The sequence below is a fragment of the Micropterus salmoides genome, unplaced genomic scaffold, assembly GCF_014851395.1.
Source record: "Micropterus salmoides isolate LMB-PRFRI ecotype aquatic unplaced genomic scaffold, ASM1485139v1 Ms_hic_scaffold_18, whole genome shotgun sequence".
Taxonomy (NCBI): Eukaryota; Metazoa; Chordata; class Actinopteri; order Centrarchiformes; family Centrarchidae; genus Micropterus; species Micropterus salmoides.
Window position 1 is genome coordinate 18729966 of NW_024040928.1, and position 140996 is coordinate 18870961.

A 140996-nucleotide genomic window follows, 5' to 3' on the forward strand; every position below is an offset into this window, starting at 1 on the left:
TGCTTGTAGCATTTTCTTTTCCTCAACTACATGTATTAGATAAATTAAGTTAGGCTACTTTGCAGATTCGGGTTAATATAAAATATAATCAACAAATAAAGTATGATAAGGTAATAACAACTTTTGCCAATGGAAAGCCAAAAAAGAAAGGCTCCAAGGCAGGTGCGTCGTGCCATACCACGCAGTGGAAATGAGTTAAATGATACCCTGGGGTCTCCATCCTGCAAGTTTCTCTTTAAATAAAAGATGCGAGCACTTCTTCCACCTCTGTTGGACGGCAATAAAGCAATGAAAGGTTGTGGAGGATGTTGAAGGGTTATCAATATTTTGTCAGGGGCACCCGAATTCCCTGCTCCGCCTCTGCTACTCTGATGTTCCCGCATTATTTTTCGATAATCATGGTCATAACTAATCCGTTGGAGTGCTGATGATGCAGTGTCTCTCACTCTGTTGCAGTGTTATGAGCGGAGTGCTGCTCCACACTGTCTCGGGGATGCAGGAGTTTGCGGATCAATCAGGAGAGACTAGCGCTGTGACGTCACCAGCGCTGCTATGAGAGGGAGTACGGGGGCATCGCTCCCCATCCATTAGCAGGCTAGCTGGCTAACTGTGGCTAACGTCAGCTATGGGTCCACCATCATTACCTTATTTGTGAAATAAACACCTTCTGGGAATGACCTGGCGGACTAACAACAGACTGGGAGCATGGGGACTGTCTGGATTTTACACGCTAGCTGGGATCGCAGTGGTGCAACGGAGCGAGGTAAGTTAAGAGGTCAGAGAGGTTCTAACGGTTATTAGTAAACATGCTAGTTAGCTTGTTTACAGGACCACCGGAGCCTCCGCATTAAACACCTAGCCAGATTAACTTCCTGACGGATAATCCTCTCAAACGACCAGTTTATGGACATTTATGCCCGGGCAGCGCCGCTGCGCTAGTCGATAGCTGTGTGTTGGCCCAGAGTCAAACAAACCAGACAATGCTAGCTGCTATCTTTTCGTCCCCATCTAGCAGTGGTTAGCGTCTTACGTGAACCTTGGAGACGTGAAGTGTAACTATCAGACCTTTGAAGCCGTATAAATGCTGTGCTCCACATGTTTCTGCCAGGTACAATAAGAAGCAATCAAGTAATAGATTATCTTTCTATCGCTGCCCAGTGGCATGCTGTCTACAGTGATTGTCCAAGAGAAAATCGATTTTGAAGTCTGCTCCCCTGTTTTCAGTGAGGGGCGTGCGTCACTGATGCCAGGTGCAGCCTGTAGCTGAGAGCACTCAGGATGAGTGGGGCTGGAGAGCACACAGACATCCTGTCAGTGGCAGACGTGGTCAGAGACAGATGGAAAGTGGTGAGTGTTGCTGAAGGAAGAGAAATCACAAAATCATGTTCCAACAACAACAACATATGAATGCCCAATGATGATTTCTCAACACCTTCTTTTCAGGCGAGGAAGATAGGTGGAGGTGGGTTTGGGGAGATCTACGAGGTTTTGGATCAGTTAAGCCAGGCCACAGTTGCCTTAAAGGTGGAGTCTGCTCAACAACCCAAACAGGTGCTGAAGATGGAGGTGGCTGTGCTGAAGAAGCTTCAGGGTGAGTGACGCTGTCCCCTCTTGTCAGTGACAGGGTGAATGACCCGCAGGAATTTATTTAGCCAAGGTGGTAACCCTGCAGATCATGACGCATTTTGTCAGTTCAGTTAGTAGATGATGGCCTAGCAATTGCCAAACTTATATGGCATTTACTCAGTGATACTTCTTTTTTTCCATGTGGTGACTGTTGTATTTAATTAAAATGAATACATTTTGATGATATAAACAGCAGCACACAGTACAAAGCACAGCAGGAAACCGTGGTGTGTCAGAACTGCAGTCTGTTAAACCATTCGCTGAATGATGGAGGTATTTTATATAGTATCTGTTACTGTGTCCCAACTAAAGCTGAAATATTTCAGATGATGATTTCAATACATCACACCAACAGCGTATGAGTATGAATGCATTACAATTACAATCTGCATATGACATTTGCACAAACATATTTATCTCTAATATTTGTGTCTGGAACAGTATTAATAAATATAAATGCTGAGAAATGTAAACGTATGGGTGGTGCAGAGTTAATCCATTATAGATCAGCAGTGATCAACCAGTCTACGTATTGATAGACATATATATGTTTCTTTAAAAGGCAAAGACCATGTGTGTCGCTTTGTGGGCTGTGGCCGAAATGATCGCTTCAACTATGTGGTGATGGAACTCCAGGTAAGATTTTCACCAGTCAAATATTTGACTAGCGCTGTCAAGTATTTGTTTATATTATTATTATTATTTGTTTTTATTTTGTGACTCTGATTTCCTGTCTTGATTAAGGGGAGGAACCTGGCAGACTTGCGCAGAACCATGACCCGCGGCACCTTTTCCGCCTCCACAACTTTGAGACTTGGCAAGCAGATTTTAGAGGCCATTGAAAGCATCCACTCGGTGGGCTTCCTGCACCGTGACATTAAACCTGTAAGTTGTCCGTGACAACGTTTTTACAGTTTGTAAATTTGTTGTGATTTGTTTTTATGCTAACTGAGCGACTGTATGACAGTTTAACTTGAACTTGCTTGTGTTTATCTGTGTTGATAACATTATAGTCCAACTTTGCAATGGGAAGACTAGCCAGTACCTGCAGATGCTGCTATATGCTCGATTTCGGATTGGCCCGCCAGTTTACCAACTCCAGCCAGGAAGTCCGTCCAGTAAGTACTCTGTGTCAACTTCCTTAAGGCATTGTTTTTCCTTTTCCCTTTAAATTGTTTTTTTAAAATCAAAGATCCTACACTCTGATACGCAGTTTTAAAGCACAGACTGTCAACTGTTATATGTTTGGTCCAGCATGTTAACACAAAAAAGTAATTGCAAAATGATTCCAAAAGAAATTTAAATCGGATACTGTATAATAAAAATGCTTATTTAGATTTTATTGCAAAGGTAATACTGAGAATGTCTTTATGATGATGTGGACATGTAATAATTTTGGCTTATTGGTACAATGTTGCATTGGTGTAGTAATTCATGTCACTCTGACAACTTTCACGTGACCGATTTGTGACCTTAACAGCTCATGTTAACCCTCATGTGACATCTGCGTGTGATCATCCCAAACAGGTTTAAATGCCCGGGACTGGGAAATTAGCCTTCAAGACTATAACAGTAAATCCAGTTATCTTTAACATAATATTTATAGATACCTCCATAACGTGATTTAGGACCTATACACTTGGTGTGAAGGACAATTACTATGTTACTTGTGCTTCACTTCACGCCAGCTTCGCACCATTTTACCACTTATTTTCAATTATATTCTCTTTCAGCCTCGTCCTGTGGCAGGCTTCAGAGGAACTGTGCGATATGCTTCAATCAATGCTCATAAGAATAAGGTGAGTGTGACCAAAAACATCTCTTTCTTATTCCTATGGATTTTACCTTTGAAATTTCTCACACTTGTGTGTCTTAATCTGTAGGAAATGGGCCGTCACGACGACCTGTGGTCCCTCTTCTACATGCTGGTAGAATTCATGATTGGCCAGCTTCCCTGGAGGAAAATTAAAGACAAGGTATGTGCCTCTATACATTTGCAATTATAAGTCACAGTATGTGTAGCCGTTCCAACTCTCTCCCCCCCCCCGCTCTTAGGAACAAGTAGGAAATCTGAAAGAGACGTATGACCATCGACTCATGCTTAAGCACCTTCCGTCAGAGTTTAGTACTTTCCTGGATCATATCTTGACCTTGGACTACTACACTAAGCCTGACTATCAGGTTGGCCATCTCTTGTTTGGAATATTTTGCAGTTTATTCCTCCCCAGCTGCCAAACGCTGACGCCTGTGGTTTCTCTGTGACAGCTCCTGATGTCAGTGTTTGAGAATGCTATGAAGAGCCACAACGTGCTGGAGAATGATGCCTACGACTGGGAGAAATGTGATTCAGAGGATATGCTGACCATCACTGCCACAGCAACCACTGCTCAGCAGCTCACTCGCCTCACACCAGCGTACTTGGGGTATTCAGAGCTATAGGAAGCCATGTTGTTCTATTAATTGCTGTGGGACCGTTGTTGCGGTTTCACTTGTGCTTTTCAAACTTCCTTCACACTCTGTTGGACATGTGTTTAGATGCATAGTTGCTGCCTTTTTTTAGACTAGAAATCTGCACCGCCAGAGATCCGTGAGAAACTGCTGCTCTAATTGGTGCTGTGGAAATGAGCTGCAGGGTGACCTTCCCTCTCTTTCACAGCATGGCCAACGCTTCTGTGCTGCCGGGCGAGCTGCAGAGGGAAAACACTGAGGATGTCCTGCAAGGGGAGCGCCTTAGTGATGCTGACAACTGCCCACCAATCCCCACACCGACCACCCCTGGTGCAGATGTATGGGAAGAGATGGACCGCAACCGAAACCATAAACCTGGCCAGCCGATGATCAGGAAGGTCAGGGCAATGTACTTTACTGTAAACGCTTATGAGAATATTCTTACCTACTGCTGTAATATTATTCTTATGCAACTGCTTGTCTTCCTGCGCTGTCAGATGTGTAATTTAGCTGTGGTTGCACAAAACTCTCTACTTTCATTTTGTCTAATGAATATAATTATGGCTAAGACTCAGGCAATCTCTAATAGTACAACTACTCCTCCTGGGCTTGTATAGAAACACATTAGGAGCCCACGTACTGGCACCCACTGTCTCCCTGATACTTTGGTAAAGGAAAAAAATTGGACTGCCTACCTCCTTATTTAAAGAAATGGATGTCTTGCAGCTTTCTGTAGATGCAAATGCAATATTTCAGTGTTTGAGTCTTCTCTCGTTCATTCTCCTCAGGTAGTGAGTGAGGATGAACACAGTCAGAACCAGGGGAACCAGAGCCCCAACACCGGCTCCATGCAGAGCTCTCCTAGACGGGTGCGATCAGAGACCATGTTCTTGGACAGGGCTGCCCCGCTGCTCCGGAGGATAAGACACAGTCAGAGCCTAGCATTTGAAAAAAGGCTCGCACCTGAACCCAAGCCCACCATCGAACGCTTCCTTGAGGCCTAGTTAGTACTCAATACACATCAAATTACAGTTGGTGTGTGTGTGTGTGTGTGTGTGTGTGTGTGTGTGTGTATATATATATATATATATATATATATATATATATATATATACTATTTGAGAGAGAGACATTAATACTTACAAAATCTTGTTTCAGCTTGGGCAAACAGCGTCCTGTCCTTTCTCAAGTTGGAGAGAAATCCATTCCTGAGAGGGTACACGAGCAACAGTCGCCTTCCTGCAACGAGGAACACTCTGCAACGGCAACCCATGACCCAGAGGAGGGCGCAGCGAGCAGTGGCTTTGTAGCCGTAAACCTCAGTCCTGTGCCCCAGGAGGGAGACTCTCAGGAGTGGGTGATGCTGGAGCTGGAGCAAGGCAGCGGCTCTGGAGCCACCAAGCCTGCAGGTGAGGCCCTGCATGAGGACAAGCCCGCTGAGGCTGAGCACCAGTCCTCTGAGCCGCAGGATGGCCAGTCCACAACAGTGCCAAGCAGCCCTGTACTGTCGCAGATGGCCATGCCCGGCACGTGGTTACTGGGCCACAGGAGACTGCCGGGGATGCTGGGACAAATGCCCTCAGTCATTATGGGAAGAACCCAGATGGACCAGGTAGGGTTGACCAAGAATTGTTGTGCATGAACTGAAGGCAGCATTGCGAAATAAAAGTAATTACCAGTTGAAATTACAATCCAAACTCAAGGTCTGCTTGCTTGTTGTGGAGCTTTTTTTGTTGTTTTTTACAAGCAGATTTATTTCAAGTTTACTGTCATCTAGGGCTGCAGCTAACGATGATTTTAGTAATAGGGTATTCTACAGATTATTTAATCAAGTAATCGTATAAGAAGTACTTTTGCTTGGTGGTGCCCCCTCCACCCCGGATCAGCTGTGCATCACTGACATTGCAAAACAAACTCTCGGACAAACCAGGCAAAGAACGATAACAACAAACCCAGGTGTATTAAATTACAGCTGAGGATTATAGTTTACTTTTGCTAGCCTTCAACTCAACAGTCAATCATGATTTAAATTAAATGCTAAAGTTGTTGTTACTGTTACCTTGTTTGGGGTCTGCATTCTGAACAGATGCTGAAGTACTGCCATCGTGCTGTTGGGTAGGCTACATTAGTTTTGTTTTACGGTGGACAGACTTTAACATTACAGAGTTGATGTTTTCTTTTAGCTTAAAATATTCCCATACTTTGGACACTTTCTTCTTCGTCCCTCACTTTTTCACTTGATCACAGCATAAGGGCGATGTTGGACAGTAATAAATGTCCGAGCGAAAAATTGCGCTATATAGTTGTATGGATTAAATGAAGCATCGACGCAAAGCATTTGTGTCGATGCTTTTTAGTAATCGAATTATTCAAATTTGTCGATAAATTGTTAAAAGGAACCACATGAGTCTATACAGTGGACTTCTTGTACTAAGACATTGTTACTTTAAAAACTTAATATACAAGTGTACATTACATTCATTTCCAAATTAATAGCAGAGTGGGGGAAAACCTATTCGTGTCAACCTCCGACACATGTCACCATAGGGTTAGGGTTTGACATTGAAATATAATTAGAATTAACACTAAATCAATTTATTCAGCTACTTTTATAGGAGTTATACACTGCATCTGGTTTCATTTGGTAATGAGGTGCTACTAATATATAACACAACAAAAGAAGCTCATTTATGCTTTTTAACTGGTGTGACCACATGTTTAGCATTAAGGCTAACCACCTCAGAATAATGCATGAACACTACCAAGCTGGAATAAGGGGTGTTTTTCCTGTTCTTCCTATTCTGCCGACAATGCATGAACGCAGCACATTATTACTTAAGTCTGGACTCATGGAGTCATGGAAACGTAGATGTTCAAACTGCTCATGATTATGAGCACCTCTACAACTTAGGACCTGTGTATTTATATGTGAAATTGTTCACATATCAAAGATTTTGTGTTACAACTTTGAAAGGAAAATGTTTCAAGGTCTTCATACCCTCTAAAATTCATTACTCTCAAACTCTTCTCAGTCCTCTAGCTGTGTGCCACAGTCCCCTGTACAGGAGAGGAGTGCTGCAATACCACTAGAGGCACCATCTGGTAAATCTGACATACCCCCAGAGGAAATCTTCAAGGATGGAGGGAGGTTTGAGTTAGCTCCAATGCCAAGCCCAGCCAAAGGCCCCGCTGCTCATCTGACAAACGACCCGGAGAGCGATTCTGGTCTGCCTGATCGCTCCTCAGAGCCGAATCAGCAACCTCAAGCTGACACAGCAGGAGGCGCTATGGAGAGCACCGTCACCGTCTCCTCCTCTCCACCCCCGGCTGTGCTCAGGCGAAGAGACTCTCCCTCGTCTCCAAGAATGAGTCGAATCCCAATACGAGACCCCGGCGCCCCTCCGGACTCTCCGAACAGAGACCTCAACATGGAGAGGCGTCATCGCTGGAGCAGTCCGGTCCCTGGCTCCCCCACCCACTCACCCTCTCCATCTCTGTCCTGTGACAACCTGCCTTGCGCTTTGCTGAGAGACCGGCTCTCTTCGGAGCGAGGCTCCAGGTCCGACTGTGCAGGAGAAGACCCTCTCTCTCTGTCCTCCTCGTCAGGCAGTAAAAGTAAGATCCCACGTCCTGTGAGCGCCACCTTTATACCTGAGCAACTCACTAGCAGGTTTCTGCCTCGACCACCACCAGGGAAACCACCCATCCGCCCATGTGTGGACAACAGGTATGACATTAGAGTTGAACAAGATCAATTGTCACTTTTTTTTTTTTAAGATGGTAAATACTTTAATTAATTATAATCCTTAAAGAGGTCATATTATGCTTGTTGGCTTTTTCCCTCTTCTTTATTAAGCAGAAAATTCTGCTCTGAACTGCATGAAAACAGCTCGTTTGTAGCCCAGCCTTTTCTTCCACTTTGCTGTGACGTCACCGCGAAATATGCGTCATAATGCTCGCCAAGTGACGAGGCAGGCACGCCCTCTAAAACACCAGTGGAAACACCCGCTGAGCTGCAGTACACAGTGACAAGATGTCCGCCTGCTTCCTCTCCTCTACCTTCCAAACACTAGCTTCCCTCCAGGTAGTCAATGGACATAAAGTTGCAACTGTGATGTAGAGACAGAGCTCAGTTAAAACTTTATGTATGAAAGATACATTTGTTACAGATTAATAACTCACCACTCTGAAACTCTTGCTTCAGTCGATGTTGATAAGATGGTAAGGGGATATACAGCTAAAGCCGTGTTTAGGCTTCTCACGACCCGCCCTACCCTGCTTCTGATTGGGTAGTAGTCCTTAATTAGGAACTGCGCATGTGCAACTCCCAACAAAGATATTGTAGAGGTAAGATGTATCACTCCTTAGCTAAAAAGGAGCTTTCAGCACAGAGTGAAAAGAGGAGCTGCAGCAATGTACAATAAGACCAAAATATGATGTTTTTTCAAAATGAAACCATGTAAACCTGTTCTGGTACAACCCCTAAATAAGATTTTGAACCTGAAAATGAGCATAATACCACCTCTTTAGATTTCAGTCCTGGTTGATTTGGCGACACCTGTGTTAGGGTTAGGGTATCAGCAAGTGCAGTTTAAAACTACAGCAAACGCTCAAGCAGCTACTTTGTCAGAACTGTTACAGAAGAGCAATTGTTGTGTCTTAAGATGTCTGTAAGTAATTGGCCTTTTCCATCAGGCAAGAAACTTCAGTCTGATTTTATGCTACACGCAGTGCAAATAGTTTTCCGCACAATAATATCCTCCTCAGCAACAATTACCTTGCTGAGGAGTTCGAGGTATGCAGCCTGTCACCTGAAACTCTTCATCTAACAGCTCACTGTGGCGGTTACATTTATTATTATTATTATTATTATTATTATTATTTTATTTGAAATTGATCGGCAGTCAAAACTAATCTCTAACCCCTGTGACAAACACATTGGGTTTCCTTTGACTACGTCACAATAAAAGCCACCCTGTGTTTCGCAGGTTGAAGGCTTTTAATATGAAGCAGGAGAGTGAACAGTGAGTGATTAGTGAGATAATATTACATTAATGGCTGCACCATTTCCTGTGAATACCTTGTATGTAGGTAACAATTTGAGTCCAAGAGAGCCTATTCAAATAATCATACAAAAGGCATCTTATCAAAGTGTGTATATATATATATATATATACATATAATAAATTTTCTCTTCTCTAAAGACGACGGCGTTTACGAGTGCGTGCAAGCAGCACTAGCGACGCAGACTTCCTGGCCAGTCTGACTCAGCTGATGCAGGACCGCAGCGGAATGCTTTTCAGCCCTCCTCCTCGCCCTCGCAGCTCCTCCTCCCTGCAGCGCTCGCTAAGCTCTTCCCCCTCCCGCCAGGAGTTCCGCGAAGGCGGGGCGCTGCAGGGACGCAGCCGCTCTCCGTCCAGCTTCTCCGGTTCCCCTCCTGCTCGGCACCCTCATCCGCAAGACCGGTCCGGAGGGCAGGGTCAGTGGGGGCACAGCTCCAGGGGGAGGGGTCTGATCCATGAGTGTAAAGGCTCCGGCAAAGTGAATCGATGACTGTGTTTGACACAAGTGACCGATCCGGATGGTGCAACTGTAGCGAGAGGCTGTCTAACATTCAGTCCCTGATCGCATGTGTAAATACGGTATTTACTCAAGGGAATGTATTGTACGTAATGTAAAATGTATGATATGTATTTATTTATTTATTCATTTGTTGGATGTGTCTCTCAAAATACTTGACAATGTGGCTTGATACCTGCAGATGAAACAGAAAGGTTGAGAAAACCGTAAGATTGCCAACTCTTTACCTCTCATTTCACTCCTCTCTTAACACTCCATATAAGCCTACTATGAGACCAAAAAGATAAATTTTATTACTTGAGGGATGTAAAAACGCTAATTGTAGATAGGTACCATTAGGAAAATGGTATACACTAATAGAAACCATGTACTCATGTTCAGAACACTAATAGAAATAACACCACACACAGTGTATACACACACACAAACACATCAGCATTCATGTACAGAAGAACCAGGGCATGCAGCCCGATATTGACCTCACTCCTGTAAAACAGCTAGATAAATTATGTATGTAACAATGAATTGCTCATTTTGGCATATCACAGTGTAGTAGTGTGCTTTTACTTTGCTAGAAAATATCGGTCATGCAAAAGGCATCAGCATATGAGAATGTACATGTAAAGTGCACTCATACTTAAGTATTGTAAAAGTGCATGAGTATCATTGCAAATGTTTTTTTTATTATTATTAATTTGTAAAATCTGCTGAGACATCTGTATTTTTATTGAAACGCTCCTGATCAAAATACATCATAATGTAGACCAGCAACGATGTGCATTTTTATTTCTTACATCCAGTAGAAGGTAGGGGAGAAAACTGATAAAAACTGAACTTTTTCATCAAGCTTGACTCTTTGTTTGTTGCATTTTATTCTCTTCAGAATTTAAATATATTTATTATATAAGTTAATTTAATAAACACCAGATGTAAAAAACATTACTTCCTGGCTACACATGCTGTAATTGTGATTACAGGGTCCATTCACCTAAATTTCCTCAAAACTCAGTCACGCCTAAAGGCCAATTTATACTTCTCCGTTGAATCTATGGCATAGCCTGGCGCGCACCTGCCCAGAAATGTAACTGCACGTCACGGCAACACAGACCACAAGAACTGTAATTGGTCGGCTTGGTAGCATCGCATTTCGTCCTATACGCATTTCTGGCTTGTCCTTCTGCCTCAACTGGTTCACAGGTTGTACATACAATCTCCTCCCGACGCCTTCTCTCATTTCTGCGTTTTAGTAACTTCTCTAAAAGTGACTGCTGTTCAGCATCGATCAGCTCCAACTCTAGCATGATCTGCTCAGTTTCAGTCGCCATTGTTTGTAGTTGCCTACACCAACAAAGAAGAAGAAACTCAATACTGTGGAATATAGAAACCCTACAGCCAGATAGTTTTTGGGGGTGTAATTGTAGAGCGACGTGGACACCAGTGCACATGTATAAAAGCACACATTGGTGTAGACTCAACGCAGAAGTATAAATTGGCCTTTACAGTGTCTAGCCAGTTTAGTTGTTTTAAGATGTCTTTACAACAAGGTTTCTGCCAACACCCCAATAAAATTAAATGTAATTTGTTTTGTGGCATTCACAGCAATGACACTATTTTACTATTAGTTCCTACAGAACTAGCTCAAAGCTTAGCTCCAGCACCATCAGTGATCAGATTAATGGGAAAAGATGGTTAAACGATCTCAACTAAACGTGTTCAAATAATAGAGTAGTGAATTTTATACTTGAGTTAAACTACTACACCTACTCAGACTATGACGTGTCCACTGAGAACAATCGCTTGTCAAATTCTGTTGAAGCAGCTGTTTCCTTAGACAAATGTCCCTGTAAGCACAAGAGAGACTGCTGACAAGCTGGTGACTGAATGGGGGTAGGTGAGGTCCCAGAAGATAAACACAATGAAATAAAGGCTCCTCCATCTGATGTGGCCACAGATTTAAAACGTGGAAGAAGGCAAAATGTACCCACATGTTAAACACCAGTAAGTGAGAGTGTACGTTAAAGAACGTGTGGACGTGAAAGAAGGATTGAATCTCAATAGAGATAAGCTCTGATATAACTCCACTCTGACAACTAACGTTTTGTATATATATGAGGAAGTGGATGGATTTCGATATGAGGGGTCCAGTATGGCAGATGCAAGTAGGTTATGAATCATGACTGCTACATAGGAAACTGAAACTTCAATAAATGGCCAGATGTTGACACTATAACAAGCAACTTAATGAACAGAAACGACCGCACAAGTTTTCAAAAGTTAAATTTTTTTCTGAGCACTTACACATAAAGACAAAAAGTGGTTTAAGTTTACTCTTGACCTTGTGGTGATTTTTTTTTTTTTTAGGACTTGGATACTGTCTTCCCCATATTTGAAATGAACAGGAGTAGCATGTCGGTGCCCCAGATTAACATAATCAAAACACTCCCAACAGTTTGGTGGCTATGAGAAACTATTTTGGGACAAGCTATTTGGCAAAAAATAAATAACTTTGAACCATATAAGCAGATAAATTTACTTTTGTTTTTAAAAACTCTTGACATTTCAACTTTAGCCAATGTCTTCTCGTAACAAATTATAGCTATTTTTGGCTGTACATGGTAGGCTCCCTTACTTTTTCATTCTGATTTTACAACATCAGTCTGTGTTGAGCAGAAAAGTGAAGATGGTAATAAAAATCTTAGTAGTAAAAAAGTTTTATTTAAAGTTACATTGTCAATCAACATACATAATGTCTGTTGTTGTCATGTAGGGCAATAAAAAGTCGTGTCCTGTTCAACGTATATCAGCATACAGTAGTTCATACACAGCCAACTTAAAATATGGCATTTACTTAATTGAAGATGTGCATAAAAAATTTTAATAGATGATTAAAATGGTTGGAACCCTGAAGCCAGCAGCCAGCAGCTGTGTGGGCGAGACTCGTTCTTAAAAAGTGAATCGTGACCTGCAGGTGGTCTAGAAGAGAGGTGCGGACTGCCTGGGGTCATCTGGTAACACACTGATGGAGTCCTCGGCCTTTCCACACAGCATGCAGAGCATAGTGTACTCCTGGACAACACAAAACATAGTGACAGCAACTAGCCATGAATACTGTATGTTAGATAACAAGTTAAAAGTTGAAATGCCTATTTTCCTCACATACAAATCTACTTAGTGGTGGTCAATAAACAGGTATAGAGAGGCCTTACCTGATATTCATCAACAACAGAGAAAGTGTATTCGTGCCTGGCAATGACATGGTCACAGTTTTTACAAGCATCTGGAAAGACAAAAGAAGGATATTAGTGGATTATATATATATATGACAAAATATTCAGACTCCTTCCTACAAGAATTTGGAATCTGGCTGCAGGAATGCAATACAATACAAACAACTTTATTACAGTAAAACTACAATTAAATGCCTAGTCCCAATTAGATGCCCTCTTAAACCCACCAGGTCATCTGCTTGAGTTAGTTCTAAGTTGCTTTGATCATGTATCCCAACATAAATGTATAAACTTTTGTCAATATGGACATGCTACACATTGTTAAGATTGGTTAGATTCTCCACAATTCAATTGTTTAGTTCACTTTATGAAAACAATGAGTATGATTCATTAAGATTTACCGGCATAGTAAAGGAATTAAAGGCCTGTCCCATAGGCAGGGTGAGTTCAGTGATTTAAGCAAATAAAAGCCCGGGTTATTAATTTAAGTTTTACAGTAATCCAACAAGGGGCAATTTGATAGAAAATATTTGGTCCCATCAGCCACAATTAGAGAGCTGCGTCGCTAATGTTGGGCGATAAGGCCCAGCTCGCAGTTGATATTCCATTTCATCCTAAAGGTGTTGAATGGGGTTGAGGTCAGGGCTCTGTGCAGTTCTTCCACACCAAAGTGGGAAAACATTTCTTAATGGCCCTTGGCGCTGACATGTTGAAACAGGAAAAGAATCTTCCACAAACTGTTGCTGCAAACTTGGAAGCACACTATTGTCTTAAAACATCACTGTATGCTGTGGCATTAGGATTTACCTAAAATGAACTAGGGGTTCCTGCCCAAACCTGGAAAAACTGCCCCAGAAGTACCTAAACATTTGACCATGTAGTTTATTATCTGGAGGTTCTCCACAACAATGAGAACACCTGAAAACAACTGGTTGTCTGTCCTAGTGGGACAAGAACAGTCACTCACGATCATATGTGACAATCTCCTCTCCATCCTCATCCTCGGTGGTTTTATTGCTGATCAGCACAAAGTCCCTCTGATGGCAGTTGGCGCAGCCCAGGTAATTCATCAGGTAAGAGCCATTCTCCAGACAAGTGTTCCCCTGAGCAGGAAATCAACACTTATTCTCTTTTTGCTTTCTCAATTACACCCAGGATATTATACAACAGCATCATTGTTTGAGGTGGTTAGTTAACCTAGCCATTCCTTAACTCATAGACTAACGTTATAACCTTAGTAGCTATAAGTTACATTTACTAACGTAAGTGTTTGTCAAAACAAGTAGTGGGGTCTCCTGGTTGTCTCAACTTACCCGGTCCGGGTACTCTTTAAGCACACAGCCGTTGCACATTTTAACTGAAACCTTTTTTTATGTCCGTTGGCGATAACACACTGCAAACAGCTAAAAAATATTTTGCAAAAAATCCTTTTCCGTACGGAAAGGTGTTCCCTGCAGCTCTTTAGATCTGAAAAACAACCTCATTACCGGACATCGTTGTGAAATCATCGACTCGCTCTCATCTCGTCGTTTGTAGATCTACGAAGACGGCCAGCTGCCAAACTTCCGGTGTCCTCTTTAACGAACGATTGGTCGACGTAGACGTAACGTCATTTACGTAGACAAACATGGCGGACGTGATGTTGTTCAGCTACATGAAAGAAAGCACCAATTAATTTTGACTAATAGATATAGGCTAGATATCCATATAAAAAATATGTACAACCTTTAGAGAGAGTACCAGAATTTAAATATTTGAGGTTATGGTTTGATGTTATTATCATACAAAGCACATGTAAACTGGTGAGTGGCCATTAAATGTTAGACCAGGGAAACTATCAGTAGCTAAAGTTACTGGAAAGGAACACCACTGAAGTTTTAAGTGAATGTATGTATACCAAGATCAATGATGGGTTTTGAATGGAATATAGTGAGATTCCCGAAAAACATGGGTCTGAAAGAGTTAAACGATAGTCGATCTGTTGTTTAAAGAAATGTTCCCCCATGGGTTCTCCCAGATGTATGTATTAATTTTAAAAGTGGAAGAAAAGAAGAACTGGCCATTAACAGATAACATTCATCTTATTGTTAAAGATCACGTTCAAAGAAACTTCTATACATTTTTGACAATGTAAAAAAATGGTTAAGATTTTTAATGATGGGCAAGTGGGTATATATCAGAATTTAATGTTAATATATATCAAAGACTGGCCTATACATATTTGGCATCATTGCAGTCATGATTGTCCATTAGTGGATAGAGCAAGTAATTTACTCAGATTAAGCAGCAGCTCACAGAGCCTTGTCCCCAAAGCAAACAGAGAATACGATCTAATGATAGAAATCCACAAGTTGCTTTTAAGACTACAAAGTATGGGTATAGAAGTGCAGTTTTGTTCGCTGCTCATTTGGTTTTTAGAGGCAATGAGCAAATTGGCAAAGAAGGCTCTTAGAGGGAGAGAGAGAGAGGCAAAATCTGTGATTAGAACAACTGCAATTGACACCTGGTAGAAGGAATAAGATACAGATAATAAAGGAGACATTATTATAGCCTAATGTACAGAAGTACAAAAGCTTAATCATAACCACAGAGAGGTTCAAGGTTCGGGCACGCAGGTTTTCACTCTACCTTATAAATATTTTTAAAAGGTCAATCAACCTGTGTCAGTGGAAGATGTAAAACACATTATCATGCTCTCTAGCCTTTTTATATATACTGTCTATGATCCTAGCAGGCTGAATATAATTCAGAGAGGCAGACATCAGGAAAAAATACATGACACAGGGCAGGGATGGAGATTAAAATCACTGCTGACCCACAGGACAGGACTGTAGGGAAATCAGAAGAGGGGTTGGTAGGTTATATAATCCAGGCAGGATTAGGAAATAGGGTGTTTGTTGTGTTTGCTTTTTCTAAGGACCAATCCGTGTTCATGATGATCTAACGCCGCCATGACTCCACACTACGACACAGTAGGTGGCGCTGCGAGGTAAATTTGTTTGCGAGTCTCTAACTAAAAACAAAGAAGAAGAAGAGACATGGCGGTTGGGAAGCAGTTGAGTGTTGTTTCCATGTGAAATGTGTCTGGTAATTATGATGTGTTTACAATTTAAATATAAAATTTAGTCTTTTATAATCCGTGAAGAAGTTACTCAAACGCCGTTAATTAAATAATAAATCTTGTGTGAGTCGTAACGCAGGGGCCATTCATGTGCACACTGGATGATTTAACCACGTTGTGCTGCAGTTACAGGTTTAGGCTCGATGATCGCAGTGTTAAAGTGATTATAAACTGTGTCCAGCGACACTATATTCTATTGGCTATACTTTTTAATCTGTGATGATATGCTGTTGATGCAACTACAAAGCTTCCATGTGTTTGCTGTTAAGATCTGTCTTGTTTCACCTGCTCAGAAATGGCAAACGTTCAAACCCAACTTGAGAAGGTGGGTAAAACCCCTGTGAAGAAGAAGACAAACAGCCACGCACTGTCCCCACAGAAGGTCAAAAATATCTACTGTATTTTGTGTCGCAGGTCGTATTTGAAACATGTAAGTGCCTCTAACTTTATTTACATGAGTAGCTGTGCTGGTTAATGTGTGATTATTCCAACATGCAACCCTTATAAATGATCTATAATTCTGAAAATATGTTAACTACAGGAAGGCCATGAGCATATGCATGGTATGCTGCATCACAGAGAGCTGGAGACGGTGCTGGGCAAGTGAGTAATATCTAATAAACAAATGTACTGTAATATGCAAGAGATGCAAAACTAAAAAAAGTAAAACACATGATGATGAAGACATTTTGGGCTGAGTTGAGTAAGAGTTTATGCACAACAAATGTCATGGTTGTGTTGTCATGTTATTCTTCAGGAGTATGTCAATAGTCTCTCAATCTCAGTCTCTCTATTGTTCACAAATCTGTCAAAATCTGTGTGAGTGAGCACTTCTCCTTTGCCGAGATAATCCATCCACCTCATGTGTGGCATATCAAGATGCTGATCAGACAGAATGGGTATTACACAGGTGTGTTAGGCTGGCCACAATAAAAGACCACTCAAAAATGTGCAGTTTCACTGTATTGGTGGGGTCCGGAAACCAGTCAGTATCTGGTGTGACCACCATTTGTGCTTCACATAGTGCAACATGTTTCCTTCTCATAGAGTTGATCAGGTTGTTGATTGTGGCCTGTGGAATGTTGGTCCACTCCTCTTCAATGGCTGTGCGAAGTTGCACTGAGGTCGAGGCCCCGATGAGGATGACGAGCTTGCAGATAAGCGTCCCTGAGACGGTTCCTGACAATTTGGGCCGAAATTCTTTGGTTATGCAAACCGATTGTTGCAGCAGCTGTCCGGGTGGCTGGTCTCAGACGACCTTGGAGGTGAAGTTACTGGATGTGGAGGTCCTGGGCTGGTGTGGTTACACATGGTCTGCGGTTGTGAGGCTTGTTGGAGGTACTGCCAAATTCTCTGAAACACGTTTGGAGACGGCTTATGGTAGAGAAATTAACATTCAATTCACGGGCAACAGCTCTGGTGGACATTCCTGCAGTCAGCATGCCAATTGCATGCTCCCTCAAAACTTGCGACATCTAACATATTTTGACAGATTTGTGAACAATATTTGAGAGAAATAGGCCTTTTGTGTATATAGAGAAAGTCTTGCATCTTTGAGTTCAGTTCATGATTAATGGGGGCAAAAAGTGTTGTGTTTATAATTTTGTTCAGTGAATTTTAACATTTAGTTTGACTACATAAAAAGAAAAGAAGAAAAACATGTTTATATTCCTTAAAGTAAGGTATCAAAAAGAGTGTTTCCCTGCCATACAAAGATAATATAACCATGCACAACATGCACTGACCCAAAACTCTCATGTTGTGTTTTGATCTTAAAATCTGTTGCAGAAGCTTGAAGCCGGGACTCTGACATCTACTCAAATCTGACCAAAAATATGGTTTATTGTTGTTTTTCCACAGCGGCTCATTTCATGAATGTCAGGCGTGTAAGCAGTCCTCCATGGGTTTAAATGAGTATGCTCGGCACATCTCCACCGCTGAACACAAAGCCAAGTTGAAGAGCTTAATGTCTAAAAATGTAAAGCCCATCTCTCTGTCTAAGATTCTGAGCCCTGAGACCATGGGCCGAATCCTGGAGAGAAACAAGAAGCTGAAGAAAGAGGAGTAAGAATTTCACGTTTAGTTGTTATTGAGTCAAAATGATTGCTTTTGCATTTTTATCACTTTATGATAAAATATGTTGTTGTTGTTTTGAAACATGGTCTATTTCCATTACAGGAAGAAAGCAATGCGAAAGAAAAAAAAGAAACTGAAGCAGATGGCTGGTCAGAAACTTGCAAAAATGCAAGAGGGAGCCGTGAGAAAAAACACGGTGGCGTCCAAAGTAGTGAAGCTGGAAAACTCCAAACAAGTGAACAGGAGGACGCTGCAACAGATGCGGAAAACCCAGCAGGAAGAAAGCAACAATGTGGTTGTACAAAATAAAGAGAATAAAGTGTCCAGTCATCAAAGAGAATCAACTTTGCAGAATCAAAGTGAAAGATTTGCTTGTTTGCCCGGAGAGCCTTCAGGTCGAACTTGGCATCACCCTAATGTCCGGAACCAGTTCACCCGGTCAAGTCACCAGCTGAGGCATGATGGCAACTTTTCTGTGAACAGTCAGTGCAGCAAAGTCCAAAGTGAGAGCTCCCAGACAGACAGACTTGTTAGAAGATCACACATCACCCAAACAGGTGTCACCAGCAAGCCAGAGCAGATAACCATCAGCCAGCATGACTATTACAACAAGCAGTACGAGTGTCCATCAGACTTCACCAGTGATCACCTCCCTCAGAACGGAGCCATCTTCTTTGATCATGGCCAGAAGGAGAGTACGGCATCTTCTGAGCGAGGACAGGAAGGTCCACGTTCAGCTCAGCCTGACTCTGAAAATCGATCGGCCAACGCAGCTCCCATACGGGACATCGATGTCAGTGCGATGCTGTGGCAAATCAGAAGAGCGCTTGGTGTGAGGGAGCCGTGTAGAGCAGATCGTGAAGCCCGGAGGCAGAACGGCGAGGGAGGCGTCCGGGCGGCTGATCACGGGACCACGCTGCAAGTTGGAAGTGAGAGGAAGCAGCCGGCAGGTGGCTCCTGCAGAAACCACGCCGAGGAGGCCGCACTTCACACCCCCTCTGCTGCAGCTACATCTGTGCAATCCTCACCGGTCAACAAGCCAAAGCAGAAAACAGCCAGGACGACACAAGGGATGACTGAGAATAGCTCAGCGGTTGCAAGTGACTCAAACGGACCTTCAAACAGCAGGGAGACCGAATCTCCCACCTCACACAGCCAATGTTTGGGCACGTCCTCTGAGCACAACCTGACAGTCGCCCGCAGGGTTCGAATAGCCCACGAAACAGGGAAATTTCAGGGAGAGAAAGAGGCTGAGCTTAAACCAACCCTGAACACGTTGTTCAGCTTATCAGGGGCCAAGAGTAAGTTGAGCTGGAGGGAGAAGTATGAGGAGATGAAAAGAAGGAGACAGGAGGGGGGCAGAGGCAGGCCCAGGTAAGCCTTTTTTCATCTTTTCAACTGTTTCCATTTTACCCTGTGTTTTCCAAAAAAAATGTGTTTTTTTCTAAATCTATTCTTTTAATTCTGTGTGGTAACAGGTTTGGAATTAAGTTGACGAACCCTCCATCTGACCAAAGAAGCGCAGCGGACAGTGACTTGCCTCTGTCAGAAGGCTTCCATTGGGAGTCGCTCCCAGACAGTCCTTCGGGGGCACACTGGACTGGGCCGCATCCTTCACCGCCGGGCGCGACGCGTAATAACTCTTGCACAGAAGCACAGTCAGATTCTCAGACGCAGGAGCCGTTGGAGCAGCCTGGTTCCGCACAGCAAAGCTGCAGCAGGCAGACGGTGGAAGTGGTGTCTGTGAAGGTTGAACCAAACTTTGAGGATGAGAATGGAGACGTCAGTAGTGCCAGCAAGAGGAAACAAGAAGTAACAGTGAGTAGCTTACAGTATTTTTAAGTGTAGTTTACAGCTGAATTACATCTGCTTGCTGATACATTTTTATTGTTGAAATTGAATTATAAATTATTCTTACAGCATGACGGCCTTTCTGATAAGGAGCCATTTGGAAAAAAGAAGAAAACAAAGTCAAACGCGGGTAATTCTAATATTTTGAGTGCTGTTGGGTCGTCTTTTTTTTTTTCTTCTGATGAAGATTAAGCTCAGATCAAAGAATTACTCTTAATTAAAGGTTAACAGGAGTACAGCGGCATATGTGAAAAAAGTTTATATAAAACCTTTTGTAGTGAACTGTCATCAATTGAGTTGCATTGTGGGTAATGTAGAACCAAGCCAAGAAGAAGAATGTGGGAATAAAAAAAATTATATCTCTGGTTTTGCTGCATCAATTTCATCTATTCTATTCTATTTCATCTATTTCCAGTGCGATGCTCAGTCAGCGGACTATTCTATTTAAAACATTTTCATTTTGAAACTCACCTCTCCCAATAATGTTTGAGATTTCTTGGGTGATTATATGGAAATATTCACAGTTTATATTTTGCCCTTGTTTTCCTGACCTGTAGACCAGGACCAGATGGACCAGCTGTTGGCTGTGTCTCTGAGGGAGGAGGAGCTGAGCCACTCATTACAGGACTTAGACAAATCTCTGATCCAGGCCCGCAATGCCCTGCAAGCTGCCTACACAGAAGTCCAAAGACTCTTACTATTGAGACAGCAGGTACAAACACCAATGCAGAATCCTCTTTTAAATCTCTTCTGAAAACTCACTCTGATTTAAAGGCTTTTTCATAACTGATGGTGTTTTTTTTCATTATTTTATCTTGTTTTATATCTTTTGTTTACTTTTCTTGCATGTTTTAATTGCAAAGCACATTATTATAAAATGTTCTATATAAATGAAGTTATTGTTATTATTGTACTGAAGAAAATTTCACAAATCTTTTTTACCTTTTCATGGGTGTACATTAAATTGTTCTCCCTGCTGTTTTCAGTGTACTGCTGAGGTCAACAGTCTGAGAGCCCAACGCATTGAGATCCTGCAGGGGATGCAAGGTACAGTAGAGTTACCCTTTGCTTTAAATGGCTTCACTGCTCAGCAAATAGTTGACCTTTTCCTTTCTTAATCTTTTTCAGGAGGATACTCGGGAACATCTAATGTGGCAGAGAAATCCTCCACCTCCTCAGCTGGGGCTGCTACTGCCCCCATGCAACCAAGACACTCTCCCCTTCCTTCCTCTTGTGCCTTCCCCACCTCCTCCAGCCAGCAATTACCTTCCACAAACCCAGCATCTTATATCAGCCAACCTCATCTAACCCCGCTTGCCATGCCAAAAATACCAGTAAAGCAAAAAATCTGCCAACAACCCACAGCCTCGTGTAACCCAGATACACCTCAGGTTCTAGTGAATCAACCTGTGCCCCTGTTTCCCTCTGATTTGCTTCCTACACTGCTGGTTACATCACCCCACTTAGCTGCTCCTACAACTGTTGTTAGTTCTCTCAAACAACCCAAAACAGAGTGCTCTACATCAACGAATACAAATCCTTATCCTGAATCATCTGCCAGGCTGCAGGAGCAGGTCACGAGGGAGGTTTCAAAGGACTTTGTAAAGACCGTGAGTTTGGCGAGAGAAGAAACTGACAGCGATTCTGATGAAGAGACGGGAGGAAATCTCTGCAAAGTGCCGGCACCAGAGAAGCCTGATGGAGGAAACGAGAGCGATGACTCGGTCGAATTGATGGAGCCCTCCGACCTGGTGGTCATCGATATTGATGAATCAGACAATGAGGAGAGCGTCTCAAATGCTCACCAAGAGCCTCCTCAGATGTCTGTCAGCGTGGAGTTCAGTTCTTCGAGTACACAGACGTTTCAGCAGAATGATGATGATGAGAGGTGACTTATGTACATATTATGCCGCAGAATCTTGAACATACCGGGGATGCTTTACTTGTAAATGTGAAACATGACCAACTTTTTTTCTCTCCTGACCACTCAGAAAAGATAAACCTACACCTTTGCCAGTTTCTCCAGGTGAGCATTGTTTCTCCTGCTTACATTAAATTTAAATCACACAGAAGATTTTAAGACGCACAGCTGTAAAAATCTTGTTTTCGCTGTAATCGTGGGTGCAGAGGTGGTTGACGACGAGGAGCCATCCTTGGGAGAGTTTCTAAATCACACTGGCCCTGTCCACGGCCTTCAAGTTCACGAGGGCCGGTTGTACACGTGTTCAGGGGACAACACAGCGCGGGCCTACGGTCTGGTGGTATGTTGATTTTTATTTTATTTTATTTATACCCTCTTCTGTCAAACTGTGTCCCTGCTCAAAACTGTATTCTTCCTCCGACAATAAGCAAATATCATCAAACCACAACACTTTAATGTGAGTGTGTCCTCAGTTTGTGATGCGTAAAATATAAAATCTGTAGCCTATATATTTTATATCCGTGTATCCAGAACAGGGAGTGCCAGGCCGTGTTTGAGGGTCACACGAACAAAGTCAACTGTCTGCTGGTGTCGTCCCTCCCAAACAAGCCGGCACGTCTCTACACTGGATCCAGCGACCAGACCATCCGCTGTTTCAGCACAAAGGTACACAACAAGAAAAAATATCCTGATACACATTTTCTCTTTGTGATTTGTATGTGACATTTCTTTATTACTGGGGGGCTGGGATTCATGTCATTGGTTGGTTGATAGATTCATCCAAGAAAGAGTTTTTCATAACACCCTTTTTATAACTTCTCTTCAGTTCAGTTTTGGACCTGTTTCTGTTATAAATTTGTCCTTCTGGCTGCTGACCAGCTTTAACTTAGCTGGGGATTCAGTGTGACACCCAGTACTTAGAATTTACTTGCTGAGTTACTTATGGGTTTTTAACCATCATACTTTAAATTATACACCCACTTCTGTAAGCCTAGCACTGCCCCTTATCTTGGGATTCGCACTTTTTGATGTTCTAATTTGGTGATTTATTTTTTCTCTGACCTCCAGTCTAAAAAGTGTCTGGAGCAGACTTCCCTTTCAGACAGAGTGTTGTGTTTGCATGTCGCCTGGAACTTTCTGTTTGCTGGACTCGCCAATGGATCAGTGACTAGCCACGACTTAAAGGTGAGTGAAATGATTTCAATACAGGAGAAATAACCTTTACACATCTATTTGGTCTTGTGCTTAATTTCACTACTATGAGTGGTTGGTATTTACTGTATTACGTAGGGATGCACATAATGTTCGGCCACCGAAATTAATCGGCCAAAAATTAGGGATGCACCAAAATGAAAATTCTTGGCTGAAGCCGAAACTAAATATAATGAAAATATTTGCTGAACACCGAACAAATACATTCACATTTTTTCCAATTATTTTGCCTTTTTTTTGCATTGCATAGATTAAATTAGTAAAAATGTGATTTTTCGTCGTTCCCACAGGATTTGGAGAGACTATGGTGAGTGGGTCCGAGGCCCGAGAGGGTCCGGTAAAGTAAATTACAGGTGTCCTTTTTAGTTTTAATTTACACATTTAATATGTTTTATACTTTCTGTGAATATAATGCAATTAATCTTGTTTTAATACTATATAGACATCTTATTTTGAAAACCGCTAAATTCATCAAGTCCGACCCAATTAGATAAATAATGTTGTATGTGGTTCTCGTATTGCGTAACATGAAGACTTTATAGCCTCTCTTCAGCTGGGACTCTCATACTGCAACACTTGTCTTTATAAAGAGAGAAGCTGACAGGATATAGACGCTAACCTGCCTGTCAGCTCGCACTGGTCCGTTTCAGTTACCATAAAGGCTTGAATATGTGTGCACTCCAAATGTAGGTGCAGCTAGCTTGATCAAGCCTTGGACCCACCCACCGTAGTCTCTCCAAATCCTGTGGGAAACACTGAGTAAAAAGCACATTTTCACTATTTAATTTATGCAATGATAAAAAAGGCAAAATAAATAAAATAAAAAATGTGAAAAACCTTGTTCTGGAAGTTTTTCATTATATTCTGCTTCGGCCAAGAATTTTCATTTCGGTGCATCCCTAGTATTACGCAGTGTGCAGACTCTATTTTAAAGCATACCTTTCTGATTTTATCTTCTATAAGCCAGAGTAATTTTCTGACAGCTGCTTCTTCAGTATCGATTAACTCTCCCTCTCTCATATTTTTTTTGCCTCATTCTGACCTCTCTCCTTAGACTCTGAAGCAGATAGATGTGTTTGAGTGCCATGGCCCACGAGGCGTGAGCTGCCTGGGCACAGCGCAGGAGGGCGCCCGCCGAGTCCTGCTGGTCGGCTCCTACGACAGCACCATCAGTGTGCGGGACGCCAAGAGTGGCCTGCTGCTGCGCTCGCTGGAGGGACACACCAAAACTGTGCTCTGTATGAAGGTGAGGAGATAAACCCACTTCTGAACACTTCAACTGTTAAACTTTAAAAAATAATTTTGCCCAGATAGGGAGACTAAATAATTTGAGATTTTACTTTTGTTCAACTGGAAATGTGTTGCAATGGAGACTTAAAGAAAACTTGAAGCTGCCTTTGTACCACATAGCCATGTGATTCAGTCATGAAAATGTTATTTACTGTTAATTCTGTTCAGAAAGCATTCAGTCTGTATTCAGATTCAGATTTTGCCACCTGCAGATGCTTGTCAGATGTCTCCAAAGTTACTAAATATGACATTCATATATTCATAAGGCTGTAAATAGTTTAAATGCTGTAGTAAATGGCTGTATTTTGACTGAACTTTGGTTTTAAAAGGTTAGTTTTTATATTTCTTGTAGATGAAATGTAGATTTTGTTTGTACATCAGGTGTACTGAATTATACTTCCTTTTTTTTTTCCAGGTGGTGAATGACCTAGTTTTCAGCGGCTCCAGTGACACATCTGTTCACGCCCACAACATCCACGTAAGTGTTAAGATTCCCAAGAGTTTGAATTATCTCTTGTAGCACTTCAGATCAGAATCTGAATCAGAATCAGAAATACTTTATTGATTGCCAAGGTGAAATTCTTGTGTTGCAGTTGTTCATTTTGCCAATCAAGACATTAAAGGAATAATAATAATGATAGAAAGTTGTTAATTAGAAATTAAAAGAAAATATAAAAATCTAATAAATATTTTTTAAAAGCAGTGTGGAAATTTGTACGGTATTTTACATTAAGTGATAGAAGTGTAATGAATAAATAGTAATAATAATGAATACTGATAGTGTTCAGGTGGAATGTGATTAAAATCTTTAGAAATTGCAGTATAATTCTTGCAATACTGCAGTTTGTTTTAGTATAGTATAAATCAATTAATCTGAACATTTCTTGTGTTAACACAACAATAAAAGAGAAATTGAGATTGTTTGGATTCGTAATCTTAAAATCATTCAATGTTAATTTGAGTGTCTGTCTCGGTTTGCGTTTTGGTTTCTGTTTCAACTTTATGCATTCGCTGTCGCCATGATTTTTTTCCCCTTACATCTTTTTTTGTAGACGGGTGAGTTGGTTCGTATCTACAAGGGTCACGGTCATGCCGTCACATCAATAGTTATCTTGGGGAAAGTGATGGTGACTGCTTGTCTGGATAAACTGGTCCGAGTTTATGAGCTACAGGTACACTGTTTATGACTCAATTCAGGCCACCTTTTTGAAGATATCTAGTGTCATGTTTTTAAACTAAACCCCATATCTGTCTGTCTTGTGAATTATCTTTGTATTATTCATTTGAACGTTTTTTCTTTTTAGTCCCATGACCGGCTGCAGGTGTACGGTGGCCACAGTGATATGGTGATGTGCATGGCCGTGCATAAGAGTGTGGTGCGTGGACTAAAACTAGCCCAGCCATATTTTACCATTTAAGCTTGTACAACATTCAGGTTCATTCAGGAAAAGATGGCTGAAAATGCTTGAATTACTCAACTACCATTTTTTTGTCTCACACAGATCTATACAGGCTGTTATGATGGCAGCGTTCAAGCTGTAAAGCTCAACTTGATGAAGAACTACCGCTGCTGGGTAAAGACTAAATTTTTGATATGTTACATCAGATTTTAAGATTTGTATCAATTCATGTCTGAGTACACACTTTTGTTTACACACTCTTACAAGAAAAACACGTTCTTCTTCTTCAAGATATTTAATAATTATAAGATTAGTTACACTTTCTGATTGACTTGTGTCTTAACATATGTCTTTGTGACCTTTGCTCTCTTTTCAGTGGCAGAATTGCTCTCTGATCTTCGGCATGGCGGAGCATCTTGTGCAGCACCTCCTTAGTGATCACAGCAACCCCAATCTGCAGACGGTCAAATGTCGCTGGAGGGGCTGCAGCACTTTTTTTTCCACACAGCAGTCGGTTAGGCAGGTAAACAACTGATGCCACGTTATTTTAAACAAAGCAAATATGATATAAGCTGACTAATAGCTAAGTTACCAAAAGTGAGCCTTCACACCAAGCACATGAGTACTTTTGGGCGAGTTGAACATGGGAACAATTGCACAGTCTTGTTTGTATTTTTCCTGCAGGAACTGCCTGAACACATGCAGAGCCACGTGGAGAATGACAGCAGAGTGCAGCCTTGATGCAGCAGATGAGGCTGGAGTTTCATCCATTACAACAAGTTCTTTTCAGGATTTTGGGTTTTCTTTCCCATTCATTCCCTGGGCTTTTAGCTTTTGAGGTGCTGATCACATCTCTTTGGTCTTGGGCATACTGTATGACCTCTGTAAGGCTGTTATTGATCCTTGACACTATTGTATGACAGGACAGAGATGTTCATTCTCTAACACTCAGTCAGTCCTGCTCTTAAAATAATTGTCTTCAACTATTTCTTTCTTTAATTGTTTGCAGTTCAAATTATCAGTTTAATTTGAGGAGGAAAATTTTTCTTTACTTTTGGATCTGTTGACAAGGAACGTTTTTTATCACCTTGAAGACATATGAGGCTTTATACACCATAACATATACTATACAGTAAGCCTTGTCATAAATGTCAATAGAAGATGTGAAGCTAATTGTTCAGAACACTTTTACAACTACGCTTTACCATCAACACCTCGGCGAAGCTTTTACAGTGAACTGCCCTCAGTCTTGGATTGGCGATGGGCTCTGAAGAGGATGTAGCATGTTTAAATGTTGCCTCAATCTGGAAATGAAAAACAAAGCTGAAATTCCAGAGTGTTGGAACCTGAACCAATTTAATTGAGTTACACATCAAATCGCAACACCCAGTTTGTTAAAATGCTATTCTGCGCTCCAGTACTCCACCGATTTAACGTTGCACTCCTGTAACATTAACAGACTTGCAATGGAAAATTTAGATCACAAGGATCTAATTTGATTGTTGATTCTTCTTCTTTGTCAGACCTGGTACCTACATTACCCACGATGCAACTTGACTACCGACAGTTCAGTCATAGAGTCAGGTTTTTTATGGCGGCTAATGTACCACTGAGCCACTAGCCTCAAGAAGAGATAAGCAGGCTAGAGAGGGTCTTCTTTCTAACTCACTGCCTCCAGATTTTTGTCTCGTAGTCTTCGGACTAAACAGCAAGAGTGAAGTAATATACAAAGAGCTTTATGCAACATTTCTCACATATGCAGTTGTATTCCCCAAGACCTGTGAAAGACTGATGTGCAAAATTGGTGGAGTTCCCCTTTAAAGATGATGTGCAACCCCCCAAATGTCTGAAATATTTTTCAAACACACATCCGTAGATATTAAGATCATTCTTGGTAATTGTAGAAGGGTCAGGTCTTTACCTTCATGAAGTCAGCAGGACTTTGAGGATTGTGCGAAATATTTTCAAATCCTTTTTAGAAAGTATTCGGTGTTGAAAGGACCTGCATACAAGGGCGGCTGCTCAATTGTGAAAATAAACAGGCTTAACTTGCTGGTATACTGTATTATTAAAGAAGGTGCAGTTTGGGAAACAATTCCAGTGTTTAAAACCCATTGGCTAATATTTAGCAACCTGTACTTTCTGTATAAATAATAAACTACCCGCCTGCTTTCAAGTCAGATTTTTCTCTTTTTTATGAATATTTTTCATATTTTAGTTTTTTTTATTATATAATGACATGGCTTGTTATTTTTCCTGATATCACAATGTATCCTTAATTATTCCTTGGCCCAAACAGTTTTCTTGCACACTTGAGAACTTACTTTAGAAATGGATTCTTTAAGTGGTGACTCTTGGTTATAGAAATGTTTTGCATCATTAAATATGTAATCAATCTATTAATTTATAATTGTTACATTTTCACATTTCCCAAAGAATTGTTGTAGGCAATGTTCTTCTCCTCTATATAACTTTGGACAATGCATATTTGAAAACGTATCTCTCTTTTTGGTGCAATGGAAGAAAGTAGTGGAAGCTGTCCAACCAAACTGTTCAGAGAGCAACTATAAGAATGATGCCTTAATGTTTTTATATTACACTGTACAGTGTGTATTTGATTTGTGTTCAATACCAACTTTGTGTACAGCAATAAAAAAAAAACTAAATTTACAGTATTCACCTCCACTATATTTTAAAAACAATATCCAGCACATTCAGTATTTCTTTAAAGATTTGTCAAACAAAATGTTCATTCACTCAGTTCTCACATCAACATTTATTTTTAAGACATTTCTAGCTTTTCACTTCTAACCACGTGTTGTTTAAAACATATGAACTTATGCAATAAAGGTAAATTCTACATTTTTACATCACTGAGAACTTAATTCATCACATGTCAGCACTTTAGAGTCTAGAGAACTGATGCTGGTTCAGGGATCCGCTTCATTATTGAGTCGCTAAAATAAAGATGACATTAAATCTAAACCATCATAGCTTGAGTGATGACAGAAGTCTAAATATTACATACAACTGGAGAAATCATTAAACCTCTGATTTTGACTTCAAGATAAAATTTTGTTGGGGTCACAAAATCTGTGCAAAAATACTTTTTAAAAAACCATGAGGCTGTCCAGGAGTTGAGTCATGAACATGAACAGCTGCTGTCGTGGTCACGTAGGTGACTTAAGAATACATGGTCAGCTGAAGCCACTGGAAAGAGAGAAAGAAAAAGTTTAATTTTCAAAGTGTAAACTTTACACCAAGTGACCAGAAAACTTAACATTTTAATGCAATCAACAGTGCTGATTAAATATCTACCGTTGTGAAACATATTTTTAATGGTTTGTGTCAGAGAGGTGTTGATTCAACTTTATGGTCATTTTTGAGGCTGTAGTTTGTGGTGTTGTACTGGACTGTACAATAAAGAGAGTCTTTGATCTGATCGTTTTGCTCTACAATATATAAAAATAAAGTGCACAAATTAGAAACACATGTCAATATAATGCAATCCAACATAGCATAAAGTGCAGCATCAAAATGCAAAATAACTAAGTACGGTAGTGTTCAGACTGTAATCATGTTTTAGCCAGTTTGAAGACTGTATGATGTGGTTCAAAGCTCTTTAAAAAACAATGATTTCCTTCATCACAAGCATGTCTCAATAGTCTTACCTCAAAGATAATGTAAGTGCAAGAACATATAAACACGGACAGAAACACAACACACAGAATAGCATACTGTGAAAATACTACAACTGCCTTACCTCCAGGACATTGAGCTTGATTAGTCCATCTCCGTCTTTGTCAAAGGCATTGAAAGCCCCTGCAAGAGACAACTGATCAGCCTTCATTCATCTCTTTATAAATAAGACAAGACAGAATTTTATTTATCCTGATGGAAAACTGTTGTGCAAATTTAAAAAGTTAAGCAGATATCCAAAATCCACAAAATCCAAATATACACATGCCAAAAATATATGCCTCTTGGTGGGTTGCATATAGAAATGTATGTACAATATCTCAAGTATAGGTAAGTGTTTATGGTTAATTCAAAATGTTGATTGATTATGCCCATGATATTGCACATTTTGTCCTGTAAGTGAGAAAGTTGTAATGATCATAATCTTTCAATTCTTGCAGTTGGACAAGGCTACAATCAGTGGGACCTACGAGTTAGAATTTGGCCCTGCAAAGGATTCATGAAAAGTGTAAAATATTTTGTATTTCTTTCAGCACTGGTTCTGTTAAAAACATCAGATAAGAGCAGTAAATCACTAATGTATCAGTTGTGTGAGATTCTTTTTTGGTCAACAACTCTCCTGGTACCATCCAATAATAGTGTTCTCAGGGGTATATGCAGTAGTGAGACTGATGCCATCAACAATATTTTTTAGCTGCACCAGCTCAGGCGTGGTCTGTACTTACTGAACATGCCCTCTAGCCTCACGAAACAGCAGATGTAACTGTCAAAGTCGATGTTGAGGTGTTCGTCTGCGTAGCGCATGGCGATGATGCCATACAACTGGTTGTTGAGGTGAAACCCTTCGTGGGGAGAAGGCAAAACACATGTCAGCACTAAGGTTCATGGTTGACAGTTTATGTCAGGTCACAGGTTTCTAACAAGAGGCTGGAGAGTATAGGATGTGATCTTGTCAAAAGTTCTATTGTAAACTGCTAATCACTGAATGAAACTGCATCGACTATGTGTTACTAGTGTCTCCTGTTTCATTTATGCTGTAATACAATTACAATTTGAAATGCAAATGATTGAAATTCAGACTAAAAATTGCTGCTCACCTGCATCATTAACAGCGTTCCTCATCTCAAAACTACTGATGGAGGAAGATTTGTCTTTATCGTAACGTTTGAAGATCAGCTGCAAACACACGAGGAGATGGACAGGTCAGATTTGTTAAACACGAGCAGAAGTTACAGGGTGGTCACAACTGTCCCACCTGCCACGCCTCGATCTTTTTCCACAAGTGTTTGAACTCCTGCAGGTTCAGCTTTCCTGTCCCATCAGTCTGAGAAACGGTCAGTTATGGAAAAACTAACACAGAAGCCAGTGAAGCCAATTTAAAGGTACATTTGAATGTTATTGTTGTTTTTTCAACTATTCAATCTGGGGGATTTTAAATGTATCACCAGGGGTTCACCAATAATAAATTAATTCTTTTTAAAATATGGTTAAATATAAAATATGGCCATAAGTATGGTGGCGCTGAGAGCTTAACTCATTGCAACTTAAGTAAACACATGCAAATAGACAAAACACAAGCAAATTCAGAAAACATCTTCATGTTATTTGTTTGTGTTTTCTTAAAGCTGAGGTAGGCGATGTTGGAGAACAAGCAAGAGACGGCTAGATTTTGAAAGTATCCAACCAAAATATAATATATATATATATAATAACAATATTATTAACAATATCTCTTTAACTTTTGGTTCCCAGAGCAGAGCAACCATGGGAAAGGGTTTGCCTGTTCTACTGCTGTTCTACAGTACATGTTGACAACAGAACAGTGAATCAGTACCAACAACCTGCTACTGCGACCTTAAAGGATACATCCATCAGGGCGATCATACTCCGACATGTCTCAAGGCTGAAACCCTCTGTCTTTATTTCGGTATCTGGGGAAAAGGACAGTGTGGTATGAATGGTCACCACATGACACAGACTATAATAAGGATCTTAATCTTTCTTCTATACTCACATTTTGAGAGAACGTTCTTCATGACCATCTTGAGTTCGTTGGCACAGATCTGCATGTCCTGATTGAAGGAGGAACAATTTGTTGCATTTTAGCTCAAATAATCCACTCAGACGTCCACGCCCGTCCTGTGTTGTCCTCATTCCCTCTTTCAAACACTCCTCTTTGTGTACTCACCTCACCAGCAATCTGTCTGTAAATGGCTCTGAACTGTTTTTCCTCTTCAGTCTCTTGCTCAGGTTGGAGTACTTTTTTCTGAGAGACAGATAAGACAGAAGGAATTTAATAAAGAGACTTATTCATACCAAAAATAAAAAGTGTGTGACAGCTATATAAGTTCAATTAAATACAATTCAATTTTCTTTATATAGCTCCAAATCACAACAACAGTTATCACAGAGCGCTTTTCATAAAAGAGCAGGTCTAGACCGTACTCTGTGATGTTATTTACAGAAACCCAACAATTCCCACTGGTAAGTTGTAAAACCTTAAATGTATGTCTTTTTGGAGGATTACATTATGTTTGGACAATGTCAAGTCAAGGGCATCTAAGCTTGGCTAGTTAGCTTTAGCTTCAGAAAGACTATTTTATTTGGTGTTTAATTATTTTCTCCATTATAATTTCATTTAGCTACTGCCTTATTTAATGAGATATAACAAACTGAAAGACACTGGAGTCTCATAATAGATTTTTTAGTGTTCTGGTTTTACAAGATACGATAAATCCTTATTTGCTCCCCAGGTGTGGAATTCAGTTGGCCAGAAATAAGTACATATAAATAGAGAAGGTAAAAAATAAACAATAAGAGGTATATGAAACTAAAATAAGGATAGACGTAAAAATAGAAACTATTCAAGAGCAATTCAAGTCAAAATTACAAGGTCAAAGTGAAGTCACTACCTCTAGTATATGTACAGCAAATGCCAGACTAATATATAATATGATTAAGTAATGACTTTGTGTTTATTAATATAGATATGTAATAAAGATATGATATAATGTAATAAAACAGTATATTAACATAATAAAATGTAGTTGGCCTACGGGATATAAGATAGGATAAGGTGAAATATAGTTATATTGTTTAAAATAATATAGTACAGCAACATATTATATAATATACATGTGTATAATATGAGTATAGTATGTTACAATATCCATCCATCCATCCATCCATCCATTAATAAATAATAAATATAGTATAATATATAAAATATATAAATCAGTCCTGCAGAGAGACATTAGGGAGGGGGTAGTGTGCAGGGCAGAATTTACTGATTTTTAACAATAGAGTAGCAATGTTGTTTTTCAGTGGTGATTTTACCAGATTTAATAAATGAGTATTACACAAATGAGAGTGAGTGGCTGCTTTTCCCATTGTTACACTTTGGTCATCAGTCAACTCCAACAAGTCTTTATTTGGTAATCAATAATCTACAAATATTAGAACTGTTTTTCCTGTTACATTTAGTGATTGATTAGCTCTGGGTGCATTTCCTTATACTACCAGTGGAGAGCAGCACATCAAAGAAAGACATTAATTAAGGAAACAGGTGCAGCTCGATCACTTGAGATCAGTTGGCTTCAAACTCAATTGTTTGAAGCCATGTTATTTGACCCGCTCCAGATTGCATTTCAGAGCCGCCAGTCTCCAGAAATGACGACAGGGCAAAGGTCACCATGAGATATTTGCTATGTGGCTGCAGTGTTTGTGTTTAGGCCCAACAATCTCTGTGCTCTTGCTACAAGGACAATACCTTTGGTTTCTTCCTCTTTTCCCCCTGAATGCCATCATGCTCGATTTCTTTGTTGGCTCGTGCTCTGTCTGACACAAATACAATAGGCTGGCATGTGGGCAACGGCAGTGGTGGGTAAGAAGAGAGAAGGGTTATAAAAGACAAACAGAACAGAAAAGAGGGAGTTAATTTATAGTCATTCCACTGGTTATAATCTATATGTGTGACGATGGCAGAAACCATAACTGCCAAAGTTGCTGACATATGGCCGACATATGATCAAGAGTGGGGAAAGTGGGGAAAGCAGAGTTTAAAAGCATAAAATGCGATAGCCACATTCATGCATTACCTTTTCTTTCTTTTTCTTGTCTTGCTGATGGCCAAGAAGACAAGGAAGGACAGAAGGATGAAGTGAGATGAAAGGAGGAAAACACTCTCAAGGCTGTTAGCTACTCTCATGGTACAGTATGAATTAGGACTAGACAGAGAGATTTCAAGAACAAGGCTGATAAAGTACTGTATGTATGTTACACATTTGGGATTTAAATCAAATTCAAACTGATAGTGCAGTGTTAACATCTTATTGCAGACCCAGTTCTCTTGTTGGAGTAAGTAGGCATGTGCATTGGATTATTTTGGTGTTTTCCATATATACAGCCTCTGAGGATATTCAGCATAATGTCAGGGATACTTGGTTTAGTATTAATTTCTTTTTGTCTCAAAGGTTTGTGTAAAAGTGATTTATTATTTAGTGAGTTATGGCTACATGTAAAAGAAAAACTGGACCTGTTCATAGATACTTTGTGCTCCATGGAAAAGATGACTTACACCCCTCTACTACAGGGTGAAAAAGACTGAATGAAATGAATGTTACTCACAAGGAACGGGCACTGATTATTGTTGAATGTACCTTCGTAATTTCTCTTTTTCCTTTTCCTGAATCCCTGTGTAATGAACTCTGTATTTGTCTAGGAAAATTAATTACCCGTTCCCAATACTAAAGTTTTTATCATACATCCCAGTCTCTCTGGTAAATTTCAAATGTTGTTTTTAAATGCTTTCTGTTGTGTTGAAACATTTTTGAATCTGGACAGTGAATGAGGAAAGAAGAACAATCCCACCATCGACTGGCCACTAGAGTGATTCATGTTAAAAATAATTCTGTAGACATCTGTAAAAGTGTGTCAATTCCTATATTTTGAGTCATTTCACCACTGCAATATCAGTCAGAATCATCAAAATATGTTTTATCCACACAACTTCTTAAATCATGATGCAAACCTGCGTTTGCCCGATTATGTTCTCTGCTTCCCTGTGAAGAAAAGTAGACACATTAGGATTCCTTCTTTTAAAAGCTTTGCTATATTTTGCAATTTTACAGTCAAAAATCCCCAACAATTTCCACAGGTGCACCACCAAATGTGGTGCCTTTCAGTGATCCTTACTCAGATGTGCTCTGTTTCTCAGAGAAGACCCTGAGAATGAACTCTCCATCTTGATGGGGTTCAAAGGTCGTGGGGATGATGACATACTCTCCTGGAGGCAGCCGAAAACGCTCTGTCACCTCTCGCAGGTTAATGTAGGCCTTGCATTTAGCTTTGGAGGCTGTGTACAGGAAGAAGTCCTTCTGCAGATGTTGATTCTGTTCACACATCTATGGATGGAAAGGAATCAGAGAAAGTGTGGAAGTTGGTGGAGTGGGAATGAGCTCCTTAACTAAGGAAAGCATTCAGTACTGAAAAGGTATTGCAAGCATTGTTCAAAATGTTTGGGAACTCTTTTTTGCCTAGCCTTGTCCAAAGATAATAAAATTAACTAGCACTTCTAAAGCTTGCTAATTAACGCGTTATACCTCATTTGTTTTATCTATACAAAAACTGAAGGGTAAAAAATGTTAAGTTGTGGTTTTATGGAGGGTTATATGTCTATTCTCTAGAAAATGTGTTTTGGCTTCTATTAGAAGTTCACAAATTTATACTACTACTCATACTAATACTACTACATGGAGACTACTGCTAAATCAAACACACACAAACACAACTCTCTGGAGATACAATTCAATGCTGTGAAAGCGCTGACATCATCACAATATTGCTCTTCTCCAAGATGGGCATACCTCCTTCGGCACCTGCAGAGAAAAGTAAGAAGTTAAAGAAGAAGTTTAACGCCAGGCTTGTCCAGTGATTTAAAGTCATGTTATTGGTACCTCGTAGATGGAAAATCCGATGGTGAGGAATTTGGCCCCTTGATGGCGCTGCATCCTTCGACCTTTCTGCATTAGAGAGACGACGACAGTGCAGGTCACCTGCCCATCGTCTGGGTCATCATCCTCCTCATACAGCTGCAGCCGATACTGAGGGTTCGTCCAGAATGTGTCTGTAAAATACCAAAAAGTAAATCTGCAACAAGGGGTCACATAATAGCAGCCCTAGAAAAGGCACATTAGCCTTTAGATTTTATCAATATTGGTTATAAGAGGAATAAAAGCAGATATGAAAAAGTAATGGCCTACCTGGGAAGTTCCTGCAGCCGCCAGCAGAGCTGCCTCTCACCCAGCGGCCCTCATTGACTGACACTGTCCAGGTGTGTCTTTCGTCACCCTGCAGCGTGTCAGGGGTCAGGTTACACATCTCCAGCTTTGTGAAGTTGTTCTTGAAATCATCAAATGACATCCTGGAGGGAAACATGAAAGAGGGAGAATTTATCGAAGAAAAACTTTTTGGAAGAGGGATGCTTCCTCTGTTTGTGTTTGTTTTTTTTTTTTGGGGGGGGGGTCCTTTCGTTCATTATAAGCACATACATGTCACCTCTTGTGCAGCACTACAATTGTGTACCAGTGTACTATCAAGTACACTATCAGGATAGGCAATTAAGCAAAATGCTTTGTTACATCTTGTGGGAAATAACTACAAAACAGGTCAACATTTTAAAATTCATATTTTATTACGAGGAATAAAATCCTAACATAAGGATTACTGTTGAGCATATTAGCATTCTATTGTATAATTAAAAGCATAGCCGAGGCTGTTAGTCATTGATGTGAGGGTTCCAGAGGAACAGTACTGAACAACATTCATTGACATTTTGCCTTGTTGCTGTTGGCTTAATGAATTTCATAGTCCAATAGTTGTGTGATATTTCACTCTGCACTTAAAATAATTTAAGATGGTATGAACAGTATTTACTCACCAGAACTCACTCTCCTCTACAGTCTGTTTTTTTAGATTTTCCTTGTCTGCGATGGAAATGGTTGACCATTCCTTTGAACTTTGGAAAGACAAAATCTTATTAATATACACCCACCAGAACATTAAGAAAAAAATTGTCATAGTACAGCATCAGTCATATCTGGGTCATATAGAGTTAATGAAAACATTGCTCTGGTTTTCAACATCAGGAAAACAGCAACACTATCATAAGTTGTCAATACATTCAGAATAATACAGTAATATAGTAGTATAGTGGGATGAACCCAGATGCAGAATCTTTCTACATATTAGTTGTGTAATGTAAACAGTTCCACATAAACTGCAAAAGAACTGCTTGCAAATATATATTCTTTATCAAAATATAAAAAGAATAATTGAAGTTGCAAGTTTCAGATCAAATCTTACTTTGGACACCATGGTCCCTTCCACAGCACAAAACCCCAGGGATTTCGTAAGCGAATCAGGCGAATTCTGGTGTCCTTTGCAACCTCGTCACACTAGAAACAACAACCAACCCGTTAGCATTGCTTGAAAAGACCTTCTCTTACAAAGAATACCAAATTTGCATTTACAGTGAGTGGACTTTTTTTTACTGAACCTCTTCAAGGCCTATGATAGAGTAGGCGTGACCCCGGACCAGCCCCTGATCAGTCCGAGTCTCCAGTTCAGAAGCTGAAGTAATCTGACACATACAAGAGCAAAACACAGACTGGATGTTGAAGCAATACATCTCACTAAAACGCAATTGTAGTTCATTAATTTATTCTGGATTTGATGGTTAAAATCTAGTTTTCCTAAAATCAAGTTAAATGATGTAAGATTAGGATGATGAAATCACACTTTGTATTTTGATTCAGCTTCTCCAATTATAAGAACAACGTTGAAACAGGCTGATTTGCATAGGCAAATAAATATACCTGGTGTGTATAGATATGGTTGTTTTTTTTGTTTTTTACAGTAACCCTAATATCTATCTCGTCCTTATAGTTGAAGTTTAATTTGATTTTCATAGTCAGTATTGTTGAAGCAAGGCTCATCTGAGTTGCTATAATGTTTTCATTTCTGCACAGTGTGACTTTCCTCTGTTTTCCATGCAATTTATTTTACTATTTCACATTTACTCCATTCACTACTTTGCACCCACATCTATGGAGCAGCCCATCAGCGAGCCTCTCTCCAGCGCGTTCCGCATGATGTTGTAGAGCTCTTTGGGCGCCTCGGACAACTCGAAAAACTCTGTAACTCCCCCTGTGAAATCCTCCATGGCTTCCAAAGTGTTACCTCCTTTCAAAGCCTCATAAGACCCGTGCAACCTGAGAGAGAGGTCAATCATTCTGGTCAATGTGCTGACATGTGAGTTCTCAGTGTTCCTTCTCTCAACATGAGGAGGGAGGACTTATGTGCCTGGTTACTGTTGCTACACTGAAAAAAAAATGTACATCTTAATAAAGACATTTGGCTAAAAATTTGGGTCTTAAAATGTGTTTAACGTCAAATAAGTTCAAGAAAATGTGTACCAGCAAGTGGTTTCAGGTGCCAAGTCATCTTGTTTGACAGATTTTCTTGGCATTTTACACCCCTGAAATGAAGTCCCCAGGCTTTAACGATTTTAGCAATACTAAATCACTAAAACTTCTTCCAGTGGAAGGATAGGAAATCTGATCTCAACTGTACAAATTAACATTATCGAGGTGGCGATGTGGAGAGCTGCACGACTCCACTTTGCAGGGGACATAAATAGACTGTGCTTACTTGGCATAAGCTTTTTCCAAAAGAGCGCTCCAGAACTCGTTCTTTCTGAAAGATTTGGTGAAAACCAGCTGGTTTTTGCAGGTGGGGATGCGGTCGTCCACAACCACGTCGATCCATTCTCCATAACGCCAGAACTGAGTATAAGAAGACACAACAGATTTAAAACAGGAAGTCATTGATGAGACAGAGAAGCTCCCCTCATCTTTGTAATTATTAGTTGAGACATGTCTGTTAAGCAAGGTCTTGGTTTTCATGTTCATCAAATACTTTTCTTTTTTTAAATAATGGGTGACTGACTAATGTTCAATTTGTTGTTATCAATGAGATGATATTTAAAGAATATTTCAAGTGTTATATATATAAGCATATGTAAATATGCTTGCTCGCTAGTTAGATGAGAAGAGCTATATCACTTACACGTCTATATGGTAAATATGTAGCTACCGCCAGCAGCTGGTTAGCTTAGCTTTGCTCAGCATAAATACTGGAAACTGTCCAAAGGTAAATGAATCCACCTACAAGCACCTCTAAAGCTCACTAATTAACATGTACAAAAACAAAAGTCTTGGCAAGTTTAAAGTTTATAGTTTAAAAATAAAATTGTCAATGGTCGACACACTGTTTCTAAACTGCCTGTAACTTGACTTTATTTTTTGTCCTGCAATTTCTTGTTTCTTATCTAATACCAATAAATAACTCCCCCAAAAACACAGATGAATCAAATATCACATGTTTATCACATGTAGAAAATCATTTCACTTAAAGTGATGTGATTTCTATATTTCACATGTAAAATGTAAGACTTCACAAGTGGTAATAACTTTAGCATGAAATATAAATTTTCACATGTGCTTTATCACATGAAAATATATTTCAGATGATGAAATGCATAAAAGCATATTTCATATGTGAAGTAGCATATTTACATGTTGTGAAAGTGAGAGTCTGCATGTAAAAACCTGAATTTGACTGTTTTGTTGTGCTCTTCTTGTCACGATCCTGTCCTGAGCTTGTCTGTGTTATATTATTTTGGCCATGCCTTCTCGGTGTTTTGATTTTGGTTTCTCTTTCTGGGTTTCAGTCCTGTCTGTCTGTGGTCTTGTATCCAGGCTTCTGTCTGTGTTTCTTGTTGGTGTTAGTTCATTTGTGATCTGTCCACTTGTTCATATTACTCTGATGTTTAGTGCTGAGTAACTTGTGTTTTGTCTTTTCCCCCCTCAGTAATCTGCCTGCCTGCTAGTCTCTGTTTTCCCTTCTGTCTCTCTGCCTCGTTAACCCTGATCCCAGTCACCTGTGTTGCTCCCGCCCTGCTCATTAGTCACTGTGTATAAATGTCTGGTGTTTCTGTTCATTCCCTGTCCGGTCATTGTCGCATGTCAGTCCCGTCCCGTCGGATGTACCAGTTCCTGTGCTCGCGAGTTCTGTTCATGCCTGTTTGTCGTGCTTGGGATAAATAAACCCTGGACTCAATATCAGCTCACAGTGTCTTGTGTTTGGGCTCACTCCTGCTGCACTCACTCAGCAAACCCTGACACTTCTGTCTATCTAATAAACTGTAATTCTTTCTAAACTGCATTTTGTAATTAACAGTAACCACAAGAAATATTGTGTTCTTGTTACATTTTATGTTGATGTAAACTAGAAAGGAGGAGTGTATTTTTCACAGCATAAAAGTTCAGTTGTTTACTACACAATGTGCCAAATATCAATTTATAAACCTGGAAATGGAAGATGCCCGCGTAGTTCTCAGTGAAGCTCTGATCTGGGGGAATCACTCTGTACAACAGCTTCTCATTCACTGTCAGACAGGCGATGGCGGCCAGCAGCCAGCAGTCACCTGTCAACAGTAGATTCATGGGCTATGAAAACACTTGATCCATGCAAACCACTTCACAAAGTGCTACAGTTGTTGTCGCAGATTAAAGCCACATTAATGCAGGAGTCAGTCGTCAACATCAATAAAGAAATATTAGTGAGGTTAAGAAGCCAAAAAGGAGCAGTAACCGTCAGTGACCTACTTTGCTATTATATTATATTGTTTTCTATTCTAGTATTATGAACATACAGGTCTTAGTAAGAAAAAAAATGTTGATATGGAGGCCCAGAGAATCAGGTACAGCAGAGCAGGAAAGGCCGGTTATTTTTATTCCAGTCAGTTCTTCATTCCCAGAATGGTGTACAGAAGTTTAACATTTGAACCACTGGTTTGAAAGCAGAAACAATTTAAATGTTACCCAATTCGCCTTGACAGATGTCCGTCCTGCTGGCTCCATCTATAATGAACTGGGGGTTTTCACAAATTTCCTGTCATACAGAAAAGAAAGGTGTCATTTGAGAGCATGTTGTGAAATATCTGTGCCAGTTTAAATGTTCTTTTCTCATCCCATGTTCGATTAAATGACAAATGCATTAGCTGTAAATGTTAAATATATTGATCCAATCTCTGTAACAAGAAAAAATGCTCTTGTTGAACTTTATTTGTGGTCTGAATGTTCAAGTCCACATCCTGCAAGATAACATGTATTCCTTAGTGTATTATTTATTAGGTACTGCTGCACCTTGGTCAAAAAAGTTGCATGAAGCACTGCAATTCCCCTTCACTGGTTGATATTACTTACTATTAGGCCAAATATGCTTTGCTACAGCTGGGTATGAAACCTCAATACTTTTTTGAAAGTGACAGAAATCTTTTAAAAGTTGACTTTGAATGGTGGATCAGATTCATTAATCTTGTTTTCCTGCTCTTGGAACAGATTGAGCTCCTGCAATTTATTTTAGATAGATTTTTATATTAAAGTTTTATTGTTAGGCAAAGTTCTTTACGGCTGTTAGATAACATTTGACATCTGAGAACATCTTTTGTTAACTTAAATATATTTGTAAAAAGATCATATTGATATATATTTATCAGACAAATGTATAATTTTGGTGTTGGTCAACATTTGAACAATTTCATGTCTGTTTTTATTGGCCTATACTTGGCATGACTGACAATATGAGGACTTGACTCTGAAACTGAAAGCGAGTTGGAGAACGTTCTCTGGCTCAGTTGGATCTGCTGGGACCATGAACCCCCACACACCCCATCCCCTGCATTTACTGCATACTTATGGGGAAGCAGCTGTTGGAGGTCTTCTGTTCATGACCCTTTAGTCCTTTGAACAAGTGATAATATGTCTGTTAAGGCAGAGTGATGGTCCAAATTAACAGGTTATCATCCAACTGTATCATATATTCACACATTTATTAAAGGGATTTTTTTCTTCTAAACAATTTACTTCAATCAGGTTTTACTGGATATGTTCATGCTGTGGATCATTGTTGTGGAGCACATATTGCTTGTTGTTGTGAAAGAGATTTCATGTTGAAGGATGCAGTCTTCTATACAAGGGGTTCCCAACTTTTGAATTTGGATCCCTGAAGGGGTCACAAAATGATTGAGGGAATAAGATTGAAAACATGTTTTTCTGTTACAGAAATTATGTAGGTTTTCTTGTGACATATTAGATACTTTCAACTCTTCAGGCATCTACAAAACCGTCAAATAAGCAATCAGAGAAAAAATAAAATAAAAATCAAGGCCACAGCATGTGAAGAGGGGTCACAAGCCAAATTTTGAAACACCTTGTTACACCATGTTCCCCTCATCACATGACTGACCTGAACTAAGGCTGTTAAAATGCAGCCTCGTGTTCCAAATTTAGATCGAGCGCCACTGCTGATCCCTGGGTATCACTAATCTCAGCAGAATGACTAAAGCTGCATTCATCATCAGCCATTACACAGCAATCAGGCTTCAGATTCATATTACATTGGATTTTGTCATCTACAGAGCAAAAATTTCAAAACAAAATCAGCTCTACGTTCAGCTATGTCATTTGTGTTTACTGGTAAGGGAATGTTATGCTTATGTAAGTGGAAAAATAGAATAAATTTATGTTGTGTGAATGCATTGTGTTCTTAATTATTAAATATTATTTAGATGAAAGTAATTTTCATCTCCAATCACATAAAACTAAGAGGGATTAAATGTCATGTCCATTCTGTTCATGTAGGTAAGGACAGTGGCACTAGTACAATTACGACGTACATGAGTATTTCTATTAAATGCTTTTTCAAGAAACTTTCTTCATAGTTGAACATTTTGGGAAGTGCACTTATTCGCTTTCTTTCTGAGAATTAAATGAGACTGACACCACTCTCAGAATCAGAATCACTACTTGGCTTTATTGGCAAGTAGTGTTTTACACATACGAGGAATTTGCTGTGGTGATAAGGTGCTACACGTAGACAAACATACAGTCAACATAAATAAATGTAGAAATATATAAATATGGAATGGAAGAACAACGTTGCAGATATATACATGTACATTATTCGGGGTCGGTGCCATGCAGAAGTAATGCAACGAAAGAGAATATTGTGTACATATAAATATATAAACTGACAACATAAAAATATACAACAACAAAGATCAACAATCAACAACAAATATGTGCAATGTGCCAGGTCTGTGCACGAAACGAGATGAAACAGTATTTACATGTGCAGAGACATTTGTAGCATTTGCAAGGGGGGAGTGTCAGTGGGGGACCCAGGCCTTGTTGATGAGGCTGCAGATGGGAAGAAACTGTTTTTGTGGCGAAAGGTTTTGGTTCTGATGGACCGCAGCCTCCTGCCAGAGGGGAGAGTCTGAAACAGTTTGTGTCCAGGGTGGGAGGAGTCAGCTGTAATCTTTCCTGCACGCCTCAGAGTCCTCAAGGAGTATGTTAAAAGCAGGGCTGAAATCCACAAATAGGATCCTGGCGTAGGTTCCTGGGGAGTCCAGGTGCTGGAGGATGTAGTGAAGGGCCATGTTTACTGCATCGTCTACACACCTGTTGGCTCTGTAGGCGAACTGCAGGGGGTCCAGGAGTGGGTCTGTAATGGATTTTAGGTGGGACAACACAAGGCGATCAGAGGACTTCATAACCACAGAGGTCAGGGTGACGGGTCTGTAGTCATTTAGTCCAGTGGTCCTTGGTTTCTTGGGGACAGGGATGATAGTGGAGGCTTTGAAGCAGGCTGGCACATGGCATGTCTCCAGTGAGGTGTTAAAAATATCTGTGAACACCGGAGACAGCCGATCAGCACAGTGCTTCAGGGTGGACGGGGAGACAGAGTCTGGCCCAGCTGCTTTGCGGGGTTTCTGCCTCCTGAAAAGACAGTTGACTTCCCTCTCTGTGATGGAGAGAGAGGGGGAGGGGTGGAGCTGGCCAGCTCTGAGGAGGGAGGGGAAGAAGTGGTGGACTGAGGCTGCAGCTGAGCAGAGGAGTCACGGCGGATGGTGTCCGATTGACTCTCAAAGCGGCAGTAGAACTGGTTCAGCTCATTTGCCAGGCAAGACTTGTTTATGGAGTGGAGGACTTTGGGTTTATAGTTTGTGATCTGTCTGAACCCCCTCCAGACAGAAGTGGCATCGTTTGCAGAGAACTGGTTCTTTAGTCTCTCTGAGTACAGCCGTTTAGCTTCTCGCATCTCCCTGCTAAACCTAACGCCCTGCACCCGGCCCTGTCACCACTCCTAAATGTCTCCTCCTTTTCCAACCTAAGCTGTCTGAGTTTAGCTGTGAACCAGGGTTTGTCATTGTTATAACTCAACCTGGACACTTTATAAACTGTCTGTATTTGGGGAGTTCTTGGCTGAGATTTCCTCTGTTAAAGTCACCGAGAACAATAACAAGGGAGTCCGGGTTTGTCTGCTCCACACACAGTATCTGGTCGACCAGAATGCTCTGTGCTTCCTGAACGTTGGCGTGCGGCGAGATGTAAACACCGACCAGAGTGAATGAAGCAAACTCACGGGGGGAGTAAAACGGTTTACAGTTAATGATAAGAAATTCCAGATTAGGAGAACAGTGCTGCTGAATCACTGTCACGTCGGTACACCAGCCATTGTTAATATAAAAACAGACACCTCCACCTTTTGTGTCTGTGTCTGTGTCTCATGTCAGAAGGTAAAATAACGTTATGAAGCTACAGCCAGCAGCTGGTTAACTTAGCTTAGCATAAAGACTGTAAACAGGGGGGAAACAGCTAGCCTGGCTCTGTCCAGAGGTAACATAATCCGCCTATCAGCACCTCAAAAGCTCACTAATTGACATGTTGTAGCTTGTTTGTTTAATATGTAGGCTAGCTGTTTCCCCGATTCCAGTCTTTGTGCTAACCTAAGCTAAACAGCTCCTGAAATTAGCTTAATATTTAGCAGACAGATCCACGAGTTGTATTGATCTTCCCATTAAATTGTCAGGAAGCGAATAAACATCAAACTATTCCTTTACTACTTCTGCTTCTCTACTTTTATAACACATCTGTAGTTACTTGTTACAAAAATGTACGGGAAAAATTTTTTAAAATATGGTTTGCTAAAGATTTAACTACAGAAAGTATATAAAGTAGCCCATGCATAGTAGTAGTAATAAAATAACAGCTATCGCAATGCTACATATGCGTTCATAAGACCTATGTTTGTTATTATTATTATTATTATCCAATAATAGGCCTATACATAATATAGGCTAATTTATCATATCATAGGCAAATATAAGACTCTGAAAGGGGTCATTGTGCATTAAGAGGTACTTTAAGTGCATTTTGCAACACTGCAGTACTAATTGTAACAGTATTTTCACATTACAGCATTAGGTCTTAGGTAAGGGTTTGTGCCATTTGTCATGTCTGCATTTCTGTCTAGTGTTTATATCGGTGTCAATGTGTTTGCAGGTACTTTGAGTCAAGGACAACAAAGCTCAATTTTTCTGCCAGAAGTCCTGCTATTAGGACTACACATCAGAACCATTTGGTGTCAGAGGCATAGTGTTGGAAGACTATCAGAGAAATATGAAACACTGAAACCAATACTGAGTTGCCACCATGTTTCCCAGCAGAGGCAGAGAGCATGCAACCTGTGTGAAAGTCAGCTGTCTGTGATTGTAGAAGGTGACAACTCAGAGCTATGCATCCACAGCCAGGCAGCCATATCAACTTGACACCCCCACCATGCTTTGTGGGTTAAGTGATGAGATACACAGGGATTTTAGAATAGTATCACTTTTGCATTAAGTGCAACTTGGCCTAAAATATATGGTGACAGAAGACTTGACACTCACAGAGGGACGTTTCCACTCAAACTTCATCGGAGGCTTGTGACTGTAGAAGAGCGAGGAGTCATTTGCAGGGAACAAGGGGTCTTCAAATACCACGTTCTTCTTCACGTATTTGTCTCGCAGTTCCAAAAAAGTCTTGAGACGCTTGGCATCCTTGACAGCCTCATTTCTGCTTAGAATCGCAGAGTAGATCGAGTTAGTCCCATCAAATGTGTAACCTTTGTCATCAGGCCCGAGTGACATTTGAGTTTCATAAAAAACTCTCACATTTGTATCTTCAGCAAGAGGCACTTTACCTTTATATTTCTTGTCACCCATCTTATGCCTCAGCGTCTGGTATTCCTGTTTGTTTCAAAGTCAGTTTTTAAAGGGAAAAAAAGGTCACGAGTCCCTCCTAATTATGCAGAAACAGAGCATAAACTTGCAAAACAGCCTACAGAAACTTCCTGTCTCCTCCCTGACTCAGAAATTCACTTTTAGTTCCTTTATTTGCTGGAAAAACGCTCATGGACAGTCACCAACCAACAGCCTCTCCCACCAGCACTCTCACTGTTGTGTCCCTGGTGCTGGCTGGACCTATATATAGGCCTCTTTGAATAAGGGGAGGGGGCTTCTTGTAGGGAGACCCTGACCCTGCACAAGATTTTCAGGTCAGTGGGCTGACTGTCCAAATTCTCTACACCTTACTGAAGATGTCTGTGAAGTCTGTGAAGATTCTCAGTCATCCAGGTCATAGTTATCCAAAGAAGGTTAAAGTCAAGGGCAACTGGACTTGGTTGAAGATACTAGAAGTCGTTTCGTCCCTCATCCAGAGGACTTCTTCAGTTCTGACTGACTGGTAGGGAGCTAACTGAAGATATGGTGGATCATAAATGTTCAGGTAGGTCAGAGTCAGGTCATGTATGCAGTGGCATGTGCACTATGCACTGTGATACAACTCTTTTAAATATATGTAATTCCTAAACTAAAAGGCTTATGGGATTTAAAGCATATAGTTAGTACTTATAATTAACAAATCTTATAATAACTCGATGTAGGCCTATCCGCTTTATTTAGTTTATTTTAATTCACAAGATAAGGCTGCACCATGTGACTAACTGGATTATAATTACACCAACTCTCTGTTCAACAGCTATAATATCCATCTTTATTGACACCTAGTGGCAAAAAGAAGTGCCTTGATATTTACTTCCTATTCAATGGTATGTTGTGGCTGACTAAAGCCGGCCATTCATCACAGTTCAGTTCAGTTGGCCTAATTCTCTGTCATTCCAAGCCCCTATCAAATAAGAAAAGGGAGGCAGTTGAGGAGTTGAGCGTAGGGTTGCCAGGTTTGAACGGAAACCTGCATTCGTGTTTTAGTATCGGATATCAATCAGGGCTTATGGACTTCTTGACAAAGGTGTGCAGTTAGATTAACAGTGTTTTGTGGTAATACTCATGGTAAATCGAAATTATGAGAAATTAAGTCAAATGTATGACTTCTTAATCTCTATCTCACAATTTTGACTTGGCTACCATTAAATAAAACTTTTTTTTTTTAAACAAAATTAACAAGCACATCCTGGAATAATGTTAACGGTCTTGTCTGTGTGTCAAAGTTGTGTCCCTTGTGTGCACAATATAATCTACAATAATTAAAACTTAAATGTCATTTTTGACCTCAGAAAACAGCCAACATGGACGATAAGTCCTTAAAGTGCTTAAAATGGAAATTTAAACATCTAACATTACAGTTCCATGATGGTATTTGAAATAGCTACTACATGGACCTTTGAGGTCAAGTACTGAAACATTGTCAGCATATAAAAATACAGTATCTCACCCCTTCACATTTTTGTAAATATTTAATTATATCTTTTCATGTGACAACACTGAAGAAATGACACTTTGCTGTAATGTAAAGTAGTGAGTGTACAGTTTGCTGTCCCCTCAAAATAACACATCACACAGCCATTGATGTCTAAACTGTTGGCAACAAAGTTCAAACAAGAGTTCACCCCCAAGTGAAAATGTCCAAATTGGGCCCAAAGTGTCAATATTTTGTGTGGCCACTATTATTTTCCAGTCCAACACCTTTACCCTCAGCTTCTTTAGCAAGGCAGTGGTCGTCTTGGATGCGTTTTTGGGGTCGTTATCATGTTGGAATACTGCCCTGCGGCACAGTCTCCGAAGGGAGGGGATCATGTTCTGCTTCAGTATGTCACAGTAGATGTTGGCATTCATGGTTCCCTCAATGAACTGTATCTCCCCAGTGCCGGCAGCACTCATGCAGCCCCAGACCATGACACTCCCACCACCATGCTTGAGTGTAGGCAAGACACACTTGTCTTTGTACTCCTCACCTGGTTGCCGCCACACACACACTTGACCATCTGAACCAAAGTTCATCTTGGTTTCATCAGACCACAGGACATGGTTCCAGTAAAAGAAGAGGCTTCCATATGGTATGACAGCCATCCAGACCAATTTGATGCAGTATACCGCGTATGGTCTAAGGACTGACAGGCTGACCCCAACCCTTGAACCTCAGCAGCAACGCTGGCAGCACTCATACGTCTATTTCCCAAAGACAACCTCTGGATAGGACGCTGAGCACGTGCACTCAACTTTGACCATGGCGAGGCCTGTTCTGAGTGGAACCTGTCCTGTTGAACTGCTGTATGGTCTTGGCCACCGTGCTGCAGCTCAGTTTCAGGGTCTTGGCAATTTTCTTCTAGCCTAGGCCATCTCTATGTAGAGCAACTTTTTTTTTTAGATCCTTGGAGCGTTCTTTGCCATGAGGTGCCATGTTGAACTTCCAGTGACCAGTATGAGGGAGTGTGAGAGCGATAACACCAAATTTAACCCACCTGCTCCCCATTCACACCTGAGACCTTAAAACACTAATGAGTCACATGACCCCGGGGAGGGAAAATGGCTAATTGGGCCCAATTTGGACAATTTCACTTAGGGGTGTACTCACTTTTGTTGCCAGCGGTTTAGACATTAATGTCTGTGTGATGTGTAATTTTGAGGGGAGGGTAAATTTACACTGTTATACAAACTGTACACTCACTACTTTACACTGTAGCAATATGTCATTTCTTCAGTGTTGTCACATGAAAAAATATAATCAAATATTTAAAATAATAATAAAATGTGAGGGGTGTACTCACTTTTGTGAGATACTGTATTTTGAAAGTTAGACAGTGTGTGGGAGTTTCTTTGCAATGTAATTAAAATAATAAAAGTGTACATACTAGATTTTGAAGTTAGGGTGGGCCTAATCAACTCACCAAAAACCAATTTACACACACAGTGAACTTGGGGCTTTTGGGGCCATGTAAAGTCTGAGGTCCCGGGCAGTTGCAAACTTTGCCCAGATACATGGTCTAATAGCATAGTTAAAGCAGTGATTTGTGCGCTGCAGAAGGGGAATTGCACAAACACTATCTGGCAACCACAGGCGGCTCTGACGCTCCACTGGAAGTGCATCTGGAAGTTGTCGCCATCATATCTAGCTAAATGTTAACATAGCTAGGTCTCAAGTCAGTCAGCTGTTGTGTTCGACGATACAACGTTAATGACATCATTAACCTCTCTTTGTTTCTTCTGTCGGATTTCTGTGAAGAGCTGTGATGTTATTAATCGTTAAACGCGTCTAGGACTGTTGTAAAGACAGTCTAAACTCACATTAGCGGTGGCTAGTTATCAGAGCACACATTAGCAGAGCTGGAGTCTTGAGAAGCAGCGAGGGGCGGTGGGCTGCTAAAAACTGTCGCTAGCTAGCAGCGAACCGGCTAGTTAGCTGCTAGCAAATAAAACGTCTAGAGACATTTTACGTTAAAGTGAATAAAGGCTGTGAATGTTAGTACACGCTCGCCGGTTGTTACAGACGTATCGCAGCCAAGGAGCTAGCAGCGCCACAAAGTTAGCTGCAACTGCTGAGGAACCAAGACTTCCAGCTAACAAGCTAACTCAATAACAAACTGGGATTGGTCTGCGGCTGTGGAAGTCAGTTAAACTGGAGCTGGCATCGTCACATTTCTTTTCTTTAACACGTATGTCCCTGTTTAGATGCTTCTGCTACTCACACTTGGGATTCCGTTTATTATGGTGTTTTCTGTATAGTGCTAATCAGCTAACTTTTACAAAGTCAACGGTTATTCCTCTGCTACAACTATGTTAGCCAACTACATCTACCAGCTATATGTTGTCAGGCTGGTTTTGCGATGTTATCTAAGTTAATTGCCAAGTTGTGCATTTTACTTCCTCAACAGTTAACATTCAGTGTTTTGGACTGTGATGCTCATACTGTGTTTGGACATTTCCTTGTGTCTGACAGCAGGCTTTTGGGCCTGACAACTGAGAAGATGTCTGAGGGAGAGAACAAGCAGGCCCCTGACACAGTCCAGGACGTGAAGCCGGACTCCATGGCAGCCACAGGCCAGGGAGTGTCATCCGTGTCCCCTCCTGTGTCCATGGTGAGCCAGCCTCCAGCTACTGCTGCCACAGAGGATGAGGAAGAGGAGAGCGAGGATGAGTCAGAGATTTTGGAGGAAAGCCCGTGTGGACGCTGGCAGAAACGCAGAGAAGAGGTAGGGGACGAGTCAGCGGAGGAGTCAAGTTTACCTCTACTAATAGATAACGCCTGATGCATTGTTTTGTTTTTCCCCTGAAGGTGAATCAGCGCAATGTCCCTGGAATCGATAATGCTTACTTGGCCATGGACACTGAGGAAGGAGTTGAGGTGGTGTGGAATGAGGTCATGTTCTCAGAAAGGAAGAATTTTAAACTACAGGAGGTGGGTGCAGTGCCAGGCCAGTGAGTTAATTAGTCATTAGTCTGAAGCAGTTATGTGCACTGAAGGATGAATGAAACATCTATATTAATGATCATTATGATGATTATGTGAGCGAGAGTACAGTGTTTGTACCTGCAAAGAATAAAATGTTGTGACGAGGTTTTAAAGATTGTGTTTCTTTGCTGTGATCTCACTAACAATATAGAAGCCTGCTGGTTTTCATGTTTCTCTTTGGCTTTAAGCTTCTTAGGCAAGTGGCTGGACTGGTTGCTGCCAGCATCACAGCAAAGCTGTGCCTGCAGTTGCAGAAACAAATATTCAGAAATCTGTATTGAAGGTAGTAAGCAGACCAGGGGTTGTGGTATTAAGGGATCTCGTTTTTTTATACCATTTGGCATTTTAGGCATTTAGCTTGAGGGATTTGCATCATTATGAAGTGGTTTCTGCTTTCTCGCTCTTTATGCTGGTTGCAGCAATTGGCATCAGTTGAAGATCCAGTCTGTTGCTTACTTTTTCAAATAAAACATGACAATGAAGTAGTATTTCTGTGTTTGTTCAAGACTGTTTGTAACAGGCAACTTTTCAGGTTTAACTTACACATGACTGATAATAGATAACGATAACAGAGCTTTTCAGTGTTTCCCCACATAATGACAGTGCAACTGCGTCAAGCTTGTAAAATATCCACCATATCTGCGTCTTGTAATGCAATACCAGATAACATCTCTCTCTGTGTTTCTATGCAAAATGCTAAAATACATAGCAAAGTATACTTTGGCAGCCTTTAGTATACCTGGACTGCCTGCCCAAGTAAAGTCTATATGTGAGAAACACTGCTTGTAATATTTGTTTTTATTGGAAATGAATGGCAGATGATCTGTATGGAGTTAAGACCCATTTTAGTTAACTCTCATTTACAGCTGTGGAATCTGCATTTGAACTTGCACTTACAAGACAGTCTGTCTGAGCACTAGTCCAACCTGATGGCCAAGAGAAAGCCAGGTCATTAAAAATGTTAAGACTCACTCGGACTGAACTGACTGGCTTTAAAACATGGAGAATATAACATTCACATCAGTAATTTTATTAATAGTTTTACACCACTGTTAAAAATATGTGACCTTATGTATTAATGATTAATCTGTTCTGTTTTTTCCACAGGAAAAAGTCAAAGCAGTTTTTGACAATTTGATCCAGCTGGAGCATTTGAACATTGTGAAGTTCCACAAGTACTGGGCGGACGTCAAAGAGAACAGAGCGAGAGTAGGAGATCATCTCAAAAATCCTCCTTTTATCAAATTATACAAAAAGCAATGGCTTTCATGCTGACATGGTTGCATTTCCTTTTTGTCTGCAGGTCATTTTCATCACTGAATACATGTCCTCAGGAAGCCTCAAACAGTTTTTGAAAAAGACAAAGAAAAACCACAAAACCATGAATGAAAAGGTGTGAAAGATCTGCTGTTACTCATCCACAGATTTTGAAATTAAGTCACTTGGAAATTATGCTGACAAGTCAAGAACAGTTGATAAAAGATGGGTAACTGTTTCTTATCTTACAGGCCTGGAAGCGGTGGTGCACACAAATACTGTCTGCTCTCAGGTAAGTCCTTTAAGCTACTTGGAGTTGATAACAATTTGTGCTATGTGGCCTTGACACTGTCCCAAATGCCAAGGAATGTTTACTACAACTGCAGGCAAGCAGCTATATTACAGAGGTTCATTCAATTAAAATAATCCTATTTGCCTTAAAAGTGGTTGTATGGTTGTGGTTGAGAATTCACCAACTGCTGCAGTCACTTGACCAAAAACGTTATTTGTTCCCTGATGTGGTGACAATTTTTCCTTGACTTTAACCTTGTTTTCTTGTCTCCAGCTACTTGCACTCCTGTGAACCTCCCATCATCCATGGCAACCTGACCTGCGACACCATCTTCATCCAGCACAATGGCCTCATCAAGATTGGCTCGGGTAGAGATTTTTTAGAAAATGAGATCAGGGCAGTATAAAAAGCCCATGTTGTCTCTTTTTGTTTTGTATACTACAGACTGAGATGTTTTATTTATTTACTTTTTAAAATATTTATTTTTACGGAATTTTTATATTTTATAAAAAAAAAAGTATTATTTTATTTTGTATTAACACACAAACACAACTTTTGCTGTTTTATTTTCCTATCTAATGAAATGTATGAAATTAATTAATTGTCCTTTTTGGCAATATTGTTACTATACATTCATGCCAATAAAGCTAATTTGAATTTGATGTTCTCACTATTAATACCAGAACTAGGTCTTGTCTTAGTGCTGTTGTTATCACTAAGGATGTCCCACCACTATTTCAGTTGCTCCAGACACAATCAATAACCATGTGAAAACCTGTCGAGAAGAGCAGAAGAGCCTTCACTTTTTTGCTCCAGAATATGGAGGTAAGATCCTCTCGGCTTTCTCAGATACCTGTGCAGTAGGGTTTCTGTGATATTGATCATTTTATTTGTGCTTTCAGCTGTCGCCGATGTTACCACAGCCGTGGATATCTATTCCTTCGGAATGTGCGCCTTAGAGGTGAGAGGATATCATATTCTGCTCTCAGCTGTCGCAAATTCACTCTTTTGTTCATGGAAAATATGCTTAATTGGCCATGCACTGATGGTGTATCAGTGCATAACAAAAAAAATGACCCCAGCATTAGACATGATTAGTGTTGAGGTGTTACTAGGTGTGACTTACGTTTTGTTTTTATGAATCACTTCCAATGAACACCTTTTGTCCAATCACTTTCTCAGATGGCTGTGTTGGAAATCCAGAGTAATGGAGATTCGTCTTATGTGTCCCAAGAAGCCATAAACAGTGCCATTCAGTCCCTAGAGGACCCATTGCAACGGGTGAGGGAGGAAGCGTAAAGCACTCAAAACCTTTTATTGCCGTTTGGAAAAGAAATCCATGACCTAAAGTTTTTCTCACCCTCATGCTTTTTCAGGAATTTATCCAGAAGTGTCTAGAGGTGGACCCCAGTAAGCGTCCCACAGCGAAGGAGCTGTTGTTTCACCAGGCCTTGTTCGAGGTGCCCTTACTCAAGCTGCTGGCTGCACACTGCATCGTCAGCCACCAGCGTGAGTAAAAAAAACACACACACAAATGTATGTCTGTGTGCACTGTGAATACTGGAAATTAGTAAAGATACAGTTACTGGCCCATTCAAACCCAAGTTACACACGCTGTTTCTCAAGCATAACCCATCGCAGCACGGACCGTCTTGGCCGTCTTTAATATGCCGAGGAATGATGGCTTTTATTTGCTCTTAAAAAATGTGAGTGCTCTTATCTGATGGCTTTCTTCTCTTTACCTGTAGATATGATTCCAGAAAATGCTTTAGAAGAGATGACAAAGAACATGGACCCTAACTTGGTGATTGTTGAGGCCAAGGATGGAGTTCAGATGAAGTAAGACTGAGTTTCACAAAACCACTTAAGACTGACATATAGAGATAATTAGAACAAAAGCTGAGGTGGTGAGGGAAGGAAGGCTGTGGAAATGTGTGTTCCTGTGGTTTTCTGTATATTATTTATATACCAAAACACTGAAAATATTTTGTATGGACTTTTTGGGTTTATGATAATATTCCAATCTAGTTTAAATGTTTTGTTTTCCTGGTCCTAAAAGTTGGGTTACAGTTAAATTATGCAGTACCTGACTCTTACCTGTCCATGTCACCCAGCTCTGCTTTTTAATTGAATTGATTGAAGATTTAGTCACACTCTGATCTTGACGGGCTGAATATTCAGCACGAGTAACAGTTTTTCCTTTGCTTCAGGCTGTCTCAGTTTCCTGCTCTTGAACTGGACAAGTTCCTGGAAGATGTAAGGTAAGAAAACAATTATGCTAGAGCTGGTAGCAAACAAATGTTGCTGTTGATTTGCCTGTGACCTGCTGGTCAAACTAGAAATATCCTCCAGTGTTCAGGGCACAGTTGCACATCATGAAATCATTTGCAGTTGTTTTTTTTTTTCCTTTGACATACCAGGAATGGGATCTATCCTCTGACTGCGTTTGGGATACCGTGTCCACAACAGCCTCAGCAGGAGGCGGTGAAGTCGCCCATAGTGCCCCCCTCAGTGAAAACCCCAACTCCTGAACCTGCTGAGCTTGAGACCAGGAAGGTAAGAACTGACATGTAGGAACGCACAGAAATAAGCTCTATGTGAAATGAGTTAGCAAATAAATTACTATTATACACAAAACCTTGTAGGTCTTTATATATTATATTATTAATTGTCCAGGAAATGGTAGCAAATATAGAATGTACAAAGTAATGGTGGACATTTAGAATGTAGAAACTGTATTCTAGATTAGATTTGTTCTTGAATCACATATATATATATATATATATATATATATATATATATATATATATATATATATATATATACACTAAATACAATAAATTGGTACTTCACAGGTTCTTCAAATGCAGTGCAATATTGAGCCTGTTGATGAGGGCAGCAAGCATCATGTAAGTAATTAAAGTATTTTAACCTCTTATGAAAGTGTTTTATGTTTCACTAGACTTTTGAAATGACTTGTTTTATTCTCCTCTCAGCTGACCCTGCTGTTGAAGCTTGAGGATAAACTGAACAGGCACTTAAGCTGTGATTTGTTACCAAGTGAGCATCTTCATTTCTTAAAGATCCCTGAATGGTTGTTATTGGACTTGGCATGTGCACACATTCCAATGTAAACGTGTTTTTACCAAACATTGTCACCCATAGTTTTTAAAATGACTTTTATTTGATAGCTGAAATTGGAGTGATGATGATGATGAAATGAGAAGAGAGAGACACTAGCTTCTCACTTAGTGTTTGTATCTTTAATCCCAAAAAACATGATGGATCATTTCTGATTTTGCAAAGTCTTTAAAAATGTTCATGATTAAACATAAGTTTGCAATTGCTACTTGTAGCTACTTGTACTGTGTCTGACTGCCTTGTATTTTTTGTACAGATGAGAACGTGCAGGAGCTGGCTGTGGAGCTTGTTCAGCTGGGATTCATCAGTGAGGTAAACGGGAGTTCATCATCATGACCCTGCTGACCTGAACATTTATAGGCTGTTTTGCCCTCGAGCTAAGATATGATATATCTTGTCATCTTTCCATTTCAGGGCGATCAGCCACGACTTGCATCCGTTCTTGAAGAGGCCTTCTCAAAGTTCTACAGCCGGAATGGTTCTCTTAATCCGGTGACTGTTTCCTCGTAGCGGAGCACTCACTAGGCCTTCTTTCAGCCCTCCTCGTCCTCTACAACAGGACTAGCTTTTTGCTCCACCTCTGAGTTGCAGGAAAGCTTTGCGAGGATGGAGGAGGAAGCCTTGGTCTGACTGCAGATTCTGCAGCCTGTCCTTGCATCTTCTGGTGGGAAAAGCTGCCACTAAGTGGTTGTTGCTTTTTATGTTTTGTTTGTTTGTTTTTCCTCCCACCCAATACAGCCATCTGCTTCTCTTTTTAAAAGAGGAAAATCCTAGTCGCAACTTACAGGAAAATACAAATGTTTTCTCTTTTTGGCTAATTTCTTTTGAGTTCTAAAGTAGAAAAGAAATGGTAGAAGTAAGCCAAATAAAACTGGATAACAACAGTATTTTCCTTAAGTCAGTATTAAAACTGTATTTTAAACATTTTTACTTAAAACTGTTAAATAGTTGTCTGTATGAAAAAACCCTTGTCTCAGCATACTGATGTGTATGTATTATGGTGTTGTGAAGTTAAGTCTGGTTGTGTGGTCATTTTAAAACTTTCTCTTGAGCAGCGAGTGAGACATCTTCCTACCTTGTATTGTTTTTTCGAAGACTCAAATGCATCAGGCTAGTAACGCAACAGATGCAACGTCACTTTTACTTCAAAGGTTATGTTATTAATCAACAGTCATGAAATATACAGCTACAACACAATCTGAAGAGCTACAGCGAAGAAAATATGAAAAATTTAATTATTTATTTGTGTATCTGTTTGAGTATGTACTGTGATTCACTTCCAGCACTAAGGCCGGTGGTTGTTTGAATGTATGCTTTTAGTTGCTCTCTTTCTTTAAGTCATGCTGTTATTTTCTATGAAAAGGGGGTGTCATCACTTGACTGGTCCAACTTCTACTGTAGCTTTGGTTTTACAAGCAGCCCATTGCAGCACTTATCGTTCCTGGCCAGGTCAATGAAAAGTTGTCTTTAGGTGGCATTTTACACAGGAGGTTGAAAGGTGTAAGTGAAGCATGTCATCTGAAGGGTGTTCATTAACAGCTTTGGTGAATGCATGAATGCTTTTCTGTCTTAAATGGAAAGTGATGCATGCAGGAAGTTTGTTTCTGGAGTTTGATCATTTGAAAGAAGATTGTGATAGAATCAAGTAATCTAACTCAGACCTGTCAACATTTCAGTAAAGTGGCTCTGAATCCCATAGCTATAACTTGCAATCACCTCGTACATATTAATTTTGGCTCAGACCACCTTTATATGTTAACTGTTTGGGGATCTCTCTGCTAGTTTGCACTGCTGTACACTTTTACATGCTGTTTGAAATGTCCTATGGCTCTTTAACACCAAAAGGTGTAACTTCAATGAATTGGAAATTGCGTAATTAAAAATGTAGTTCGTACTCCAACCTCGTCTACTCTATGCTGTCTGTAGATACTGCGAGAAGTGTGGGACTGCCTGGCATGCTTGTAACCATCTTCTACACTGTATGCTGAACGCTGCTCTGTTTCTGCAATACATTTACCCCTCCCCCTTTTTTTCACTTCCTGAAATAAAAAATTACACTATCAGCACTTGGAGTCATTGTTTGGTGTCTTGTGTTTAACAGAACTTAATGACTTCTAAACAAGGGGATTTCCATTAGTACATGGCATGTCAACTTTCACAATCAAGTAAAGAATATTTTAAAGAATTGGAAGATGAGCCTCTTATTAAAAATTAAAGCTCATCTGTTAAGATTTGATCAGAAATTCCTAATGAGAACCACACATACAGTCGGTGTGTATATAGCTACTTAGCTAGTGTCTGTACAGGTGGCTGTTTGTGGCAATAAAAATGTCACATTAGTGTGAATTTGAAAATTTGCTTTGCTTTCTATCTGTAGACACCTTCAGATAGTTAAAAGGAGTTCCACAGGGTTCTATCATTGGTCCACTTGACTTTAGATATAGATGGAGCAGATTTTCCCATGTACGCGGACGATACTGGTGTATACATGTGTGTCTGAGATGATTTCTTCTGTTATGGCTGTTCTTAAAATGTGCCAACAGCATGGTTTGAAAACACAGATTTCCCAATGTGTATATATAAATGTCTACATAACTGGGCTCAGGGTTTCTGGCTTACAAACTCGGGATACGTGTATAGGGAACAATTTAGGAAAGAAGAAACTGTTTTCTGGAGTTTCATCACTTTGAGACAAAAAATGGGGTTTAACATGATTTAAAAAAAAACATCTCTCTTTGGTTGAACTCTTATTAGGGGTCATGAGAAAAAAACAACAGAAATGCATTTGAAAGCAATTACTAAAACTCAGCAGTTTATAATATGTTTCCCATTGTAGAAAAGAAGATTAAAGATTAGAAAGACAGTAAGATTATGTACACCCAGAGAAACACAAATGAGACAAAATTGAATTGTTTAAATTATTTATACAAAAAAAACCATCCTGGTATATCAGGAACGTGATCTCTACCCTCAGAGTGTCACTGTTTGAATTCATTATTTGTTCAAAATTTTAAGAAACTGTAGCCCTTGTACAAGTATATTCATGTACATACTTAAAGTCACAATGTGTGCTCAAATAACAGTTGAATAAAACACATTTCATGCTGACAAACACATTGCCGTACAAAATTACAGCAGTATAATAAAAGTACAGCAAGACTAAAAAATATTTTTGATATAAAACACCCTAGAAACACGCTCTAAATAAAAAGCTACCAAAATGGCGACATCCAGTTCATGAGTGTTTTTCAGCTGCGTGGGCATTTTCAATTCTGTACATTATGAGTAAAAAAAAAAGAAAGAAAGAAAATAAAGAAACAACAAAACTACAAAAACAGTACATAGCACTTCAATTCAAACACATTACTTTGTCACATTAAATTTGTGTTTTACTTCCCAGTTTGAAAGTAATGTATATAGGCACAGTAATTAAATCCATGAACCATGTTTGTTCAACACTTTTCCTTGTTATTCACAACTGTGTGGCAACCGTTCAGAAGCTTTTTCACAATTTCTCTCTGCCACCGTGGAGCTGCCAAACACCAAAATTTAGTTGTTAGGTGTCAGTTGAAACAAAGAGAGATATTCGCCACTGCAAATTGTTCTCCACAAACTCTCTAGTCAGGAAGCTTCACACAAAACCAACTGTTGAATCGAAATGTCCGCAACTCTGAACAATGTGTATTTTAGCTGTTAAAAAGTATTCACTTGATGAATCCATGACTTTCATATGAATTTCAGTACAATTCAATTAATCTTGATCCACTATTTACAGGCACAGACAAGAACATCTTGTTGCATACTCTCCTTAGAAATTTAGAATATGTCGGCTTAACATTATATTTATGCTTTGAGAAAATTGTATATAGAATATTGATTGGACCTAATATTTGTATCTTATCAAATAAAGGTTTATTTAAATTTGTATAATTCAAAGTCCATAAACACAACTCATTTATCATCTCTGTATATTGAGACATGGTTCACAGAGCTCACGTCTAAATTAACATGTTTAACCAAAATCTGTTGTAGCATGAAATTTTAAATCGTAATATTTTAAAGGGCCTTTTTTACAGAAAATATGTTGACAAGTCACAGTGGGAAAAACGTAATCAAATGAACGATGGCTGAATTCCATTTAGATGCTTAACATTCAGGGTCATGCTATTGTGCACGCTGGCTCACTGTCACAGGCTGCTGGGAGACATGAACAAAACAGAGCCCTTGTTTGTGTTATTAGTAACACCGGTGCTTTTCCTGCTATGACACATCAAAATGTCTGCTGTGTAAAAGGCCTATTAGATCCTTTTTTTCCTAATATATACTAAAATATCATTTGACTCGAAGAGATAAACAAGACTTTAAAATTTTAACATGTTATTTTTAATGCTTTAGTCAATATCACTGCAGATGAAGATCATTCTGTAATAATTTAAAGATTGTATTATAAATATTGAAACTTTGTAAGTATAATACTTTTGATAAAGACATAAATAATTTTGAGTGTTTAGTTTTACTTTCATGCCAGGAAATACAGTGTTGTGCAGAGTTAAAGCTACAGTAGGTAACTTGTTATTGCGTGGGGTAGCAAGATTTATCTACTTATAAATTTAGAATTTAAATATCAAGAATTTGCGGTTTACTCACGGCACATGATTATGTGCCATGAGTAAACCGCAAATTCATGTTTACTGATCTGAGGTCACATCTGACCTTAGACAAGAGAGACACAACCACTGGGTTCAGGAAACACTTGTTTCATTGTTTTGACACTTGACTCTTGTGTAGAAATGTCCAAACCCAGTAGCAGAATTTCATTTAGACAAATCTACAGGGTCTGAATTTGAAGAAATGTTGTGCTTTATGGTTAATGCTGTTAGGAGTGTATCTTCTCATAAAAGGTGTGCCTACAGCAGCTCTGCATATCAGATTTCTTATTTTGGAGAAAAACTATTCAACCCTTGTTATGGGAGGAAATAGGAAAATCTATGCAATAATGTCAAGTTAGCACCATCTGTGCAGCAAAAGGCATTCGACTTGTGAAGGCTCATTCTGGTTCCACTCATGGCTGGAAGTAGATGACTTCATGGTGTCATTTAGCTCTGTAATAAAATCCATTAGCCCTCTCCACTCATGTTTTATGATGGAGGGGTCTGCCATAGAGGTCTGAGGATCTGCAAAAGGCGATGACATCTTTTATTTCTTCAGACACTGGTACATCAGTGCTCGTGGATTCAGCATGTAGCGCTCAGAGTTGAGTAACTTGGTGAGATACTGTGGCACCTGGGGCCGAGGAGCCACGTAGGATACGCCGGGACTGACAGCCATCACCTCTGCGATCTTCTGCTTCATCTCCCGTATCTCCCGGTCCTGCTTCATCACTTTATCTGTCGGACAGACAAAGGATACTCACTGTATGAGGGGGTGGATACTGCAGGATGTAGTGATTATACATAACACTTCTTCTCTTCCCTCAGATTTCCCCAACTATTAAAACTATCCTTAAGTAAAGTCCATATGACAGCTGTCTCTGATTTCAAATCCCCTTAATGACCAAAGTCGAATAACAGATGAAAGCTACGATAGCAGACTAGATAGAAGTTAGAAAGAATAAAAGTCAATTATTCAAAACTAGAAAGCTATCAAACGCAACATACTTTACCAAGGCAACACACTATTCTAAATGTGTTATTTAATAGTGTTATTGTTTAACCTGCATCTGAATTCAAATGTGCATCTAAACACAGAGTAACAGGTAGTTCCCTGTGTTGATTGGCTAATGGCAGCCAAGTTGGTTGTACCTAAATCCTGTCTTGGAATAATATGGCGTTGGGTCCAAAGATGAAAAGTTAGCCTGATAACTAGTTATGTTTATCATGTTTATGTAGCGCCACCTAAACAATCTAAAGTTTTTGATTAGTTCATGTGTCCATGTATCATGTAAATTTGGCTGCACAACGCATCCAACAAGAGTTATGGAAGTTTATGTAAAAACAAATGAATAAATGTGTCATCCAAATACATTATGTGTCATGTCTGGTGAAGTCTGGATTCAATTTGTAGTGGGAAGGGTAAAACAACTGGAAAGAAAATTGCAATGGTAAAAATGTGTGCAGCCCAAGATATAATATTTGTCTTAAATCAAGCAATTTAGAGAAAAAACATTAATTGTCCGGCAAAGGTTAAGAAGAAGTTTTTATAATTGTTTTTTAAGTTTTATAGGTTGACTATGTAACAACTGTCCAGGGACTACAGATGAAAAATAGTCTTTTGGCTAACTCTGGCGCATTTGCATCTATGCTTATTAATATGCACTGTCCCTGCTAAATTAAACTGAGTGGAGCCAAAATAAAAAGTGCATTTATGGCCACATGGTGGTGTTACTGGATCCAGATTCACACCAGAAACTCCTCACTTGTCCCCAAGTTCATGGTCTAGTTTTCCTCAAAATAACAATCCATTTTTATGCAAATGTTTTAGATATCCTGTGAACAGACACATGAACAAACACTAAAAACAAAGTGATCCTTTTAGCGGACGCAGTATGTGGAAAACGTCACAGGCACTAAGAAAAGACAAGAATTTTAAATAAAAGTTACACAGGGAAAAAAAACAAATGTCAACGAATGATAAGTGGGAACCTTGAGCGATCTCCAGCTGCCTGCGGGCGTCTCCCAGAGCCGAGAACAGGTCCAGTTTGATGCGAGTCTCGGCACTCAGGTTGTACTCCAGGTGTTGAGCTTTCTCCTGCATGGCTGAAAGAGTGGACAGCAGCATGTCTGTCTCTTTCTCCACACAGCGGTACTTTCCCAAAGCCTGAGTCCAAAAAGCACATTAAACAGTAAGAACATGTGTAAAATGTCAAAAACATCAATCAAATTTGTGCAATGACCACCTGACGGAGTCAGCGCTTTGGTTTCCTAAGTATTTTTACCTTTTTAATATTTTAGAGTGATGTTTCTTTTTTTCCTTCATTGACATGTGTTTAGGTTAATTCACTTAGGGAACCAATGCACACTGATGAAGAATTGGCCAGCCATTCAAAAAACATGAAAGCTGCACATTATTACAGAGACGTTTTGAGGGATGATTCTTTCTGTTTTAACAGTGACACATTTTGAGCAAGGTGACCCGTACTCTTTCATTAAAGCAGTGCGATGTTTTTATGAAATACCTGGCTTGTGTTTCAACATGCTTCATGGAGAGTATGTCACTAAAATGAAATCAAATACCACACAGTACAATATACACACCTGATGTCAAAACAACAAACAGCCATACACTATTACTGCATACTGATAGGATGACAAAATGCAATATTTTGACTGCAGGCCAAAATAAAATAAAATACTAAATATCCACAATGAAAGCCATTCTGTTTTCTAATATTTTTACAAACACAAAGAACAAATACATTACAATCAGAAACAACAACTTACACAGCAAAAATACTACATGACCAAACTGACTCACAGACACTTAAACTCACGAGTTCATTCCCGAATAGTGTGAAAAGATACCTCAACATCACTCTCTAGATCTACCACACGACTCTCTTTCACTTGATACTCCAGCTGTAGTTGTTTGTACTCTGTCTCTAGATCTTTAACTCTTTTCCTTAACATTTGGGTTTCACAGTGTTCCTGCCTGGTGTAGGAGACGAAGAAAATAACAGTTTTGAGTGGTCAGAGGGCCTGGTGAACACCAGTTTACACAGAAAGAAACATGACATTTCATTTGCTTTTGGTTTGTTTGTTTTTTACATTGGTCTTATTTATTTATCTTCCAGACATGGACAGACATAAAAATATCTGTAAAATGTCACGTGTGTATTAAAGGCATACTTTTTTTATTTTGTGAAATATACTCTTTTGCTTTCTTGCCAAGATTTAGATGAGAAGATTCATGTGTACGTTCAATATAAGGTTACAGTTACAGTTAGCTTAGTTTAGTACAAAGACTAAAAACAGAGGGAAACAGTCGGGCCGGCTCTGTCCAAAGGGAACCATTTCTGCCTGCTAGCACCTCTACAGTTCACTAATTAAATTAAATTTAATGTCTTGTTATTTTAAGGCAACCAAAACCCAAAGTGTAAAAACAAAAATGTGTGGTTTTACAGGGGGAATTTTCCCACACATAACTGTGAAACCGCAAATGGTGTTTTTTTACTCTTAGGGTTTGTGTATTTAATAAACAAATAAGTATATATATAAATACATATATCATATTAATTAACAAACTTCATAGGTGCTTGCAGGCATATTTTCTTACCTTTGGGCAGAGCCATGCTAGCAGTTTCCCCCTGTTTTCAGTCTTCATGCTAAACTAAGCTAATGAGAAGCTGACTCCAGCTTCATGCTGAACACACAAGACACGAGACTGGTATCAATCTCCTCATCTAAGAAGGCAAATTCAAACAGCTTCTTCAAATGTTAGGCCATACAGTTGCATTTAATTATAATCAGTCCAGCTTTACTTTCCAGGCACAAAGCCTCTTCATTAACAAGGAATTTAAAGGGTTTGATGATAGGTGTGATTTACCTGTTTGTTAGGCTCCTTGCTGTGTTGGCTGCTTCCTCCAGTTTCTGAGCCTGAAGCTCAGCCAACTGTTTCTCAACAGAGAGTCTGGCCTCTGTCTCTGCTCTGGTCTTCTTCTCCAGCATCGCACTGCTCTGTTTGTCCCTCTGCTTGGTTTTAGTCAGACACAGAATCCTGAAGAAAACCCAATAAACTCACTTTAATGCCTCGAAAACAGACAGAAAACGTGAGCGTGTTTTTCATCCTCCCTGTAGTTGTTCAGTCATTGGAGAGCACCTTGCTTTAAAAACTGGAGCATGTCTTATCAAAACTATGCATGACGTGCTCATCTCAAACCAGATTTAAAGCCTCTGGATTTGGTGTGGTAAATGTGACTGGTGGACTATGTAATGAAGTAAAACATTTCCAGCACAGTTTTTTTCAGTTTTGAATGTGCTCAGAGTACTAAAAACTGTGGTGTCACATATTGTGGAGGAACATTTTTACTATTTTGTAACCCAGAGAAACATAACACATACAAAATGTTCTAATTACACAGGAAATCACTTAACATGGAAAAATAAAGCCTACTATTCCTGTCATAACCCTGTATTAATCGACTGAATCTGTGCTAAATCTCTATGTAATGTCTCTATGTAAATGTAAATGTCTTTACCTAATGTGCACTGCATATTAGCTAGAGCTGAAATGACTGATCGATTAAATAATAACTATTAGATTGACATAGAAATAATCATCAGTAATTTTAATAACAGATTAGTCATCAATGTAATGCCAAATATTCACACATTACAGCTTCTAAAATGTGAATTTTTGCTGTTATTCTCAGTCCTCTATGACAGCAAATTAATTATTTTTGGTTTTGGGCAGTTGGTTGGACAAAAGGGAATGCTTTGGAAATCTCACCTTGGAATTTGGAGAAACAGCATGGACATTTTTCACAATTTTTAAAACTTTTTTTTGACAACTGATGAATTAATTAAAAAGAAAATAATCAGAGGAAGAATCAATCAAATTAATTAAAAATAATTAGCCAAACGCAAAGAAACTAATCAAAGTTTCTGTCATAAGCAATAAATGAACAATGTTGTAAATCCACAATCAAAGAAAGTGGTTGGGTGTGAGAAAGTGAGCATTAATATTTTGCTAATTATGAAACTATTTCTTTTTGTGAAAGATGTCAGTAAGAGTCAAGTAGTTTCATTCATTTATGAAGGAGAATTATGTTTGAGAATTGTAAACCACAGTCCCTCAACACGAGTTATGGTCCATTACATAAATACTTAAATGATTTGCTTTCACAGACAACTATAGTTCTAGCAACGCTTCTGCATGCATTTATCTCTCATTTTATGTGTAACGTGTAAAACAGCCCACAGAAGGAGCCAAAGACGAGCCTTTAGCTGTGAATCTGTTGGTCAACTCACTTGCTCTGGAGCAGCATGTTGGACTGTCTGAGCAGAGAAACCTCTGGTCTCAGGCTCCTCTCGCTGTTGGTCAAGTTGCAGATGTGACTTCGCAGCTCCTGCTCGCTCTGCCTGCTCGCCTGGACCTCGCCCTTCAGTCTCCTCAGCTCCTGCTCAAGCCTGAAAAATAAAAAAGGAAGAGACAGAGATCTTTTAGCTCTCATTTCACCTTCACATGTCTAATTTCAACCTGTACTGAAGTCCATAGTGGCATACTTGGCCATTTGCTCAGCGTGGTAATTCTGAGCTGCTGTGGCACTCTTGTCTGCTAAGTCCCGGCTGGGGCTGACTGTTTTTGAGCTGGATCTCTGTTTCTTCTCAGTTCTCCCTGCAGGTGGTGAAGGAGTGTTTGTGCTGCCTCTGCGGGCTTTTGGTGAGGAGCTTTTAGCCGCCCGTGTGGCTTTGCTTCCTGGCTCATTGTGAGGTAGATTTTCCAGGGTTGTAGAGGATTCTGCTCCTCCTGCCCCACAGTGGAGCAGGTCTCTGGACTCACCAGGTTTGGAGGGTGATGGCCGTCGGTTTAATTCAGCGGACCTCACCTCCTGCGTTCCCTTGTCTGTCGTTCTCTCCTCGCTGCGGATCTGGAGGCAGTCCACAGTGTGTCCCTCATCATGGGCCACTGCAGCGCCGTTCTGACACTGATACTGACTCGACTCTGGCTTTATCTTCCATTTTGAGCCTGCAAGCACAGACAGAAGCACAAAAAAGTTCACTATCTTCACTGTACCATGATCTCAGTTCTGCAGCTGGGATATGAATGGTGCAAAGACGTTCACAGCCAGCTGTCTTTGGTGTAAACAGCAGTTGAGAAAGTTATAAGGTTTGTTGTAAAGATTTTCTGCAGTCAAAAGGATTCATCCTCCTTATAACTTTACATAACCTTGACTGACTCATCTGTACTCCTTCCACAACTGAGCTTCTCTCGTGTTTAAACCAGAAAACAAAGCAAAAAAGTATGCAAATTAGCAGCTCTGTAGTCATCATTTTCACTTGGAAGAGAAGGGGGAAAAAGGGAGTAATTTGGAGCACAATGATTTCCACGGGTTGGAAAATGTGGATAATAAAAAGGGATTTGACTGTAAAATGCAGAATGTTGTGAAATATGCCAAAATTTCGAAGGGTTTTCCCATTTTTCCAATAGCACATAAGCCAAACAAGCAAAAAAACTACACTACTACGTTTTTATGTCATTTACAGGCATGCAGCTTCTGTTCTCTGCTCTTGGTGTTTCACCAAGGACGGGCTCAGTGCCTCCTCTACACACACACCCGTCATATCAAAGAGTCAGCACCCTAGCAGGAGCTTATCACTTCAACAAACTCTTAAAAGTGTAACCACATCGGTAGATGCAAGATATAGAAGACTTCGTTGTGTAGAGTCAGATATTCCATTGAAAAAAATGACAAAGCTACGCCTGTCCAAATTTTGTAAATAAGAAGGAGCGTTGCCCACGTGAGAGTAACCTCTGTCAGACCCACTTATTACCTTGTGTTCAGCAAAAAAATTGGAGGCTGTCCTGCAGGAAATCTGTGGGAAGTCAAGTAATAACCTTTTAATAGGTGACAATTCACAATACATGTAAATGGATTCATTGTGAATTGTCCCCTTAAATAACTGCACATAATTTGAATATTTCTAAATCAAATTAATTTAATATGATTACTTGTAATATTTTCTTACAGAGCTGTTGAAATATTAATTCATCCACCATATGATTACACTCGCTGATGAGAAAATGTGCCTATATGTGTAGAACTGAAAAAATTCAAATAGAAAACACGAAATTTGGGAAAAAATAAAGCGGAATCTGGGAAAGATTTAAATGAATTTAATAGGGCCCCTGTAATTGCATTGTGTAAGAATTCCTTCTTTTGCTGAAAGGGGTGACCTCTTTAAATGTTAACCATATCTCTGCAGATATCTTCCCAGTTCTCATTGCCTGAAGAGTTTGTGAATTGACTTGTAATTATTAATTATTATTATTATTTATTGGTACATTAAACTAATAATATTATTTTTACATGCATAATTGTTGTTTTTAACCCCTAGATTCTGGTAGGTCTTTCCCGCTGTTCATTTGGAATAAGCAGTTTCTTACTGAGTGGTTACTTAGACAGACGAACAAAAGAGCAGCACCTGCACTTCTGATCTCACAGCACTGGACACAACAAAAATGAATTAGAAGCACCCTGCAGACTTTAAGAATGGTAGATATAAGAGTGTAAGACTCACTGCTGCTGCCATCTGTGCCAGTCTTGGGGTAAACCTGCAGGCCTGGAGGGAGCGAGTGCTGCAGGAGGTGCATGTGGAAATCATTCTCACTCTGCACTGCTTTCTGTATGCGCAGCTTAAAGATGTTGGTGAAATAGCAGGTGGCATAAAAACCCAGATACACTACAGGATATCCAATGCTGAATGAGAATACAAAGGGAAAAAGACACAGTTAGAATATGCGTGCCACACCACAAAGATATAAACAGATCTTGGCTAACAGATTTCTATTATTAATGGTTACTCTATTCATAGATTTATGCAGATTTCTACATCTTTAATCTCACATCTGATTGGTCATTAACTAGTAGCATGAAATTGAATTTGGTCCTGTAATCTATGGTGCACAAACATCAGGAGGCCAATTCATAATATCACACAGGGGATTAATAAGAGCTTAATACTAACGCTTTTTTTATTACACCTCAATTAATTTCATGCAAGAAAACTCAATTATGAAAAGAATTTTAAGCGCAGAAAAGGTGATTTGTATTAAATCAGCATACCAGTGTGCAGCAAAAAGATGAGAAAGGTTGGCATGAGAGGTTTTAAGGTCTTTGAGTCGAAGTGAAGCCTCTGTGTACACAAGCAGAATCCACAGGGACACCGTCGATATACAGATGCCTTTCTCTGCAGAAAAATATGAAAATAATCAGATGTGAAGAAGCACTGCTATACTTGCTCAAATAAAATCACTGCTATAATTTGAGTAACCCACTAAAAAAGCAGCCAAGAAAGCCTAATTTTTATGAGAGGAACAGTGTTTGGCATATTTTGTCACGTGTGTGTGTGGGGGGGGGGGGGACAAACAATAATCCACATACTCACCTGTGTGCCATATGTAGTTGAATAACACATAGGTGCTCGCCACAAAGAAGAGCCAGTGCAAAGGAACAAAAATTAAACAAAAGATGTCCAGAGTAAAGGCAGCACAAACAAAAACAACACAAATAACCTGAAAACAAAGAAAACATTAATTTCAGTACAAAAGCATTGGTTTTAGTCTGCGGGACTATCATCATCTGGCCCACTGCACACAAAATAAAATCACACAGCAGGGGTTCTCACCAGCCCGTGGCAGTGGAAAGTGGTGTACACGCTCCCAAAGAAGAGCCAGCATGGCCACAGGTACTCCAGTCTGAATTCAAGAATGAAATCTGCCAGCAGCACCAGTGTCCACATCATCATAAACTTCACGACAGTGTACGCACTGCAAAAAGACAGACAAATAATAAAAAGTATATTATTATTATACATAAAACATACGCAAGTGGGTGTTCAGTTTGGACAAACTAAACAAATGTGTTCTGATTCTGGTGAATAAAGACACTTCAGATGCAGCAACGCCTCTTAAGCTAAGACATTAAACACACGCGGAAGCCAATACTGGAAATCGTATACACAATGCTAAACCTATAATTGAGCAGCTGCATTTTGAGAACGCGCTCTGTCCTTTTCAGTAGAGGCACTATAAGAACAATGACAATGTTCCCTTATTCATTTTATTAGACGACCACGAGCCAAACAGGGGCTGTGGTTTCCTCCTTTGTTCTGCTCATCCATAGGCCGCTATCACATCACCCCTTCTTTGTTTGGTAACCATGGCAATATTTCATCTGGAGGAGAGAGGGAGCACCACAGCATCCTATTGGACATACAAGTTAAAATCTCCCCTTTAATGTTATTGATAAAAAAGTGTATTTAAATGTATCTTACAGTTTTTGTTTTTTTTAAATAATACTAAATATGTTATTCCACAACAATACAAATGCAACATGTTATCTGAAAGAGAGTGGAGGGTCAAAAAGGGGGGACCACAGCATTTTAAATTCTTTGTATAAGTTCTAATTTGCCTTGTAATGTAACTTAAAGAGTGTATTTTAGTTTATCTTACATGCATTTTTTTTTATCATACTTGTATGTGTGCAAGTTAATCCACAACAAAAAAAGCAATATGTAATATTTTAGAGTAAGGAGGGAGATTAAGAAAGGACTACAGCATCTTCAGTTCTTTATATTAGTTCAAATATGGCTTGTAATATTGCCTATAGTGTATTCAAATTTATTTTACAGGTATTTTCATCATTGCTGCCAAATATACAAGTTAGTCCTCAACAAAAGCAGCAACAATTATATATTTCATTTCCAGTATTTAAAAAAAATACCCTTAAATTTCATGTTTGTATTTTCAACATACAGTGTATTAAAAAGTCATCATTTTCTGTCTTAATTTTAAAAAACCTAAACAAATGGGTCCTTTCTCCTCAGGCAATCTTCTCGTCTGGACCCTCGTCTAGACGCTTTAAAAAATTGTGCTTGCATGCGCGAAAATAGCTGCTTTTCTTCAGCTTAATAGGCAAAAACCTGTTAATATCCATATTCCAAGACAAGCATAATGTGTTAATTGTACATATAATTTGGCCAAAGAACACACACGAGACAGTGTAAGAGCAGATGAAACAGCCTGGGGAGAAGCAGGCCAACGTTAACTTGCACAGCTGCTAAATTCTACCTTTCTGTAAACAATGAAGTAACTCGTACAACATTTCTATGCAGCTGACTCCGCAATCTCGCCGTGTTGAAGCCTGTTCGAGCCCCAGACTGGTTCATGTAAAAATGTGAGACGGTGCATGAAGTGATGGCGATGTGAGGCAGACAGGTGAGCGGGATGACGACGGCTGAAATTTACACAAAGACGGGCGCCACAACAAAAGCAGCCTCCGCCAGGCGACGCGGCTCGCTCGCTACCTTTCGGACAGCTTCTCCGTTATTTTCAGCTTTTTCATTTTCCGTAGCCTGTTCGCGTCCACATAACGTTTCTTCATCTTATGGCTTCTGCTCCCCGCGCGCTGTTTGTTTTCACACCGCAGCAGCAGCGAAGAAGAAATAAAAAATAAAAAGAAAGAGCACGAATAGATGAAGAAGATGCCTCCGTGTGGAAGAGGACGTTCAGCTGAACCTGAGATGATGATGTCTGGGTACGCCAGTCCCGACGGATCCGCGCATGCTCAGTGGACGTTGTACCTACAAGTGTTCATCGCAGGAGGGGAGCAGATCAACACACTGTACATTAATTACGTCCTATGTCTTGATTAATAATATTGACAAACGCTTTACAGACACACAATATAAAAACAAGTAAACATCCACAATGTAACATGTATGTGCATATTTATTCCCTTGCACTACTATATTCTTGTTTACAATTTACAGTTTAACTAGGCATATAGACAATGTATGTTGTTGTTCATGGTTGCTTGTTATGTATAGTAGACTATATACACATTTTTATGTTTTTGTATACACATTATAGTTAAATGTTTTGTTGTTGTTGTTGTCTTTGTATTTAGCTATTTCTATCTAACTTCCTGAAAATTGTTCTTCATGTGGGTAAGTACATTGAGAGCAATGGGAGGGGAAAAACTGATTCAAATTCCTTGTTTGTGTACACATACTACTTGGTCAATAAAGCTGATTCTGATTCTGGCATTTATTATAAAGGTAAGGTTATCATCAGTGGTGAACTAATACCACACTAAAAATAGTGATAAACAATCCAGATCTAAAAATGTTACTCATGTAGAAGTGTATAATTATAAAAGGAAGATGTACTTAAAGAAGTAAAAGTGGCCCCTGTAAGTTTTCCACTATTATACATTATAATAAATCATTATTACTGATGCATTAATGTGTAAGCAGCATTTTACTGATATAATTGAGGTGGAGTAATTTTTAACTATTATGTATCCGACTGCAAGTAATTATGGATTAATCTCATGATAATACATAAAGACTCTGACTCTGTGGGGCTATGTAGCTAAATCAGAGCCAAAGGTTTTTGTTAAGTTGAAAAAATTAATTGTACTAAAAAAACTACAGTTTTGGTTTTGGTCTTAAACTCCAAACTAAAAAGTGTACTATTTTTTTCAGGTTAAATATAATGTTGATTCAATTCTGGAATTATATTTTTAAAAACATAAATTTTCAGTTTTCACTTTTATATATTTGAATATTTAGGGACTTCTTTTTTTCAGTTCCACATTTTCCATTTTATTTTATTTTATTTTTTTACAGCTTCAAGTCATATTTTTTCAGTTTCAGATCATTTTTTTTCAGTTTCAGACTTTTGGCACTGATTAGAGGGGCGTGGAATCATGAGAGAAAGCCTAACAAAGAAGGCAGAAGACTCTTCTCTGTCATGCTGCCTTCAGGCAACCTACTGCGAGAATTTAGACTCTTAGGGCTTTCTATCCACCATATACAGACATATTCATCGTCAGCCGCTTATCCTGTGTACAGGGTTGCGGGGGGGTTGGAGCCTATCCCAGCTGACATGGTCGCCAGTCCATCGCAGGGCCACACATAGACAGACAACCACTCACACTCACATTCACACCTAAGGACAATTTTTTGGAGACCCATATACAGACATGTTACATACAAATATACAAATTTTCTATTTCATGTCTTAGCTTTTCTATAACAGTTTTTTTTTTTCAGATTAACAAAACCTTTGGCCATGATTTAGCTGCATATGTGCTTCCCCTCAAAGCTTGGAAAAAGGCACCCCCTCACACCCTATTAGTTTACTTGCTTAGTGATTATGCTATTTGATCCTGCAGACACTCAACAACTGAGCAAAGATATGCTAATATTACCATTTGACATAACCAAATACATAAAAAAGTCTATTAGTTTCTCACTCTAGGAAAGTAGGACAGACAGTAAATTCTCCTACTGTATCTCTGAAGCATCTCTTTAACCAAATCACACATGTAGGCTATTCTATGTGATCTCCTTTTGATAACTGATGTAATACCATTTTACTTCCATTCACTTAGCCTCTCCTGAAACTGGAGCCCTCGTAGGGAGGCCCACCTCCAACTCTGAAAACCTCTCATCTTGCCCATTAGTGCTTGATTTGATATTACACATGCTCCCTTCTCCAGCATATCAATAAAAAAATAACATCTTCCAGATAAGCACACAGCACTAGGAGATGTTCTGGTGTATATACTAAAGGTCTACATGTGCTAATGGCTGATGTATCCTCTGCTCCCCACAGAGCTGGAACAACCAGGCTGCGGCCAACGCTCAGAGATGGGCCAACACCTGCTCCATGAAGCACAGCCCTCCCAGCTCCAGAGAGATCAGCAGTGAGTTCATTATAATACCACTTTTTTTAACCATACCTGAGAAAAAGTCAGTCACACTGTCATTTTACAAGCACACGACTGTAAAATCATCTGAAACAGCATTTTAAACCATCATGTGACTTTAACTTTACACTGAAGCCCTGACTAATGAAATTACTTAGCAGCTATTTAAGGCACTGTGTCCACCATATCTACAGTATTTAATGGCAGAAACATTAGTCCTTGCAGTGAATAATGCAAATAAAATGTCATTCCAGATCATACACATGGATTATCAGACTAAAGTATCTCTTATTCCTTGTGTTTTAACTGTAGCTAGCGGCTGTGGAGAGAACCTGTACATGTCCAGCTACAAGAACACCTGGAGCAATGCCATCCAGTCCTGGTATGACGAGGTGAAGGACTGGCGCTACGGAGTGGGCGCCATGATCGGACACTACACACAGGTGCACCACTTGCCTGAAAATTATCTTTATAAACTGGAATGAGTACAAGGGACTCTGGAACCCAGCTAGTGACTATAAAAACAATGCAGTACATTAAGGCCATGAGCTCCTGATGACTTGGTATTTCCTCACTCGTTATCTGCACAGGTTGTTTGGTACAGGTCCAACCAGGTTGGCTGTGGCATGGCCTACTGTCCCAACTCTAAATACAAGTACTTCTATGTCTGCCAGTACTGCCCACCGTAAGTATAGAACGTCTTTTCTCTTTTTCAATGGAAAGTCTAGCACTATTTTATCACTTCTAGTGAACATGAATTCATGGGCTCCACATCCCCTGCCTATGTGCTAGGAACCTGCAGAGCAGCTAAGAGGCCCGAGGCACACAGGAAGCTGAAACATTACTGTCATGGTTATGTCCAGGACTGTTAACCTCGGAGAGCATGAATATCTCTGTCCACTAGTGTTGGGCAGTAGCGTTACTAGTACCCAGTACCAGTACCCAGTAACTAAGTAGCCTAGTGTAACTAATTACTTTTCTAAAACGGTAATATTATTACTAGTTACTAAGGCAAGTAACGCTGCGTTACTCGTTACTGAACGCACCATCCTTGACGTAAATCCACGACTGTGCGACAGCTCAGCGGGACCGGACTTTGTTGTTCATGCTAGCCAAACACTAAAGGAAGAATGGAGAATGAGGGAGAGAGGCGTTCTTTCCACAGCTGTAAGTAGCATAACAGCTTTCACAGCAGTAAGAGGTGTAAAAACCGGAGAATCTGTGGCTCAGCAACGTAAGTTAACTTTCACTTAACTTTCCCTTAACTTTCCCCTTAACTGCCGAATCGGAAGCTAACTTCAGCGTCGTTGGGACCAGCTAGCCTGCTGTCACTGATGCTTGGACTCGTCGGGAGAGTGTGGCGTTAACGCTACTACTGAATACTGCTACATGGCTACATATACAGTAAAACCGGCGTTTAAAAGTCGGGATTTGCTTGCTTTATTTTTTTTATTTCAGCCGGTGGCGTTAAGAAACGTTAGGCCTAGGCTATATACTTTGTTATAAAAAAAAAAAAAACAACCCACTGCTTGCTGCTGTTATGAATATGATGTTGTCACCTCTTCCAACGTACCCTGTGTTTATAAGAAAAACAGAATAAAATCATACTCTTCATCTGCTCTCATACAGTGTTTAGATTTGTTTTTGTTTCAGACAGTCTTTTGTGTTAGCAACAAGTGACTTGCTCAGCACAGTAGGCCCTATGCATGTGTTATTTTTAAAAAAAAGACACCGATGTGTTCATTAGGTAAAATCAAAGAAAGAAACCACTAAAGTCTGTTATCATAAATTGCTATAGGTAACAAGTTAGTGTTGAGCTAACAAACGTCTAATTGAAACGCTGTTGCAGTTTAAAGTCATCGTAGGTTTCATCAAATACGTTAACGTGAGGGACACAATAACACCCAGAAATCTGCAAAGTATATCTATGGCCAAAATCGTAATTTAAGTTTATACGTTTTTAATTGATTGCATGAATGAACTCAGTAATATAGTAACGTAACATAACTAGTTTCTTTTATCACCCAGTAATAAGTAACAATATTGCTTTTTTAAGGAGAAATAAGTAACTAGTAATATATTGCAGTTTCTGCATAACTTGCCCAACACTGCTGTTCACTGAGCTAAATGATCCATGATCAGTTCCATTATGTAATATGAAATGAATTTGGGAGTAAAGTAAGAAAAAATAAACAAGCACTGTCCTAATGCTCTGCCCTAATGAGGGGAAAAACAGCATTTTGCACAATTCATCCTTCTACACCTTACTGAGAAGTCATTACATCATAAGTGTTTTGCCTTCTTAGAACATATCTGTAACATGTTTGCCCTGATCTATTAGCAGGGCAGGTTAGTAGTTAGCTTAGTCAGCTATAGATTTTAAGAGATAATCCAGCTTCCTAATACTGGATACATCTAGTTTTACCCTTTGTCTTTTTCCTTGATCTCAATATAATGAGACAGGAAAAGTCTCTTTGAGATTCAACTCAACCAGTGAGAAAGTTGTAGAAGATGATGATGTAGGACTTTGCTCTCTTGAGGTAAATTTAGTTTTCATTTATGCATCCAGTAATTTTCTCCATCTGTCTCCTCCAGCCAACCCCTGTCCCTACGCTGATAAGTACAGTAACTGTCCTGATCTGAAGCAGCAGTTGGGTTGCAGCCACAAGGACATGGCCTCTTGGTGTCCCGCCTCCTGCAAGTGCACAACTCAGATCATTTAAATGCGCACATGTCCGCATGGCCTCTGACTCATCAGTCAGTTTCAATAAAGATACACATCTATAAACCGTGTCTCCCTCTGATTTAACACTTCAGCAATCAGCAGAGATTAAAAGGGACATTTACTTTGGCACTCTCTGGACAAACACTGCCTGCAGAGCCAGGTATTTAAGGTGTAAACTCAAAGAGGAAGGAGAACACACTTGGCGGGGTGGTTTTGGCAGGAGTGGGGAGGAAAGGGTGATTCCATAGAGATTTCCCAAAGCTGAGCCAAGAAACACCAGCAGTTTGTGATCACACCTGCTGCCTAATAAGAAAGACTACTAATAACGTTCATCCTTTTGTGGAATACATTCAAGATTTAAGCAGTTTGAATTCAGACTTTCTGCAATATATTGTGCAGTATTAGTTAACTTTTTAAAATATGTAACTGATGCTATTTTAGGTTTTGAGAGGGCTTCCTGTGGAATCCAGGCTGCCTGAAGGAAGCTGAAAAGGTTACTTCCTGTTAGATAAGATGGCGACCTGACTTTGAAATATATTGCCTTCCGTTTGAGCTACAGTATATCACTAATACCCATTAGTGGAATGCACTCAAGTACTATACTTAAATACTTAAAGCCCCCCTCCAGTGTATTTTGACATTTACATATGTTAATAAAATAAAGGGTAACCCTCCCTGGCAACACTTTGGTTAGCCTGCCCTATTTAGCGTAGATAAGTAGTATATAAACATTTAATAAATGGCTTATAACACACAATGTAGTTGTAAGCATACATAACTTCTCCTGTCTCCATAGGAGAAGTTATAATTGTTGACAATAAAACCACCCAGTTTTAGCTTGAGGACCCTGACACACACAAACGCAGTTTTTTAGGGTCTAGAGCACAAAATTACTGGGAAAAAAGCTTTTTTCCCTGAGAAAATCCAGTAATTTGACTATTGTGACTATTTTTAGTCACAAGGTGGCAGCGTTGGCTCACAATACAAGAAGAATTTGGTCTTACAAATGTTCTATATGTTGTCTTTAATTCTACTTTTCACACATGTACAACTTGTGAACTGCATGATCTGCCTTTTCCACAGGTTTCTCTCGGTAGTTCTGCATTTCAACCACGATGGAAGCTGAGAGGTTGCTGTGATGGTGTGTTATATTTTATAAACATGTTTTTCCTTTCCAAAGCATACGCATCAGCCCTCATGGAGTCAACTGCACCTGCCCCGCTTAGCAGATCGGCCAAAAGATCCTCATGGATGGATGAGGCAGTCGGCCTTTGTCGGTTAACGGTTTAACAGAGGACATAAATGTGAAACCAGCACAGAAGTCTTGGTTCGCGGTTTTCAGGTTAAGATCTTTATTAATGAAGGCAAAGCCAGATCAGTCCTACAACTTATATTATCCTTGGCCAAAGACATACTCAGTCACATTTGTCTATTTGTAAGATATCTATCTGTGTGTATTTTCATGTAGAGCTAGTAAATGTTATTTAAAATATTTTTTATTAAAAAATCTTTTGTACAGCTTTGGCTTGCTCTATTTATCCTCTTAGTAAAGTTCATAACAAGTCAACTTTACATGCAGTAGATGAAGTATAGGTTGAATTGTAACTATAGACGAAATAGCACAGTTCAACAGAGTAATAGACAACAGTATGTTTTAAATAGTACCTATCAATAATTACAATAATATTATTACTGGGTAACAAGGCAGGTATGGGGGGGAAAGGGGTAACAGTGTTAATACTGCAATGAAAGTTGTTATGGCACCTGGTATTTTAAAATTCTGGCACATTTACAAAAAATGTAAATATGGAGCACTTATATTATTAATATAATGTTATTTGTTATTGTTGCTGGGAAACAAAATAAGTTTCTTTCGACATTCAGGAATAGATGCTTGTAGTTATTATAAGAGGCAGAATCTCCCCTCATGACTAGCAGGATGTCCTTACTCATGTCAGCCTGCAGCTTTTCTTTCAAACTGCATGTGTTTACTTTCTCCGCTCATTTGGAAAAGAAGATGCTCCCACTCACCAGCATCTGAGGCCCATGCAGTCTGCATTTGAGAAGCACAGATGGATCAATAGGCTCGGCTGGTTGGAATTCATCCAAACTGGATCTGCTTAGGGGTTGTTTTTCTTTCTGCTATGACTCTGTTCTGAGTTTCCACTCTGCACTTAGAGTCAATGTTGTTTTCATTTTGGCACGTAAAACTTCAACATTAGATTTCCTATCGCCACATTATCACACACGCTGCTATTGTGTTGAAATTAGTTCCCTTTCATGCGATGATAAACTTCTCTCACTGAAAATAAACACTTGGGCTTGAATTTCTGTAATCTTGTCTGCATGCCAAAAGAGCCTCGCTCTTCATTCTACGGCATGTAGGAGTCATTCAGAAGTCTGAGTCTCCTGTTTCCGCTCCGTCACCGCAGATGAGAACACCACCTGAAATGAGTGGACAAGGGAGGTGGAAGGAGTGTTATTCCTCCAGCAGCAGAGGGGAGATAAGGGGATGACTTTTTCCTCTGCCAGTGGCTCCAGCGATAGCAGAGGTCCTCTGGCTTGGCCAAGCTCGATAAGCCCGGCTGTGCCATCCTGTGGGGCTTATCAACTCCACCAGCGAGCCTCAACAGTTAGTCAGTCCAAGGGCCAGAAATATTTTTGACTTTGGTGTCAGTTTGTCTTCTTGAACAGGGAAAAATAATGACGATGCACGTGTTCTGCATTGTTAAAGCTGCTGTCGATATAAATCAGCAATGTGACCTGGTGCATCCTGCACGTTTCTGCAGCAAAGACTGGTCTGTGCTGTGCAGTTAGTTAATCTAAACTCACTCAGAGTTCAAATCAGATAGGATATGGTAACATAGCGTAATACAGCACGGCTAGACAGCTCTCCGTGTGTCTAGTGACAGAGAAAGTAATCAAGTGAAGAGGATCCATTTCCCTCGCTATTTCTTTTAATGAAGTCGTGTTATAAAGGAAGGAGATAGTGTGGAAAAAGGAGAGAAAGATAGACAAGAAGAGAAAGAGGGAAATAAGTTGGCTGAAACACAACTTTAATAGGCAGGAAGACACTGGGAGATCAGTTACATCAGTCTGTCCAGACTAAAGACAGTTCATTTAGTCTGAGCTGTTATCTCGCCACATCGCAGTCTCTTTGATTTAGAAACAGGATGCTGAAGGAAAAAAAAGAGCTCACTCCATTTGAAACTGACCAAAGATCTCAGGGCTCAGTGCAGCAAACTGCATTTAATTTACTGTGTTCAACTGACTTTAAAACCAAAATTAAATGCTCCATGACACTGGGTCAACTAGCCTTTGAAAATAATAGCTGAGGTTGTTTTAAACTGCTTGGAGATTTAGATGGGAGGGTTAACAGTGCAGCTCATTTTGAGCAAGAACATAATCTGAGCAAACCACAGGAAATGACAAAAAGCATGAGGGTATATGGGTTTAAAGAGATGGACAGAGACTACCTAGCCAAATTTAAATTTTTTTTAATGTAATATATAAATATAAGCATTTCTTTGTATAAAAATCCTTTGACTTAGTGTCAAGTCATGCAGGTACAAAACATTTTTATTTGATTTTGCCTGTGCTGATCATTGGCCTGATTTTATTACCAATTTCCTTTTTTTCTCTCTCGTTCTCTCAAGCAAAAAAGTAGTCATGATATTAGTGGAATACATGTGTAATACTACAGTGGTCTTAAAGAGGTCATATTTTGCTTTTTTGACCTTTTAGATATCTTTTTTTGTGCATGTAATAGGTTTGCAAAGTGAAAAAGCCCGAAGTCCAGCCCAAAGGGAGTTCCCATCTCCCACAGAAAACACTATCTGAACTGCTTGAACAGCTTTTTTGCAGTCCAGCTGTTTCACTTTGATTGTTGACAACACAGCAAAATGCGTGTCATAATGCTCGCCAAGCGGCTAGTCAGGCACACCCTCAAAAACACCTGTGGAAAAACACACTGAGCTGCAGCACACAGTGACAAGATGTCCGCCTGCTTCCTCTCCTCTCCCTTCCAAACACTAGCTTCCCTCCAGGCAGTCAATGGACATAAAGTTGTTACTGTGATGTAGAGACAGAGCTCAGTTAAAACTTTATGTATGAAAGATACATTTGTTACAGATTTATAACTCACCACTCTGAAACTCTTGCTCCAGTCCATGTTGATAAGCTGGTAAGGGAACATGTACAGCTGAAACAAAGCCATGTTTGCTTCTCACTGATCCACCCTTCTCTGCTTCTGATTGGCTAGTAGTCCTTAACTAGGAACTGCGCATGTGCAACTCCCAACAAAGATCTTGTAAAGGCAAGATATATCACTCCATAGATAAAATGAAGCGTTCAACACAGTGTGAAAAGAGGAGCTGCAGCAATGTGCAGTATGACAAAAAATATGGTGTTTTTTGAAAATAAAACCATGTAAACATGTTCTGTTACAACCCCTAAATAAGATTTTGAACCTGAAAATGAGCATAATATGACCTCTTTAAGTGCTAGCAGTATTAGTATTATAACATATGCAATCAACTCTGTCATTGCTCCTTTAGGCCTCACATATCCCAGATCCAGGGCTTTGATCGGTGGGAACTCAAAAGTTTCAGTTTGCTCAGGCGGTGAAATTTGTTACAAATTTTTCAACAACAAACTCTTGGATGGTAAGTTTCACCTTAAAGTTACAATGTGTAATAGTTTGTTTAAAATATTAAAAAAATTAACTAACATGATCAACAGAATGTGAAGAAGTAACAGTTCTGACATCACGGCAAAGACATTCTTCTATTGTGTTGCAGAGATATCTACTAAAGTTAGCATGCTAACCCGCTAGGCCCGATGCTGCGGCAGGAGCTGTGCTCTCTCCCTCCCGCTCCTCTATCTCTCGTTCCTCTGCTACCTCTACTTTTTTGCCTCCTGCCATCACTTGATCTTTACTGTCTCTGACTGGGCAGACTGGGTGTGAAATCGTCATTTTCCGGGGACACGCGGAAGGCAGACACGCAACAAAGCGCTGCCCACTTCCTTTAACCGCTCATGTTAACCTTCTGGTCTGTTCAGACTCTAGGCAAGAAAACACACTTATCTACTGTTAACGGTATTAATGATTTATAATAGAAATGATCTAATTCTAATAAATTATAAATTATAAGTACTGATTCCACATATTTGTCAGTTGTGACAGAAAGGAGCAGAAACACAGAGGTAGAAGAGAAGCCCCTCTCCGCAGATCATCACACACAGCGTGTGTGGTTTGTGTTGGAAGTCACCTCTGTTTTAGTAACTTTATATCAAACTGATATTGATGCACCTTATGTGTCGCTATCAAGATTGCCCACTATTAACTATACTGTCAACAATTCCCTCCTAACTAATTAAATGAATGCTTGAGTGCCAGAAACATTCAGGTTATATCTCTTTGCCCTCCAGGAGCTTTATGCAGTGTGACTGTCCCGGACCAGAGCTATAGGCCTCATACAGCCACTCCACACTGTACTGAAGTGTCACCTGTGGGAAGTGAGCTCCTGCCCACGGAGTGCTACAGAAGCGTTCAGACCTCCCTCTAATGAAAGCAGAGCGCTGCTTCCTTCCTTTCATTGAGTGCTTTGAGACGCAGCACAACAAAACTTGCTTGAAGGGACTCTTCAGCTCGCCTCTTAAGCTTTCATCACAAATACAGCAACATCGCAAGACCCCCTTCAAACCAAAGCCCATTGACAACAGATCTCCTCTGTCACATGTCAAAACACTGAAAGATCACTTTCATCGATAAAAGTCTGAAGGAAGGACTGTAGACATGGCAAACACTTTATTTCTAATCTATATGTGGTAGCCAGTTCTATAGTAACCAAACACTTCCCCATATTGTCCTGAGAAGCTCTTAAGCTAGAGACTGGGTGACCAGTATGGGGCTTTTATAAATGGGTTTTTTTTTAATATTGTTGAAATATATATATTTTTAAGACTTTTATTGTCCCCAAAGGGTAATTTGTTTAGGACTCTCTGTCCATTCTGCAGCTTTACAAAAACAACACAAAAATAACAGTCACATCTCTCAACACATGCTCTCATGCAACACAACACATGGTCTCATGCAACACAACACATGGTCTCATGCAACACAACACATGGTCTCATGTGCATAAGCATATACACGCCTTCTCACAGTGGCTGCATCTGATGGCACAACCCATAATGCCTATACTGCCATGAATGTGGTGCAGGTTAGGTGATGTTCATCTATTTAAAATGAGTGAAATAGTTAATTGAAGATGGAGAAGTAGACAGAAAACAAGAAAGAAAGTAATAAATGTTTACAGGAAATGCTGAGCTGTAACTCTGCTAGAGATGTCACGATTTACCAAATGACGGCTGACATGATGCGTTTACTTTTGGGTTTATATTACAGCTTGTGTTGCAAAGAAAATTAAATTAAGCACTTAAAGATGGCCTATTTATTTTATTTTATGATTAGGCCACTTTTGCTATGTTGCGAAATAAGTTTTGAAAATGTGGTGCCTCGTTGTGTCAAGTGTACATACACACAAATAGAATAGCTCAGGAAAATGTCCGGCCCCCGGGCCCTAGCTTTCTGAAAATGTAGCCCCCTGAAAAATATAGTCAAATATATGCACTATTGGTGGTTATTGTTTCATGAGTGAGTGTGACAATTACGAGTTCAACCAGTGGCCACAGATTGAGCTCTCCCAGCACTCCCAGCTAAATAAAACAGGCCTGGTTCACGTCAGCCATTAGCAGACCAGTGTTGTTCCTTTTCTAAGTGGCCGCCTGTTTAATAGCTATTCTTACTCAATAGGCCTCCAGCAAACGTACATTAAACAAACATTAGAAGACGGGTCCCAAAACAGTAGTGGCGGAAATGGTTAAAGTGGGTATAGGCGTATCCCAAACACAATGTATGGCAAAACATTCATTAACACAGCAAGAGCAAGAACGGACATAAGGATGCAGGAAACTGTTTGCAGTGTTGAAGCAGCATCCAATCCGTTTTTATTTAGACTAACAGCAGTGTAATGGTACAGTCAAGTTAAAATAACATACTAATACAGGGTTCATGGATTAATACACTCATGATATTTTTAACCAAGTTGGACTGAAAACAAACTTTCTCATTTTTTCCGCATTTCAAACTACCACTTTCTAATTAGCTACCTTTATAAAATGTTTATAAGTTGTAACTAATGGCTTATTGATAACTAAAAATTATTTACTAATTTTTAAAGGCATTAATAAGAACATATATTGAATATATGTTCAAAGCACAAATCATTCCTATGTTAATTCGTTCCTCTTTTACTGTTTGTTAAATTGCTCTCTTTTGTTTAATTTAATTTAATTTTAAATAATTATATAATATATTCAGATATTTTTCTATCTTTCTCCCTAGTTTTGTTTTGTCTGTGATTGGCTTATATTCTGTTATTGACAGCTGTGCCACTATTATTGTATGAGTACGTCTGGTAAATGTACTCAGTGTTGGTAAAACAAAAAGAACTATGCTTAACATAATTATGTTCATAAGCATATTCATTATTGTTAATGACTAATTGCCTTATAAAAGAATAAAAAAACAATAATAATAATGTGTGCCAGGTATTTATCCTTTTCATTATGTGCAATCTTGAATTGTAAATTCCGTAAATAAATGCTAAAGTTGTTAATAAATGGATTTTGGTCCAGAGCCTTTGCAGCTCTTTTACACAAGGGAAGTGCAAAATTCCATATTTTGCTTCTCTTATAACTGATCTTTTTAGTAGAGCCTAACCGATTTATCGTTTTGCAGATATTATATTATAACAGCCGATATGACTATTGAAAAAGAAACAGAAAGTCGAAGCCTTCCCTCATGTCATTAGTGTTGCATAGTTTGCCCACCAGAGGGCGCTCTGCAGCGCCTCTGTTCAAAACACTGCAACACCACAGAACAAAACATCAGTCTACCAGTAGCCCTCACGCTCAGTGTTCCCGATGAGTTGGTCTTTTGTCACATCAGTTACATGCCTTAAATATTAATAAAAATAGCCCTGATCACTTTTCCTCTCCGGAGACCAGAATTGCTAACCCTCCTGTTTTTCACTGCCCTGTCCAGGCTCACAGCAGTGTGTTTAATGTTATGGTTGTTGAAGGCTACGCTGCTGACAAACGTGATTGTAGATTTATTCCTGAAACAGTTTGGCAGTTCTAGCGACCGGTCCTCTCATTTCTCTCTAATTTATTACTTCTAAATATTTTCTAACATCGCCAACAGCAGCTAACTCTAAATTAGCCACAAAGCTAATGCTGTGTTTATCAGTGGAGGAGGCTAACATTAATGAGTGATTAAACTAGTGTCTCTAGTTACAGTCTCCGTGTCAGAAATGATTAAACCAGAGGGGACTAAAAGGGAATAAACACACATTTGCAGGTCCTCATTGTAGACAGTCCTGTAGTATTATATTAATTCAAGGGCAGCGTTTCCTCTGCATCATTGTATCATAGAGCCTGAAGTGTGTTAAGAAATCGTTTCTGTACCATTGCATAGAATTAACAGAGTGCAGGTTTTAAACTAGATGTAGAAAGTAGTCATTGTGGCAGATTATATGTAAGGTAATGACTACTGCATGACAAAAAAATATATATAATTATTTGCCTATGTAGGCGAGCCCTGTTTATCATTATTATGATAGCAATGACACGAGAGATGATATATGGTATTCCAACGAAGGTTAAAATCAAGGGCAACTGGACTTGGTTGAAGATACTGGAAGACGTTTCGTCCCTCATCCAAAGGACTTCTTCAGTTCTGACTGACTGGCAGGGAAACTCAGCTATTTAACCTCAGTGGGGTCGTGGCCAGGGTCATCGATACCGCTGGTTCGTTAGTGTTCCTTGTTTCTGTGACGACAGTCGTTACAGTCGTTAAGACTACCTGTGGCCAAGACTGAACGACCCTCGTTGGTATCTTCACCTGAGGCCAATAGGTTACGTTTGTTGAGTTTCCTGGGAAGTGATGAAAGGACAGCATTGTAAGTGGGGGATAAGTGGTGGCGTAGACCCCCTCCCCTGTTCAATGACGGCTTCTCAACCCTGGTGTAGATGGCTTCCTTGACACCTCTTTCAAACCATCCATCTTCTCTGTCTAAAATGTGCACCTGGTGGTCCTCAAACGAGTGTCCTCTGTCCTTCAAATGTAAGTAGACTGCAGAGTCTTGACCTGAGGAGTTGGCCCTTCTGTGTTGAGCCATGCGTTTGTGTAGTGGTTGTTTAGTCTCCCCAATATACATGGTATTATTATTTTTAGTAATAGTACTATATTGGTATTTTTTATAGTTTCTGTTTCGCTGGCCCCCACAACACATATACTATTTAATGTTCATTAGTAGTAGTACTCATAATAAATCAGATGTTTTACACATCTGACTCTCATTTATCATTCAAAAGTCTCATTTAAAACTTAAAATTTAATATATTTTGCTGCACTTTTGTTCCAAGTAACAATAAAAAAGTTTATTTTTATACTGCATTATGGCATGGTATCTTGGTATGAGGTGCCCCTAGGGACATTATTCAGAATTACCATGCATTTTCCTCTCACATACACATATGAAACCAAACTCATTCACATACTATACTGAAAATCTCACACACATACAAGTAAAATGCTTTTACACACAACTGAAACACTCTCACACACATACAACTGAAATGCTCTCACACACTCAAGTAAAATGTACGTTGTATAAAAGCATTTCAGTACGTTGTATGAGAGGATTTCAGTTGAACAGGAAGGCATTTCAGTTGAACAGGAAGTTGTTTAAATAAAAGCACACATCTGACAATACAAGCGAAGAATTGTTGATCGTACAACGGCATTATGTTTATTGCCTCTGACAAGCATCGGCGCATAGTTTGATTTCTTCCAAAGTATATGTTCAATTTCAAACTAATCAGATGGGCCGGCTTTAGCCCACTGCTAGTTAGCTCCTGGCAGAGCTAGAGAAGGAGAAATTCTTTAAGAGACAAATGTGACATTCACTAAGAAGTTACATAAAAAAAGAATTATCTGTACACTGAATAGATTTGAAGCTCTATAGATGGTGTCATTTATTGTGGTGGGTGAAAAACGTTAACTGATAGAAAGCACATATTTGCATTCGATCAGCTGATTTATTGATTTATTTTTGCTCTGTGTGGGCTACTTGCCTGAGAATACTTCAGAGTTTGCAACATTGCAATTAATGATACATCTAGTGGGGTTCATAATTTCTCAGTCAGTAGGTCATTCTTTGTTTAAGCACTTTACCCAGTTATGTTTGGATTTGTGCTCATTCTCTTGTCTTTAAACTAGACTTACTGTACATGAGAGCAGCAAACAAGGCACTCTTCAAAACCTTCTCTGGCTCTAGTTGCTGAGTGTAAGGCTCGTATGTTACCTTCAAGTATAAGGTACAATTTAAAAAAAAAATGCATAACTATTTCGTCTTTTGACTTTTTCTGACCAAGGTCAGAAGACGAAATGGTATTTTCACTTTTCAACTTATACTATACTGCTCTCCCTTAGCAAAAGAGTTAAGATTTAATATTCAATGTTTTATCTGTGTTGCATGATGAGCTGGTTCTTTCAATTGACGATCAGAATGTAAAATGAACATTTTCAGTCAGTAGTAAAGACAAAATAAGTCTAAAGTATAAATATATTTAGAATTTATTGCAAAGGGAACCATAAACCATTGTTTTTTTTAATGGACATAAAACACACATGTTTAAAACCACAGTGGACAATGAGGAGATCCAGTGCTGCTCTTCCTAGCAGGGAGTGGGAATAAAAGTAGAGAAGGCCTTTTAATGCCTTAATAGGCCAAAAAGTGGAAATAATAACTATGGCTACCATTATGCAAGCAAAATAGCTCATGTTACCATATTTAACTTAACATTAGCTTACCATTTACTTATTAACAGAAACACTATAATCAAGTGACATTCAGGTTTAATTGATTTGGTTCAAATAGTTTGTTAGACATTTAACAGTTAGAACTTAGTTTAAAGCTGATTCACGTTTAGACAATTGTGGTGTTGCAAACCACAATTACAGTAAATACTTAAAATTATTAAGGCATTTTAAATCTTATGTATAATGTCAATAACATAAATCATTATTTAAAGTTTTGGTGTATAGCTTTAATGTTAACTAACCTGAAGTGCAAGCTGGGATCATTGGCTGGGACCAACCGTAGTATTTCACTTATATGTGTGTCAGGTTTTCATTTGTGTGTGTGGGAACGTTTCAGTTGTGTATGTAAAAGCATTTCACTTGAATGTGTGTGAGCATTTCAGTTGTGTGTGTGAGAGCGTTTCAGTTGTGTGTGTGTGAGCGTTTCAGTTGCGTGTGTGAGAGCGTTTCAGTTGTGTGTGTGAGAGCGTTTCAGTTGTGTGTGTGTGTGTGTGTGAGAGCGTTTCACTTGTGTGTGTGTGAGCGTTTCAGTTGTGTGTGTGTGTGTGTGAGAGCGTTTCACTTGTGTGTGTGTGAGCGTTTCAGTTGTGTGTGTGTGTGTGTGAGAGCGTTTCACTTGTGTGTGTGTGAGCGTTTCAGTTGTGTGTGTGTGTGTGTGAGAGCGTTTCACTTGTGTGTGTGAGAGCGTTTCAGTTGTGTGTGTGTGTGTGTGAGAGCGTTTCAGTTGTGTGTGTGTGAGCGTTTCAGTTGCGTGTGTGAGAGCGTTTCAGTTGTGTGTGTGAGAGCGTTTCAGTTGTGTGTGTGTGAGCGTTTCAGTTGTGTGTGTGTGTGTGTGAGAGCGTTTCACTTGTGTGTGTGAGAGTGTTTCAGTTGTGTGTGTAAAAGCATTTCAGTTGTGTGTGTATGAGCTTTTCAGTATAGTATGTGAATGAGTTTGGTTTCATATGTGTATGTGAGAGGAAAAGTACATGTATATGCATTGTAATTCTGAATAATGTCCCTAGGGGCACCTCATATCTTGGTATGGTCTCAACATAACAATTGTTAGGGAAATTCTTGGATTTTATTGGATTTTAAAATCCTCGAATATCGAAATCGGTCGGGCTCTACTTTTTAGTAAACAATTAATTAACCATGAATAAAATCATTAGTCAAAACATATAAAGCCCTTATAAAGGGTATTTTATTAGGAAGTAGTACCAAAAACAGGGTTGCCTTTACAAAATGCAAGTAATAGACTCTCTTAAAGGAAAAAAAAAAATGTCCAAACACGAATGTCATCATAACGATGAAGAGCAAATATAAAGTTGGCAGGTCACAATCTCTAAACACATTCAAACCTTGAAACCACTGACAGGTTACAGTGTTTAACGGAAGACATTTAACTGCTCCCTCTGGTATTTAATGTATTTTTAAGCACCGGGATGTATATTGATTGATTGTTTGATTAACTTCATTATCCAAAAGAGAAGTGAATTGCAAAAAAACCCCATCATAAAACAGAACATACACAGACATAGTACACACAAGACAGATACCCAGTGGTGGTGACAGCCCACATGATACCAAATCATCCAGGCAGAATAAATACTCTGGAGCAGTTCTTATATAAGAATAAATTAGAAGTAGTAAGTTAGAATAATTTATGAAAACAACACAGTAACAAACTATATTGGCACAGTACCGGCTATAGTATAAGTGCACCAAACTTTCTATGTGCAAACTAAAGTTGGCAGAAATGCATGTGGGCACCTGCAACTGATGTATGTATGTTATTAAGTGCAATGGCAGATAGGATGGAAGAGATGCTGGCTCTAGTACTTTTGGAGCCAGGGCCCCAAAGACATCCTGAAAGAAGGACCTTAACTCACTGAACATGCAGAATGTCAAGGCTCACATTTTTGTATCACCATGAATTGTTCCATGGTATATTGTTAAACCCCTATGGGATAGGATGCGTGTCATTCTTCAACATACTGCAACTTCAGGGCAACCACACCTTTTATTATGCAGTCTCATATATTCTCAGAGCCACCTTCTGATTTTAAAGGTTGGCTTCTGTGCCTCATGCAAACATCCCTGTAAACTTTCATATTTCCTTAAACATATTTCTGTATGAAATTCTTTAAAATTGCTGTCTGGGAAAAATGCATGAACTGTTTATCTGTCCTGGAGTTCTATTATGACACAAGTGAGGCCTGACAAATATCGCGTGCAAGCACGTTATTTTCTCCAGAGCACCGTTCTCACTGCATTTCGGCAATTTTTTCCCACTGTTGGCCTTGGTCTTTACATCTGCTTATCGCTGCTGCCACAGTAATCTGACACAGACATTTGCCGGGCCTGACATTTGCACAGAAGACGGGGAAAACATTCCTTTTTCCCATCCTGGTAAATCTGTTTGCCATTAGCCATGTCAGAGAACCAAATGCATAAGCTTCACTCAGGAATGGCTTGGTCATGCAAGGGTCAATCACTCACGGTTCATTATTTCAGCGGCAGCCAATGGATTCCTGCTACAGGAGTTATGTGACGTGAGAAAAGATAGTTTGAAAGGTCAAGTACAACTGGAAAGAAGTTCAGCACTAATTCCACCCTACTGTGCTGTGATTGGTTTGCTTGTTAGTTCTAACCCTTGCGATTAGATGCAAGCTCCACCAATCGAATTCTTCATGTTTTCTATTGTTCTCTATGGTAATCTGCATCTGGCTGAGGGAGACAATATATTTTTTCACCATGACAGGCCAAACCTTCGTAGGGAATATAAACAACTGAGCTGCTGAGAGAATTATAGCAGTTAATTATGTCCGTAGTTGGAAAGGTCTCTCTCCACTGAATGCTTTACAGTCACAAATAACAGGAAGCACTAAACTAGATAAACAATTGTCATGATAGTCTTCTAATTTATTGTTCTGTCATAACCTACTACAGCTGTTACTACATATTTTACTGCAGGCATGTGAAGTAAGTATTTCTCATTTGCCTCATGCACTTTCTACTGAGATTTTGTTTACCTTTGATAAAATATTACAATCCTTTTGCCAGACAAGAATGTCAATGTTGGATGATCCGTGATGAGACACAACTCTGGTGAAAGTTGGATGTGCTGCACTGCCATCCACCACTCCTACCTCCACATCCTTACTTTTCACCTTATATTCAAGGGCTTACTACTTACTGCACTGCCACCAAACTTTGGTATTGGACGTAAATCAAGTGGTATGAAATCTTCCAATCGGGACGTAATTCTTGGGGATTCTCTGCTAAATATTGTATACTCAGGATTCACTGACTAGCCTTTACTTACTTTGCTAATGTTTTGTGGTCATACAGTAGCACGCTAACTTAGGAAGGAACATTTTAATTGCCCATTTGCAGTTCAGCTGTTTTAATGCTAAATCCCGTATTACATTCTACAATAGTACAGTAGGTGTTGCTTTACAGTCACAAACAACAGCGAGCACTGAGCTTGATAAGCAAGTGTCATGATAGTCTTCTAATTCAGGGGTTTTCAAAGTGTGGGGTGGGCCTCCCTAGGGGGGCTCCAAACAGTTTCAGGGGAGGCTCAGTGAATGGAAGTGAAACAATATTACATTACTTATTGCATTAGTTTTCAAAAGGAGATCACTCAGATAACTAAAACATTTCTCATTTGCCCCTTGCAGTTTCTACCCAGATCTGGTTTATCTTTGATAAAAAATCCCGACCCTGTCGCCAGACAAAAACATCAATGTTGGACGTGCAAATCCCAATGTAAATTTTTTTAATGTCAGTAACAAATGTTTTTGAAATAATATGGTAAGCAGATATGGTTAAAGTAAGGCAAAGACTGTGGTCACAGTTAATGAAGCACAACACACCACAGAACCCAGCTCTTATTAGTAAAAATCACGAAACAAAACAAACATAAGAAAACTACAACTAAGGACTTCCTCGGAGATACATAATTAAAGGTTTTAATCAATTGAGTGTACAATTGTCCATTAAATAGCACATAAGCAAGAGTACTCATCATGCAGAGTGGCTAAACCCAAGGTCATATCACTATACTGTACTACAGTTAGGGATGCATCAATGAGCTCATTAGCCAATGTTGGGGCTTACAACGGTGGGGCCAACCCAATTATTTCCCATACTACTGCAATTTCATCCTCAAGTTGATTGTATTTTATTTTGTTTTAATAATTATGAATAAAGATTGCAATATTAGCCTAGTGCAAGCACTAAGCAGCAAAAGAATAGAAACACTCAAACTGAGCACAAGCACCACAAATCTGCACTCAAGCACAAAACCTGAGCAAATGCACCTAGCCAAATTCCTGAATATATGTTGTATAATATCGGCTAGATTGTGAATTACACTGTATAAAATCTTTCACTCTGGTGAGATTTGGATGTCCTCCTCCACTTCCATTGCCACATCCTTACTTTTCCATCTTACATATATTAAACGTCACACTTCTTACTGCATTGCCACTGAACTCTGTCAGTGGACAGTATGTCGAGGTGTGAAATCTTCTAATCTGGATGTAATTCTTACGGATTCTCAGCAGAAAATTCTATACTCAAGGTTCACCGACTAGCTTTTACTTACTTTGCTTACTTAGTAGCCTTTCCCACAGCTTTTGACCATATATCACAAGTGTCATTACGTGACCTAAATACGAACTTTTGTTCACAACAGCGAGGTGTCATCAATAGCAAGTCAGTGGACAGTCATAAGAAGATAGGCCATTCACATCCGACACTAAAGAACGGGTTTATGATCTCCCACATATGAAACGACATGTTATCACGGAACTGTTTTTAGGTCACGTGATAGACAACTAAGCCAAGTTGTGACAGATTGTGTGATGAAAATCTGCCTGTGTGTTTTGTTCAGCTCAGCCTCTAACTGAACTCTTTTCTTAAACTCTGGGTTTTTTTGTTATTTCCCTCCACTCTCTCTCCTGTTTCCATATGTCTCTGAACGTTTGTAAAGCAGATTAATAACCCCCCAGGATAAGTGCATATTTTTTGCCTATGTGAAAACATTTTCAAGTCTTACTGTCAATTCCGCCTCACTGGATGAACTTTTCCGTAGTCTGATCTATCTATCTAAAATTTGTCTCAATTTCTATCTGAAGCCCAGCCATAACATTCTGCAATAGTAAGTTTGAAGAATAGTTTTATTTAGTTTGAAAGAAAAAGTTGAAACTTAGCAACAAGTAGAAATAAACAGCACATACAAAAGTTGGAGATCCAGATCAATGATAAAATTGAATAAAAAGAAAAACTTCACAGGAAGTTTTAAGCACTTACCATCAATTTTCAGTCCAAAAAATTCCATTAGGCAATCCTATCGTCTGAACTACCCTTTAATCTACTGAGCATAGACTGATAAGATGCTATCACTGCCATTGCTTTTACCTAATCTTTCTATTCTGGAGCTGTAAATATTTTCCTTAATAATTTCCATCATATTAACTGAAAATAAACCTTATTTAGTAAAACATTTTGAGGTTTAAATTTCAATATGCCTCCCAGTGACCTTAACAGTGAACTTAAACCATCACTGCATGGACACACATCAAACCCAAACATCTTAAGTTCACCATGTCTTTAGAAATCTATGGTGTTTGTATCACGGATTTAGCTTGAGGTGTTAAACTGTCATGAGACACGCTTTAAGAGGAGAGATCTGCTCCATCTGTGTAGCCCTTATGCAATTAACATGTTTCCCATAATAACTAACATGTGCAGAAACATTTAAACAGCTGGCTCGTCACACAAAAGACACATTCAACAAATGTTCTGTTTCATGTGGCTGCTGGAAATGCATTGATATAATCAGTAATTTCCTTTAAATCAATATTTTCAAGAGGGATTTCACTATGCAGCTGAAACTCGCATGACTGTTTGTTTATCCTGGATGCCAACCACTTTTTCAGCGTGTAAATGTTTCAAATACTGTAGGCTTACCAAGGCTCATTAATTCTAAAACATACACAAAGCTCCTCCCAGTCGTGTGGTCCACTCTGTCGTTTGCGTGACAAGTCATATTCTCTTTTTTCCTCCCCTTTCTACTTCACCGACATCCCTCAAACCACCAATCTCTCTACATCCTGTGCATTGAGAGCTCACTCTGCATGTCGTTTGAGTCAGGATGTTTTTACCCTCTTCGTTTTCCTATTGCTGTGGGAAGTCCTGGGTTGTGGCCCAATCATTTTAGTTTTTATTAAGATGTGGTGATAACGTGGCAGGTTGATTGCCACATGGAGCAGCATGAGGAAAGGGTGCGGCGAAAGCCCTCAATTAGGCGTCATTTAAAGAAGCCTGAGCTAGATAAAGCAATTATAACATCACTACAGGGAGGCTCTGTGGTTAAAAGGTAGCATGACATCAGGGTATACTACAGAGGAAGCTGCAGCGCTGACTATGAAAGGCTTTCACCCTACAATAATATGACAGCAATTCCTTATAGGCTAGGTGGATTCAAGTGTGAGAAATCAAGAGCAAAAATAACAACACAGGTGATATTATGCGTCATTTACCGGATCTCCACTGTTCTGTTCTAGTATGCATACAATTAGCTGGATATTTAAAACTTAAGAGGAAAATATGGCCTCACAGTGACATTCTGTGTTCAAGTGTAGCGCATGACCTGCCACGCGCCGCTACTGGTTAAATGCATTTCTTGTCACTCTCTCTACCAGTAGAAATTACAGGATTAAAATTGAACACAGTCTTATCACACAATTTGTACTTGCAGTGGCCTGGGACCACAAACTTCTTGTGCTATCTTTATAATTGAGGAAACTAGAAAGTAAAGCAAAGATTTATCTCTGTGAATGAGCAAATAGGAGGAGTCCCACAACACTGCAAAATAGACCGCATACTGTTAGCATGGGTGGAAATGTATTTGTAGACATAATAGGTCGTCATGGAGCCAAACTTTGACAGGAAACCAGCTAATGCCATCAAAGTATTATGTAATTATAATTGCCATACAGTGAACCTATTCTCCTTAATCTGTCGTAACTGCCCGAAATCTTAAATTGAATTCATTATCATTCCACAGCTGCAAGCAACTGAACACCATACAGCTTATTTAAATTTTAAACATCCCATAATTTAAATTAGTAACCCTCCAGTAACAAGCACACCTCTGTAAAAAAAAAACAATGAAAAAAAACAGGCTTCTGGATTAGCTGCCGTACATGTTCCTGTTGTCATGGAAAAACATGTAACTGCAATTTCTCTGTATCACGTTTTGTACATGTGGCATTCATACTGTGCTCACGCTCCGCTGTCTGCACTGTTTTGACTGATGCCTGTTGCACATCCCACAGTAACACGATAGGCATCGCGCTGAAACCTCCCCACACCTGTTAAGCATTCGAGTGCTCTCAGCCGTCTTCAAACAGCGCTGTCTATCAACATCTGCAGCTGTGTGCAAAGCCTTTTATGTATATGGGTTGTGGCGTAAGAGGGAATGCTCATGTTATGAAGATGTGTGACGTCTGACTGACTTCAAGGCTGAAATGTTTCTATTTGGTCTCTACGTATTGCTATAGTTTTTTCCATCTCGCCTAAAATATAAATATTCTACCAGAATTGTGCCCTCTTAACCCTGTGATGAGAAACACTATGTGATGCTATATAATCTCCCTTCACTTAAATAGCACCGCAACATAAACATGATGAGATCTTGTGATTGTTTCTTGATTGCTAGCATCTAACATGCTGATTACCCGACTGCATAGGCTTCCCCCCAAGGGGCTTATCAGGGTATGCAACTGTTCCCCTCAGCCTCAGCCACAGGAAACGAGGGGTAGGATACGTTCAGGGGGGTGTGGTGAGAGTGCAGCCCGGGGATGGAAAAGAGGAGTGTCTGGGAGCTATCATCCTCTGCATTACAGTTCACACCCTCTTGATGCATCAGCGCGGTTGAGAATTACATGTGGAGGCCAAGGACCTCACTGCAAAAATGTCTCTGTATATCACTCTATTAAAGTTGGTATGAACATTCATGGTCCTAACATTGATTCCTAGTCTGTAATCGCAGCTCACATCTCTGATTTGTTCAGCAATTCAGGTCTGGTGTTGTGTTCATGGATGGCTATTTCTGCCAATCAGAGCTTTGTAGGCATTATTAAGAATGGGGACCTCATTTTCCTACATTGCTAGCTAGCTAGCTAGCTACATCCAAAAAACATCAACAGAGAAATGGCCACAAGCGTAGCTGAGCTTGACTCAGCTGTACAGGTTGTAAGACAACTTACAGAATTAATAATAATAAATTTAAATTGTAAATTTTTTTCCAATTGCTGTGAAAAACATTAAGTTAGATAACTGCTAGCATTCGCTACTGCAGGCTCTGCAACATCTGCAGTGGGGAATGTGGTTCTGTGCTAATTGATTAGGGCAAAACAAAATAATAAGATGAGATAAGATGAACACATGGTTGTCTCAATATTAATAGTCTATATTGTGTTTGTTCATAGTGTGCATATATGTGTTCTCTATACTGTAGCCTGTCTGATTTATTATGGTATTATTGTATAAGTAAGCACATCGTGAGCAATGTATAATCCAGAGTCAAATTCCTTGTGTGTGTACACATACCTGGCAAATAAAGCTTATGATATGATTTTAGTAAAGCTACTGTGTGGCTTATTGCTCTTGAGCTCCACCATTTTACATTATTAGTCTCAGTGAAGTTGTAAGAATAGTAAAATCTAAGCTTTAGTCTTGTTTTGTTCTTTAAAATGCAATAATGTCAATGGGATAAAGTAAATGAAATATTACAAAACAGTGATTAAATGATCAAATGTTCAAATGTTATTTCTCTTTGTAAACACGTGAAAACAAGAAACAAGGACTTTTCAGAATAAATACAAAATTTAAGGATTTGTAGATATATATATAAATCTAGATTTAAAAAACAAAAACTGGACAGGAGGATGAGTCCATGCGTACATTTTGGAGACAGGGGAAATCTGTGACGTAGATGGAGAAAGTAGGCACAGTAGTGCACATCTTCACCATCAGACATGTCGCCTTCTTAAATTGTTTACACAGCCATACAATATAAGGTAAAACAGTGCATTAACAGGTTTGTCTGTGGTCTCAGCCATGTCAGTGTCTCCCTCCCTCCTCTGACACTTTGCCACGCACACGTTTCCCTGAGTATAGAGGCCATTCGGCATTCCAGCGGTGACAGCTCGGATGTGCCCTTGTCCCCGCCAGTAGCAGACATGTTCTGATAGTAATAACTTTATTGCAGACACAGGTCCATATAACACATCATACAGTACACAATACAAGAAAATACATAAATAGAAAATACATACATAAAAATTCCATATTAGCCTAGGATATACAGACTATTGCACCAATGTCGTCTTAACCTAGAAGTGTATCTATAACAGCTTTTCAGAGGACTGACTAGGGCTTCAATTATATGATTCTCTGACTTGTCCAGGCGACACATAAAACTAAACATCAGTTGTCTTAAGAGTGTGTCCCAAGTTGGCACTCTAGTAGACACAAACAAATGACCAGCACTATGCCACCTAGGGACACGAAGCAGCAGCCTCATTGCATCATTATATGCTACCTTAAGCCTCTGCATACTCTTTTTCTTATAGTTAGACCACAACTGAGCAGTATATAGCGGTGTAATGTAGGTTCTAAACAGAGAGCATTTCACATGGTCAGAACACATGGAAAACCTCCTTATAAGCACGTTAGCTTGAGAATAAATTTTACAGCGCTGATAGTGAGATGCAACAGTTATTTTTGCCTCCACCTTTGCGGTGGTTGGTGGTTGGTTGTTGCCATGATTTACCCAAAGAACTATTTATTTGCAGGCTGAGAGTGTCGAGGTTGGGAAATGAGGCTGATCTACGTGCGTACATTTCCAGGTGGACTGTAATTTATAATGGGAACGCCTGCAGGTGTGTGAATGCCATTTTCGGCTTATGTGCGCACATACACTTTTATAAATGAGACCCCAGGTCCTTTCTCCTCGCCACCATGCTTCACATCTTTGACTTCAACAACAGTCACCCGCCGAGGATCAGAAGTGGACAACTTTTTTACCCATGCAGGTATACTGACCCCTAACAAAGGGTCACAACCCCAAACAAATACTCCCCACCGACCACCGTGCCGTGGGTGACGTGTAAAGCAGAAAAAAGATTACATGGACTCAAAGCAAACAGCATAAACCTTTTCACAGAAAATAAGCAGCACATGTTTCTTAGGAAAATTAACTCTTTACATTTATCTTTTCAACACCCTTCAGTAAAACACCTGCTGGTCCAAAGAAGACAAGAATACTGCAGCTGGAAATGTGAAACACACGCACATATGAATACAATCCAACCCATGTCTAATTCAAACACATCTATTCATTTACCAAGAAATTCCTTGCTCGTTTGTCTAGTGAAATGCCTTAAAGTAGAATGATATCTACTTTACTATCTATCAGACATTAGAGAGTCTGTGACTCACCACAGTGGGGACAGGAGCTGTTTCATAACTTGAGTGTTTCTTTGATCCCAGGGAGAGCAGACACCTGCTCTATGATACAAGCTGGCCCTGACCTATGTGGTGACATGCATACAGTACTTTCAAGTGTGTCACAGAGGAATGTAAATAAAGGACAACTCAGCACATGGTAATTTTTTCTACACTTCTGTGAGAAACAATTGATTAAGGGCCCATCTTTCAAATGAGGCTTAAATAATTCAGGCTGTTATCAGGCTAAAATAATCCTGTTAATTCTTATCCAGCTAACTTGGGTCTTTGAAATCAGTTTGAGGATTGATTTGTTATTTCTGGATGAAGTTATCTTGAATAACAGTGCGCTCTTATTTTGAACCAGCATTTACTCAGGCAATTCATTAATGGACATAAGTCTCATTTTATGTGTTCCTGCATTGTTATGGCAGGTCTTTTTGTTCCAAATTGTGCTCCACAATGTTTCCACTGCTTTATCACTTTCATCACTGTTGAACATTTGATATTATCAGTGAATGTGGTCAGACTGCTGGTGATGTTTACTGTAAGACCTTTAAATCATAATCCTGCTATGAAGTGAAACCTTAATAAAATGTCTTCAAAAGCAGCTTTTACAGTTTTTCTCAATTGCGTAAACACATTTCTTAAAATTATGCCTCTTTTTCTTGAAACTCTAAACACAAATCCACAACTTCTTACCCAATTCCACAAACTTTTTTATTTTCAAAATTAAGCTCTCTACTCAAAACCCTCAGACATAACACACAAGCCCTCAAAAACACACACTACAACACCGTCTTACACACTGGTGAGATAAATTCTAAAACAATTCTACAAAAACTGGTTATAAGTAATGTTGTTTGTGATTCTCCTCCTCAAAGACCTTTTCACATGCTGAAACACAACAAAAGGAATAACAAATGTAAACATTTGCACATTTTTTATTCCTTAGTGTGCTGTACAGTTCAATACACCAAACAACAAATTATTCTGCCCTGTCTTTGGTCTGGTATAAGCCAGAGATTCTCCTTCTCCACCTCCTCCTCCCTAATCCTCCTCCACCTCCTCCTACTCCTCATCTTCCTCCTATCCCATCTCCTCCTCCAACTCCTACTGTTCCTCTTCCTCCTCTCCAAACTGTTCTTCCTCATCCTCCTCTCTGGTGTCCTCTACCTCTTCCTTCAGATTTCTCTGGATCCATTTTTCCAAAACTGAATGAATTGACTCTGGTCCTTTTATCTATCAATTGAAGGTTCTGATTGGTGTGTTATCAATTTTGACTGTTTATGTTTCCACCTGGGTAGATGTGTGCTAATTGAGCTCAACCTATGCTGATTGAGTGAACAATATTGAATGTTAGTGCTTTCTCAACAACCACATGGTGTAGGCAATGAGAAATGAAGGGATTTGTGTGTAGAGTTTAGGAAAATGGCTGTGCTTTTTGAAAAATGGAATTATGGTTTTAAAATTTTAGTTCAAAAGGCTGCTTATAGTGTTTAAGCAATAGAGAAAAACTGTAATTGCATGAACTATTTAGTCAGTTAAGTTTAGTGTTGAAATGCCAAATTCCCATTTTAATGTCAAATCAAAAGCTATAGCTGGCTCCATTGGTCAGAATCTTTTAGTTGAGTTTATGTGTTTTTGTTCTTTTTTAGTGTAAAAACTTTTATTTTGTTGTATATTTTATCATGTGTAAGTATGAATAGCTCTTCAATGTGGTAACAAAATTGCAGTATTACACTAACAGATCATAGTGATTTCTCAATAACTTGCATGTTCTCATCTAAAATCCTAATTATATCAACACTCTTTCATTATCTGAAAATTAGATCATGAATGGAGGTCATCTTAAACACAAAACAACTTGGTTAGGTTTAGGGAAAGATCATATGGGTTAAAATAAGTACTTGGTAATGTTGGTGGGCATTTGTCATCATGGCTACAATAATAAATATTAAGGTTAGGGAATCACAGTGGTCATGTTTAAAAGATACCCACATTAACTGCCCTAAGGAAATGGGAAACAAACGCTGGTCTCTCATGTTAAGTTCTGACATGTTTCACAATTATAAGTAAGGATTCCTATTTACCCCTGAGGTATGGTGTTTGTGTGTGGCTATATGATCCTTATTTATCAGGCCTTATAAATCAGGCTGGATTATTGAAGATATTTCTCATGCAAAGCTCTGTAGAGATGTATGTGGTGTTACATAGTAACCCCACCCAACAAAAGCCTGGGTTTACAGTTTTGATTAATGAGGAGAGCAGCCCTGGGTTTTGTCTGTCACACCAACTGGCCTCTGTTTCTACTCAGCCATATACATATCTCCATATGGAGGAATCCTCCAAACTGAGGAATGTGGTGTTGATTCCCAATGTATCCAACAAGAGTATAGCTTCACACGAATGCAGAGGTCTGTATCATGCAGTGTGAAAGGATAGCTCCTCAAATGGACATACTGGTCCTCAATACAAGTGATAAAAGGTTAATACTTTAGGGAGTTGGAGCACTAAATAATGATGCATGTGGAGTTGACCTTTGCATAAGAACTAGCAAAAGAAACCACCCGGAGGAAAGTCCACACAAAAATGATCAGCTGCAAGGTGGCAAATGTGCTGAGAAAAAATGTGCTTTGATAGATTTAAATTATTCAGAACTTATCAGGTGTCAGTGAATGCAACATTTCTATCCATTGTAAATGTTACCATCATAAAAATAGACGTTTCTGCAGTATCTGCTCTTACTGCTCAGATAAAAGTAAAGGTTTTCCTAGATGTAGAGTTTCATCAAAAAGCAATTGTAAGTATGTATGGGGCAATGAATCTCTGAACCTTAGTTTGACCTTTGCATGTGGAGGACTAAGGCCTTTCCAGGAATGTCCTGACGCAGAAAACTAAAGTGAACTAAAGAAGTTGTCTATCATCCAACTCCTCCGCTCTTTGATCCCTCACACTCACAGAGTCGTCTTACTATTACAGTGAGACTTGTGTCTGTGACAGATGGACCAAGTGAACGGAGGATCAACTTTAGAGTCAGTCTGGTTTTGAAGTATCACACAACATCAGAAAGATCTATATATGTATGTATGTTGCATAACGGCACGTGGGGATCCAAGACAAAGGATGGAGCAGATTTAGGTCTAATGGCTTGTTTATTTTCCACAAATCTGCACTTTATGGCGGGGTTGTGAGTGAGGCAGATAAATCTTTTAATGGTTTTCCTGGAATGTGAAGTTCACAGGGAGGCTAGATTAAAACTGATTGGAGAAGAATTAGCTGTTTATCTTAGCAGCTTTTTTCTCTGCCTTGTTGCTTTAATGTTCAAACTTTCTAAGCTTCTGTGAGCCCAAACAAGCCAACACATTTATTTCCAGCAGCAATAATGGTCTGTTTGATGACATTGCCAAATGATACCATATTGAGTTTAACAGAGCTTAAGGAGCCAGAATTTGATGTAATTCAACATCATACTACAACTACTTTCCTGTGTGCACTGCAACAACAGAGAGAAATAAAAAAAACAACTTCTCATGTATTTTCCCAAACTTGTTTTTATCACAGCAGAAATCCCTGCTTACTAGTGACAGTCAGTGAATTATAGCTTGTTACCACCATCAGTATCTAGATCTCAACATCTAATAAGACACTGAATCGCCAGCATTCAAGGTAAGAGAAGAAATGTTTACAAAAACAACAACCTGGTACCTTTGGGATACCACGCTTTAAAATGTGAGACTCGAAGCGTTTGCTGCTATTGCACAGTCTTGACTATAGAAACAGTTCTCATGCTGTCTGTCAAAACACTGACAGATTACAGCTGAGCAGATGAAAGTTAATCCTATGGAAATGTTATAGATATATTAGTGCGTTAAATAACTACCGATTGAAGTTTTACCATTATACAAACATTTCTAAGGTTTAGAGCTATTCTTGAGGCAAAAATAGTAACTAGTTAAATAGGAGGATGCAAACAGCCACTGTTTGTTTTGTAATTAATAGACCGACAGAGCTAAAAGGAGAGAAAGCTAGTGTGAAGGAGTATCTGTCACCGACATGAATGAATTACTGTGGTAATTGGACTACAAATTCTCCCATGCTGTTAGTTTGCCGGTTAGCACACTTCTGTTAACAACCCATTACCACATACGGAAAAAGTCTCCTCTGTTTGCCAGATACTATTGTAAAACTCTGTACGAGACATTCAGTGAATAATGAGTCAGCATGAGTAGATCTAGATTTAGTTCTCACTATTAGACAAGGTTTTTATATCTCTCAACATTTGGAAGTAATTTTCCAAAAGATCTGGGAAAACCCTCACTGTGTTCAGTTCCAACACAAACAGAAATGTGTTGCTGGCAGTAATTACCTACTCTGCTCATTCATAAAACTCTTGGCCCTAAAGGAGGACTTCTGGCCTGAAGGTAATTTGGTGAGTGGCCTCATATTGTCACCCCTCTCACTGTGGGAGCCACTTACTGCATCAGAACCTGCAGGTCAATCAGAGGAGTCAGCTTGGATAGTTTCCAGTGGGAAAGGAGTCACAGGCATGTTCTGTATGTACAGCTGATGGTAAAGGACTTAAACTATGAAGTAATATATACTGTCTGTCAGGGTCATGGGTGGAATGGGAATGTGCAGCACTTGTCAAAGCAACATGAGACAACTAACAGAGTTACAAAGAGGCCCCATCTTCCTCGTCTGGATTCAATGGTGGAAAGAATTACTTAAATTCTGTACTTCAGTGTTTTTCAGTGTATTTTATACTACTTTATATTTCAACTCCACTACATTTCTGATGTACTTTTAATATCCTTTACTCTAATGTATTTTTTTTTTACTCCACTATATTTATGGACATTTGCTGTTGCCACCAAGACTCACTGTCTGATGTATTTGACTTTCCTGTTATATTAATATTAAGTCACTTAACCAACCAATCAGTTAGCTAAACTCAGACAAAACTGAAGCTATTGTACTTGGCCCCAAACACCTCCAAGTCACATTATATAAAGATATAGTTACTCTAGATGTCATTGCACCACCATAAGGAATCTCTGAGTTGTCTTTGATCTGGACATGTCATTTAACTCCTACATAAAATAAACTTCAAATATCGCCTTTTTTCACCTCCACAGTATTGCAAAAATCAGGCACATCCTGTCTCAAAATGATGGCATAAAAACAGGTCTATGCATTTGATACTTATTGCAAGTCCTTATTATCAGAGTCCATCCATACATCGTCAACCATTTATCCTGCATATCCTGGGCTGGAGCCAATCCCAGCTGACATCAGGCGAAAGGTAGGGAACACCCTGGGCAGGTCTCCAATCCATCGCCGGGCCACACATAGACAAACAACCAGTCACACTCACACTCACACCTAAGGATAATTTAGGATCACCAGTCAATCTAGGCCGCATGTCTTTGGATGGAGGGAGGAAGCTGGAGCAGACACGTGAAGAACACGCAAACTCCACACAGCTGATTCAGAATGCTGCAGCACGTGTACTGACAAGAACTAGGAAAGAGATGATATTTCTCCCTGCTACCACCTATAAGCTCATTCATGAACAATAAATAAATTGAACTGCACAGTCTGCCTCTCTGCGTCTGGGTTCATTCCCCACTGCCTTGTATAATCCACCGTGATAGGACATTTACTTATAATTAAGTATTATTTACAGTGTTGTATTGCTACTTTCACTTGTAGTAATGCGTATGAAACAAGTATGAAGCAAGTGCATCAGTCAAAACACTGGGGATAACAATGATATATCAAGGGACCAGTGTCTATTTATCTGCACTAAGAAAGAGGAACAGTGTTCAGTAGAGCAGATAAAAGAGGAATCTCAAAAAAATGTAATTGTATGAAAGCTACTGTATATTTTCCTGAGCAAACTACAATCTTTATAAAGACATTTCTTTTTAATCTTCCAAAAGATTTTTCTTCTTATAATGAACATGGAACACATGCTGAACATTGAAGTTTACTTTTACGGTGAAAAAGTTGTGGGAAGGAACAGTCAATAAGTATTTGTCAGTGTCTTTACGTTTGTGTTTTTCTTTGTCCCCTCTGTTGCCCATAGAGGAAACCCATCCCTTTGAGCAGTGTATGAGGGGGGTGTTGACTACCCATGCCCCAGTCTTCTGCCCTATCATTGGTCACCATGAAACCTGCATCAGTTTAAAACCAGACACAACTTTCTTCCCTCCCTTCACACAGCACAACCCCTAAAAAAGACAGATAGGGAGGGATAGACAGACAGTGTGCCAGACTGTGAGAGATAAACAGAGTTGGTCTCAGGATGCCTGCATACGCCACCAACATGAGGTGGAAGTTCCCCATTGTGGCCTTGGTTTTGGAGATTATCGCCATCATCCTGTTTGCAGTGTTTGTGGAGTATGATGATGGGAAACATCACAACGAGCACAACGAGCATGACAAACACACCAATGAGACTCACCATGAAAAGGCACCCATGGATCTCTACCCTAGTAAGTCTACCTGAGGCTGCTTGCTGAGGGATACTCTGCTACTGGATGCCTCAATCTTTGGTCACTAGACTAGTTTTGAAAAGGTTAAAAAATCTAATGTTCACACATTGCCTTTGCATTTTTGTTAAATTGTGAAAATTCACTTTAAAAACAGAGTTCAAATCTTCAGCAAAGCTTTGTGACACCTAACAGAGGCAAAGTCCTGCAAAGATAGATAATTGTGCAAGTTGTTCTGCTAACTCAGAGTGATTTTCAGAAGGATTTGGCAAAGTCTGATTTATTTAAGCTTAAATCTATTTAAAAAAATAACCACATTATAAATCTTCCAAGCTTTAGTTCTCTAGTCTTGAACTTTCAAGTGTTAAGTAAACTGAAAGAAAGCTGCCTTCCTTCTTTGGAATAATGTGAATTCTGTTGCAAGTATAGTAATTTTTCAATTACAGTACTTGCAAAGAGTAATAGAAGAATTTGGAGGCCTTTTCCAGAGCAAATCTGCTGAATGCAATAAGAGGAGTCATGGGGTTGCATTTTCACCCGTCACAAACTCTATTCATACACATGCAGCTGAAGAGTCAAGAGGATCCTGCAGGGAAAAGTGGCAGGTCTCCTACAGTGGAGGTCGCATGTGATTTAAATTAATGCGTCAAACACAGATGTAATAAACAACAAAGACAGATAGTAGATGGAGCAGAGAAATGCTGTTTGAATTCTTTGTAACATATCAAGTCATGGTACTTATTGATTATAGAGAGGTTTTTCTACAGGGGGTTTCTTTGCATTTTATCTGCAGTTGCAACTATAAACCGCTGATTTTACTGTAAGAATGTCTGCTCATGACTGGGTGGGGCAGGTGTGGCCCATAGAGATTAGCTCAATGGTCAGCATTAAGGCTGAGCATATTTTCTACTTCTTCTTTTACAGAGGGCATGTTCTTGCTATAAATGTTGTCCAGCAATGTCGTCTTCTACTGAATTTTTATCATTATTTTGGTTTCTTCTTTACTTTTTTTATCATACTGGGAAACAGTCATGTTTAAAGAAAAAAATACTGAATAATAATGAATAATAATTTGTGTCTAATATGTTTTTTCCACAAAAAGAGAAATTTGTGTGCCAACAATCCAAAATTGCCATTATGATATGTTAAGAGACATATCTGCAAATGCCTCAACAGCCTCAGTAAAGCATTTTAATTATGCAGAATGAGCTAATCCACGACCATTTAAATGTGATTTGAAACGTGCTACGTGCGTACAGAGAGATCCACTATCCAATGCATACCAGATGTCTGTAATTATAGGTTCAAAGGAAGACAAATAAGCAGAGAAATGCAGACTGGAGTGAATAAAATCTATCACAGCTTTTTGATCATGGAGCAAATCAGTTCATTTTTAGAACGATGTAAATGACAAATTATGGTAGTATGGTATGACAAAACACTACATGCATTTCTAATTAAAACTCTTGGAAAGTAATTTTATCTTGAGGAGTTGATTTGCAAAATGAAAACATCAAAGGTGAGGGAATTTGTTGCTCCAGCATTTAAAAAATTTTAAAAACTTTTTGCACTGGTTGCATCACCCTCAACAGTCTGTCCTATAGTAGGTTCTGAGGGTATTCCCTCTCTCTTGGCTCACCCTATTCTTCAGAAGATTACAGACCGTTACCTAACATCTGGGCGTGGTGCCAGTCACAGTGGCTGGTTTCCAACTTTACCTCCTCCCCATCTTCAATCTACTGTTCACTAGAAGCCCCTACTACTACTACTACAACCTAAAGCAAGTCTGAATCACCCAGCTGTAAATGGGAGGGGGGTCAAAGTGCAAGTTGAAGGAAAAATAGGTTTTCTTCAAACACGGCTCCACAAATGTGAGACAAATGAGATATTTATACCAATATCATGCTGATGCAAATTTCACCGTTGTTTTCTTGTTAAATCATACAGACTTCATCTATGGTTTGACACTAAAAGCCACAACGTTTGCCACAATTCAACATTAAAGAGTGAAGAATTACATTTCAAAAAGATAATGTCCATGTAACTGTTTCCATGTAAAGTGATTCAATGTAAAATGGATTCGGTTGACAAGATGAGATATGATTTTAACAATCCCTCACTACAGAATTGTCCTGTGTCGTTTGGGAGGGGATGATCATGGTAAATTAAGTAAATTGTATTGTATTGTATGATTGACGAAAGTCATTTTAAAATAATGATATTAATGTGACGCGATTGATTAAATCATTGTATTACGCAAGCCTTGCTCTGTCCGCACGTAACAAAACCCAATAATCAGCACCTCCAAAGCTCAAAGATCAACACGTTATTTCTGCCTTGTTTAATGCATAAAAGATTGAAATTTGTAAAAATCACATGTTGTCGTTGTTCGGGGGGGTTATGTGCTGGGGTTTTAGTTCGGTGCAGTGACTCCATGTAGTTCTCGGCTAGTTACTACAATCGCTCCATGAATTGAACAAACGACATATAACATGTTTATCAGTGAGCTTCAGAGGATTTGACAGACAGATTTTGTTTATGTTTAGGCAAAGCTAGGCTGGCTGTTTCCCCTTGTTGCCCAGGGTTTGTGCTAAGCTAAGATAACCAGCTAATTGCAGTAGCTTCACATTTGACACACATAAGACATAAAAGAAACAAACAAAAATGTCAAACTTTTCCTTTAAGAGCAGCAGTAAATGTCTGCCATTTCAAAGTGTGTCCTGTCTGGATAATACTGGCTACCTTCATGCTCATTAGAGACTAAGGAAATGAAGCACATTGTTTCTCAGCCTGGACACACCTTCACCTTAATGTATTTTCCACATGAGGGGTTTGTCATCTCTAGCTTAAAGGTTTGTCCCACTTCCTGTCAGGATGATGGAAATTGGGGGAAACGCCCAATTCTACGCAAATCCCCCCAAAATGACCCAGATATATATAGCTTCTTCGCTTGGGAGCTTGCCATTTTCATACTGCTGAGAATACAGTGAAAATCCCAAGTATGTAGTGTGACACGAAATATGGGATATGATCTAAACAAATTCCAAAAACCTGTTGTCTTTGTCCGATTATAAAATGAGATTTGTACCTACATTAGGGTGTGCTAAGCGTCCCCTCCTCCTACGATTTCATTAAGTTTAAACTTATTAGGATCATAAGCACTTAATAGAAACTCAACAGGCACAACAGGAACGTTTTCCCAGAATACCATTCATAAGATGATTGAATTGCTTTTCCAGCTAACAGGTCACGGCAGACAATAAAGTCCCAGTGGAAGGAAATGGCTCTTGAAAAATCCAGTAGCTGCTCAATAAATCATTTAAACTACAAAGTCAAAAGAACACCACAGCGAACAGCAATGTCGTAGCATATGACTGATGTCTAACAGAAGAAAATGTTTGATAAAGATGTTTCAATCTGATTCAATTTCATGTCCACATTTAGCAGAGGCTAAAGTGGGACTCTCACAACAAAACATCAGGGTCTGTCAACGTATCACCAGCAGAACTGACCTCCCTTCTCATGTCTCCAGTGTTTCAGGATGTCCACGTTATGATCTTCATCGGCTTCGGGTTCCTGATGACTTTCCTGAAGAGATACGGGTTCAGCAGCGTGGGCATCAACTTACTCCTGGCTGCCTTCGGCCTGCAGTGGGGCCTCCTCATGCAGGGCATCTGGCACATGGATAATGGCAAGATCAAAGTCAACATCTTCAAGTATGAATGTCTTTTCTGCATGTTTTGGTTCTCAGTAACCTCCAGATAAGAATTTAAGTAGGCCTATGTATCAACTGAGTAGCTGCTTAATGAACAGATTAATTATTCTATTGGCTGCTAAGTAGCTTTGACACTTGGTTTGGTAGATGATGATGTTTGAACTATGCTGGTTGACGGATTTCCGTGTTTCACAATTTCTACTCATTAATCCATTATTTCTGTTTTCCTAAAGACTTGTTTTCTTTCCTGTCCTTCAGAATGATCAACGCAGACTTCAGCACAGCTACGGTCCTGATCTCCTTTGGAGCTGTTCTGGGTAAAACCAGCCCTGTTCAGCTCCTCATCATGACCGTACTGGAGATCACCATCTTCTCCATCAATGAACATATTGTGGCCGAACTGCTCGGAGTAAGTACACAATGACACATGCATGTGTTGATGAGCTACGTGAGCAAAACACGGCATTAATTCCTGCATCATGACCAGGACCTTCACTGTGTCAACTGAATTTTATTAAACATAGATTGGCATGACTCCACTGTTATGAACCTGTATGACCTTTTCTTTCACAGGCTAATGATGTTGGAGCATCCATGATCATCCACGCTTTTGGAGCCTACTTTGGCCTGGCAGTGGCTCGAGTGCTTTACCGACCAGGTTTAAGAAACGGACATGAGAATGACGGATCTGTTTATCACTCTGATCTGTTTGCTATGATTGGTAAGAGCCAGTTACACTTTAAACTAATGTGATTATTTGTGATCTGCTTGTAGCAGTAATGTTTCATTTGGCTGTAATTTTCCCTGACTGGTTCACCCCTGGCCTCCTGCACATGTATGACTTGTGCCACCTAGTGGACACAAATAACCATGCAGCATGTTAAGTGACTAAGCAATATTGACTCTACTGTGCATCAATCCTGCAAAAATCAATATGAATACTTACCCAACTTGCAGTGTGATGTGATATGAATGAGATTTTCAACATTAACTGATACAAATGTTACTTTATCACTTCTATAGGAACCGTCTTCCTGTGGATGTTCTGGCCCAGTTTTAACTCGGCCATCGCTGACCCGGGCTTAACTCAGCTCACAGCAGTGATCAATACCTACTTCTCCCTGGCTGCCTGTGTGCTCTCTGCCTACGCCATCTCCAGCCTCGTGGAGCACAAAGGAAAACTGGATATGGTCAGATAACTTTCCTTCAATATCCACACAATAACACTATTTTAAGATTTTATCCAACTAATTCAGTTATAAACTTGTTTTTATACCTTTATATACTACAGGTGCACATTCAGAATGCCACATTGGCCGGTGGGGTTGCCGTGGGAACATGTGCTGACATGAACATTGGGCCATTTGGGGCAATGCTGATTGGATTAGTGGCTGGCATCATCTCTACCCTGGGCTTCAAGTACTTAAGTGTGAGTTGAAAATCAAAGCAAAAGGAGCAAAATAAAAAAACACCGATTAGTCAATTAATCAATGTGTCCAATTTCAGAAAATTGTTTAAATTTGTTAAGCAAAAATGGGGGCTGGAAATCCCTGGTTTCAGCTTCTCAAATGTGGATATTTTCTGGTTTTCTTACTCTTCTATGAAAATGAATTGAGCAACTTTTAGTTTTTGTTTGTTGGTCAGACAAAATGAGACATTTTAAACCATCACGTTGGGCACTGTGAGAGGCTTTTTTTTTTTTACAATTTGATTACATTTGTTTTAGACCAAACGATTAATGGGTGAGTTACTAAACACTTGATACTTAGCTATTAATGTCTATGTAAGCCAAGGGTTAACAATAAATAGATGGAATCTTACATATTTTTTTCTCCCCTTCAAATGGATGTTTCGCCTTTTAAAAATACACTCCTTTGTAACAAGAGGCTTTATTTCCTCCTCTATAGCCCATCCTGGCATCCAACCTCGGCATACAGGATACCTGCGGTGTCCACAATCTGCACGGCATGCCTGGCATCTTGGGCGGGTTGGCTGGTATTGTGGCCGTGGCTCTGGGGAAAAAAAAGGGGTAAGGGACATTTTTATCACCACAAAGACTACATATAATGATATACACGCACTCACACATAACAGTATTGCAACATATAGGTAATTTTATGTTTCAGTTACATTTCAGCTCTTACATTCATGTTTTCTTTCCCCCTCCTCTTCAGAGGTGATGCTGCCATGCAAACTGCTGCCTTGGGTTCATCCCTCGGGTTCGCTTTGGTTGGAGGTGCTATTACAGGTGGGTGGAGATGAAAAATAAATAAAAGACCATAAATGTGACAGTTTAAATCCTGAGCACAGGGTTTTTCACTCAGCAGAAAGGCTAGTGTTCTTATGATTAAGCAAAATGGCATCATCTGAGTGATCAAACAATTTATTTGCTTCTTCAAGGTTTAATAATGAAGTTGCCATTCTGGGGACAGCCTCCAGACCAGAACTGCTTTGATGACTCTATCTACTGGGAGGTAAGAAATCCCATTCCTTATGAATAATATCACTAGTATCTTCCTGTCAAGCACCGCATGCATAGATGCAGTACTCCCATATTTTTTTGTTTATTAAATTAGTGGTTTGGGGATCATATTAAATGGATGTGGCTCAACCCAGAATTAGAAATCAAAATTGTATCTGTTTGTGAACTTGACCCAGATGGTACAGTATATAAACCAATAATTGTTTGATGTCCACATCACATAGAATCATGTCTTATTTAGGTCTCTCATTACGCTACAGACAGATAATTTGGACTGCATGTTTTCCAGGTTCCTGCAGAGGAGGAGGAGAATGAGGAGAGTTTGGCTCACACCGATCACTCAAAGAACAAAGCAGAGGTTTAAATACATGCCTACCGACCATTGAGCTAGAAATTAAGATAAAAGGATCACTAATCTGCTACACCATATCAGCAGATATCAATTTGTCAGTTATGTTAACGTAATTAAAACGACTTTGCTTGACTCAGCAACACAAAATAATTTTTTGTTTAGTCAATTTTGAAACTCTTATGAGCAAATATATAATCATAGTAGTTTAAATTAGTAATTAGGAAGGGCGTGAAATGTTTAAACAATACAGACTCCAAAATATACATGAGTAACCACTGTTAACATAAAGATTTGGTAAATCCCATTTACAGTAAGAAAAAACATTTTTAGGAAAAGAAGAGCAGCAACCTTCAGGGATTTTTTTACACTGAAAATTGTGATCAATAATTTCCAACGGTCATGATCCACTGTAGAAGTGAGTCACATCATAGCTTCACTGCTGATGCACAACTACTTCTAGAGATGCACCGATAGATTTGTTTCGGCCATGATTGGTGACCGGGGCCGATCAGTCTCAAATAACGGATTCCGTGCCGGTCACATTTAAAGGCATGATGCACCGCACGATGGTTCATGTCACGTTAACAGAGGCACGGACAGTAACCAACTGCTAAAACATGTCGTTGACGTGAGTGAAGAAGACCAACACCCCACCCCTGCCACAAATTTCACCATCATTCTGCAATTCATTTTCAGTTGGATTTTATTTGTACAAAGAAGTTCTGTCCAGTAGCCTAACCTGGAGCTCTTTTTATTTTGAGATTTGTTTGAGTCCTGTAACCTGGTGCAGTTCAGGAGAAAATGTGAAAGTTATTTAATAGTTTAATAGTGTTTTCTTATGAAAATACAAGTGAAAGGAACCCAGGAAGAATAAGCAATGCTTGCTTGCAATGCAATGCTGGTGCTAATGGGGATCCTAATGAAGAAATTATTTTCCATTTAAGAAAGGTTACAAAAATGCTTGTGTATGTTGTGACTTATAGTTTTTAGAAAGAAAGAAAATCGGAATCAGCCAAAATTGGACTGGGCAGGTCAGACAAGAAAATTGCAATTGGTGCATCTCTATCCATAAGCTTTTTTTATTTTATTTCATCTTTATATTATAAAAAGCATAGACGCATGTTTCATGATATTAGCATAGTATATGTATTTTTCCTCATACGTTCCTATATATTTCCATACACCTGGCAAATGTATTTCTGCGGAGGCTCAGGTCAAAGAAAGGAGTTAAACCTGCTTTGATTTGCTGCTTCATGTCACCTCACTGGAGCCCAGTCCTTCTGCAAGGAGTCAGAGTCAGACGGTGTGAAACCAGCAGTGAGGCTCTGATATGGGCAGGGATAGTCAAAGGAAATGTTGTAACTAATGAACCTTCGCATTATTCATCTTCCACTGCTTACAATCATTTTCTATCTACCTGAGTGCAGCTGTATTTCTTTAATGCAATGAGCATTTGAAGCTGTGCATTTAGCATTGGAGTGGCTCTCACAAGGGCAACTAAAGTTCATTTCTTTGTCTGTTTTCTATTTACATCCAATGTATTCTTTCATATACATACAGTTTAGCTTTTAGATGGATTGACATGGTCAGTTTTATCAAGGTCCTGCAAGGTTGAAAAAGGACAACTGATACTACCTTTTTTTCAGACAATAATTAAACAGGAAATTAAACACTAATAAACAGGAAATGTCTTACATTTATATGGGAGGTGCGAATGAATAAACATTCTATTTTCACCATACCAATATATGCATCAGTTGGCCTTTTTTGTACCTGATTTTTCAATAGGTGAGTTACTGTTGGACCGTCACACCTGCAACAAACCTCCTGTGTATATCATAGGATTAGAGAGCCATTTCTTGCTTTTCAGTATTTGTCTAAGCTGCATGGTGTTGGAGTGCCAACAGAGTTTAACATTAAAACATAGGACTGCAGGGCTAGATTAAACTGACTACACACACAGTAGTGTTAATCAATGACATTTTGGTTTGTCAAATGATTTATGATGCCCAGAACTCTGAAACACATTACGATTTTGTATTTTTATTTAGTGGGCATGTGCTCTTGTTTGTATAATAAACAAATTTTTTCATAATAAATATGTTTTTGTACAATACCAGTGTTTACATGTGTTTCTGTGGTAGTAATCTTGAAGTGAGTTCAGATATTTGCGGAAATGTTACAATCTTATGACTTCCTTACATTTGACTGTATCTTGATACAATTAAGTCAGAAGAAAATCAAGAATACTTGCATTACATTAGGTGATATTTATGCTAATGACTAGTGATTGCTTGACATCTGATCTATTCCATCTAGGCCATGTTGATATTTGTGGTTTTGAGTCAAATGACTCAATAAGTATTGGAAGAATTGCCAAAAACTTTGGTTCATTGATGTCCTCCCTCAGGATGAATTAGAATGATGATCCCCTGACTTTTCCTCTAACGCCACTAGCTGGACAAAATTCAAATTTGTCCCATTATCCTACTTTATGACCAAATATCTGCAAAATGAATGCCATACCCATCAGCATGAGCTGTACTTTGTGTTCAGCACCAAATAGCAGAGCCAACAATAATTTGTCACAGACATGTTGGTGTCAGCATATGTCTAACTAGTAGCTAACTATTAGGATATGTGTGAGGTAATTTGGATACGGGTCACCATTCCTTTGTCCACCAGAAAGTTTATCTGTAAACTGTAAAATATCTTGTCACATATCTTGGTCACAAAATGTTTTGTGTTAGGGATCTTTACCAAAACTGTTTGATGAAATGTGCTCTTTAGAGTGAACTCTTCTTTAAAGTGGGAATGAACGAGTGGGCAAGTGCCCCTCAAAGCTTCTGTTGTCTCATTTTAGCATGTTTATCATTTTAGAACATTTCTGGAGGTTTTTCCCAGCCCAAACATGCTAGTAATATAAGCAAATTACAGTTGTATGAAAGCTCCTGTATGTTTCCTTGTTTCTAAATAGCAAATATCTGTTTTATAGAGACATTTCCTTTTGAATTGTCTTAAAAATCTTTTTCTTCCAGACATGACATGAAAGTTGAGTCAAACATAACTTTGACAGTAAAAAAAAAAAGAGTGGGAAGGAGCAGTCATCAAGTATTTCTCAGTGTGATCATGTTTGTGTTTAACTTTGGCCCCTCCGTCGCCCATAGAGCAAAGTGCACGAGTGGGGTGGCCCCAGTCTTCTGCCCTTTCATTGGTCACCATGAAATCTGCAACAGCTTAAAACCACCACTTTCTTCCCTCCTTCACACAGCACAATCCCTAAAAAGACAGATAGGGAGGGATAGACAGACAGTGTGTCAGACTGGGAGTCATAACCAGAGTTGGTCTCAGGATGCCTGCGTACACAACCAACATGAGGTTAAAGTTCCCCATTGTGGCCTTGGTTTTGGAGATTATCACCATAATCCTGTTTGCAGTGTTTGTGGAGTATGATGATGGGAAACATCATGGACACAACGAGCATGACAAACACTTCAATGAGACTCACCATGAAAAGGCATCGATGGACCTCTACCCTAGTAAGTCTACCTGAAGCTGCTTGCTGAGGGACACTCAGCTATGCATCAGTGTTTGGTCATTAAAAATGGTGGATTAGTTTTTTTTCATCTAATGGTTCTAACACATTACTTTTGTAACAGCTTTGAGGTTAACATTTTTGTTATATTGTGAAAATACACCCTAAAAACACTGTTCAAATATCTAGACCCAACAGAGGCGAGGTCCTGCAAAGTATAATCATTGGGCGAGTTGTTCTGCTGACAAAAGTTGATTTTCAGTAGGATGTGGCATAGTAGTCTGATTTATTACTGTTTAGGAAAATGCTGAAATTAAGCTTATTTATACTTCCAACCTTTAGTTCTCTAGTCTTGAACTTTGAAGTGTTGAGTAAGGCTTCCTTGATTGGAATAATGTGAATTCTATTTCAAGTACCGCAATTTCACAATTACAGTACTTGAAAACAAAAACTGAAGAATTTGGAAGCCGTTTCCAGAGCAGCCCTGCTGAATGCATTGTTAAGAGGAGTCAAGAGGATCCTGCGGGGGAAGGGGCAGGTCTCCCACTGCCTCAAACACAGAGATAATAAACAACAAACACAGATGGTAGATAGAGCAGAAAAATGCTGATCTAATTTTGTGTAGCATTTAAAAGCATAATTTTCAAAAAGTTTTTGTTTAAACTATGGCAGCTTTGTAAGCATAGAGTAGGTTTTCTTCAAAAACAGCTCCAAAGGTGTGAGCCAAATCAGATATTTACACCTTGCTGTTGTCAATACCATGCTGACCACGTTATGCAGCATTAAACAATGACACGATCAGGATTGTTCAAGCTGACCATGACCACAAACTGAATTTCACCAGTTTTCTTGTTAAATCATACAGACTCGTGACACTCGGCCCCGTGTCATTTTGAAGATGACAAACCATAGATCATTATTTGTTTTATCTAAGTAAATTAATGTGTGACTGAAGACCGGCCATCTGCGCACTATTTGAGGACCCTTGTTGGACTTTCATCAGGCCCCAATGCTTTTGCTGGATCCATGTTACGCAAGATGTTCATATCATATTTTGGTTTAGAGTGAACACGGCCAATAAGAAATGATGGTAATGGACAAGTGTGCTGTGGTTTTGCGTGTGTGTGCAATCTATACTTCTCTGCAAAGGCTGCGGATGGTGGCCTTTTCATTTCATTTCATTTGCTGTAATGTGGGGAATGCCCTGGTGTTCTAGGACAGGGATGTTTGTTGATGCACTTCTACCAGAAATTCATTTAAAATACTCCAGTATTTCTGGCAGGTATTTTTTCAGTTTGTTGCTCTGTCTTTTAGCTCGCTTTTCTACTTGGATGAAAGTAGCTCTTGCTTCAAGGAATTTCTGTTGTGCAGCTGGGCTGTCTGCATCTTACAATAGAGTGGGCACTTTTTCCTGGCTGCTCTTCGTCACTGTTCATTAAACCAAGCTTTATCACCAGGTTTTCTGGTGATAGTCCTGTTTGGTATGACTGCCTCCATGAGATTCTGACGGCAATATTAGTGCTGATTATTCCCAGATCTTTTTCCCTGAAGACACTGGACCAATTAACAGAGGTTAGGTACCTTCTCATTTCCCAGAAATGAGCTTTGTTATATCTCCACACCCTCTGCTTTTATGGCTTATCTTATTTGCCAGGGTCTTTGTGGTTGCTAGGGTGTCCGATAGGACTAGATCTAAGATGTTGTTTCTGCTGGTTGGTTTGCAATCTGATCTAGTCCTAGGCAGTTGGCAAGTTGTAGGGCACATCATCCAGCAGCGTCTGTGATGTTGCTCCACAACCATTTTTAATGATGTACATTAAAGTCACCAATGAGAATTGCAGACTGGGGTCTGAACTGGTCCATCACTTGGAGTTACTTGGAGGATGATGCACAGCTCCTAGCAACAGTTTACTGCTCTTCAGAGCAACAGTGAACCACATGAGCTTGAAGTCTTCAGGGTCTTTGGATGGATTGTGGTGGATGGAAGTACCAATTAGATAGTATACTGCAATGCTGCCAACAACAGCTGGCCCTTAAGCCCATGAAACACATTTTAGCAGTGCGACAGAGATACTTTGTACATGACCTAATCTGAAAGCATCATGCAGAGCAGGTGACTTATAACAAATCGGGTTTCAGGAGAAACCACTTGGTCAAGGATGGGGTGGTTGTACTATTGATGATCCCTACTACCCCTTTTGCTACTTGATAAATTCTTAAAATGAGAATAGGCTGACTTTGTAATCGTCTTAATGTGGCTAAAATTGAGTCTCTTTGTGGTTTTTAATTTTTTTCCGAAGGAAGCTGAGAGTTGACTTTTAATTGTTCTTCCTTGCCTCCAAAAAACAATTATTCCTCAATGCACTTACTCGGTGCTTGTATGGGATTATACTCCCCCGGTGATATGGTTATGTAAATTTGGGTGTCATCTGCATATCTATGTTGACATATTTTGTTGTTTTCTATAATCTGAGCCAGTGGAACCATAGAGAAACAGAAGCCCAAAAATATCACATTTTAACAGAAGATTTTTAAAATGTGCCTATATGTAAAAACTGACTGCTGGATGTAGTGACTCCATGTAGTGTCCAGTGATGGTCTGGCAACCTTGTGGTGACTACAATCACTCCAGGAATTAAACAAATGAGATAACATATTAATCAGTGAGCTTTTGAGGATCTTAAAGGCAGATATGGTTTACCTTTAGACAGAATTAGGCAAACTGTTTCCCCTTTTTTCCAGTGTTTTTGTTAACCTAAGCTAGCCATCTGTGAGCAGTAGCTTCACATTTGACGCACAGACATGAGTGTGGCATCGATTTAATCTGACCTCCCTTCTCATGTCTCCAGTGTTTCAGGATGTCCACGTTATGATCTTCATCGGCTTCGGGTTCCTGATGACCTTCCTGAAGAGATACGGGTTCAGCAGCGTGGGCTTCAACTTACTCCTGGCTGCCTTCGGCCTGCAGTGGGGCCTCTTCATGCAGGGCATCCGGCACATGGATAATGGCAAGATCAAAGTCAGCATCTTCAAGTACAAATGTCTTTTCTGCATGTTTTGGTTCTCAGTAACCCTCAGATTAGATTTGCAGTTAAGTATGCATCACAAACTTAGTAGCTGATCAATGAACCAATGAACTGTCATGTTGACTGCTGAGTAGCTCTGACGGATCCCTTTAGGTTTGGTAGATGATGGTTATGCTGGTCTAGGGATTTACGTGTTCCACCTTTTCTACTCATTGTCCTATAATTTGTATTTTCTTAGAGACTTGTTTTCTTTCCTGTCCTTCAGAATGATCAACGCAGACTTCAGCACAGCTACGGTCCTGATCTCCTTTGGAGCTGTTCTGGGTAAAACCAGCCCTGTTCAGCTCCTCATCATGACCTTACTGGAGATCACCATCTTCTCCATCAATGAACACATTGTGGCCGAACTGCTCGGAGTAAGTACACAATGACACATGCATGTGTTGATGAGCTACGTGAGCAAAACACGGCATTAATTCCTGCATCATGACCAGGACCTTCACTGTGTCAACTGAATTTTATTAAACATAGATTGGCATGACTCCACTGTTATGAACCTGTATGACCTTTTCTTTCACAGGCTAATGATGTTGGAGCATCCATGATCATCCATGCTTTTGGAGCCTACTTTGGCCTGGCAGTGGCTCGAGTGCTTTACCGACCAGGTTTAAGAAATGGACATGAGAATGACGGATCTGTTTATCACTCTGATCTGTTTGCTATGATTGGTAAGAGCCAGTTACACTTTAAACTAATGTTATTATTAGTGATCTGCTTGTAGCAGTTGTGTTTCATTTGTCTGTAATTTTCCCTGACTGGTTCACCCCTGGCCTCCTGCACATGTATGACTTGTGCCACCTAGTGAACACAAATAACCATGCAGCATGTTAATCAGAATCAGAATCAGAATCAGCTTTATTGCCAGGTATGTGTACACATACGAGTAATTTGACTCAGGATTGTACATTGCTCATGATGTGCTTACTCATACAAAAATACCATAACACAATAATAAAATAATAATAAAATAAAATCAGACACAAACTACAGTATAGACAACACTAATATACACACTATGAAAAAAAACAATATAGACATATTGACAAATAGTGCAGTGATCAGAGTACAAAGGATGCAAGAGTAAACTATTATTCTCATTATGTACATGTTGAATTGAATTGAATGAAAAGTAAGTGACTATGGTAAGCAATATTGACTCTACTGTGCATCAATCCTGCAAAAATCAATTTGAATACTCCACAATTACCCAACTTGCAGTGTGATGTGATATGAATGAGATTTTCAACATTAATTGATACAAATGTTACTTTATCACTTCTATAGGAACCGTCTTCCTGTGGATGTTCTGGCCCAGTTTTAACTCGGCCATCGCTGACCCGGGCTTCACTCAGCTCACAGCAGTGATCAATACCTACTTCTCCCTGGCTGCCTGTGTGCTCTCTGCCTACGCCATCTCCAGCCTCGTGGAGCACAAAGGAAAACTGGATATGGTCAGATAACTTTCCTTCAATATCCACACAATAACACTATTTTAAGATTTTATCCAACTAATTCAGTTATAAACTTGTTTTTATACCTTTATATACTACAGGTGCACATTCAGAATGCCACATTGGCCGGTGGGGTTGCCGTGGGAACATGTGCTGACATGAACATTGGGCCATTTGGGGCAATGCTGATTGGATTAGTGGCTGGCATCATCTCTACCCTGGGCTTCAAGTACTTAAGTGTGAGTTGAAAATCAAAGCAAAAGGAGAACATTTTTTAAAAAAGGGGAACAAAAGTGATTTTAAATGATACTTTCTTAAAAGGTTCTCTTTTAATTTATTGTGATAAGTCAAGTAATCGATTTGTCAACTTCTAGAAAATCTGCAGCAATTTCAAGAATAGATTCATTGTTAAGTAATCTTTAAGCAAACATTTAAAATAAAAATCCCTGGTTTCAGCTTCTCAAATGCGGATATTTTCTGGTTTTCTTACTTTTCCATGAAAATTAATTAGTTTTGATTTGTTGGTCAGACAAAATGAGACACCTTGGGCCCTGTGATGGGCATATTCTACAATTTGATCTGTTTTAGACCCAACGACTAATCGAGAAAATAATTGGCAGATTAAGTGATAGTGAAAATAATCATTAGTAGCAAAACAATTGATATTTGAAAAAAAAAAAAAAAGCCAAAGATTAGCAATAAATAGATACAATCCTACATGTTTTGGTGATCTGAAGGCTCATGACAATTTTTAATCAAAACCTTTTAAAAGCCTTTCTTTCCTCCTCTATAGTCCATCCTGGCATCCAACCTCAGTATCCAGGATACCTGCGGTGTTCACAATCTGCACGGCATGCCTGGTATCTTGGGTGGGTTGGCTGGTATTGTGGCCGTGGCTCTGGGGAAAAAAGAGGGGTAACATTTTACCACCACAAATCTTACAATTATATGTATACACACACACTCATAACGGCATTGTAGCATATGACTAATTTTATGCTTCAGTCACATGTCAGCTCTTACATTCCTGTTTTCTCTCCCCCTCCTCTTCAGAGGTGATGCTGCCATGCAAGCTGCTGCCTTGGGTTCATCCCTTGGGTTTGCTTTTGTTGGAGGTGCTGTTACAGGTGATTGGGGATGAAAAATGAGACCATAAATGTGACACATGACAGTTAAATTTATGAACACTTTTTCACTTAGCAGAAAGGTCAGGGTTCTTATAATTTAGCAAAATCGCAACATCTGAGTGATCAAACAATTCATTCTTCTTCATCTTCTTCAAGGTTTAATAATGAAGTTGACGATTTGGGGACAGCCTCCAGACCAGAACTGCTTCGATGACTCTATTTACTGGGAGGTAAGAAATCCCATTCCTCATGAATATTATGTTACTGTCAAGCACCGCATGCGATAGATGCAGTACTCCCATATTTTTTTATTTATTAAATTAGTGGTTAGGGGATCATATTACAGTAAATGGATGTGGCTCACCCCATAATTATAAATCAAGATTGTATCTGCTGGTGAACACGACCCAGATGGTACAGCTTATAAACCAATAATTGTTTGACTGTCAAGCTACTGCTATCCTATATATATGTGTATATATATATATATATATATATATATATATATATATATATATATATATATATGTATATGTATATAAGATTTAATCTGCAGGTAAACTCCTGTAACTATTTGATGTCCACACCACAAAATTTAGGTCTCTCATTATGCTACTGACTGATAATATGGATTGCATGTTTTCAGGTTCCTTTGAAGGAGGAGGAGAAGGAGGAGAGCTTGGCTTATGCCGATCACTCATAGAACAAAGCAGACGTTTAAATACCTGCCCACCGACTGCTGAGCTAGAAATTAAGATGTAAAGGATGATCAGCTACACCATGTCAGCTTTTCTTCATTTCATCCTTACATTATAAAAAGCATGAAAGCATATTTTCTAATATTAGCATAGTATATGTATTTTTCCTCATACGTTCCTATATATTTCCATACACCTGGCACATGTATTTCTGCTGAGGCTCAGGTCAAAGAGAGGAGTTAAATCTGCTTTGATTTGCTGCTTCATGTCACCTCACTGGAGCCCAGTCCCCAGGGCAGGGATAGTCATAAAATATGTTGTAACTTCTGAACCTTCGCGTTGCTCATCTGCCACTGCTTACAACCATGTTCTATCGATCTGAGGGCAGCTGTACAATAACTTCAGTTCAACGAGCATTCAAAGCTGTGCATTTAGAACTGCAGGGCTAGATTAAACTGACTACACACAGTAGTGTTAATCAATGACATTGACCAGTGGGCATGTGCTCTTGTTTGTATTATATACTAATACTGTCATAATAAATGTGTTTTTTATACAATACCAGTGTTTACGTGTGTTTTTGTGGTCTAATCTTGCTGTAAGTTCAGATATTTGCGGAAATATTACAATCTTATGGCTTCCTTACATTTGACTTTAAATGACACAATTAAATCAAAAGTAAATGATGAATACTTGCGTTACATTAGCTGATATTTATGCTAATGACCAATGTTTTCTATACTGTATGTATTTTTAGCACGTACTATAGACTAAACTATACTATAGTAATACTACACATTTACTATAACTATAATCATCATATTATTACTCTAGGAATGCTCTATAGTGTTTTCAAAACACAACTGCAGAAACACTATATAATACTATTTTAAATAACAGCCTATAGGAATACTACAAAGATCTAGATACATAGTATTACTATTGAAATATTAGGGGGCTACTATAGCTAATAAAATAGCACTACAAAAAAAAACTATAGTAATACCATAGCTGATGTAAAATACTATTTAATACTAATGTTTTCCAACATTAGGTGATTTGTGATTAATAAATTCATGTTGTACATTTGTAGGGCTGGGCCGATGGATCGGCGATGGTTGACAGACATCAGGACGTTGAGCTGGCATCTGATTGTATACTTTGCACCTACCTCGGAATTCTCTTCTCTCCCTACTCTGACACGCTCACACACACCTATACTTCAGGTAAACATCCTGGCTTACCTCGCCCCTCTCTGTCTCTCTCCCCCCGTCTGCTCCATTTTCTCCATCAGCAGTATGTTTTATAAAGTCGCATAAAATAATGAGAACTCGTCGTTTTTCCGTATATATCCACCCGCGATCCCTTATCACGGCAGCAGGTGAGCCGCACGTCAGCTTATTAATGACGCAGCCTGTCCAACAACTGAAACCAACATCTGCACCCTGCTGCTTTACCTGGTCCGTGCATAAAATATCCACCGCGACTTGTAACGTAAGTTAATAGTCTACCAATTTTTTTTACCGAGTGAACTTTGTGCGAGAACACATGCACATAAGACGACTACTGCCTCCCGCGCGCGCACCCGATGACATCGTCCATCCTGATGTTTCATTGCAGACGTCGTCCGATGGAAATTTTGTAGACATCGCCCAATCCTATGCATTTGTGCACACAATTATTTTCTGCTCCTTTAAAAGTCATAGAAAAAAACAACAGAAATGTTTGCTTTCTTAAGCAAAAACGTAATTGTTCCAGTTTTTAATTAATTTAATTTCTATGTTTTGCTGTCAGTGACGCTAAAAGGGCAGATAATGCATTTAAATTGAAGTCATATGTACCATTATTAATGCAAACCAACTTATATCCTCAAGTCTTTTTCTCTATTATGTTGTTTTGATAAATTTTTTTATACATTAGTGATTGAAATAGGCTAACCCAGACGCAGGCCGCCACTGTCACCTGTCACTGTTCAACAAAACGATTTTGGTGAGAACCTTTCGCATGTTAACAGTAAAACAGGTGATGGAGTGTGTATGTCAGGGAGACTGGCTCTCATCCATCAACCTCAAGGACGCATACTTTTATGTGTCTGTCATCCCTGGACACAGGAAGTTTCTGCGGTTCTCATTCCAGCGCGCCCAGTACCAATACAATTGCCTGCCCTTCAGTTACTCCCTGGCCCCGCGCACTTTCTCCAAGTGTGTCAAGACGGCCCTGGAGCCGCTGCGAAGGCTGGGTATCAGGGTCCTGTTTTATCTGGACAACCTGCTGCTGCTGGCACGGTCCTGGGACAAGGCGGTGGTGCAGACGGCCCAGCTAGTCGCACACCTGTCTTGCCTGGGTTTCACGGTGAACTGGAAGAAGAATGCTCCTCTCCCCTTCCAGCAGCTCACCTATCTTGGCGTAGTACTGGACTCCTCTCTCTGGAGAGCGCAGCTGTCTCAGGAGAGGGTGGATGCTCTGATGGAGCTGCTCCGCCGTGTTGTCCCACGGGCAGTGGTGACGGCTCTGTCGGTCATGAGGCTTCTGGGCCTCATGTCGGCGGCTAACGTGGTGGTCCCCCTGGGCCTCCTGCACATGAGGAGGCTGCAGCGGTGATTCATCCGAACCAGGGGTTGGAACCGGTGGCCTGCCTGCTGCCGGGGTGCTTTCGTTCCTCCAGCTGCTCATGGACAGGGGTATGGCGTTCAGTATGGTGAAAACCTACGCTGCCGCCATCTCGTCCTGTCACGAGGGCTTCGGGACACACTGCTCCACAGTGGGATTTGGCGCTGGTCTTACGCACATTGAGCCAAGCCCCATTTTAGCCTTAGAGACAGTGGACCTGAGGTTTCTTTCGGCCAAGGTCACCTTACTTGTGGCTCTGACATCGGCCAAGAGGGTCAGCGATCTGGCTGCCCTCTCTGTGGCTCCGTTGTGTCTCAGGATTCAGTCTGCCGTTCTGCACCCCAAACCTGCATTCATGTAAGTGCATCACTAGCTCTTTTCGATTGCGGGTGATTACTCTCTCAGGCTTCTTTCCTCCCCCCCATGAGTCTGTGGATGAGGCTACATCCCACCTCCTCTGCCCAGTGCGTGCGCTGTCCTGTTATGTGGCACGCACGGCTGCCTGCCGCCGTTTGCAGTGCTTGTTTGTGCACTACAAGGAGCAGTCCAAGGGACTTCCCCTGTTAGCACAGCGCCTGTCTCCCTGGCTGTGCGAGGCTATTTAACAGGCCTATATGTCGGCCGGTGAGTCCCACCCGGTCGGCATCAGGGCACACTCCACAAGAGAATGATGATGGACGACCGACGACGACGATCTGCACGTCAGCCTCTTGGTCTTCCCCGTGCTCTTTCGTCCATTTCTACCTAATGGATGTCTCCCGTTTCTCACTGACTCACTGAGAGTGTTTTGGTTGAGTGATCTTCCCTTGTGTGTGCAGTGCGCCCTCTTCCACAGGACGGTGGGGGGGAGCAGCCGCTGCTTACGCTGGCCCTGCTTGTGCGCAGTTGATGCAGTCGCTGCCGTGACCCCGCCAACATCTGTACAACTGTGGGGTCCTCCATCCAGTTCCCCGTTTTGACACGCATGGGTCGGCCCTCTGCCTCCCATGTCGCGCCATTGGTGCTTGTGCGCATGCTGACGCCAATGTCGCAGACAGCGGGTGACTGGGTGGCTCATTTTCATGGCTCTGGGCAGGTGGGTTTTTGTGCTTCGTGGTACCGTATGGGCCAGTGAGGCGTTGACTCATCCTGCTTCGCCTCTAACCCAGTAGTGATAGCCTTAGAGGGCGAAGCCTATACAAAATAGAAAGGTAGTTACGTACTGCAACTCCAGATTCTATGAGTATAGGTGCAGCCCTCCAAGTTGTAGGCCTCACTGGACCTTGGTTCTCAGTGCTGAAGAAAAGGCATTTGGGAGCCGAAGGCTAGGTCTCATCGTTGTATATGTACAAGGTGCGTAGGAGAGGCCCACGCTGTGGGTGGGCGTAGACAACATTTTTCAGTGCCACGTAGGCGCGCGTAGGGTAAACCCAATAGTGACAGCCTTAGAGGGCTGCGCCTATACTCATAGAATCCGTTTCTGACATTAATTGTTCCAAAATATTAGAAAACCCACCTTGCCAAAAATGTTGTTAAAACCGCAGATACAACAAATTAATATTAGTAGTAATAGTAATTTTTACCTAGCTATTTAGCTATTAAGCCGCCATTTGAGTGACTCTTCAACCAGTCTGGTTGAACACCAACTTTTTTGGAAGAAGTCGTGGAGTGGCACTGGGTTCACTGAAAGATGTCCAAGTTGAAACACTGGAGCTTCCTGTCAGTAGCAGGTGAGTCAAGCTAAAAATGGCGAATGAACCAACAACGTTAACCTTATACAGTAAATAAAACAAATAAACACTAACTTAACTCACATGGTGTTGGCCAGAGACAGGGGTATGATGGCATACAGTGCGAACAAAGTTTCTATGTGCAGTTTGTATATAAATACTTATCTGACCAACACGTTTTTGTTCATGTCACTTCCCCAGTACAAGTTAACGCTAACAGCTGTTAGCTAACAATGACTGTACTAACGTTAGTTGTTTGCTGGGTCACACAACCGACTAGGTTACGATGTTGATGAACGAGCCAGTGCGATGCAAAATATTTCTGAGAGGCCTGACGTCACAATATGCCACACGAACGCTTCCTCTGCGTAGTTTGTTTACACCAGGTGGGCACAAAGCACCAAATCAAGAGGCTTTCACCTTAACTATTGTTAGCTTGTTGCACAGCAAGTACAAGCAGTAGTTTATGAATTTTATAATTTAAAACATACTAATAGCATGAATAGCAAACAGTTCAGAGAGGAAATGTATGAATACATGTGGTTACTAAATCTAACTAATACATTCTTTTTCATAGGTGTCTTTAGGTTGACTGCGTAAAAGGTAATTTCCCTCTGGGCCAGGGGGGCATTAGAGGAAGAACAATCGGATCCCTATTCCAGCCTGTGTTATCAGCGCCATGAGGACAGTTTTTCCATCTCTGGAATTCTATGGATTTAAGTAGGCTATGACTGTGATGATTTGTGTAGTGCAAGTATGACTTTTGTGTTTGCTATGATTTACTGTAAGCTAATATTCATAAAGCGGTTTAATGTGCCTTTAAATGCTGCTGAGGTTGCAACCTTATTTATTCCCCTGGTGAGTGATACAGTTCTACTGATTTTGTCTCTATCAAAAGTATCAATGTATAGTTAATAATAATATCAATAGACAAGCATGCACCTTAATACATAATTAACATAATTGAATGAATAGCAAACAGTTTAGAGAGGAAATGCACTGAGCAAATCTGCAAATTACTCGACCTCTGTCTAAACACCACCTACTTCCAGTACAACGGTGGATTCTACAGACAGAAGCATGGCTGTGCCATGGGCTCACCGGTATCCCCGATTGTGGCAAACATCTACATGGAAGAAGTGGAGAATAAAGCCCTCAACTCCTTCAGAGGAATAGCACCGAGCCACTGGTACAGATATGTGGACGACACCTGGGTCAAAATTAAAAGCCAGGAAGTGCAAGCCTTCACAGAACACATCAACTCTGTGGACAGTAACATCAAGTTCACACGAGAAGATGTTCACAACAACAGTTTGGCCTTCCTGGACTGCGCTGTACACATTGAAGAGGACAGGAGCCTGCAGATTGGAGTTTACAGAAAACCCACACACACAGACCAATACCTACTCTTCGATTCACACCACCCACTGGAGCACAAGCTAGGGGTCATGAGAACACTGCACCACAGAGCGGAAAACATACCAACAAGCGCCCAAGCCAGAGAGAAGGAACAGAACCACCTGAAGGGGGCACTTACAGCCTGTGGATACCCTAAATGGACCTTTGTGAAAACAGCCACAAGATCCAAGAAGACCAAAACTACAGGGGAGGAGGAAAAAAAAAAGAAAAAAGAAGGTCAAACGCAACAACATTGTGATTCCATACGTGTCTGGAGTATCAGAGAAACTCAGGAGGATTTTCAACAAGCACCACATCCCTGTGTTTTTTAAACCCAAGAACACACTAAGACAGATGCTAGTACACCCCAAAGACTGCACATCCAAACACAAGAAAAGCAATCTAGTGTATGCGGTCCAATGCAGTGAGGAATCCACAGACCTGTATATTGGGGAGACTAAACAACCACTACACAAACGCATGGCTCAACACAGAAGGGCCAACTCCTCAGGTCAAGACTCTGCAGTCTACTTACATCTGAAGGACAGAGGACACTCGTTTGAGGACCACCAGGTGCACATTTTAGACAGAGAAGATGGATGGTTTGAAAGAGGTGTCAAGGAAGCCATCTACACCCGGGTCGAGAAGCTGTCATTGAACAGGGGAGGGGGTCTACGCCACCACTTATCCCCCACTTACAATGCTGTCCTTTCATCACTTCCCAGGAAACTCAACAAACGTAACCTATTGGCCTCAGGTGAAGATACCAACGATGGTCGTTCAGTCTTGGCCACAGGTAGTCTTAACAACTGTAACGACAGTCGTCACAGCAACAAGGAACACTAACGAACCAGCGGTATCGATGACCCTGGCCACGACCCCACTGAGGTTAAATAGCTGAGTTTCCCTGCCAGTCAGTCAGAACTGAAGAAGTCCTTTGGATGAGGGATGAAACGTCTTCCAGTATCTTCAACCAAGTCCAGTTGCCCTTGATTTTAACCTTCGTTGGATAACTATGACCTGGATGACTGAGAATCTTCATAGACATAATTGAAAAGGGATATACTCAACAGATAGCAGTATATTATGGTTATGTGTCAAGTCTATTCTATTGTTTTTCGTATGCATGTATTACCTACCGCATTGTTTTTGTATTTGAATTACATCAGGTGGCTGTTGTAACATTTTAATTTCCTTTGGGATTAATAATAATCTACTCTATCTCAGTGTCTAGTTTCTATTCTGATCTATGATTAGTACTTTACTTTGTCTATTAGGTGCTGTACTATTACTATTTTGTGTGAAACCAGCAGTGAGGCTCTACTATTTTTCTTATCAACTGATGTTATCTAAAATATATGTTTAGTAAAAGGCAAAAGCTAGACCAGACTGAAATTCTGAAAATATCATATGCATAAATATATTGTTTGGTGTACTGCTGCTACTAGTTCATATTGTTGTTGTTGTATTAGTGTTGTGGAAGTGTTGGTAACGAATAAAACCGGTGCAGTTGTGTCTTTTTTGTTGTGAACCAATTCTAGGTGTTTTGTTTTGTTTTGTAAAAAAACAAAAAACAAATCAGTCCACCAGTGGTTTCCTGCATGGATAGTATGATGGTAAAGAAGTTGGGTTGAAAAAGATAATGTTCTAAAAGTCAGTTATTGTCCCTTACATTGGTTTGTGATTAGTGATAAACCGATTACGCCTGCACTCACCAGGCCAATTAAAAAAAATAGTTAAAAAGTTTTTGGTGAGTTTTGGAAAGGTGGTGAAAGAAGTTCTGACACCTACATTTCCTCAGTCATGTTTCTCCCATCTTAAATGCAAATCTAATGTAAAATCATTAGGGTTAAATATATATTATTATACTATACTGTCAGAATAATGCAATTGAATGACTGACAAACTGTACCCCAACTGTTAAACGCCAGTCGCCTTCTGAAATCTACAGCATAACCCAATATATTTTTGTATATCATTAATTAATAAAAATTCCATCTAAAACAACATGTGTTGCTTCACTGGCTAAAATAACAACGTATATTAGACTGCACTGTTCATGGAATAATGGAATTATACAAGACCTTTCTTTGTTTTGATATCTGCATTACATATCAATGACCCATCGGATGCCCTGTAAACTAAATATCTGCATTGGAAAAAAGTACAGTGGCCCTGAAATGCAAACCACAACAGTAAATCGCCACGACACAACAGCAATAATGTCATAATGAGCATAATATTACCACATTAATTGGTTAGCCTGGTGAAACATAACAAAGTCTTCTCCAAAACCTTTGGAATTGGGAAAGCTGTTGGTTTCCTGTGAAAAACCTGGAGTCACCCATCTGAGGGCTCTTTCTTCAGTGCCGCCAGCCAGCACAGCAGTACTGTTCTCCGTTTCAGCAGCAGTTTATAAAAACACTGTTTTGTCCTTTTGCTTTAACCTTTGTAAAATTAATAACCGTGGCCTCCATTTTGTCTTCCTCCCTCAGTCTCCATCATTCACTGACTCAGTCTTCCACTATTCCAACCTTTCACTTTCTGGAGTTGTATCTGTTGAGCTCAGGCAGCCAACCCTGTGATGGCACACTGATAACCAGCGCTCTTGTCACAAAAGATAACAGGGCTTCATTGTCTTTACATTTGTCATGTTACTTATAATAATTTTTTAGTGCAAATCCATTTAGTAAATCGTAACTTGGTTGACTCTTCATTTCCACTTGACAGATCAGGATTCTTCAACTGACAACACAAATTTCACCAGTTTTCTTGTTAAATCATATCAACACTTGATAGGTGGTTTGAAACAGGCACAACATTGGCCACAAATTAACCTGAAATGAGTCAGAATGCCATTTCAAAAGGAAGATATCCACAGAATTGCAAAGTGATTGATTCAATTAGAGTATTAATGTCCAAAGAACACCACTGTGAACAGCAATGTCGTAGCAAATGGCTGATTTCTAATTGAAGGCAATATATCATAAAAGTGTTTCATCTGATTCAATTTCATGTCCACATTTAGCAGAGGCTAAATTGGGACTCTCACAACAACACATCAGGGCCTGTCAACGTATCACCAGCAGAACTGACCTCCCTTCTCATGTCTCCAGTGTTTCAGGATGTCCACGTTATGATCTTCATCGGCTTCGGGTTCCTGATGACCTTCCTGAAGAGATACGGGTTTAGCAGCGTGGGCTTCAACTTACTCCTGGCTGCCTTCGGCCTGCAGTGGGGCCTCCTCATGCAGGGCATCTGGCACATGGATAATGGCAAGATCAAAGTCAACATCTTCAAGTACAAATGTCTTTTCTGAATGTTTTGGTTCTCAGTAACCCTCAGATTAGATTTGCAGTTAAGTATGCATCACAAACTTAGTAGCTGATCAATGAACCAATGAACTGTCATGTTGACTGCTGAGTAGCTCTGACGGATCCCTTTAGGTTTGGTAGATGATGGTTATGCTGGTCTAGGGATTTCCGTGTTCCACCTTTTCCACTCATTGTCCTATAATTTGTATTTTCCTAAAGACTTGTTTTCTTTCCTGTCCTTCAGAATGATCAACGCAGACTTCAGCACAGCTACGGTCCTGATCTCCTTTGGAGCTGTTCTGGGTAAAACCAGCCCTGTTCAGCTCCTCATCATGACCGTACTGGAGATCACCATCTTCTCCATCAATGAACACATTGTGGCCAAACTGCTCGGAGTAAGTACACAATGACACATGCATGTGTTGATGAGCTACGTGAGCAAAACACGGCATTAATTCCTGCATCATGACCAGGACCTTCACTGTGTCAACTGAATTTTATTAAACATAGATTGGCATGACTCCACTGTTATGAACCTGTATGACCTTTTCTTTCACAGGCTAATGATGTTGGAGCATCCATGATCATCCATGCTTTTGGAGCCTACTTTGGCCTGGCAGTGGCTCGAGTGCTTTACCGACAAGGTTTAAGAAACGGACATGAGAATGACGGATCTGTTTATCACTCTGATCTGTTTGCTATGATTGGTAAGAGCCAGTTACACTTTAAACTAATGTGATTTATTAGTGATCTGCTTGTAGCAGTAGCGTTTCATTTGGGTGTAATTTAGTGTTGTGTCGTTCAAAGAACGTTTCGTTCATAAGACCTAATCGTGTATATGACTCGGGAGGAACGGGTTGTCTCAGTGAGTGATTCATAAATTTTCACGCATGCGTGAAGGATCTTGGACTCTTACGTTCACTCGTCACACGGCACCTGCATGGGCTCCGTCAGCACAGGAAACTCTCAACTGTGGGTCTGTTTGAGTCGTTCATTTGTCACGTGACAGCTCGGCTACAGGGCTGTGGTAAGCAGGCAGAACAGGAAACAAAACTGATTAGTTCAGGACTCTCAACTGTGGGTCTCTAGGTCTGAATCGTTCATTTGTCACGTGACAGCACCTACTGTGGAGCAGGAATGAAAGACTCGTTCACCGCTCACATGGGTCCTCCTCAGTCTTTCGTTCACTCGGCAGGCTGAGTTACTGCCAGCGCCGGAGAATGAGAGGCAGGTCGGCTGTCAGGTAACAGTCACTGGACTGACATTATATAGCTATTTTGTTAATTATGTGACATTTTATAAAGCATAACATTATTACAGCGCAGTGATGTTGCGCTAAGTTATAGTTTTAACACAGCCGCACCGTAACTTTAGTCCTGCTAGTGTTTAACATTACAGCTAACAGCTGATGAGAGTTGTTCTGGGTCTGCTCCACTTCAGAGCCCTGACAGGGTTCTACCTGGAGCCGAATTACATCAGAGGTCGTCTCCTCTCCAAAACAAACAGACCCGGTCATTAAAACATTAAAACACAGCCACGTAGCAACGTTAGCGTTGGTGGCTTGATCCAGATTATTATTAAATTGGTTGAATTTTAATAAGAGTGTGTTTATTCATATAGTGTATCAAGCTTATTACTTCAATATAGTTACTGCAAATCTGACATTAATATTTTACTCATGGAAAGGGACGTTAGGCTACTGTATGAATGAGCACGTCAGAAATAATGATAGTAATTATATACATAAGCCTTTATATGACTGGTCAGGTTGTTTAATCAGGAAAGATTGTGAAAATGGAAGGATTTAGCCGGAGTAGTGGTGATTACATATTGACCAAATATTTCTGTGGTTTTTACATGGTTTGAATTTGGTTGTGGGCCCAGGGGGGTTTATATAATGATGATATACAGTAATCAAGAGGTGAATTTGTGCATTATACTTTGTCAAAATTATGCAAGCCAGGCAGCCTTCCATGTTTGAGAACAGCGCTGTTTTTTAATCGCCCACTAGAGGGCTGCAGCACCACAATAACCAGCCTAGTTCAAATGAACGAAATGGACAAAATGACTCAAAAAAAGGTTAGTTCATTTTAATGAACGAGATTTGAATGAACGAGTCTGTCAAAAGAGTCGAACTTGCCATCACTAGTGTAATTTTCCCTGACTGGTTCACCACTGGCCTCCTGCACATGTATGACTTGTGCCACCTAGTGGACACAAATAACCATGCACCATGTTAAGTGACTAAGCAAAATTGACCTGGACTGTGCATATGTTCTGTTCAGCGAAACACAATCTGAATACTTCAGTCTATAATTATCCAACTTGCAGTGTGATGTGATATGAATGAGATTTTCAACATTAACTGATACAAATGTTACTTTATCACTTCTATAGGAACCGTCTTCCTGTGGATGTTCTGGCCCAGTTTTAACTCGGCCATCGCTGACCCGGGCTTCACTCAGCTCACAGCAGTGATCAATACCTACTTCTCCCTGGTTGCCTGTGTGCTCTCTGCCTACGCCATCTCCAGCCTCGTGGAGCACAAAGGAAAACTGGATATGGTCAGATAACTTTCCTTCAATATCCACAATTACACTATTTTAAGATTTTATCCAACTAATTCAGTTATAAACTTGTTTTTATACCTTTATATACTACAGGTGCACATTCAGAATGCCACATTGGCTGGTGGGGTTGCCGTGGGAACATGTGCTGACATGAACATCGGGGCATTTGGGACAATGCTGATTGGATTAGTGGCTGGCATCATCTCTTCCCAGGGCTTCAAGTACCTAAGTGTGAGTTGAAACTAAGGAAAGGAAAGTAATATAAAATTTGTCACCCTTTAAAAAGACACTCCTTTGCAACAACAGGCCTTTTTTTCTTGCCTCTGTAGCCCATCCTGGCATCCTACCTAGGTATCCAAGATACCTGTGGTGTCCACAATCTGTACGGCATGCCTGGCATCCTGGGTGGGTTGGCTGGTATTGTTGCAGTTGCTCTAGGGAAAAAAAGAGGGGTATGGGCCATTTTTCTCACCACAAAATGTCTCTGTCTGTCAGTAATTTGCAAAAGTGTGGAAAAAGTGCTATAAAGTATGCTTTCAAAAATATACGTTTATATGTATCATTTAACAAAATACAAAGTGAGTGAACAGAAGAAAAATCTAAATCAAGTTAATTTTTGGTGTGACCACCCTTTGGCTTTTAAACAACATCAATGCTTCGAGGTATACACAAAGTTTTTGAAGAAGCCCAGCAGCTAGGTTGGCCCAGACATCTTGAAGAACTATGCACAGTTCTTCTGTGGATTTAGGCAGCCTCAGTTTCTTCTGTAATTCCAGACAAACTCGATGGTGAGATCAGGGCTCTGTGGGGGCCATACCATCACTTCCAGGACTTACTGTTCTTCTTTACGCTTGAAGATAGTTCTTAATGACTTTCACTGTTTGGTTAGTGGTCAATGTCATGCTGCAGAATACATTTTGGGCCAATCAGATGCCTCCTTGATGGTATTGCATGATGAATAAGTATCTGCCTGTACTTCTCAGCACCGTGGTGACTAATTATGACCAAATCCCCAACTCCTTTTGCAGAAATGCAGCCCCAAATTTGCAAGGAACCTCCACCATGCTTCACTGTCGCCTGCATTATTCTGCTACAGCCAAATATTTCAAATTTTGACTCCTCAGTCCAGAGCACCATCTGCCATTTCTCTGCACCCCAGTTTCTGAGTTTCTGTCATTCATAGTTGAGTCGCTTGGCCTTGTTTCCATGTCGGAGGTAGGCCTTTTTTGCCGCAAGTCTTCCATGAAGGCCACTTCTGACCAGACGTCTCCGGACAGTAGATGGGTGTACCAGGGTCCCACTGTTTTCTGCAGCTCTGAGCTGATGGCACTGCTAGACCTCTACTAATTGCGAAGGGAAGTAAGCATAATGTGTCTTTCATCTGCTGCAGTAAGTTTCTTTGGCCAACCACTGCATCTATGGTCCTCAACGTTGCCCATTTCTTTGTGCTTCATTAAAAGACATTGGACAGCACATCTGGAAACCCCTGTCTGTCTCGAAATTTCTGCCTTGCTGATGCTGTATAACTACCTTGTGTGTTGTTGCTGTGCTCAGTCTTGCCATGGTGTACGACTTTTGACAGTAAACTGTCACCTTGTTAGCTGAGTGTGGCTTTCTCTGTGTTGTATTCCTCCTACACAGCTTTTTCTGTTTCAGTTAATGATTGTTTTTCAGCCTACATATTGAATAGTGATCATTAGCACCTGTTTGGTATAATTTTTTAATCGTACACCTGACGATATGCCTACAAAATCCCTGACTTTGTGCAAATGTACCTAGAAGAACTGATGCTTGTTGATGTATCGAAGGCCAACGGTGGTTACACCAAATATTGATTTAGATTTTTCTTCTGTTTACTCACTGTATTGTAGCTGTCAAGCAACTGTATGCTTGAGTTACATGTCAGCTCTTACATTCCTGTCTTCCCTCCCCCTCCTCTTCAGAGGTGATGCTGCCATGCAAGCTGCTGCCTTGGGTTCTTCCCTTGCGTTCGCTTTGGTTGGAGGTGCTGTTACAGGTGGGTGGAGATGAAAAATGAGACCATAAATATGACACATGACAGTTTAATTCCTGGGCACAGGGTCTATCTCTCAACAGAAAGGCTAGTGTTCTTATGATTTAACAAAAGGGCAACATCTGAGTGAATAAACAATTCATTTCCTTCTTCAAGGTTTAATAATGAAGTTGCCGATCTGGGGACAGCCTCCAGACAAGAACTGCTTCAATGACTCTATTTACTGGGAGGTAAGAAATCCCATTCCTCATGAATATTATCACACGTTTCTGACTGTCACGCATTGCATGTGATTGATGCAGTAGCCCAATATCTTTTAAGTTATTAAATTAGTGGTTTTGGAGTCATGTTAGATGGTTGTGGTTCAACGCAAATAATTATAAATCAAGATTTTGTCAGCCGGTAAACTCCACTCAGATGGTACAGCATACAAACCCACAATTGTTTGATGTCCACATCACATACACCCACGTCTTATTTAGGTATCTCATTATGCTACACACAGATAATTTGGACTGCATGTTTTCCAGGTTCCTGGTGAGGAGAATGAGAGCTTGGCTCACAGCGATCACTCAAAGAACAAAGCAGAGGCTTAAATATCTGCCCACTGACCTAGAAATTAAGTAACAGATAATTTATCTGTTACACCATGTCAGTACATGTAGATACTGTAGAAATGGGTCACATCATAGCTTCACTGCTGAAACACACCTACTTCCATAAGCTTTTTCTTCATTTCATCTGTGTATTATAAAAAGCATATTAAAATATTAATATAGTATATGTTGATCTGCTGCTTCATGTCACCTCACTGGAGCCCAGTACTTCTGCAAGGAGTCAGTCAGACTGTGTGAAACCAGCAGTGAGGCTCTGACATGAGCAGGGATAGTCGCAGGAAATGTTTTAACTTCTGAACCTTGTGTTGCTCATCTTCCACTGCCTACGGCCATTTTTTTTTTTTTACCTCGGGGCAGCTGTACAATTTCTTTAATGCAATGAGCATTCAGAGCTGTGCATTTAGCATTAGATTGGCTCTCACTATAGGCAACCAAAGTTCATTTCTTTGTCTGTTTTCTATTTACATCTAATGTATTCTTACATGTACATACAGTTTAGCTTTTAGATGGATTGACATGGTCAGTTTAATAAGGTCCTGCAAGGTTAAAAAACTGGTACTGCACTTTTTTGGACTTGAATATTCAAAAGAATTCATTCAACAGAAAAACCATAGGACTGCAGGGCTAGATTAAACTGACTACACACACAGTAGTGTTAATCAATGATGTCCAGAACACTGAAACACATCAAGATTTTTTATTTTTATACAGTGGGAATGTGCTCTAATTTGCATAATATACTAATATTGTCATAATAAATATGTTTATCAGTATTTACATATTGTTGTTTTTTGTGTTAGTAATCTTGTAGTTCAGATATTTGCAAAAATATTACAATTTTATGGCTTCCTTACACTTGACTTTAACTTGGCACAATTAAGAAGTCAGAAGTAAATGTCTAGGATCTAACTAGAGGGATATGTTTGGGGTAATTTGGACAGGCATCACCATTACATTATTTACTAGAAAGCGATAGGCCTAACATCTTCAAATCTCTCAAATATCTTCAAACTGTCAAATGTCCCACTTGTTATAGTGGTCAAGTGGCTAAAGCTGTCAAACCTTGACTAGATTGTCCCAGAGAGGCTAAAGATTCTTTAACACAGTTTTCCGATTTGTGAAAACTTGATCTTATTTTCTTTATTTGTGAAAATGAAAGAGTGGCCATTATAAACCCACCTCCAATTGATCATAAAGTTAAATCATCTATCTAAAACAGATTTAACAAATCATGAACATCATTTTATGAAGGTAGGATTTATCGCAAAGCTGTATTTGACTGCTTTAATTTTAGCAACTTAGGTTTAATGTTAACGTCACCTATCTCCTTATACTCTAGAAAGTGAGGGAACATAGTATTCCCAAGTGGTTTGTGGTTACTTTCAATTCACGGCAGAAATTAAATGTCTGAATATCTTTATACTTTAAACCTACCTGCAGTTTTCACATATGTCGTTTTGCCCTTCGACCAGTAGGGGCGCTGTGTTCATTGACGGCCGTTTCCTCTCCACTGTTTTGAACATGGAAGTAGGTAGCAGCGGTGCATCATGGGATACAAAATGTCTCCGAAGAGTTTTGGCTAATGCCAATTTACGAGAGATAACTGAGAATAAATATATATTATACCCTTCTTTTTCCAGAGGTTGTAGTGTCATCATATATATGATATATTAACTGTATTCTGCTGTCGTCATGGTGAGTACAGAACGTATTATTATCACTAGCGTTTAGTTTATTTGAAAGCTTAAAGCGCATTTTAGCTTTATATTAGCTTGGTCAACGTATCTCCGCCGGTAACGTTAAACACCAGGTAAAGGACAATTAGAGTATGCATCAATATTTCTCTTTAATCAGAAGGCTCTTAACAAAGCCACGGTTTGTGCCTGTTTTAAATGGTTGGGAGGAACTTTGTTGTGTTTAACTTCATCAGCAAACGCCTTCTTCCCGGAGTGCAGATCAGAATTCAATGAAAAAATGTCTCCTGTCTCATCCAGGACGCAGTCACACATTAAAAACATTTTGCATAATATGTGTCTTTGTTTCTAGTCAACGAGAACGGAGTCCAGGGTGTCCAGCTCCAGCTCCAGAACAGATGAGAGGAGGAGATCCAGGAGCAGAGGCAAGACTGCTTTTAAAGAGAGCACACGAAACTCACTGTCACGTCAAACGTTTGACTAGTGTCTTTTAGCCACATCCACTGTGTTTCTACTCTATAACCTGGTTTCAAAGCGAAACCCAAAGGGGGGATAGATGTTACTTTTGTTATAGCTAATGGCACCTTAAAGAACTCCCTTTCTTTGCTCTATGAGGTCACATTGGGTAGTTCATCCCCAAAGTCTTCAGCTATTTTGACTGTCAGTCAGTTGGGTTTAGAGTAGAGTTTGTGAGTAGTTGAGTTGTTGCTTACCAAAATAACAGTTAAGTACATTTAGTTACAGTGTTTCTGATGTCTGGCAATGATTAATAAGAAGTGTCACTGTATGTGCAATTACAAATGAAGGTTTATCTTTGTCTCCTGCTTATTCAGGACGAGAAAAAAAGAAGCGGAAACGCAGCCGTAGTAGATCTTCCTCGTCTTCCTCTTCCAGTTCGTCGTCCTCATCTTCGTCGTCCTCAACGTCGTCCTCTTCGTCATCCTCTTCATCAGGTTCATCACACTCATCCAGCCACAGTCGGAGTAGCTCTAGCAGTAGTGGTAAGTGTGTCCTTTAAGTTTGAATATTATAATCTTTTACTGATTTTCTTCAGTGCTGAATTGTATTAATGTCAGATGCTTTTTATGTATTTTTTCCACATGTGTGTTTTTCTCATAACAGTACCAATATCCATAAATTGATTAAATGTGGTGTTTTTGTTGTTTTTAGACTCCCGCAGTAAATCCAGGAAGCAGTCTAAGAAAAGGAAAAAGGAGAAACAACACAAAAAAGTAATTTTGTGCATTTTGTCCCATGTATTTATTATTTGAAGAAACTGAAATAATTTACAAGCCACTCACTGAACATTAAGTTCAACTTTATATTGTATTTTGTATCCTTGAGCAGAAAGGGAAGAAAGAGAAGCGACATAAACGTAAAAAAGACAAGAAAGCAAAAGGAGGAGAAGAAAATTCGGGACCTGTACAGATCTCCAAGGTAAATGGCTATTAAAGTCCTATTGGACATAAAATCCTTTTCTCACCTGTGTGACCAAAAACCTCTTCCTGTTAACTGTCACCATTTTCTAATTTACTTCTATTCATTGAGGAAGCCCTTCCCGTCACATGAAACATGCAGGTCTACTATGATAACAAGCAACAGCATAAACATCACTGGCTAAATACACTTAACAAAATTATAAACAACACTTTTGTTTTTACCCCCATTCATCATGAGCTGAACTCAAAGATCTAAGACTTTCTCTATGTACACAGAAGGCCTGTTTCTCTCAAATCTTGTTCACAAATCTGTCAAAATCTGTGTTAGAGAGCACTTCTCCTTTGCCAAGATAATCCATCCACCTCACAGGTGTGGCATATCAAGATGCAGATCAGACAGCGTGGGTATTGCACAGGTGTGCCTTAGGTTGGCCACAATAAAAGGCCACTCAAAAATGTGCAGTTTCTCTGTATTGGTGGGATCTGGAAACCAGTCAGTAGCTGGTGTGACCACCATTTGCCTCACGCAGTGCAACACATCTTCGCATAGAGTTGATCAGGTTGTTGATTGTGGCCTGTTGAATGTTTGTCCACTCCTCTTCAATGGCTGTGCGAAGTTGCTGGATATTGGCGATCCAGGGCATCCCAAACATGCTCAATGGGTGACATGTCCGGTGAGTATGCTAGCCATGCAAGAACTGGGATGGTTTCAGCTTCCAGGAATTGTGTACAACATGGGGCCGTGCATTATCATGCTGCAACATGAGGTGATGGTTGTGAATGAATGGCACAACAGTGGGCCTCAGGATCTCATCACGGTATCTCTGTGCATTCAAAATGCCATCAATAAAATGCACCTGTGTTCGTTGTTCATAACATGCCTGACCATACCATAACCCCACCGCTACCACGAGCCACTTGATCCATAACACTGACAATCAGCAAACCGCTCACCCACATGATGCCGTACACGCTGTCTGCCATCTGTCCTGTACAGTGAAAACCGGGATTCATCCATGAAGAGAACACCTCTCCAAAGTGCCAGATGCCATCAAATGTGAGCATTTGCCCACTCAAGGCGGTTACGACGACGAACTGCAGTCTGGTCGAGACCCTGATGAAGACGACGAGCATGCAGATGAGCTTCCCTGAGATGGTTCCTGACAGTTTGTGCAGAAATTCTTTGGTTATGCAAACCGATTGTTGCAGCAGCTGTCCGGCTGGCCGGTCTCAGATGATCTTGGAGGTGAAGATGCTGGATGTGGAGGGTCCTGGCCTGGTGTGCGGTTATGAGGCCAGTTGGATATACTGGCAAATTCTCTGAAACACCTTTGGAGACGGGTTATGGTAGAAAAATTAACATTCAATTCATGGGCAGCACGAGCTCTGATGGACATTCCTGCAGTCAGCATCCCAATTGGACGCTCCCTCAAAACTTAGATCTGTGGCAATGTGCCTTTTATTGTGGCCCGCCCAAGGCACACCTGAGCAATTCCCATGCTGTCTTGATCAGCATCTTGTTATGCCACACCTGTGAGGTGGAAACAGATTTTGACAGATTTGTGAACAATATTTCAGAGAAATAGGCCATTTGTGTACATAGGGAAAGTCTTAGATCTTTGAGTTCAGTTCATGATGAATGGGGGCAAAAACAAAAGTGTTGCGTTTATAATTTTGTTCGGTGTATATCGCTCTTCGTGCTTTAGAGTTAACTCTTCTTTACAGTGGAAATGAACGAGTGGGCAAATGCTCCTCAAAGCTTCTGTCTTCTTAAATAATAATTTAATAAATTATAATTTGAGAAATTTGGGGTGAGTTTTTGCCTGCCCAAATGTGCTAATAATTGCAAGTGCATATTACAGTTAATAGTTTGTTGTGTGTCAAACTAAAATAAAAACATTTACATACTAGTAATTCTTTTGTTTCACTTTTATCTATACAGTTCCTTGGAAGTTACACACAACGCCTAATTATGTGGATTTATTTTCAGTCAACTTAAGTTCCTAGTATCCTAGACCCCTTAAATGTACATTTGTTTTTCTTTCAGTATTTGAAGGACAGGAAAAAAGGCAAGTACAGCATGATTTCAGGGAAGAAGATAAAGATGAAAGTAAAGAAGTCAAAGAAAGACAAACAGGTAATGTTACATTTTGCTGTCAAATTAGCAACCAATTTTTTCTGTAGAGTTTGTGAATGCATTTGTATTTGCCTTGGCTCGCATGTGCCTTTTTTATTTTTCTTATAGCGGGATAAAAATCGAGCAGAACTTCTCGAGTTCTTGAACTCTACCCTGTGATGCCACTGTGGACGCCAGTAGTGGTGCTCGGGCTCGGACACGTCACCAGAACTCAGGAAACAACAACTCACCTTTCCAGGAGAACAAAAATGAAGGGTTTTGATGATGAATACGACTTGCATCGATACACAGCGGGCAGCACCTAGCCGGATGGAGTGAAAAAGCTGTATCTCTTGCAGTGATGTGAGATGCGTTCAGACCACTAGCTACATTTTCACTGTGTTACTGCCCATGTGGCCAGTTCTTCAGCTCAGACTGATAGCTTTTGTGATATGAGATGTGTTTATGTTGAGCAGTGTCTTCCAAGATTTTGTCTGTGGCCAACTGAATCATATGAAGGTGAAATTGTAATCGGACAGCATCAATCAGAGCATTGAGTGTGGGTGAACTGCCAGCGATCAGCTTCTCATCTTTGCTTGTGGTTTGAACGTATGGTCACCACTTACAAAGAGTCCTCGACCTATTGAGCATTTTACTCCTATAACATTGTCGGACCACAATGGACAGTTTAAAAAATCTAAATCGATGCAGCACAACCAGAGATATCGTCTTTTTTTTTATTCGTTGCGTTCTTCTTCCTTGTCAAAACCAGGCGCCTACATTGCCAATAATGCAACTCGACTGCCGACACTTCGGCCAGAGATTCGGGTGTGCTATGCTAGCAGCAGCTAATGTAGCCTTGAGCCGCTAGCCTCAAGCAGAGACGAGGAGTGGGCTACAGAGGTCTGGTAAGCTCACGTCTTTCTAACTCCACACCCCCAGAGTTTGAACATTTTATTTCTTGTTCAAACTTGTAGTCTTCAACAAAACTGACACTGAGTCAAGTGACATTAGCTTCCTCTGGAGCCACAAAGAGCTGTATACAGCTTTCACATATGCAGTAGGACTCCCCAACACCTATAAAGAGGTAAATCTTTTTTGAACCTGCTGGACTGGCATACAGTTATTTTTTTTGTAGATAAGTGACAGTTATGTTTCCACAGTAAATGTGGGCCGTGGGAACCCCAGTGTTATCAGTGTCTACTGATATCATAGTTTTTAATGTGTACATTTTGTTTAAAATTATATGAGAATCGACTCGTCGTATGATGATAACTTTTCTTATTTGTAACGTTCATTCCACAAAATTCTGTCATAAATTTTGTTTCAACATCAGTCATTTTATTAAAGTGAAATATTAAATAAAATCACTGTTAGGGCCCCCTGTATCAATCCAGTTGAAAGCTTTATATGGATGATGGTGTAAACCTGTTGTGTACTGTTGAATTTTGCTGTGACAAAAACGGCAATAAACTGCTGGAAAGATTTTACTATGAAATGTTTCCCTCAAAAAGGTATGGTAACAGGTAAGTGGCCATTTCCGTGCAACTTTGCTAATGAACAGAAGGAGAGCTTTCAGTTTGCCGACCTTGGATGATGAATTATTGTGAGTCCTTGTGTGCTGTTGGGACAAAACATAGAGCAGCTGTGACTCATCCTCTGAATGACGTTAATATGAGCATTGGCTAGTTTGTCTCAAGACTAAAAGAGTAACATTTATACATAAATCTCATGCAAAACATTGTGACATTAATGATCATTCACCTCTGCGGCCATTTTGTGTTGTGTGACGTAACAACACCAACGTATTTAATTTCTTCCTGCGACATTTAGGACTCAAGAACGTTTAAATTATATAAACATCCCTACCAGTTTATAGTAAATAGCCCTCAATGTTTATAATCCAAATGTCTACAAAATACAAGATGCATCACAGCAAAAGACGAAAATCTCACACAAAGTTGAAACTGTTTCAAGTCCAAAAGTGCTGTCAAGTTACAGAATATCTGACAAAGCATGACATTGCCCTTTCAGGTGTAAAGGTAAAGAAGTAAATTGATCAAATGCTGATTGGTCTCATACTGAAAAGAGCAGGAGGATTATGGGATTAATCCTGCCTTGC

General features: G+C 39.8%; 12 protein-coding genes across 19 annotated transcripts in view; 8 read left to right on the forward strand and 4 right to left on the reverse strand.

The window, feature by feature from the left end:
* Window positions 1-534: 534 nt before the first annotated feature.
* Window positions 535-10500, forward strand: ttbk2b (tau tubulin kinase 2b). The gene is made up of 15 exons (XM_038727074.1): window positions 535-763; window positions 1225-1347; window positions 1444-1591; window positions 2189-2262; window positions 2371-2511; window positions 2640-2744; window positions 3360-3425; window positions 3510-3602; window positions 3682-3807; window positions 3892-4049; window positions 4283-4472; window positions 4863-5077; window positions 5233-5686; window positions 7107-7801; window positions 9279-10500. Exons 2-15 carry the CDS (start codon window positions 1279-1281, stop codon window positions 9625-9627), a joined length of 2883 nt encoding a protein of 960 aa, XP_038583002.1. The 5' UTR covers window positions 535-763; window positions 1225-1278; the 3' UTR covers window positions 9628-10500.
* A 1847-nt stretch (window positions 10501-12347) lies between these two features.
* Window positions 12348-14417, reverse strand: churc1 (churchill domain containing 1). Its single transcript, XM_038727081.1, has 4 exons — window positions 14195-14417; window positions 13849-13984; window positions 12861-12931; window positions 12348-12720 (listed from the first exon to the last, which is right to left on the reverse strand). The coding sequence occupies exons 1-4, from the start codon at window positions 14231-14233 to the stop codon at window positions 12628-12630; spliced, it is 339 nt and encodes a 112-aa protein (XP_038583009.1). The 5' UTR covers window positions 14234-14417; the 3' UTR covers window positions 12348-12627.
* Window positions 14418-14589: 172 nt separating this feature from the next.
* znf106b (zinc finger protein 106b) lies at window positions 14590-27932 on the forward strand. Of its 3 annotated transcripts, none has more exons than XM_038727072.1 (22): window positions 14590-14768; window positions 15799-15870; window positions 16296-16432; window positions 16544-16605; window positions 17863-18066; window positions 18181-19452; window positions 19557-19896; window positions 19999-20059; window positions 20487-20641; window positions 20916-20976; window positions 21058-21817; window positions 21921-21955; window positions 22057-22190; window positions 22382-22516; window positions 22919-23035; window positions 24117-24308; window positions 24768-24830; window positions 25405-25524; window positions 25657-25728; window positions 25855-25926; window positions 26129-26275; window positions 26437-27932. In XM_038727072.1, the coding sequence occupies exons 3-22, from the start codon at window positions 16298-16300 to the stop codon at window positions 26491-26493; spliced, it is 4194 nt and encodes a 1397-aa protein (XP_038583000.1). In that variant the 5' UTR covers window positions 14590-14768; window positions 15799-15870; window positions 16296-16297; the 3' UTR covers window positions 26494-27932. The 3 variants fall into 3 exon arrangements, with proteins under 3 accessions (XP_038583000.1, XP_038583001.1, XP_038582999.1); XM_038727073.1 differs by having other exon boundaries at window positions 14590-14683; XM_038727071.1 differs by lacking the exons at window positions 14590-14768; window positions 15799-15870 and adding an exon at window positions 15895-15968.
* Window positions 27933-28509: 577 nt separating this feature from the next.
* Window positions 28510-45870, reverse strand: capn3b (calpain 3b). Of its 3 annotated transcripts, XM_038727075.1 has the most exons (23): window positions 45308-45622; window positions 40395-40464; window positions 39879-39997; window positions 38161-38294; window positions 37553-37721; window positions 37007-37090; window positions 36814-36905; window positions 36389-36466; window positions 35712-35872; window positions 35406-35575; window positions 35316-35327; window positions 34645-34853; window positions 34481-34511; window positions 33549-33572; window positions 33221-33307; window positions 31640-31717; window positions 31466-31523; window positions 31318-31382; window positions 30707-30775; window positions 30549-30627; window positions 30177-30293; window positions 29516-29574; window positions 28510-28962 (listed from the first exon to the last, which is right to left on the reverse strand). In XM_038727075.1, the coding sequence occupies exons 1-23, from the start codon at window positions 45620-45622 to the stop codon at window positions 28936-28938; spliced, it is 2307 nt and encodes a 768-aa protein (XP_038583003.1). In that variant the 3' UTR covers window positions 28510-28935. The 3 variants fall into 3 exon arrangements, with proteins under 3 accessions (XP_038583003.1, XP_038583004.1, XP_038583005.1); XM_038727076.1 differs by lacking the exon at window positions 33549-33572 and having other exon boundaries at window positions 45308-45870; XM_038727077.1 differs by lacking the exons at window positions 37553-37721; window positions 40395-40464; window positions 45308-45622 and having other exon boundaries at window positions 39879-39999.
* A 291-nt stretch (window positions 45871-46161) lies between these two features.
* Window positions 46162-56906, forward strand: nrbp1 (nuclear receptor binding protein 1). 3 transcript variants are annotated; one of them, XM_038727078.1, is made up of 18 exons: window positions 46162-46184; window positions 49632-49884; window positions 49968-50090; window positions 51252-51353; window positions 51448-51537; window positions 51653-51693; window positions 51967-52061; window positions 52435-52518; window positions 52596-52654; window positions 52876-52974; window positions 53070-53202; window positions 53442-53532; window positions 53904-53954; window positions 54114-54249; window positions 54549-54602; window positions 54690-54753; window positions 55091-55146; window positions 55249-56906. In XM_038727078.1, the coding sequence occupies exons 1-18, from the start codon at window positions 46177-46179 to the stop codon at window positions 55342-55344; spliced, it is 1635 nt and encodes a 544-aa protein (XP_038583006.1). In that variant the 5' UTR covers window positions 46162-46176; the 3' UTR covers window positions 55345-56906. The 3 variants fall into 3 exon arrangements, with proteins under 3 accessions (XP_038583006.1, XP_038583007.1, XP_038583008.1); XM_038727079.1 differs by lacking the exon at window positions 46162-46184 and adding an exon at window positions 48744-49347 and having other exon boundaries at window positions 55249-55344; XM_038727080.1 differs by lacking the exon at window positions 46162-46184 and adding an exon at window positions 48744-49347 and having other exon boundaries at window positions 49635-49884; window positions 55249-55344.
* An 832-nt stretch (window positions 56907-57738) lies between these two features.
* Window positions 57739-70080, reverse strand: si:dkey-12h9.6 (macoilin-1). The gene is made up of 11 exons (XM_038727470.1): window positions 69858-70080; window positions 68178-68319; window positions 67938-68064; window positions 67616-67739; window positions 67071-67249; window positions 65055-65517; window positions 64800-64958; window positions 63376-63546; window positions 62355-62481; window positions 61476-61650; window positions 57739-60221 (listed from the first exon to the last, which is right to left on the reverse strand). The coding sequence occupies exons 1-11, from the start codon at window positions 69932-69934 to the stop codon at window positions 60031-60033; spliced, it is 1935 nt and encodes a 644-aa protein (XP_038583398.1). The 5' UTR covers window positions 69935-70080; the 3' UTR covers window positions 57739-60030.
* Window positions 70026-75056, forward strand: LOC119909363 (cysteine-rich secretory protein 2-like). Its single transcript, XM_038727550.1, has 5 exons — window positions 70026-70139; window positions 72175-72265; window positions 72581-72711; window positions 72859-72953; window positions 74864-75056. The coding sequence occupies exons 1-5, from the start codon at window positions 70026-70028 to the stop codon at window positions 74883-74885; spliced, it is 453 nt and encodes a 150-aa protein (XP_038583478.1). The 3' UTR covers window positions 74886-75056.
* A 27601-nt stretch (window positions 75057-102657) lies between these two features.
* On the forward strand, window positions 102658-111237 carry LOC119908619 (ammonium transporter Rh type A-like). Its single transcript, XM_038726423.1, has 10 exons — window positions 102658-102950; window positions 106480-106663; window positions 106921-107071; window positions 107236-107383; window positions 107686-107852; window positions 107954-108091; window positions 108570-108691; window positions 108837-108910; window positions 109063-109136; window positions 109434-111237. Exons 1-10 carry the CDS (start codon window positions 102761-102763, stop codon window positions 109506-109508), a joined length of 1323 nt encoding a protein of 440 aa, XP_038582351.1. The 5' UTR covers window positions 102658-102760; the 3' UTR covers window positions 109509-111237.
* A 1552-nt stretch (window positions 111238-112789) lies between these two features.
* On the forward strand, window positions 112790-119954 carry LOC119908620 (ammonium transporter Rh type A-like). Its single transcript, XM_038726424.1, has 10 exons — window positions 112790-113035; window positions 115881-116064; window positions 116323-116473; window positions 116638-116785; window positions 117402-117568; window positions 117670-117807; window positions 118362-118483; window positions 118622-118695; window positions 118852-118925; window positions 119342-119954. Exons 1-10 carry the CDS (start codon window positions 112849-112851, stop codon window positions 119396-119398), a joined length of 1302 nt encoding a protein of 433 aa, XP_038582352.1. The 5' UTR covers window positions 112790-112848; the 3' UTR covers window positions 119399-119954.
* Window positions 119955-128213: 8259 nt separating this feature from the next.
* Window positions 128214-133721, forward strand: LOC119908621 (ammonium transporter Rh type A-like). 2 transcript variants are annotated; one of them, XM_038726426.1, is made up of 10 exons: window positions 128214-128410; window positions 128669-128819; window positions 128984-129131; window positions 130822-130988; window positions 131088-131225; window positions 131324-131446; window position 132288; window positions 132940-133011; window positions 133165-133238; window positions 133539-133721. In XM_038726426.1, the coding sequence occupies exons 1-10, from the start codon at window positions 128217-128219 to the stop codon at window positions 133602-133604; spliced, it is 1134 nt and encodes a 377-aa protein (XP_038582354.1). In that variant the 5' UTR covers window positions 128214-128216; the 3' UTR covers window positions 133605-133721. The 2 variants fall into 2 exon arrangements, with proteins under 2 accessions (XP_038582354.1, XP_038582353.1); XM_038726425.1 differs by lacking the exons at window position 132288; window positions 133165-133238; window positions 133539-133721 and having other exon boundaries at window positions 128216-128410; window positions 132938-132958.
* A 1439-nt stretch (window positions 133722-135160) lies between these two features.
* Window positions 135161-140362, forward strand: si:ch211-22i13.2 (uncharacterized protein LOC553945 homolog). The gene is made up of 7 exons (XM_038726428.1): window positions 135161-135320; window positions 135672-135744; window positions 136153-136320; window positions 136490-136551; window positions 136667-136756; window positions 138806-138895; window positions 139004-140362. The coding sequence occupies exons 1-7, from the start codon at window positions 135318-135320 to the stop codon at window positions 139052-139054; spliced, it is 537 nt and encodes a 178-aa protein (XP_038582356.1). The 5' UTR covers window positions 135161-135317; the 3' UTR covers window positions 139055-140362.
* The window catches only part of rd3 (retinal degeneration 3, GUCY2D regulator), a 9446-nt gene continuing 8322 nt past the window's right edge, over window positions 139873-140996 (reverse strand). Inside the window, exon 3 of the mRNA XM_038726427.1 lies at window positions 139873-140996. This exon is cut by the window's right edge and continues 439 nt beyond it. The gene's annotated coding sequence lies outside the window, so the exon portion shown is untranslated.

Excerpts from the sequence above, each read along its gene's own strand:
- ttbk2b (XM_038727074.1), top strand. The coding sequence starts at position 1,279 with ATGAGTGGGGCTGGAGAGCACACAGACATCCTGTCAGTGGCAGACGTG. Across the intron at positions 1,592-2,188 it reads TGTGCTGAAGAAGCTTCAGG|GCAAAGACCATGTGTGTCGC; the intron begins GTGAGTGACGCT and ends TTTCTTTAAAAG. Across the intron at positions 5,078-5,232 it reads GAACGCTTCCTTGAGGCCTA|CTTGGGCAAACAGCGTCCTG; the intron begins GTTAGTACTCAA and ends ATCTTGTTTCAG.
- churc1 (XM_038727081.1), bottom strand. The coding sequence starts at position 14,233 with ATGTGCAACGGCTGTGTGCTTAAAGAGTACCCGGACCGG. Across the intron at positions 12,932-13,848 it reads GGAGATTGTCACATATGATC|ATGCTTGTAAAAACTGTGAC; the intron begins GTGAGTGACTGT and ends TTGTCTTTCCAG. Across the intron at positions 12,721-12,860 it reads CTGTTGTTGATGAATATCAG|GAGTACACTATGCTCTGCAT; the intron begins GTAAGGCCTCTC and ends TGTGTTGTCCAG.
- znf106b (XM_038727072.1), top strand. The coding sequence starts at position 16,298 with ATGGCAAACGTTCAAACCCAACTTGAGAAGGTGGGTAAAACCCCTGTG. Across the intron at positions 18,067-18,180 it reads AAGAAGCTGAAGAAAGAGGA|GAAGAAAGCAATGCGAAAGA; the intron begins GTAAGAATTTCA and ends TTTCCATTACAG. Across the intron at positions 21,818-21,920 it reads CAGAATGATGATGATGAGAG|AAAAGATAAACCTACACCTT; the intron begins GTGACTTATGTA and ends CTGACCACTCAG.
- capn3b (XM_038727075.1), bottom strand. The coding sequence starts at position 45,622 with ATGGGTGACAAGAAATATAAAGGTAAAGTGCCTCTTGCTGAAGATACA. Across the intron at positions 35,873-36,388 it reads GTAGAGGAGAGTGAGTTCTG|GATGTCATTTGATGATTTCA; the intron begins GTGAGTAAATAC and ends GTTTCCCTCCAG. Across the intron at positions 29,575-30,176 it reads GAGGCTAGAGGGCATGTTCA|GGGCTTTCAATGCCTTTGAC; the intron begins GTAAGTACAGAC and ends TGTCTCTTGCAG.
- nrbp1 (XM_038727078.1), top strand. Across the intron at positions 51,694-51,966 it reads CAAATACTGTCTGCTCTCAG|CTACTTGCACTCCTGTGAAC; the intron begins GTAAGTCCTTTA and ends TCTTGTCTCCAG. Across the intron at positions 53,955-54,113 it reads AAGTTCCTGGAAGATGTAAG|GAATGGGATCTATCCTCTGA; the intron begins GTAAGAAAACAA and ends TTGACATACCAG.
- si:dkey-12h9.6 (XM_038727470.1), bottom strand. The coding sequence starts at position 69,934 with ATGAAGAAACGTTATGTGGACGCGAACAGGCTACGGAAAATGAAAAAG. Across the intron at positions 68,320-69,857 it reads ACGGAGAAGCTGTCCGAAAG|TGCGTACACTGTCGTGAAGT; the intron begins GTAGCGAGCGAG and ends GTCTTTTTGCAG. Across the intron at positions 64,959-65,054 it reads CACGCTGAGCAAATGGCCAA|GCTTGAGCAGGAGCTGAGGA; the intron begins GTATGCCACTAT and ends TTTATTTTTCAG.
- LOC119909363 (XM_038727550.1), top strand. The coding sequence starts at position 70,026 with ATGAAGAAGATGCCTCCGTGTGGAAGAGGACGTTCAGCTGAACCTGAG. Across the intron at positions 72,712-72,858 it reads TGATCGGACACTACACACAG|GTTGTTTGGTACAGGTCCAA; the intron begins GTGCACCACTTG and ends TTATCTGCACAG. Across the intron at positions 72,954-74,863 it reads GTCTGCCAGTACTGCCCACC|CCAACCCCTGTCCCTACGCT; the intron begins GTAAGTATAGAA and ends TGTCTCCTCCAG.
- LOC119908619 (XM_038726423.1), top strand. The coding sequence starts at position 102,761 with ATGCCTGCATACGCCACCAACATGAGGTGGAAGTTCCCCATTGTGGCC. Across the intron at positions 107,853-107,953 it reads ACAAAGGAAAACTGGATATG|GTGCACATTCAGAATGCCAC; the intron begins GTCAGATAACTT and ends TATATACTACAG. Across the intron at positions 108,911-109,062 it reads GGTTGGAGGTGCTATTACAG|GTTTAATAATGAAGTTGCCA; the intron begins GTGGGTGGAGAT and ends TGCTTCTTCAAG.
- LOC119908620 (XM_038726424.1), top strand. The coding sequence starts at position 112,849 with ATGCCTGCGTACACAACCAACATGAGGTTAAAGTTCCCCATTGTGGCC. Across the intron at positions 113,036-115,880 it reads ATCGATGGACCTCTACCCTA|TGTTTCAGGATGTCCACGTT; the intron begins GTAAGTCTACCT and ends TCATGTCTCCAG. Across the intron at positions 116,474-116,637 it reads TTGTGGCCGAACTGCTCGGA|GCTAATGATGTTGGAGCATC; the intron begins GTAAGTACACAA and ends TTTCTTTCACAG.
- LOC119908621 (XM_038726426.1), top strand. The coding sequence starts at position 128,217 with ATGTCTCCAGTGTTTCAGGATGTCCACGTTATGATCTTCATCGGCTTC. Across the intron at positions 131,226-131,323 it reads AGGGCTTCAAGTACCTAAGT|CCCATCCTGGCATCCTACCT; the intron begins GTGAGTTGAAAC and ends TTGCCTCTGTAG. Across the intron at positions 133,012-133,164 it reads GGTTGGAGGTGCTGTTACAG|GTTTAATAATGAAGTTGCCG; the intron begins GTGGGTGGAGAT and ends TCCTTCTTCAAG.
- si:ch211-22i13.2 (XM_038726428.1), top strand. Across the intron at positions 136,757-138,805 it reads GACCTGTACAGATCTCCAAG|TATTTGAAGGACAGGAAAAA; the intron begins GTAAATGGCTAT and ends TTTTTCTTTCAG. Across the intron at positions 138,896-139,003 it reads AGTCAAAGAAAGACAAACAG|CGGGATAAAAATCGAGCAGA; the intron begins GTAATGTTACAT and ends TTTTTCTTATAG.